General features: G+C 39.1%; 1 protein-coding gene across 5 annotated transcripts; it reads right to left on the bottom strand.

Moving 5' to 3' along the window:
- Nucleotides 1-468: 468 nt before the first annotated feature.
- TNPO1 (transportin 1) lies at nt 469-92,148 on the bottom strand. Of its 5 annotated transcripts, none has more exons than XM_044778041.2 (25): nt 91,998-92,148; nt 58,517-58,630; nt 55,794-55,869; nt 51,355-51,504; nt 47,165-47,271; nt 44,835-44,968; nt 40,222-40,303; nt 37,801-37,923; nt 35,752-35,870; nt 28,491-28,551; nt 27,780-27,948; nt 24,828-24,980; nt 23,663-23,888; nt 21,433-21,604; nt 19,640-19,726; nt 18,416-18,523; nt 18,126-18,284; nt 17,959-18,046; nt 15,534-15,632; nt 15,242-15,337; nt 12,341-12,416; nt 11,369-11,468; nt 9,156-9,230; nt 8,311-8,453; nt 469-6,112 (listed from the first exon to the last, which is right to left on the bottom strand). In XM_044778041.2, exons 1-24 carry the CDS (start codon nt 92,010-92,012, stop codon nt 8,346-8,348), a joined length of 2,697 nt encoding a protein of 898 aa, XP_044633976.1. In that variant the 5' UTR covers nt 92,013-92,148; the 3' UTR covers nt 469-6,112; nt 8,311-8,345. The 5 variants fall into 5 exon arrangements, 4 of the variants coding, with proteins under 4 accessions (XP_044633976.1, XP_044633978.1, XP_044633977.1 ...); XM_044778043.2 differs by lacking the exon at nt 91,998-92,148 and adding an exon at nt 91,502-91,680; XM_044778042.2 differs by lacking the exon at nt 91,998-92,148 and adding an exon at nt 58,718-58,882.
- Nucleotides 92,149-144,179: the final 52,031 nt, after the last annotated feature.

The raw sequence follows: 144,179 nt of genomic DNA on the forward strand, positions 1-144,179 counted from the left end.
AACTACCTTTATAAATATTAATTTCCAAACTGCAAGTCTTAATGTTTGGAGGATTCACAGGAAGGCTTACCCGGACGCGCATTCACACCGTCCATGCTTACAATGCTTCATTCACGACTTCACGTTGCATTTTAATTTCCTTTTTGAGGAGCAGTATCTTTCCCTGCTCCCCCACCGAAAGCTGAACCGAGAACCGTTTAGAAATATATCAATAACAGAAGTTAAATTAAAATGTGCAGAAAATAGGTCTTTTACCACACCATACAAATAAGAAAGTATTCAATTTAAAAAATAGATCATGTCAAACAAGAGAGCACTAATGTCTAAGCTCAGAAAAACACCCTCAAAGAAAAAACCCCAAAGAACAAAAACAACACAACGACAAGACCTATCTGGACCCAAAATGGGAAGAGGAAGAGAAAGGAAAGAAAGCTCATTTCCTTTCATTAAAAATCAGAGTGAAACATCTGTAGTTAAACACCTTTATTAACATCGTCAAGCAGGGATTAACATTCACATCTATTATGTCACATCATACAAATGTAAATACAAAATTACTACAGTACAATATATATTCTCTGCATGATCCAAAATATTTGGTGGCCCCAAAAAACTCTCTTTAAAATTCAGCAGCTTATCAAAAATTAAAACCGTATTCTATGTAAAATGAAGATCTGTTAGCACAGAGTTAGACTTCAAGAAGTATCAACTGAGCACAGTTTGAAGTTGCAGGAGGATATGTTTGAAGGACACATTCTAACATAGTGTGGCAGGTACAGGAAACTTCCGATTTAAAGCTTTAAGCATAACTCATACAACCTAAGTTGTCAGCAGAAAGATCCAGTTATTTATAACTAAAGCTAAAACTACTAAATTATTGCACCCAATGTTAACATGAATATTAAGTGTAAAACTGTTTTATAACATGAATTGATTAACCATGTTTAAACATCTCCTCTCACAGACGATCATCTATTAAGTAAAATTAATTACACAGTATTGTCTAATTATTATCTCCATAAAATATCATCCAATCTTCATTTGGTTACACATCCACAGAGGAAACAACAATGAAGCGATAGTGGAGAACACAGCGGAACCCCTCTGCCAGGCTGGTATGGGAAGGGACTAACACTGCCTTAGAGGCTAACCATGTCACAGGAGGCTTTCAGGAAGATAATCAGACTTGCAAAATAGCTAATTCTGCATAATACCAAGCCATAGTATAAGGGGATTCTATGGTAGGTGCACAAAAATTGTTTTAAAGGGAAAATACTATTTCCTTAATTAGTGATATAATGCTTGGCAAATAGATTTGGTTTGGTTTTAAAATGTACAACAGGTACAAAAGAAAAAAATCACCATTTGCCTTCCCTCAAAATCATGCATACATTTTTTTTAAACACAATACATTCTGGGATACAAATCACAATAAACAGTTGCTATAATTTAAATGTATACCTTAAAATTAATATGCACAATAATTAGGCATAAAGATAAAGATGACATATTAAGTAACACCAACGGGGGCAGATCTACATAAGACTGAGAAAATGAGTTCTACGTCACCTGAAAAGTATTGAAGTGAATGAAACCTTCGTGTAAAATTTTATTTTTTAAGAGGCATTAGAAATATCCCCATATTTAATACAGTCTGAAGTGTACTAAGTAGGTATAGAATGCTCTTGCATGGTATTATTACCAGACAAAATTGTCACACAGCTCTCTATCGATCTGACCTTGCATCGAGATTATCCCAGACCCCTCACAACCTGAAGACCAGTTTCTGAAAGATCTCCATGCCTACACTTCAATAACAGCACTAGTAGCGACAGTTAGTGTTTTCCCCCTTGGATTATTTGCAAAAGTAATTCAACAAGCAAAGCTGTGTGCATTTCAAATACTGCTGAAAGAAGGATTTAAACTGCAGTTATGCATGAGACACCCTTCCCCTAAGAAGGATGTTTTTGCACCGTTATCTGTTAATACATTCAATATGAATAATATAGATTAATTATATGAAGCAAAAAAACCACTTTTTTCTTTATGGCAAAGGATTTAAGTTAAATTTGGACTAAAGGGTTTTTAAGACATAATGAGTTTAATTCTGGCATTTCAGCTATGTAATATAACATAGGACAGAAAAATTTACACTTTCCTATCTTGAGGGTCTGGAGAAAAGGAGGACCAAATTGAGCTCACTCTCAAGGTAAACCTGCACACAAAGGGCTCACCAAGAGGGATTTATGCCACCCTAGTCCACTAGAACAGGGACTGGAAAATCAGACTAAATGGGAAGATTCTTCATGAATACACTAGAAAATAAGGAATATAAGTATGATGACCCTTTATAAGCATATGTCACCAAAGCAAGAAGGATACAAGAGTATTCACCTGAGATAAAACTTGTATCTGAATATTTTATAACTGAGTAGACAAAACATTTCAATAGAGGAAAGTCAGTTGAAATTATTTTAAAATATACATCTGATTCTATCTTACAATATATGCAATTTAAGCAATTAGATCAATGAAAAAGTCTTAACAAAAAAAAAATCACAGTGTTTATCAATATGTTAATTACAAAATGTATGCTACGTTATTTTGTTTTTAAGATGTAATGGCTTGGTTAAGTGTTTTAAAATCTATTCTGAAATATAACTTGCATCACAAAATCAAGTAGCAATAATGTAAAGCATCAGAACTGGCTCTTAAAGATTATTTACATGTTGATTATTTGGGAAATAACCAACCAAAAAATATAAAAAAGTGATTTTTTTATACAGTATGAAGTTATTAAAGAGATCAGACAATACAAAAAAGAAACTCCTTCCTGAATAAATGAACATCTGTGGCACTAAGTTCACTTACTAATGGACTATAACATGGAACTGCCAAACATGCATTTAAATTATATTAAATACACTTTCTGTTTCCAACTTAGGTTGATCAGCAGCTTTTGTTCTGTTAGAATCCTTCAAAGAGAGAAGCTCGAACAGGAAAAAGAAGGCATATAGAAAACAGTAAACACTGACCTCCTGAGGTTCCTACAACATAAAAATATTCAAGTAGAAAATCGACATCACTGAGCAGCGGCTATCTCTGTAGCTGAGCACACTAACAGCACTTCAGTGTGTAAGGAGCAGATGAAGTAAGCCGTGCTTGAAGCATGCCAAAGGCAGGAACACTGGAATGTAACAAAGACAGACTCACAAGTTCATAGACATTCAGTCAACAGTCAAAACTATTACAACTACACCATAAGAATTTAGTCGCTTTATATATATCCCATGATGTATTAAGTTTTCAGAAAAATAGATGCTAAATTGGAGCTTACCTCAAAAGATAACTTAAATGGCTTCTGCAAATTCCTATGCTATACTATGCATCTGAAATATACACTGGGAAGGAACAATAACTTAGAAGGAGAGAAACACAAAAGAACCAACCCAATCTCAGGTTGCCAGCCGTACATACTCAATTTTATTTTCTATTTTTAAATTAAATTTCCTTTTAATTTAAGAACAGGTTAAGTGACTTGAAAAATGGGCACATTCTTGTTACATATCTGCCTAACTGGAAACCAATTCTTAGTCAAAGAGGTGACAATACTGCTTTTCAGTGAATATAGAATTGTCAATTACAGGTCCAGATAACTTTACTGAAGGTTGTTTCTATGTTTTAAAGTGTTTAGAGAAGAATTTCATTTCTTTCAATTTAAAGTATTTATCATCTGTTCCAGAATATTAAAATATCTCCCATTTTAAATCCTAAAAGTATTCAAACAAATACAGAATATCACTAGAATTTAAGGATAAAACAGCTACCCTAACCAGGTTTTAAAGACTAACTAGGAAGCAAATTTTGAGCTCCCAGTGAAGCAATGGTACTGGAAAGCAAAATGCGACATACCCTTTGGATCCAACTTATAATTAAAAAAAACCCTGGACATTATAAAATATTATTTAACTTCAGGTTCTACAGACTGAAATTTGCAAAGCCAAAGTAGAAGAAAGAAAGTGAAAGGACATGTTAAAAAAAAATACACACACACACAGTAACAGAAACCTTTCTGCATGCTACCATGCATTTGAAATTTCTTGAAACGGTATTTATAAATCCACACGCATACAGCTCAAACTTCAGTGCAATGGCTGTATCATTCAACACCTTTAGAAGAATAGAACCATGCAAAGAGGAGCAACTGCTTATAAAAATGGTTATTCAGAATTTATTCTGCAATGCAAAGGTGACAAACTGAAATATAAAAGGTTGTTATGGCTTAACATTTCTGTTGCAGATTAAATATGCAGCATTGAAAAATGGAAAGGTGTGGCTTCATCTCTGACCAGCAGAGTTAAAAAGAAAAATCTCTCCATTTTCCTTCATCATCATGGGATACACTGCTCAGGCAATCCAAATTAATAAAGACTTGCACTTTCATATGGACACAAGATCAAGTGTACCAGTTAGGTTTTCACATTCACAGTATATAAGAAAATACACATGGAAGGAAAAGTAAAGGGTTAACTTAACAAGGATTTATTCACAGGAATACATGTAAGTAGAGAAAAATAACAGAAAAGCTAAACAAATGAAATGAAGAGGATCCAAACCAACTTTCACTCTGTAGCTTTTTACTTACACCCTGTGTGCATATATCTAGGGCACAGAGGGCCACCAACATGCGCCAATACAGTGTAGGAACCCTGCATTACATCCATTAACTTAAACATATCTTTAAGATCATGCTTTGAACAAAAAAAGAAAGCTTAGAAGGCAATATGTTGAGTGGGAATAAACATTGAAGTATAGCAATCATGTCTTCAACTTCTACAATTGTCTTTATGTGCCAACTAACATTTATGCAGCCTCTTACAGATCTTTTACCATGTAATTTAAGTTTGAGAAGTTTCGATAAAATCACTAGTAGTATATAACCATGCAGAAAGCACATCACACTGACAGCACAGAGGCAAGGATTTTGCACAGGTATATCAGCTTTCCACATTGTGCAGGTTACACACAATACAATATCAATCTTATTCCTAACAGATCCTAAAAAGATATTTCAAGGCCTAGCTGTAAACTACAGTACTTTATATCTATATTCTTAATAAAAATAAAATCCACAAATCTTAAAAAGGAATTTTAAATGCAGGGCTATATTGAATCGGTCAACGGCAACACATACTGGCGCCCCAGCTAACTGAATGCCAATCTCACCCCATGCTGCGAGCACGCCCCCCCACGGATCAAAGGGCCCCATCACTGAGCCAGAACGCGTGCCTGAACCTTCAACTGCACTTTAGAAGTAACGTCCTGGCCTAGAAATTAAATCTAACGAAGTACAACCATCAAATTATATCCACTACATTAATGTTTTAATGCAAAATCAAGATGTCAATCTTTAGTTCGATATGCCCAGCCCCACTTCTTCCTCCCTCCCTGCCCACCCACCAAGGTCAAAGGAGTGACTCAGTTGGCATCTCACAGGGTGCTTCATTGTTTAGATTTGTTTTGTTTTATTTCCAACTTTTTTGGGGGTACCTTAAATTGTAACTTCCAAGAACCTGCTTCTACTATGGGTAGGCAAGCTGATTTTAACTCTATTAGCTTCATTTATGTAGTTCTTCATCAGCATGCAAAAACAAGGCCCCATCATGGGGGAAAATTTATCAAAACCTTTAAATTAAAAAAAAAAAAAAGCTTCTTTACTGTCTGTATCCCCCATTCTTAGGTTTCCTTTATTGTGCGCTATAGAATTTTTTCTTTCTTATCCCTATGCGTCATTTATATGGTTCTTGTTTTGGTACAATTCCCCATAATATTCCAGAATGTACTGTTTTGTGAGTAGACTGAATAGGTTTGTTTTTTGCTTCTTCACATCCAGTGCGGAGTTGTAATTGGAGACAGATTTCCACCCACAAAGGCTCCAGATGTTAAAACTTTTCCCAACATCGACTTATACAGTGACGGCAACACCTCCCTCCCGCCCCTCCCAGTAGGGTTGGGTTGCACTGTGTTCCCTACTGGGTTGCCCTTCCCCCCGTAGAGGGTAACATTTTCCCTGGGTGCAGAGGCTCCCTCACAGTCTCCAAGACCGAAGGACCTGCAAGAAAACAAAACAATTTCAGACTTTAGCAACTGCTCCTCTTTTAAAGCTGGTGCCACACAGAATCAAGTAACCCTGCTCTTTCTACCTAAAGAAAATGGGAAATTGGACTGACTGCCTAAGATAATCTAGCCAATGATAACCCCTTGCTTCCTCTCTCCGACGGCTCTCAACTGTCACCTGCAACAGACACGAAAAGCGACAGTGAGCTGAGGACACGCAGAGAGTAGTGCAGCACTCTGAACAGAGCAAACAGGGGAAACGGGCCTTGCAGGATCCCATGAGCCTAACGCTTCATCCCCTTCCGCACACTGGGCCCAATGCAAACTGGTTACATTTTCATAAGCTACCTTACTTCAAAATTAAACAGCAGATTTTTTAGGACAATCACTTTGCCTAGTAAACATTAAAACACTATGCTTTTGCCAGTATTCCTAATATTAAGCAAACAAAAACCCAATCTAACAAAAAATAAAAGGAGCATTACTTATTTTTGGTTGTCTGATGTTTTAGCTTAGGAGGCACTAAAGGTGTTCACACTGCAGTAAGGTCACTACACTCAGCAAATATCAAAAAGCAAATTTTAACACCCGCCTTATCAATGTTTCCGATAATTCCTCCGGCTCTATTTTACTCCATCACTTCCTATACTCTCAGGCGTCTTGCTTTTCCTGGTAAGGACTTTTTCAATGCCAGCACAGGTTTGATGATGAGAAGGACATTAAGACATCAAGGCAGATTACTGGGAGATCATAACTAGTACCTGGTAGTGGTCCTTCTACAACAAAACTCTACTAAACACTCAGGCCAAACTCTGGACACTGATGAAAGTTTGGGTGAATTTACAGAGGGTGACTGGCCCACCTGTGGAGAAGTACAAGTAACCCCTTTTCTCTGCCTCTGAAAAAGGGGAAGAAGAGTACAAGAAAGACCGGAACAAAAGCTACCAATGCACTTTTACCTCTAATTAGAAAACTGAGAAGTATTTCATACCTTGTCTTAGAACATGCTCACCACAGTTAATTCCTAATTGGTGATATAATAGAGACCACAGAGGTCATAAATCTGAAAGTGCTCAAGACTCAGTCCACTCTTGAATCTTTTGGCCCTTGATGATAAAAATCACTCTCATGATTTAACATAAAGTGAATCAAGCACTTTTCCAAAATGCTCAAGCCACAGAACAGCTACAAGGACCCAAGACCACAGTGGGACCAGACGCAGAAGACTGAGATGTTCCAGAAGCCGCGAGTCCGTTTATATGGCCTTCTAGGTTACACAACTGGGATGCTGAAATCTTCCCAGTTTAAAATCTAGCTCACAGTAAAGAAGCAAGCAAGCTGAGAAGAAGTCCGACATAAGGGGTAATTCACTGGTGTGCATCCTCTGGACATAGACTGAGTACTCTCTGGCCCTCCAGCCGTCTCAGTTCATGTTCAAAACCGAAAGAAGTGTATCCTGGTTCACACTGTTAACACTTACTGAGCCAACTTGGTGCGTTAGGCAATACACTAAGTTCTGGCATCACATATAGTACAGTATTTAATCCCTGAAACAACTCAATGAGGGAAGTGGGGTCAAGAGACCAGAATTGTTCATTCAACTAAATAAAGAAAAACTCAGGGAACAAGAGTCCAAGTGGACTTGCCCCTCTACCACCCCAGATCAAACACAATCTTCCACTGCCCATTTCAAAACGCAGTGCTAGCCACAGGGTAGGTGCCCAAAAAGACAGACATTGAAGAATGAATGTTAAATATTCTTATCTACTGAGGGCAAACCCAGTTCCAGTTTTACCTGGGTTTTCCCTAAGGCTCACAACACAGAAAGTCCCTGATACATCAGCCTACAAATCCGTGCTTCAAAAGGAAACCGTTTTCACCCCACCGCAGTGACCGTCAGTGACCTTATGGGGTGAACAGGAAAAAAGCACGAGCCGCAGCAGCGCTGAGTCATCTGACCAGCACGCCAACTTGGATGTCCTCCTGAGGATTCAAAGCGGGACCTGCAGCGTCTCTTGCTGGTTCTCTGAATGCATTCTCTAGCCTCCACTTAAGTCACTGTAAAGTCCAGCATAGCTGGAGACTGTTTCACCCAGCCTCTGTAGAACAGACTCTACTCTATTTAGCAGTTTTAGACTGTGGTCCTAACTAAGTCTCTTCATCGTGAAAAATTCCAAACTTCTTACAACTTACCCCTAATCATGGGATTGCAGCTTAAGCGTACGAGATTAAACACCGTAAAAAGCTGCAAGACGCTCTTTTAAGGGAAGCGGAAACTGGTCAGAGAAACGCCTCCAATTTTCATCCCCAACTTGATTTTTAAATCCATGAAGGATCTGCAAAGAGTTAGAAAAACCATTCAATTATCAATAACAAGAGAGAAAACCTCAAATCTGCATAGCTTCTGACATCAAATATTATTGGTTTTATTATCCTAAAATTTTATCCTTTTAAGGTGGTAATTCTCACACATTGTTGGATTCTACGCCATTTCACGTCTTGCCTAAGAGCCCCTCAGAAAGCGTTCAACTTTGCCTTGAGGAGGTCGGAATTCAGCAAGTGTCCTCCTCACAGACGCAGTACTCTAAGCAACCTCTGAGTAACATGAATGAAAAAACCCCAGAAAAGGACAGAATTCACCCAAGGGATAAAATTTCTATGCCAGATTAAGTTTTTTCAAATTGGAAATAAATAAAGCTTTGGGTTTATGCTGCAACTGTAGTTCACTAATATTAGCGGCTTAAATGTGTCACAGCATTTTATTTCTCATTTTGTTATGGCTGAGTGCTGACTGGAGTCAATTAAAAGAGAGCACTACTAAAGCAAAGAACCAGATAGGTTTAACCCCGTGGAGAAAAATATCTTTAAAGTCCATGCTCTGTGGATACAGTCACTGCTGTATCTTAAGAAAAGATCAAGCCAACTCCTTTATTCAGTATTGATTTGAAGACTCTAAGCGTCCTATGAAATATATAGTAAACTTTCCAACTAGGATGGTAACAGTCCCAAGATGTACATTATAAAGACTTATTAGTTACCTTACAGAACATGTCTCTCAGGTCATCCTTTGGATTAATCCAGGATGCAACAGCATCACAAAAAAATATAAAATCCTGTAACAAGCAAAAATACATCTTAGGCTGATATATTTGTCAAACACAGCAAAAGAGCTATGCAAACTTCAGAATACATGTCACAATAGAATCCTAGCTTAAAAAAAGAAAACATTTTAAGAATCACCTATGATCATGAGGAATTCTAAGAGATTACTTAACGGATGCTGCTATTACTCCACCATCAAGGAACTACTGTGTATTCAGTTTATATTGGAAGTTAATGCCCTTTTCTATTTTACTTTACATCACAAAACCCGTCTAGTAAATGCTTACCATCAGCAAAGGACTGAAAGCATCAAATCAGCATCAATGTAAAAAAACCGTCACTTTTTTGGATTAAAGAATTATATAAATTCAATGATCTTACAGTTCTGACTAGCCTAGAAATAATTTTAAACTACTTAAGTGTATACCTAATAAGCTCAATTTGAAGTATTGTAGTAGACCTAAATTCAAGACGTATCTTCAGATAGAAACTATGTCCAAAAGTGACAAGAAAAACTAATTATGCAGTGACCAATAAGACCCAGCTCAACTCAAACAAAAAGAAGAAAAAGCCCAATGCTCAGACAATTACTCAAAAGATCACCAGGTTATTCTGACTACAAGAATAAGGCAACAACAGGTATATGCTTTAAATATTCCACTATTTTCCAATTTTGACTGTCATAATGAAACAGTCCAGTATACAACATTCAAGATATTGCTGATGTTCTGATATGTCAACTACTTTAAATTTTATTATTAAATTCCGAGAACTTCATTAATTTCAAAATTTACTAACAATAAAGTACGTGTATAAAACACACATTTAGGCAAATAAAATGCCATGCGCCTAAGGTTCATGGTTTATTCAAATTATGATTACCTATGCCTTCCAAATAACGTGATGTTAAAAGTTAAAATATATACAAATCTAGAATTTGTGATTAAAAATTTAAACATAAGAAATAAGACATTTCCTTTTAACCGTACCCAAATAAGTATGTAAAAAGCAGAGATTTCTACCAACTCTAAAGTTGTACATGATCTCATGACCACATACATGTGTTACTTCCACCATCTTAAATGTTAATTCAATAAATAAACAAACAACTAAAAAACCCAGTATGAAAAAGGATCCTTCTTAATACGGTTATGTCATCTCAGACACCTCTGAAACACATTTAACATGACACAAAAGTTCTTAAGTACTGCAAAAACAGAAAATGTCAGGAGGTTATTTTGCAACCAGGGCCATCTCTAAATAGTCCTGGCTTGTTTTCATAGTCAGACATTAAGGTTTTACAAAGGCGAAATTAGTCAAAAGATTGTTTCCAGTTCTCCTTTGTAAGTTTTCAAGGCCTACCACCTACATCAATTTGAATTTTATAAGCTGGTAATTCACAATGTTTCTAAACCCGAATTACCAAACACAGTCATTAACAGAAGACAGGAAACACCAAGGTCTCAATGACAGTGTTTGAAGCGCCCATCTCTTGGAAGGGCCAGGTCATTTTCCTGACCCTCCCATGCCATCCTCTCCTCAAAGTTGGATCCAGAGGTGGCTCAGACTCATGCCTGATACTGTTGCCAAATAATTTAAAAAAAATGCTAAAAATGTCTAAACATAGTATGAACTAAGACAGGAAACGATAAGGATGAATCAATCATAAGCTCTCAGAGTTACAGCAGTTTCAATGGCTGATTTCATTTTCCATTTTATTCACTGCTGAGTCTCTAAGTTTGATTCTAAGTAACAGAAACAGTACCCTATTTGGTCACTCTTTTAGGTGTAGATAACCTCAAACTCAGCAAACTGTTATTCATGGACAGGAGGCATGTACACAACAAATAAATGAGGTCCAAATGTGAATGGAAGCAGCTTTGGGTTAATGTAAGACAAGAATGTAACTGTTCTCCAAATCTGCCATTACTATGTTTTACGACAAAAAAAGATGTAGGAAATAAAAACGGGCATTATCATTTCAAGATATTAACAAATATACATTTTAATATATAATTTGTTTCAGTACCTCTAAAAAATGTTAATAAATATAATATTTTTAGGATTAAAGTGTTAAAATATTTCCTCCTTTAAAGTTTCATTATTCAGAACACTGGAAGTTAAAAGCAGAACCTTGCAAACACCTTACTTGGATCACGCCGCTGGGATTCACACTGATCATGGTGCAAATCCCACGGAAGGCTGAGTCCTTCTCCTCATTGTCCCTTATGTTTCTCAGAGAGGTGCACCTAGTAAGTTATAGAACTGAGTTTAGCATGTAAGTAAAGGCAGGTTCAATTACAACACTGATGGACAGTATTTAATGGAATAAGCACCACAGTATAATGTTTATATTCAAAGAATTTTCATAAAGCTTAAGTTTCTCCACTTCCTGTATGTTGGGCCCATCTAATCTCAACATAGTAGAACCTTGAAATTTACATTTTCTTATTAATAGACTGCATCTATGAAATGGACAGTTGATTTTAATCTCCCATTTAAACTATTAATGAGCTTGAGTCAGAAGTAAATTACCAATTTTTAAAACTGTATTATGACTTGTATTCCATTAAACACTACTAAAAATGACTTGAAAGATTATCAATTGAAAAGAAGCAGAACATAGGCTATACTGCCACAATATAAACTATTATTATACAACTTATGGTGTAGATGTTTAACTTTTACATTAACAAGCAAATAAGATTTTTATACAAAACAAATTTAAACATGTATTTCTTAATGCAATCCAAGTTTTCAAATTAACTCTTAAAAAGAAACATAATGCAAAACCCTAAATTTATAGAATTTGCATGCATCTTTATTTTACTGGTGGATATTTAAATGCTTTTTATGTATAATCAAGCTTTTTAACACAGCAAGCATGTGACAATCTTATCCCATGCATCAATTAGTCGTTAGCCACAACATAAAATAAATATACATGACGATGCTACTGAAAAACCTCACAAACCTGATAGGACAAGATTAGTCACATGGTTGGCAATGATTAAGGATTGTGATTTTTGTAACCAACTGAAAATATATCTAAAAGTGAGATAGAAAGAGAAAGAAAGAGTGAAGAAAAATGAATTAAAAAAAAAGATTGAATAATACACACCAGGGTCTTATAAACTGCTGTAGCATGGGGGCCACCTCTTGAGGACAAACGTAACCAAGACGACCAATTGTTATTGCTAAGGTAACGCAATCACGGTTATACACCACCAAACGCCAACCAAGACATGAGCAAATGAGGGGGAGGAGAAAAATAAAGAAAAACAACAAATAACTCAGAAACAGAAACCAACAGAATTTGTGTATGATAATAAACATAAGATTTCACCAGTGCTGTTTATTACCACCCCCTAAAATAAGGGGCAGCAACATATATGGCATACTCTTGGAAAAAGAAAAACAAAAGGAATTAAAAAAACTTTAAAGATTGAGAGAACACCAAAAACCGTGACAAACCGCTTTTCTCGCTCAATCAAGTGTCAAGAATTTATCATTCTCTGGTAGCAAAAATATGAGCAATCAAAATGGATGGATTTAGAGATTCTTCATTCAAAGCCACTGGAAATTTCAGAATTTAATAATGAAATCTGTTTTTGCCCCAAGAAATGCTGTACATATGATTACATTTCTGAATTGTCTACACTTCTCAGAAGTTAACATTTCTTTCTCACTTCTCTACATCTCTTTTTATAAAATTACCTACGAATTTAATCCAAATTTTGGTAGGTTTTGTTTTGTTTGTTAACATTTCCAAAACAAACCAGTGAATCATTTGTTGCCTGGTATCAGAATCAGCTGTCAAATTTAAGTGTTAGGGTATGCACTGAATGAATGGACTGGAAGATTGCTGTGCTATGTTAAATCTCATTCCAAAAACCCTCCAATGGTGACGGTAACAGTAATCGACATAAAAGCCCGCTAATTTCGAACCATATTTGACAAAGGAAATTTAGACAGTCCACTTCAATGACACGTGATAGGGGGACTAAAAGAACAAATAGTCTGTCTTCGCCTCAAAAGGCATAGCCCAAAATAGATGATAAAACATTAGACTGATTACATGCTAATATTTTATTTTAAAAAATTTTGAAGTGGGAATTCATCAAACATATTCACCATCAAATTCAGGAAGTTCTTAAACTTACACTGAGCTAAAACAAGTGCAACTCAGAACTGCATCCTGCAATTCCAAGGTACGTACATATAAATACATTTATACACACGGGAAAATACAAACAGAAAACAAACCATAAGAGCTTTAATGGTGTTCTCTCAAAAACTTACAGGTCAACCTTTCATAAAAAAAGGGTGGGGGTAAAGAAAAATGTTTAAGGATTACTTGAAGCAAACTACACAGATAATACTAAAATCCAGCAGATTCATATGAAGCAAGAGAAAGAAAACCTATGTTCAAAAGACACAAACTATGCAACATTCTCATTAAACAGGCAAGTATGAACAGTCCAATGAAACATGCGATAAAGCAGATGATGGTCCATTGAGAAAGTTCAGTGTAGGATATACTAATGGGGAAAAGCAAGTAACTGCACACACTAAGGAATTGGCTTTATGAAACACCAAGATAATGGTAATTAAGTTGCTAAAATCTATAGACATTCGGCATTGACAATGATTTTACATTAATAATTAAAACCCCACCACTCTTTCAGGTAAGGAACTAGGGAAACATTTTCCGCAGCCACTTGTGATAAGAGTAATCCAGTGAATCCCAAGTGTGTTTGTTTCTCAATTGGATCAATTTGATCCGTCAACTTGATGGCCATTGTCAACGACCTTTTGATTTACTCATGGTAGCATCATACTTAGAATATAATCTTGTAAATAAAGCCAATTTGTTAAAGGAACTCTAACAAATTCATGAGCTGATATCCCACAAGAAACTTTAATATACATTACACTCAACATTTATTTGCAGTTATCCATTCACATTTAAAAATAAATAGGAAGTTTCTTTCGGTTCAACAGTAATTTTATAATGGCAAGTGTTCCAAATCTGAATGTCATGCATAGGTACTGCATTCTAACAAGATAAAGCCTGACAAGATCTTGTAACCATCCTATACATAGATTTCTGTACTTTGCAGCATGAAAATCTAATTTACTTTATGATATAAATAAACAGTACCCATACAGCCAAACAGCCAATATAACTGTTTCATAATTAAAAGATTTCCTTCCATACCAATAAACATAGCAATATTAATCACATTAGAATAAACTTTCTCTAACTAAAAAATAAAAAACCATATTTTGAAAACGAATTTTCTTACTTAGAAAACCTTGTTTTAATCTTTGGTATTTTGCTAAGACCCCCACTGACTATGAATATATTATTGGAATTACCTTAGAATATAAAGAAAAGGATATGCCTGATTGAAAACAAAATTTACATCTTTTATCATTACTAGCAAAAATCAGGAAGATGGAAAGGAATCACCCTGAAATGTGTTCTGTAGTATGGAAGGGCCTCTTTATTATAAACATGCTTTCTATAAATGCAAAAGAGAAACAAGCCTCCTGAATAAAACCCGACAAGGTACTGCTTAAGTTCCCAGTGTGAAGGAAAGTATACAATGAAATACAAAATACATCTGCCATCGTCAACCAATTAGCCACTATGCTGCAATCTATTTTTGGCCACATTTTTACAGATTAAAAAAAATCATTACTTCCCAGCTCCCAGTTACTCTATGAATTAATGTGAAAGTAAAATGCATACTATTCAATAGCTATTTTAGCTGGGGTCCATTTTACGGAGTATTAAAACACCAGGATGGGAGAGAAAACTTTTTTAAAAGTTTCTGAAAACTAGTTATGGAATGCGGCTACAACAGTACACTTCATTACTGAGAATCCAAAATAGCTGTTAATAATAAGCCAGGTTTCTAAAGCTAGCTTTGCTTTGGTTTCTCTACGCATCTTAAGTGAAAATTAAAAGGCAAATAATTTTCTCTTCACCGTTAACAGTTCAGTCATATGGTACCTGTATTCTCTAACAACGTCTTTGGTGTGTTGGGTCTGTTAATGATTTCTACAAGCTGGTGCAACACCATAGGGATATAAGGCTGCATCTCTATACCTAGATCATCCCCAAAGAGAAAACAAAGAGAAAAATTTGAATGTTAAAATATCAATGGAAAATATTTTGCTCCCTTTATTAACTGTGACATAAGTTAAAGAAAAATATATAAAGCTCACTTACATTAAAAAAAGGGCAACTACAAAAATACTAAGGCATCTAAAAATGTATACTTTTAAAGGGGAAACAATCTTACCCATCTGGATGGAGATCTCTCCAATTGCCCATGTGGCATTATTGCAGACCGAAATGAACTCTGGGTTTAGGTTGGTTCCCAATATTGGCATGAAATCAGCTAGAAAAAAAATTTTTTAAGAACTATGTAGCAAACTTCTCAAGAGCAGTGTATTGTGCTTTACAGGAAATCTACTAGGTGGAAACTGAAATCTAGGCAAGAAACAGCAATGTTTTTAAAGGTGCTGGTAATACTTATCTTAAGAAACTGAAGGAGGCACTATGGCCACCGAACTTCATGTGAAGTAGCCCAGGACATGTAAGTTTTGGTTGATTTTAGGTGTCATTAAAGAGAGTTGGTCAGATAATCTCTCTTGCATTAGACTGAAAACATTCAAATTAAAAGTGAGGAAAATGTAATACAATAGAACTTCCTTTCAAAGCTAGTTTTTCACACACAGAAATTTTTTTTAAATCAATGATTTTGGCTTTTAAAATAACTTTTACCCTAGTGCACAGACTGTGATCTGTAAATATCATTTCCACTCAGAAGGAATGGAAGCTCTCAGAGAAATGTCTCCTACAGGCTAAGGGCAGGGAATGCACAAAACAGGCCTGGACAACGCTGTCATCCCAGAGAGGACTCAGGAGCTGACTGGGCAAGCTCCCACTGCCATCGGAGGGCAACGTAAGCATTCCGAGTTCATACTGACACTCAAAAACTGAAAACACACTACAGATACCTGTGGAGCATGCTGGAAACCAATTCATTATTTTGAAAACTGGTAAATAAAGAGAGAGAATCAAGTAATTATCCTGCCTCTCCTGTATGATTTGTATTTTAGGTATAAATCATAAAATTTATTGATATGGGAAATGTCTCTACATGTGTGTTCTCACTGTTAAACAAAGCATTAGAATACCATCATTTTTTTTTCAAACGCCCAATAAATTAGTGGATCCAAGCCTGGGTTTCTAATCTGGGTAATACTGGTAACGGGGACCAGCTCACTCTCGTGGGGGGTGGGGTGGTGGTGGGGGGAGTTTCTCCTGTACTGCAGGCAGTTTAGCAACATCCTCTACCCACTGGACACCAGCAACCCCCAGTGGTAAACAGAACGCTCTGCAGCAGGGGGCGTGAATGGCAGCAAAACTGACCTGGGTTGAGAACCATTATCTAGCAAACAACCATCATGGCTGATAACAGAGAAAAAAGAAACTACACACCGTGTGCCTCCTGAAGAAGGTACACGTGATCTATAGTTTTAAAATAAAAAAGAAATAAAACCCTTTCACACAAGTTTAAACTCCTAACTACTAAATTAAATGCTAAGTACCTATAGAAGGAGCTTTCCATGAAACAAGAATTCATTACTTTCATTTAGAGGAGTGAGCTTAAACTTAATGGTTTAACACATCCTAATTAATGTTACTACTCAAAGTTCAGAAACACAGTTGTTATTCAAAGCACAACGTGGAAGCATGTGAAGGGGGTCACGGGGACCAAGGTCTAGTTATAAGGTAAGTCAGTCCTGGGGATGTGATGTATGACCTGGCGGCTACAGCCAGGGATACTGTATACGTGAATGTGGAAGAGAGATCTTAAAACTTATCACAAGGGAAAAAAACCTTTCTAACTACGTGAGGTGATGGATATTAACTAAACTTACTGTGGTAATCATTTCACATTATATACACGTATCAAATCACTGTGCTGTACACCTTAAACTTATACAATGTCATGTGTCAATTATATCTCAATAAAACTGGAAAAAACCCTCAAACTCAAAAGCACAACTGTATCAAATGAAAAAAACCATTGAGGTCAATGTTTTAAAGGTTTATTAAATCATGGATCAGAAACAACCAAGGTTGGGTATAGAAATGAAGGAAAAATAACTGAAACCCCATTTAATCCATGGGTGCAACAGCAATTCAAGTTACAGTATTTAAGGAATCCTTTATTATGTTCACAAAAGGCTAAGACAAATGCTATGCTATTAAAACAGAAACAAACCATTATTTACTTTTAAAGTAAATTGTTTGAAAAGTTTCCTATGATACCTGAAAAAGTATGCTGGCTTATCATGAGAAAACTTGATTACTATTATTACTTCTGGGTACCTCTACCAAAAAGAGGCTATTCAAAAGGTATCCACGAGCCAGCACATGGTACCAAGGTCTCACAGGTGGCATGTCCTCCACGCTACAGGAATGCTTTTCCACCTTCTCTCCAGTCACACGGTGCCTACCAAAGGGCTGCACTGATGCGAGCACGGGGAGCAAGAGACACGGGCTCCCATCCTGCCTGCCTCAGTCAGTAGCTCTAACTAGTAGAATACACATTTATAAATGCCGGGATTCCATGAAATTTCAGTTTAATAATAAAAACATAGCTGATGTAAACACCATGTTAAAAATCACACAGCAGTAGAAAATATTCATACCTATACAAGGCTTAACATGCTGAAAGCAAGCTTTTGTCAGGTCACCCAAGAGGGCAAAGGAACTCTGTCGAACTTCTGGCATTTTATCCTACAAGAAATGAGGAGAGATTAATCCGCTGTGACACAGAGAAGCAGGTTTCAGTCGGCTTTAATGTGCCCAGTCTCACCTGCATGCACTGATACATTAGCGTCAGAATGTTACTTCGGGCTACCAGCTGTTCGATGTTGCCGCCAAGTCCTTCGGCCAGGCCGCTGAGTAAATCCAGAGCCACTATCATAAAATCTTTATCTGGAGCCTCGTACTGATCTGGTTGAGCATTGTTCAGCTGAAATTAGACACAATTTTTTGAAAACTTACTTTGAATTAATTACAGAAAAAGTTCGTATACATTATGCATATCCTTAGAAAAATGTTTATGATACCAAGAAGGGAGATAAGTACAAATTTTTTAAATACCATGGCTTGTGCAAGGGTCTTCTGTACCAGATTTACACAACGCTGATACACAGGTTCACAGTACGGAAGGAAGCCAGACTGCAGGGCTGTGGCAACTGAAGACAGGCACTAGAAAGAATAAAGTACATGAAAACTTCTGGGCATGCTTCAGATTATGATCAATGCCTCCACACTCACTCGCTAAGACCCTGGGCACTTAGGAGCCTGCCCTCCTTGCTGGCCACAGCAGGTCTATTTTCTCAAACCTCTCTTTTGGATGCCATTCCCTGCTGTTAAGTTTGCCAGCCTGTCAGGGGAGGTTCCTTGGGAAAAAACCAAGAAAGTTCCTATAATGAATGTTATCCTTCAACGACAGATTAAGTATTCCTATTTTTTTCCCTCAAATATAAGAGAGATATTTACTTATCCTCCTATCCTGATCGATGACATGGGTAGACTTTACTGGGCACATTCTGAACCCCTGCCTGAAAAGAAATTGATTTAATAATGATTCCTCTTGTTTTGTAGGGCCCAGAATTAGCCACTGCTGTTGGCTTCACTGGCTAGGGACAACCTATGGCAGAAGTGGTAACCCCTCAAATGACAGTGGGAACAAGAGTAACAATGACTGAACTGGTTCTACCAAGAGCAATTCATCCAGGTTTAAGTAACCACATCTGATTGTGTGTTATGTGCTATCATATAAAATTTCTTTTTGGTTAGAAAAAGTATTTAATATGCATGGAAAAAATTCAAACTAGACAGAGCAAAAAATAAAGTGAAGTCCCTTCTTATTAGCATCAAGTCCCAATGCTACTTTACATACATGTGTGAGTATATACGTGATAATATATAAAAGAATGATTATTAATTATGGCATAGCTAATATCTATATAAAGAAATATGGTAAAATAGACATATCATATGTAGATATGGAAAGATCTCCAAGATAATTTATTATCAATTAAGTAGAGAAACTTAGAAAACATATATAATCATCTCTACTTAAAGAAAAAAAAAAAAGCGTTAACAGTCCATTATGCCTTTTCCATTCAACAGTGTTTCTAAGTATAGATGCACCATAATTAATGAGAGGTTACCTATTTACTCGGCATTTTAACAGAAATGGTTCAGACTGCAAATTTATTAACACTTGACTTATCACATACACTCACTTTAGATTTGGACATGAGTGTCTGACAAAACACACTGTCAGATTCACTACATGTTAGCAGCTCGGCCTACCTCAAGCAAAGGGAAGAGGTCTTTATCTTCGTCCTTTAACATGTTCCACTTCTGGATCAGCGGAGGCATTAGCATCTGAATATATTCCTATTTACAATGATGAAAAACACATAAAGCTCCACTATCATATGTAAATAAGTCCATTTTGAGTCTATGAAAATTAAAACCCATTTAGAGTAATTGTGTAAAATCGTTACAGAATGCATATTAAGACTAATTCTTTGTTCTACTCAGCACCTTTAAAAATTTTACTGTTTTGGCCTTTTAATTTACATGACCTTGTTCTGTTTTAAAGTCATCTTATATCCTTTTAGCAACAAAACGTATACAAATATACCACTACATAAAGATTACATGAGCACAATCAGGGATGATTTGTCTAAGTTTTACACTCTAGCGACAATCTTTTCAGTCCTGGGGCCTGGGACATAATACTGGCTCTTGAGGCACCGTACGTTATAAACGACAGGTAAACTTACAGAGGCGTCTGTAGAAAAGGATTCATGTCCTTATTTAAACTGAAGAATCCATAAAACCAGGTAAATAAACACAGTGATCATGTCAACAAGGGGCACAGATTCTGAAGGGTCTGAGACATTTAGAAACCCCCTCCCAAAACAAAACCAACATCAAAGCAAACCCACAAACCAAGTGCCTGTACCAAGTTTTAAGTATAACCTAAAGACACGATTTTGAAGACTTTTCCTATAGCAGTCATGAAGATGAAATCCCTTCAGCGGGGAGTTTTGAGCTCTATTAAAATTCTACTCCTTAGACCCTACTTAAAAAAATCTAATCGCACCCTCCTCTTCCACCCTTAACACCACAAGAGACAGGGTCTCTCTGGCTCCTTAGCCACACTTCTTCGGTACCGTAGTGAGCATTTTTCACCTGCTACCCCAATTTCTAACTGTTTCATCTAGTGTACTCCCCACACCTGTGAGTCCGGTGAGAGAACAAAGCTGCCTAGACCCAGGACTCTCAAGCTGCAATGCTCCTCACACTTGTGAGTCCGGTGAGAGAACAAAGCTGCCTAGACCCAGGACTCTCAAGCTGTAGTGCTCCTCACACTTGTGAGTCCAGTGAGAGAACAAAGCTGCCTAGACCCAGGACTCTCAAGCTGCAGTGCTCCCCACACCTGTGAGTCCAGTGACAGAATGAAGCTGCCTGGACCCAGGACTCTCAAGCTGCAGTGCTCCCCACACCTGAGAGTCCGGTGAGAGAACGAAGCTGCCTGGACCCAGGGCTCTCAAGCTGCAGTGCTCCCAACACGTGAGAGTCCGGTGAGAGAACGAAGCTGCCTGGACCCAGGGCTCTCAAGCTGCAGTGCGCCCCACACCTGTGAGTCCAGTGACAGAATGAAGCTGCCTGGACCCAGGACTCTCAAGCTGCAGTGCTCCCCACACCTGAGAGTCCGGTGAGAGAACGAAGCTGCCTGGACCCAGGGCTCTCAAGGTGCTGTGCTATTAAGTGGTAGATGGAAAACACTCGGAATAAAGTAACGAGGGAAATCCAGAGTATGAAGTCTTCATCCCTTTTCCCTTAGTCACCATAAAAAATGTTGGTGCATTCATGTGAGATGCTGCTGTAATTTCCACATGAAGCACATATTTATTTTTTCATACTTTATAAAAGATAAATACACTTGCTGCCTTTTCAAGATCTAAATTCTTAAAGCACCAAACACTAAGTGTACATATCTCCCTAAACATTTTAATTTCCGAATATACGTTAACCTACTGATTGTGACTATGCTACATATTTTTTCATCCTAGCTAATCAGAGATACTTACTGGTTTGTTTAAATGATGTCCTACTGAGTCTGCTAACGTTCCTATGGCATCGTACAGAATGAGCAGGTTCTTATGCTGGTATTTACTAAACGCAAAGACCAACGTATCAAGTATGTAAGCCAGGTAAGGAACAAGTTCTGTACAAGCCTCCTCTTCCAGGGTAGCAAAGGCACTGTAATTGTTAAAAATAAAAAAAAAGGGAAATTACTGTTGCAGAAAAGGAACAGAATATAACAGAGATAGGAAACTAAGTTGAGAGAATATCTATTTACACTTTACACGCAGCACACTAGGTGCTTAGTTTTATTATTTCTTTCCCATTCCTTACCACTTCTTTCAAAAAGGCTGTCACCTATAGGCATCTGCTTAACTACACTGGTAAAATCTAAAACTAAAACGATGCTGACTCATATTTATTCGTTCAACACATTTATTTGGTGTTTACTATTTATTAGAGTGTTGGGGACAGAGCAACGAACAAACGATGTCCCTGTTCCCAGGGGGCTTACATTCCAGCGATCGTTTCAGATTGGTGAAATGAGAATGAAAATGCTACACTCTAACGTACACCTTGCCCTTCAGGTGCATGCCAACAGTCACAAAACTGTAGAAACATCATTGACACTTAGTGTGTTTGAGATGTGTAAGAACAGAGCAGTGTCACGACCGCTCACATGTTTCTAGTGGGAGGGGGACATGGGGTGATGTGGGTCAAAGGGCACACATTTTCAGTTATTAGAATACTTCTGAGGCTCTAAGGTGCAGCATGGAGACTGCAGTTAATAATTCGGTACTGAATACTCAAGAGTTGCTGAGAGGAGGTCGTAAGCACTCTCACCACACACACAAGAGTGAGTGACCTGCGTTAACCATGTGAGGTGATGGATGTGTTAACTATCCTGATCTTGGTAACTTTTCTACCATATATATGTATATCAAATGATCACGTGGTACACTTTAAATATACGCAATTATATTTGTCAATTATTCCTCAATAAAGTTAAAAAAAAGTTTCTCTAAGCCCTACACTATGCATTAGAGTGCACAGTGCATCTGTTACTATAAATCTGCATTATGTGAGGCTTGTCTGTTAGGACAACTGTGTAAGAAAGGAGAAGGTCCAGAGTCTCAGTGCAGTTACTTCAATTTAGACCTAAACTCGTCTGACTCTAAGGTATATCTGGCCCTTCATTTCTAAAATTAAGGTTTGTATTATTTTCTGTTCTACCCAGTTGAGAATTTCCTAAAATGATAGGCTTAAGCCAACTGTTAATGAAACTCCTGGTCATTAGCATTGCGAACCATTTCCTTCACAGCACTTGCCATTAACTGTAATTATATAGCTGTTCAGTATTCCCCACTAGCCTGTAAGTCTCAAGAGGGCAGGGGCTGTAAACCCAGCTTTGGTATATGCCTAGCAATTAGTAGGGATCTAAAAAAACTTGCTGAATGAATAAACTGCAAGAAACGAAACATAATCTGTATCCTCCTCCTACTTAAAAAAATTCAGTGCTATCAATCCCCAAAGCCCCCTTGTTCAACTTTCATCTCATTAAGAATCAGAACTCTCCCAGATACTTTGCTTCAGACTTGGTAAAGTCCAACTCCATTTAAACTGACTTTCCTCTTTTTCAACAGTGATTTCTTCCTATTAACAAAGTCAATGGTAAAAGCAATTCTATTTGAGAAATTAAGAGCTATAAATGAAAGTGGCCCTTTTTAGAACATAAAGGTTTATTCCAGAAAACCGGAATATCTGTAGTAATGAAACTGACTGCTGGTCTGACATCTAAACAGAGACAGCCTCGAACACAATGGCCAGAGCAGCTACTCTAGCAGATGCACTAAGTGACAGACGACAGTCCCTATGGGACCTTCTGTGGAGTAATGATAGTTAACTGTAGACCAGTGATGGGAATCTGCTCAAACTTCTTACTTCCTGCAAGAGTAGGACCCTTGTCATCACCACTCCAGATGTCTGCGTGAATTAGAGTGAAAGAGAATTCTACTATTATCATAGCCACTGAGTGGAAAAAAATGAAGAACCAGTGAAGACTGATGTATAGTTAGTCACACCTGGATTTACAAAATCCTCATGTGAAAACTATAGGTACTAAAACTCCACCAATGATTTAATACCACCATTCCACCACAAGGCTGAAATTAGTTTCTCATGGAAATACCCACTCTCTTCCCCCACAATGCCCATTTTGTTATGAATTCATCCCACCTGCAGGCAGCTTCTTGTACTCTCTTGTTGCTATCCAGGATACGCTTTAGCAATTCTGTCATTAATGGCTTCAGGTACGTGTCTGGGGGTTGGCTGACTACCCAGTGTGCATAGCGGCTAAGAGTCCAGCACGTTATGGAACGCACAAGAGCCTTTTTATCAGAGAGGCACTGAATAAGGTGAGGAATGAGCTCAGGCAGGTATGGAATCATGCCTTGCATGCAACCTAGAAAAAAATAAATCTTTCAGAAAGTGCTAAAATTTGGTTAAAACAAAATTATTTCAGTTAAATACTAAACCAACACATGCATCCATAAAAAAATATCCAGATCATCTCCACTGCAACAAATATACACTTATGTGCTGCCTAATGACGGTTTGATCAGTGATGGAGCACATATACGATGGTGGTCCCATAAGATTAGGACCTAGAGTCTAGGTGAGTAGTGGGCTGTACCCATCTAGGTTTGCGTAAGTATGCTCTCTGATGTTCACACAAAGATGCAGTTCTCACAACATGTCCCTCCTGTAAAGCGATGCATGACTGTGCTGTAATAATATGCCCCGAAATTCTTAAAAAAAAAACAACTGAAATAGAGCTAATTGCCCCTATGTATCTTCCAGTAGGGTTAGGAGCTCATATTTTACGTCTGCTACACAATTGATGGCTTTCAGAAATGCTTGTAAGATACTTCAGTTTTTTGTACACAGGGGTATACAGCCAGGACAGAATAACAACCCTTTGTAGAGGATGATGACACTCTTGACTCAGCATGTTTCTTACACTTACCTATGGAACAAAGTTATTTTTTTTTAGCAATGGGGATGCTTCTGACATCTGAGGCCTCTCATTCTGTTCCCTTTAACAGAAGCATTTGCAAAATATCTGACTGGGGTTAGAAGTAAACCTACGGCTCTTTAATTAATAATAGCTAACTGGTTCAAAGTAAAAACTTATCCTAAGATGGCTTTTAGATTCAAACAGTCTTTTAAAGGTAAACGTGGATCACAGTCTTGTCTACCCCACATCAGCAACAGAAGAGCAAAGGGGTGTGTGAATTCAAGAGTGAACAGTCTTTCCCTATAGAGTAACAATTCCTGACAGCAGCCTGGCCACAGCGGTGCCAACTGAGAACTCTACAGTTCAAAGGTAACTGCGACTTACCTTCAGCAATTGCTCCTAAAACCAAGATGCCAGATTCTTTAACAACCCATTCATGATGAAAAAGTAATTCTTTCAAAAGGGGCAGAATATGTGGCAAAAGCTCATCACGATAAACATTTGCAAGAACATCTAGGGCAGCAGCAGAACATTTTCCTAAGGAAATAGTTAATTCAAAAATATAACATTAACGTCTATTATCATTTTGTTATATATATACATAAAATGAGTATCTGTTGCACGTACACTTCATTCATACCTCTGCAGTTTCAAAGAACTCAATTAAAGAGGAGGCAGTCTGTCACATGAAAAAAATTCTATTAACAAGAATACTTTTTTATGACCAAGAATTACAATTAGCAAGCTTATTATAAAGATACTCTATTCTGTACATGCCTGTCATATGAGAATTCTTTTGTCTATATAGAAAATTAAAACCAATACTTTTCCACTCAATTTAATGCTTCTAGGACACAATGCCCACTGTTAAAATCCCACAGCACAATGTGTACGTTTATTATTTCTACTTAACATTCCTAGTGGTAGATCATTCAGAATCAAATATGTAATGACTTAGGTGGGGGTTAGGCAAATAAAATGGATCAAAAGCCACCAGCACATGAAGCATAAAATAAGCTCGAAAACATTCTTTACAGACAAAGGAGCTATTAACTATGGAATTATACATCAATTCAGATTTCATTTACTGTTAATTTAAAAAGAACAAAAAAATTGAAAAGAACGAAAATATAAGTATCCAAATTTTTCCCCCAATGTGAACTAGGCATAATAAACGGTTAGTCACAAACTAGTAGACAACAGTAAAATCCTTAGGGAAAAAAAAAGCTTTTACATTGGCCAGAAGTAACAGCTTACTCCTCAACAAGGGTCTCAGTTATACTGTATAATAGATCCTTACAAATGAATAGATTGCTATGAAACAGAATGAATCTATATGTGCAGACACAGAATTAGTTAAATGATACATGGAAAAGAGCCAGCAGAGTACATATAATCTGATTTCAATCTGCAAAGTCAGCCTCCCTTCCAAAAACGAAGATACACATGTGTTTGTCTGTATGTGCGCAGAAAAACTTACGGAAGGACATGTAAAGATGGGTGGGGCGTAAAGAGGAAGTAGTTTTCCCCCAATTCAATGTACATTATTTCTTTGGTAGTTACCTATATTGTAATCACAAACCCCTCCTGCCGCCCACATGAAAGTTGAGGTACACATAAGGTAATTTGTGTAGCAGTAAAGATTGTGGGTTCCCGTCCTGTGTGAGATTTGGGTTCCAACACTAGACGTGCCACCAGGACTGTGCTAACCATGGGCAAGTTTCTCTCTGTAGCTTCCTTACCTACGTGAGGCTGCTGGAAAGATTAAACGTGGCATGTGCACAAAGTCCCTGGCTCAGGGCAATGCATATCAGGCACTCTGAGCAATTGCTAGTTATAGGAAGCTAAACTGGCAACAGAGGAATGACCACTATTTAACCAAACCAACCACACAGTCCAGGCTGATGATTTATGTTCTTAACCGCATCATCAGGTCCTAGAAATCCCAACTCTGAATTACAGTGGTGGTTCTCAACAGGGGTGATTGTGTTTTCCAGGGGACATGTGGCAATGTATGGAGACACTGTGGGTGGTCACAACTGTGTGTGTGTGGGTGATGCTGACACCTACCAGGCAGAGGTCAGGGATGCTGCTCAACATCCTACAAAGTACAGGACAGCCACCACAACAAAGAATTACGTGGCCTAAAATGTCAATAATGCTGAGGTTGAGAAACCCTGAACTAGAGCAGCAGAGCTTTAAAAACCAGCAAGCAAGCAAGTGAAACAGATGTGTCTCGGTTCCTCCCCAGAGTTATTTAATCAGAGTGCAGCCTAGGATGCCGGCTCAACAGATGATGTGGATTTGCAGCAAAGGTTGGAAGCTAACAGATTTAAAAAAGCATATTTTGTAAGTTTAATATGACAAAGCAATTTATATTATTTTAGAATTATCCATGATAATCAGCTAATTGTCATGCAAATTATCACAAAAAATGAGTTTATGTTAGGAAAACAGGAAAAGCTTGTGGCCAATGTTTCTATTTTATAGTATCAAACAATAGATAGTCTTTTGAGAAACAGGAGTTTGAGGTAAGAAGTCTTCTTAAGGAATATAATGAAGATTAAACATAAGAAAAGCCCACCAGGAAAATGCAAACCAAGACCACAGTAAGATACCACTTCACACCCACTAGAAGAGCTGTAATAAAAAGACAGACAAGTGTTGGCAAGGATGCAGACAAACAGGGACCCTCAGACACTGCTGGTGGGAAAGTAAGTGGTACAGCCACTTCGGAAAACAGTCTGTCAGTTCCTCAAAAGGTTAAACAGTTACCATATGACCCAGTGAAAACATACATCTACACTTAAAACTTTAGACAAAAGTTCACAGCATCTTTGCTCACAATAGCCCAAAGGGAGAAACAACAAAATGTCCATCAACTGACGAATGGATAAATAAGATGTGCTCTACACATACAATGGATTATTCTTCCATAATAAAAAGGAGTGAAGTCTTGAAATATGCTACTACATGGATGAATCTTGAAAACATGCGAAGTGAAAGAAGACAGTCACAGAGGACCTCACACTATAGGATTCCATTTATAGGGCAAGTCTAGAACAGGCAAACCTAGAGAGAGAGAACACAGACTGGTAGTTGCTTGGGGCTGGGGGACTTGCAGAAAATGAGGAGTGACTGCAATGGGGATGAGGTTTCTTTTTGGGGTGACGGAAAAGTTCCAAAATTCATTGTGGTGATGGTTGCACCACTCTGTGAATATGCTAAAAACCACTGAATTGTACCCTTTAATGGGTGAATTGTATGATACGTGAATTATTTCTTGATAATACTGTTATCAAAGCAGACAACTCTGCTTTTCCCTCTCTGGCTTACTTAGATTCCAGTCAGAAATTGTATCGTCATCATCAATTTCATCGTCATCATCATCTTCCTCTTCAATTCCATCTTCATCATGCTGCTGAGCCACTGTCCTTGATCGATGAAAACGCGGCCTTATATCCTGTTCACTATCAGGAATCGTTTCATCTTCTTCAACATCACCCTGTTTTTTCAAAAGGGAAAATTTTGGTGTTATTCATTTTAAGCTAATAATAGGCACATGAGTAAAAGAATCAGAATATCCAGAGATGGGGTCATGCACAGGATTTTGAAGCCTACTCCTTCAATAAGAACCACTCCCTGTGCAGAGAACAGTTCCTGTGAAGGGAAGAAAAGACTATCATAACACCTGTCAGGTGACGGGTACTTCAATTGCATTAGATTGCCTACCACCAGCTGGTATGATCCAGAGCACCCGAATCAAATTCAGAGCATATTTACAAGATCTTTTAAAATAAACTCTAGGTAATCTGAATCAACAGAAAATTAAAGCTAAGTCTACTAGGGTCACCACTTAATTCCAATTAAGCTGGATCAATTTCCACCCAAATCCATTGTTTGCTTCTGTCTTTGAACTCTGTAGCACAGAATATACAACGGAAAGCTTATTGACATAGTCTATTCTAAATGGATGTTCTACTAGTCAAATTCAAAGATTTACTCAGTCAATAAAAATAATCTCTGTTCACAGAAAACCTTCCTTACCTTAAGCAGAATAATATCTATATCTGAGTACTTCATGCCATTCACTAACACAGGAATCAACCTAGAGGGAAAGGAATTCATGAAACAGAGATCTCAACACAGTTATTAAAAAGTCTTAACAACCATATGTATACTAGTAATATGAGGACACAACCTCAGCCAACACGGGTCTTGGCGCATATTCTGTGATGTCTGCCCTTCTCACATGATGAGTACTCCTGACATGCATCTCAGGCCTTTTATATATTCAGGCACAGACTTAATGGATGGAATCTTAGTGGGAATATGATAGCTTGTCAATAGTGCTTACGGGGGCTGGCCCCGTGGCTGAGTGGTTAGGTTTGCACGCTCCCCTTCGGTGGCCCAGGGTTTCGCCGGTTCAGATCCTGGGGGGCGGACATGGCACTACTCATCAAGCCATGCTGAGGCGGCATCCCACATCCCACAACCAGAAGGACCCACAACTAAAAATACACAACTATGTACTGGGGGGATTTGGGGAGAAAAAGGAAAAATAAAATCTTAAAAAAATATATATATATAGTGCTTAGAAATAAAAACAATAACAAAAACCCAGCAATTTCTCCCCTAAGAATTTATGCAAAATATACTAACAAACATCCCCAATTTTTTTTTTTTTAAAGACTTTATTTTTCCTTTTTCTCCCCAAAGCCCCCTGGTACATTTTTGTCTATTTTTAGTTGTGGGTCCTTCTGGTTGTGGCATGTGGGATGCCGCCTCAGCACGGCTTGATGAGCAGTGCCATGTCCGCCCCCCAGGATCCGAACCGGCGAAACCCTGGGCCACCAAAGCAGAGCGTGTGAACGTAACCACTCAGCCATGGGGCCGGCCCCAACATTCCCAATTTTAAAAGACCGTGAAAAAATAACAAAAATACTGGAAACAGTCTAAATGTTCATCATTTAGGGCTTGGCTAAGTTAAAAAAAAAAACCCAAACCAAAAACCAACAACCTAGGTGCAAAACACATATAGCACATTTCCATTTGAGTTAAAAAATACTGAGATTACACAGACTATCTAGGAAGGATATACAATAAACTGGTATCTTTGGAGAGGGCAGTGAGCAGGCTAATAAAAGACAAAACTTCTCTTTTATTTCCAAATGGTGTGACATTTTTACAATGAGCCCGCATTCAGTATTTGTATTCCTTTTAGTAAAAGAGATGCCAGCGTTTAAAATGTAACAACACAGTAAGTCTAAAGGAATTTATCAAAAAGAAAAAAAGAGCTCTATGGACAAGGTTATTATAACCTTTGAGAAAAAGTCAGGGAATTCAAATTTCAGTTTCTTAAGAAATTAAGAGCAACTTAAATTTCCAGTAAGAAAATAGTTAAATAAACCAGCATATCATAGCCAATCTAAAGCATTATGTAGTCATTAAAAAGCTGAGCCACAATGTCTGTAAACATGGAATTCCAGGTATACTGGAATACTTATGATGTCTAGTTAAAAAAAAATACTTATCAAAACACATAAATAGAGGTCAAAACACTAACTTCAGTTCCTCTTGTGGCTGTAATAATTTTAAGCTTTGGTAATTTTTTTCTCACTGGCCCATCAAACACACATGAAAGAGTCTACTGAGGACAAAAGGTACCAGAACACTTTGTAAACGTTTAACAAAGTCCACAGTCCTCTGCTTCCAAATTCTACCTTTAACTGTCCTGGGAAAAGAGTGGAAGTATGAAGAGGCAAAAGAAACTCAGGCTCAGAGTGCCAGCTGTGGGCTGATCAACAGGCTCCTTCCTTCTAATCTAGTGATCCCCATTTTACAGAGGAGTAAACTCAAACTCAGGGAGGTTACATTATCTCCACAAGGTCATAAGCTTTAAGTGAATGGGAGAGTCAGAATTCAATACCAGTTGGGCCTGACTCCAAAGATAATTCTTTCCCTACACCGGACACAAGAAACTCTCACTGCCTACACTGTCTTCAGCCTTTGTTGAGGCCCTACTTCAGTTGCATGCTCTAACGTCAACTTAATAAATAGGTGTGAAACCAATTCTTAGCACAACTCTTCTATCAACGAGATAATTTTGCAAGCCTTCGTTAATTAAAGGACTACTAACAGGGAAACAGAAGCAGTGGGATTTAAAATCCCCTGGATAGATGTAAAAATGTGAGCCAGCCAAACTTCCACACTCAAAGTCCTTCTAAATTCTAAAAGAGAAAGAGTAACAGTAATTTAACATTTAGATAGTATAACATAACTAAATAAAACGTATAATACATAGTGGGACCAGCCTGATGGCTGAGTGGTTAAAGTTCTGCACACTTTGCTTCAGGGCTGGGGTTCGTGGGTTCAGATCCCAGGTGCAGACCAGCCATGCTGTGGAGGCATCCCACATACAAATTAGAGAACTGGCATGGATGTTAGTTTGGGGCTAATCTTCCTCAAGCAAAAAAAAGGAAGAAGATTGGCAACAGACGTTAGCTCAGGATGAATCTTCCTCACAAAAAAAAAAGAACAAGAAAAAATTTATAACACATAGAACCATATTTTGTAAGCTACAGGCATTTTGTAGGACAACCAGGTCCATCTGCATCACCAATAGTTAAATCATTTATGATCTTTGTCGATAATTTCAGGGAAATGCTGAGGACAGATGGCAGACTGTAAAGTACTGAAGAGCTAAACAGGAGGTGAGGTAAGTGAAGACAGAGCCTCATCTGTTCTCTGAATCTTTTTAAGATGGAAGAAATGGCAGCAAGTTAAAAAGTTATGGAGAAGACGCAACAGAGGGGGAAAGTTGAGAGAATACATCTTACCTGATGGAGTGAGGTCCCTGGAATAAGGAAAAAATCATGCCATCCAAGACCATAAATAGATTGGTTAGGAAAAGGATAACTCACATGAAAAGATATCTGTTAATTTTGGGGCAAGATGGAGGGTGCCCTGTTTCCCCTATAAACAGAAGTGCTCACACACTGAATGAAGAGAACGTCAGAAGAGGGATAAGGGTCTGAAACAGCTGCTCTGGCGAATGGAAGACAAAAGCTGATCTGGAACAAAACAAACTGGCGGACGGTGTGAAGGTCCACTCGGCGCTGATGGCCATGGGTGCTACGGCCATCAATCCTCCCAGCAAGGCAGCTTTTCCCAGCAGGATTGCACAAGAAGCAAAGAGAGTTCAATTAATCCAGAGCAGGGGAGATGCAGGGCAGCTGGAGGCTGATGCTCAGTGCAGTTCATGTGTGGATCACAATGTCTGTGCCAGAGAGAGAATAAAAGTAGATGTGCAGGAAATAAGGACCCAAACAGCTGGGCAAGTAAGAAAATGAGGCTGGGAAGAGATGCGGGAGTTAACTGTGACCATGTGGCAAGATGGCGTGTGTCTGCTGAATTCCAATCATGCAAGGCAGACTATATCTTTGAAGAGGTCTAACTGTTAAGAATCATTCTCCTGAAGCCTAAGGTAGCCACTGAAAATAAGAACTTTCTATGCCACATCACGGAAGGGCAATAACGTTAATACCAACGATGAATGTTTACTCAATACTTACATATGTGCTGGGCATTGGGTTAATTGTTCTACATGAATTAAAGGCCCAGGAGCTATCAATGTACAAGAATAAAGGTGGAAAAAAGTAAAAATAATTTTGGAGGAAAAAGAGAAAGGAAATGAAGACCTGCTTTACCAGGTAGCAAAAAACATTTTAAATGTTCAATAATTAAGAGTATACTACTGCTTAAAAAAAAACAGAGCAGACTATACAGCCCAGAAACAGAAAAAAGAATTTAATGTCATCCCTTGTCACATGAGTACTTTCTTTGTGAGTCCATATAAAGAAGAGCGATGTCATTATATATACAATTTTGATGCCCAGGCAAACCTTTTTTGCTCATCCTAAACAAGAGTCTGGTTAACAGAGCTATTTGGAAAAACAAGCTCTTTTATCACATTTTTTTTTATGTCAGCATCAGATACATGCTGATATTTTCCCATCTTCACAATGCATTATTTCAACTGAAATAAAAGCAGCCTTGTTTTATATAAAAATGGTTCCCAAAGAGTGGTCTGGAAGATACATAAATCAAACCCAGCTATGCTGGCACTGAGCTGTTTACAATGTTTGCACTAATTAATCAGCACAGCAAAAAGGGAAGTGCTGATTTTCCAGCCTGCTACCAAGTTCCCACCTGCTCCAAGGACGTTTAGATTTTATTAGTCTAATGACAGAGTTGGAGCATCTAGCTGTAATTGTGTACTATCGGTAATTATCTCTTAATGTTATAGCTTGGGTTTTCATTAATAAAATCTCTTTAGTTTTTATAAGAATTAACATCTCTTTATAGGATTTTTAGAATGCTACGATCCTATAGTAAGAAACAAGCATATCATAAAAGCGACATCACAAGTTAGGGCGAAAACGAAGAAAAATCAATACATTGACTTCCTGAAGGAAAAAATCCATTTAGCACATCACCTTTCACTTTACTCCCAAATAAATTCCAGATTGGCTGGAATAAAACATAGATGGAATTGTTGCTTTCCTAGTGAGAAAAGAAAAAGAACTCGCCTATATGAAAACGAGAACATCCAAGTACCGTAAACATCTGAAAAAAATATGACTCCACTAACACGACAATATATTAAAACAAATGGTTTTGCATACTACAAAGCTACAGTAATCAAAACAGCATGGTACTGGTACAAAAACAGGTGCACAGATCAATGGAACAGAATTGAAAGCCCAGAAATAAAACCACACATCTATGGACAGCTTATCTTTGACAAAGGAGCTGAGGGCATACAATGGAGAAAAGAAAGTCTTTTCAACAAATGGTGCTGGGAAAACTGGAAAGCCACATGTAAAAGAATGAAAATTGACCATTCTTTTTCACCATTCACGAAAATAAACTCAAAATGGATTAAAGACCTAAAGGTGAGACCTGAAACCATAAGGCCTCTGGAAGAAAACGTAGGCAGTACACTCTTTGACATCAGTATTAAAAGGATCTTTTCGGACACCATGCCTTCTCAGAGAAGGGAAACAATAGAAAGAATAAACAAATGGGACTTCATCAGATTAAAGAGCTTCTTCAAGGCAAATGAAAACAGGATTGAAACAAAAAAACAACCCACTAACTGGGAAAAAATATTTGCAAGTCATATATCTGACAAAGGCTTAATATCCATAATATATAAAGAACTCTCGCAACTCAACCACAAAACATCAAACAACCCAATCAAAAAATGGGCTGGAGACATGAACAGACATTTCTCCAAAGAAGATATACTGATGGCCAATAGGCACATGAAAAGATGCTCATCATCGCTGATCATCAGGGAAATGCAAATCAAAACTACACTAAGATATCACCTTACACCCGTTAGAATGACAAAAATATCTAAAACTAATAGCAACAAATGTTGGAGAGGTTGCGGAGAAAAAGGAACCCTCATACACTGCTGGTGGGAATGCAAACTGGTGCAGCCACTATGGAAAACAGTATGGAGAGTCCTCAAAAAACTAAAAATAGAACTACCATACGATCCAGCCATCCCACTATTGGGTATTTATCCAAAGAGCCTGAAGTCAGCAATCCCAAAAGTCCTGTGCACCCCAATGTTTATTGCAGCATTGTTTACAACAGCCAAGACGTGGAAGCAACCTAAGTGTCCAGCAACAGACGAATGGATAAAGAAGATGTGGTACATATATACAATGGAATACTACTCAGCTGTAAAACAGAACAAAATCATTCCGTTTGCAATAACATGGATGGACCTTGAGAGAATTATGTTAAGTGAAATAAGCCAGCGAGAGAAAGATAATCTGTGTATGACTCCACTCATATTTCATATTTGAAATTATGGACTAAGAACAGTTTAGTGGATACCAGGGGAAAGGTGGGGTGGGGGGTGGGCACAAAGGGTGAAGTGGTGCACCTACAACATGACTGACAAACATTAATGTACAATTGAAATTTCACAAGATTGTAACCTATCAATAACTCAATAAAAAAAAAAAACTGAAAAAAAAAAAAAACAAATGGTTTTGTTTTTTGCTTATCCATTTTGGTAAGATTAGAGAAATTATAACTAATGGCTGGCAAAAGATGTGACAGGACACTGCTGGTGGGGTGTAAAGTGGCATAACTTCACTAGAGAACAATTTGGAATATTTACGAAGAAGCTTTAAAATGCTCAGACCCTAGGAGCTTGGTAAAAATCACTTCCAGGAATTCCACCTAAAAGAAACCACCACTTACGGACAAAGAAAGATGCTCACTCCAGGATTATTTATGATTCAGACAGCACACAAGCTACAATAACTGAAAAGAGTGTAACCAAACATTTCAGCACTAACTATAGGTAGACGCCATGTTAAATGCTCTACATACTACCAAGTTTAAAAACACCCTGAAAACACGGTATTTGGTATACGGTACCAACACAAGGGAAAACGAACATTAAAAGACAACACATCAAAAATACTAACAGTGAATACTCAGGGTGGTGAAAATCTAGGAGATTTTAAGTTCTCTGCATTGTAATTTTCTACCACAAGCCTGTATTACTTTATTTTCAAAAGAAAGTAAGCATTACTTTTCAAATACATATATCAAATTATTATGCTGTAGATACCAAACTAATACCATGTTTTAGGTCAATTATAGCTCTACAAAACTGGAAAAAACATTATTTAAAAAAATAACTGGGGCCAGCCCCAGCAGCCTATGGGGAAGGTCAGCACACGGCGCTTCGGCGGCCCAGGGTCCGTCCTGGGCACAGATCTACACCACTCGTCTGTCAGTGGCCATGCCGTGGCAGTGGCTCACATACAAAATCCAGGAAAATTGGCAACAGATGTTAGCTCAGAGTGAGTCTTCCTCAGCAAAACAAAAACCTGATTTAACAGCATTCACTGGGTTAAAAATAGGATTAACAATAGATTAACCAAAATTTCAGAGCATCACAACTAGCAGGAAATGATTTTTTTCAGAAAAAATCCCGACCAGAGTCCATGGTCAAACTATAAGGATTATTAAAAAAAGGAGCTGTGTCATGAATTACCCAAAATTAATTATGATTTAGAATAAACCATCCTCACATAATTAAATGTAATTGCTTCTTGAAAACTCTCTCTACTTCTGCCAACAGTAAAATTAAGTCTGACTTCTTCAGAACTTCAGTCCCTGGTGGCAGAAGAATGCAACCTAAAAATATAAAAATGAAAAATCACTGTTAAATTTAAGAACAAAGGTAGCATCCATAAGAAGAAACACTTACTTAGGAAGATGCCTCACGAGTACATCTTTGCATATTGGTTGCTCAGCCAAAGTGAGCCAAAATTCACAGGCTTCCAAAGCCACATTTTCATCTTGATCTTGGGTCCTCTGTAGCATGTACTGTAAACAAAAGTTTACAGTTAAAATTAATCAATTCAAATCATACAATCAAAACAAACCTAATCCCATTTCAGCAAGATAAGGGTCCTCTGCCATGGCCTTGCACTTCAGAGTGGTTCTCAACCCAGGCTCTGGACTTGAAACAAGTTTCCTAGTCAGCTCCAACACGCACGCACACTTAGAACTACCACTTTACAACTCTGCCTAACGAAAAGTATTCAACACGTGTTGTTTACCTGCTCCCGTACAGGTGTACTTCGTTTCATAAAACCACTGAGATGTTTAAAATGTATTAATAATCAAACATTAAGTCTTCTCAGAAACATTAAAGTAAAAAACTCCCTAATACCTTTCTTAAAATGAAGAATCTTTTTTACAACATAACCACTCAAACTGTCTCTTGTAATGGATATACTTTCACATATTTAGAGAGATACTGACATATACAATTACAAAAGTTAATTTTTTTTTAATTTGCAAAGTAGTGACATTTTGTAATGCAACTCTAATCTGTAGTTTCCAACAAAACAGGCCTATCATGTCCTCTAACATACCAAGCAAAATCCATTCTTTGTTGGAGGAACATCTGATTCCCCAATCTATCCAAAGACATAGTGTCTACCCTCCTTTAAAAAAGCCCTTACACACAAAAACAAAACTATATTTGTCAAAGGGACGTGTGTAATTTCCCAATGTACCTTAGACTGGAATTGGGGTCAACGGACGAATTCTTCGTACCCATCCTCTGCCTAACTGAAACATCTCACATGACAAAGTATGACGACACAACATTGTGACAGGCCAGCTGCTATCACATCCACACCATGTCCCACTACTAAGCTGAGCACTGCTGAAGAACTGCAGCATTATAAATCAGGCTTCCCAGCTGTGACACGGCCCCAGCAAATGATAAAATGGCTGTAACTCTCTGGGTAACTCTAATCTCTCCTGCTAAACTTTCAACCAGCTCCAGCTGACTCTTCAAAACACTTCACAGAGAGAAGAGGCTCATCAGAGAAAACGTCACTTATCCCCATCTCATGCTGCTACATCTCCTCATCTCTAGAATTATCCTTGCTAAGGTATTAGAATGAGAGCTGCTGCACATTATAGGTGCTAACTCTCTTCTCCCAGGTTTTAGATCCCATCCTTTAGGAAAAGACCTTCCCTCTCCACACCAGATGGCCTTCTGGAAGGGAAAGGGAGGACCTAGATAACGTCCTATTTAATACACTTGCAAAGCCATATATCACTCATGTACAACTACATCCAGTAACAGGCAAGCCAGGTGGCAGAGTCTGATGCAAGCAGTACTGAGCACTGCCCAAATTATTTTGTTTTAATAATAATTATACCTTGTTATCATGTATTCCTTCCTTTAAAAATGGCTAAACAGTGATCAACGTACTTAGAATTTCCTAGTAAAGTTATTTTAATTGCATGGAGATTGAAAGAGGGCCTTTTAAAATCTAAATGGTTTGCTGGAACTAACTATAATGGTTACGTATTTTCTACTCAGAAATCTCACTGGGACCATAAATCACAAGTTCATCAGATCAATTTTACCAGGAATGGTTAGAAAACAACTCTTTAAATTCTAAACTCCAGTGACACAAGAACATGCCACTTAATCTACCAGTTTTATGGATCATTTAGCCTAACCCATATCTAAAAAACACAATCTAAATATTTCCTAGTTATCCTGGTTAAAAGCTATCTACTCCTTTAAACAAGTTCTCCCCTCTTTAACATCTTAAATCTCATCAAAGAAAAATCACCATAAAGATAATTTCTAATCTTATGACAATCCTATTTTTTATAGTTCTGTGTTAAATAAATTGGAAAACAGCGGTTTCACATCGTAAACTTTGTGCCCAGGATTTTTCTTGGGGGAACAACAAGGAGCAGGCCTTTAAACTGCCTGTGTTACCTCGACTATATTATGCATGTGAGGAAGCAGGCGGTCCATTCGCACTTCAAGCAACATCACAAGTGCTCGGCACACGTTTTTTCGTACCTCTGGTTCTTCATCACCAGCCAATGCAAAGAGATTCTATTGCACAAGAAATATTTTTTTGTAGTTAAAATATTCCAATATATTAGAAAGGTTTATATATCATAACCAGTAATCTGCAAGGTGGTAACATTTAAAGAAACCTAAGAAGATACAATACAAAGACTGAATAAACTGGCCTACAATATTAGGTTATAAAGTAAGGCAATTAAATGTAGGATAATTTCCAAAAATTATGATTTTGGTAAGCAATCTAAAGCCATTCTTTGATAGAGTATGATCAGTTGTGTTTTGAGGTAATTTTTAGTTTGTGAGAATAAAACCATGTCATTAGGACACAGGGGCATTCGTTCAGCTCACCGAGAAGTAGAGATAATCATTAAAAGACCATTTGATTTACCCTTCAAAATTACTGTCTGTCAAGAAATTATTCCTAACAACCCAGATTCTTTTCTTTGTTGGTGAGGAAGATTGACCCTGAGCTAACATCTGTTGCGAATCTTCCTCCTTTTGTTTGAGGAACACTGGCCCTGAGCTAACTTTTGTGCCCATCTTCTTCTACTTTGTATGTCGGACACCACAACACGGCTTGATAAGCAGTGCATAGGTCTGCACCCAGGATCTGAATGGGCGAACCCCAGGCCGCTGAAATGGAGCACCCAAACTTAACCACTGCGCCACCAGGCCAGCTCCTCAACTCTGATTCCTAAGTTGATTCCTAAGGTACAAGTTTTATAAAAGCATCAATAATTAGGAAACATATACCGGGTTTCTGACAACGTAACCCTAAGCTGCTGCTGTCTACCAAGTCAACTGAAAAAATAAGCAGCAATCGATCTTATGCTATTCTTAACAAGTTTCCCTACAAGGTAAAAAAAAAAAAAAAAAAAAAAAAAAAAATCTCAGCATGAACAACTGACTATTTCGTTTAATCTTCACAACCCCAAGATTTATTATTCAATTTTACAGATAAAGAAACGGAAGTTCAGACAGTAAGTAACATGCTAGACAGCTGGGGATCGGAATCTGGTTTTCACAGACTCATAAATAACTCCACACTCATTTCGCTACTTTAACAAGCCACCACTACAAGAACAAGTTGTCTCTTTGTAGAGGATGCTAGTGGGATGTGAGAAGAAAAAGTAATAAGGTTCCCCATCTCACTCCTGAGGTTTTACTTTATTCACACACACAAACATACACCCATGCATTAAAAGCAGTGAAAAGATCATTAAAAAAATAAGTAAAATCCCAGGGCCGGCCTGGTGGCGTAGTGGTTAAGTCTGCACGCTGTGCTTTGGTGGCCCCGGTTTTCAAGTTTGGATCCCAGGTGCTCACTTAGCACTGCTCATCAAGCCACGCACTACCCTCTATACCAAACCAGACTGAAAACATTTTGAGGCATAAAATTTACTTATGTATCCCTAGCACCATGCACAGTGCCTGACTCACAGTAGGTACTCAGTAAAATCATTCAAGACACGTTTGGTTTCAACTTTTAAATGGTAGAGGATCCTAATGGCACTACTTGTAGTCCATTAGTAAAAGATGCTAGGAAAGAAGCTTGTCAATTTAAGTGATAAGAAGACAAACGACATTTTTTCCCCCTTTCTTATATTTCCTAACAGAAATACCAGCAGTTATGGCCTCTGAAGGACTTTTTTCAAGGACAGACGATAAGGAATGGACTACTTAATTCAATTTCACTTGTTGAAAATAAAGCAAAGTGCTTAAGGAACAATTCTTTCACAATTGCTGTTATCAAGCGGTAGAAGTTTTGAAAAGAAATTTATGGCCAGAAAATTATCCTTTTGTTGTCTTTCTGCTTTTATCAAGTTAAAAGTGCCTTTAGAAAATGCACGCTGAGATTTAGGAGTCAATTTTTTCCCTGACACCTTTTACAACGGAAACCAATGGAAAAATAGAAGGACCTTCCTTTTAGTCTGTGCCTTTAGGTTCTTTATCAGGTTAAATTGATCCAACCTTACCAATGTTTCATGTTTCAAATACTGCAAATGAGCTGGAAGGTTTCACTTCCATATGCAATTTGAATAGTATATTGGAGCAGAAATTTTTATAGTCAAGATATTAAAAACACACACACACTCCATAATCAATGTTTGTATCACCATACAAACAGAAAAACTCAGTAACAGAGGAAAAGTGCTTTTCAGTTAAAAATTACAAAGCCAATACTGTACCCAATTTTAATACTATCAGAAATAATTTAACTAAATATTGACAGTTCATAATTACAAATTATTATAGCTATAAAACTACATTTAATGAGTATTTCCTAACTTTCTCAAAAACAAAGCAGGGGACGACAAATCTTACCTCAATAAAAGAATCAATGTGCAACATCAGAGCTTGAGTCCTACTGATGATAAACTGATTGACACATGCCACTGCATGAGACCTAGAAACAAAATTTAAAATTTAACATACAGTCATTGTAGCTTTTTTCTATTTACGAAAGATTGGCAAGAACTTAAAACATTCCTCCATAAAAAATATTATGGTGTGTGTATAGCCACATACACTCACCCCACTAAAAAGATGAGTCAAATTTCTCTAGGTATTCACACAAAAAATGTGAGTGATATATTAAGTGAACAATGAGGGTTGCTGGGCAATATGACAGTGCTTCTGTGAAAGTGAGAAGTGTCTGAAAGGACATAGGCACATTTTTAACAGTGGATACCTCTGAAGAGTGGGGGCATGTGGGAATTTATTTTATATACTTACAGGTTTAAAAATAATGGGTATACATTCCTTGAGACTAAAAATGAGGAATAGTCTATAGTCTGTGTGTTCCAACATACCCAATTCAATCCCACAGCAATTCTTAATGGCACTCCCTGTAAAGAGAGCCATGATCCAATTCTTCTCACTACCTCCAGGTCCCCCCTCGTTCCACTGTGATCTCCCACCAGGATTATCCCAACTGGTTCTAACTCATTTCCTAACTTCCGGTGTGCCAAACCCCACTACAACCTGTTTGACACACATGAATACAATCACATCACATCCTTGTTCAGATTGCTCCAATAAAACATAACCTACTTTTTCTACAAGAGGTCAAATGGTAAATACTTCAAGCTTTGTGGGCCACATAAAACCTCTATGACAGCTTCATTCCCTCCCCTACTTAAACACAACCTTGTAAAATATAAAATCATTCTTAGCTCAAACGTTCACGGCTGGATCTTGCCCCATGGGTCACAGTTTGCTGACTACTGGCTTAGACATTCCTCTGTTACGTGGCCACTCCCAACCCTCCATCTTCATTTCCAACTATGCTACAAAGTGTGTTCTTCTGTCACTCTAAAAGGCTTGATCTTAACTCCAGGGCCTCTGTACCTGCTGTTCCTGTTGTAAATGTTCTTTCGCTTTGATCTTTCAAAGACTTGCTAGTTTACAGTAGTCTCCCCTTATCCAAGGGAGATATGTTCCAAGACCCCCAGTGGATGCCTGAAAGTGGGGACAGTACCGAATCCTTTCTATATTATGTTTTTTCCTACACATACATACCTATGATAAAGTTTAATTTATAAATTAGGCACAGTTAGAGATTAGCAACAGTAATAATAAAACAGAACAATTATAACAATATACTGCAATAAAAGTTACCGTAGATCCTAGCAGCCTCAGCATATGATTCTTTTTCTTATTAAGTCCAAAACTTTCACCTTTTCACTTAAAGAAAGCACTTGTCGGCTTCTCTTTGGCATATCTGAGTTGCCAGCACCATGACTCTTGTGCTTTGGGGCCATTATTCAGTAAAATAAGGGTGACTTCAACACGAGCACCGTGATACCTCGACAGTCGATCTGATAACTGAGACGGCTACTAAGTGACTAACAGGTGGGCGGATCGTGGCATATACAGTGTGGATATACTAGACAAAGGCATGAGTCATGTCCCGGGCAGGACGCTGCGAGATTTCATCATGCTGCTCAGAACGGAGGGAAATTTAAAACCTATGAATTGTTTATTTCTGGAATTTTCCATGAAATATTTTTGGACTGCAGATGACCATGAGTAACTGCAACTGGGAAAATGAAACTGCAAGGCAGAGAAGGTGGGACTGAGGCAGTACTTTGCTCACGGTCTCTGCACAAACGTTACCTTCACAGAGAACCTCCTATAAAAATACCTCTGATCACTGTCTAACCCCCCATTCTCATTATGTCTCCACAGAATTTAAGATCAAATTATGCTATTTATTTACTATTATCTGTCCTATCTACCTCCTCCTCTGATTATGCACTAGAAAAAAGTAGGAACAGAAAAAGGCACCGCAATGTACAGCCAATCAACAAAGGAGATGTTCCACATGATTAATGACTGAAGAGCAAACCATCAAGACCACAAAGGGATACCATCTTAGATCAATGCGACTGGCAAAAATTAAAATGTGTGACAATACCGAATGCCAAGTATGTGTACCCAGAGAACCTTTTGCTTTGTTAATAAAGAGTATACATTGATGTAACCAAATTGGAAAAGAGTTTGATGTTATTTCTTTGATTTATTCATTCATGTGTCTTGCATCCCAGAAATTCCTTCCCAAGATTTTATATGTCCTCCTAAGAGAGATTCTTACAAATAGACAAGAAAAGCCAAGCCTACAAATGTTTTCAGCAGCATTATCCACAACAGCAAAAACTGAAGACCAAGGTGGGGGAGAGGACACGACTAACGCATGTAACTGTTATGCAAAGGAATAGTATACAGCAGTCAACAGAAATGAGCTATGGTGACACAATATGGATGAATCTGAGCAACATGATATTAAATTTAAAAAGTCACCCAAGATAAATTCAGCATAATACTTTCTATAAAGTTAAAAACAAAGATATATATATGCACACATTTTACAAACATATGCAATGAAATTGTGTTTTAAAAAATGGCAAGGAAGTTATAAAGTTCAGATTCGAGGCGGGTTGTTGTCAAGGTCCTTAGCTTTTGTTCTTGGTAGTGGATTCCAGTGCTTATTACTAAAAAAACCCCCTAATAACTAAAGACCAAATGGAAATAGGTTATGATGAGAACGTGTCACGTGCTAAGAATCCTAACCCAATTTTGTGTACCTCTAGTATGATTAAGAAAATAAAATGTCTCTGATTTTTAAATTGCTTAGTCATGTGATGGATAAAACTATATTTCCAAAGTTCAACAGTTATTTTGAGAGAGAAAAACACTTTTAGGGGTACATAGTAAACACCAGTTAAACTGTATTAATAAGGTATTCAATAATAATGTAGAATAAACCATATACAGATGGAAGACATTCAGTGCACAGCAGATAGTCATTTACCCAAATATCCATTAAAATGAAGAGTAATTTTAACAGGATGTACAACACAGTCTCAAATGAGTAGTAACGAACACTCACTGAACAGATACATTTCTGTATCGCTGAACTCTACCTAGTTAAGTTTTAAACAAATGACCATCTACAAAAATGTATTAAAACTACAAAAGAAATTTTTATATCCAGCAATGGTGTAACCATTGTTTTTTGGATTTTTCTGCTGTTTTTCTTTCAATGGCTGAGAATTAGTTACAAGAAAGTGAATTTCTTAGAAGTAAAGAGAACTATGCCAATCACGCTTTCTTGCATCACTTTAGTTGAAACGTTAAAAGGGGGAAACTTCTTAGGGATCGCGAACTCCTCTATCTAGTCAACTATGCCAGGGAGAGCGACAGTTTATTTTGAAAATGTTATTTATTTGTATGACACTACCACAAATAAACATCTATTAAGTTTCCATTCTGAGTACAACACTGTAAGATGAAAGTACAACACTTAAGATGAAAAGTAATTAAAATTAAATGTAGGTAAAAGAGTAAGAACCAAATAGAGAATTTAAGCAAGAAAAAGATTCCCGATTTCCTCTGGTCTCATTGTTGGACACCATAATCTTGTGGAATACAGCTTGGGATCCTGAAGTATGCCCCAAAGGGCTCTGAACTGAGAGTCATGGCTGATGCACTCAAGTCCATGCAGTTGGGTATCCCTGAGTAACTGCCTCTAGGAATTGCATAATTTCTACTTTAAACAGTAATATGACGTTTGATCATTCCACATAAAAGCACGAGGCACTGAAAACTGGAAACAACAAAAAGCAAAGCAACTGAGAATCAGAAGAAAGAGCAATAACTTCCATAGAAACAACCGGCAAAGGTCAAGTTAGAAAAAAAATATATAATTGGAGAAGAAAAACAAAGAGTACCGAAGCCTGGGGAAGTTTTGGCGAAGTTAGAGTCTTGCCCTCTTCAACACTGATAAAGGCCACAGGACAATCACAGCTTGATAGGACAACTGATGACGATAAACTTAATCAAAGGCCAATTTAATACTCCAAATGGAATGGTATTTCAACTACATGCCAGGCACTGTTTAGGGAATATAGAGGAAAACAAAGCCTACCAGGTTAACTTGAGGAGCAGCCAACTAGGCCCACCATGCAACTCGAGAGTGTATTCAAAATCTTTCCACCTTCATGCTTAAAATCATGTAAAACTCAAGCTAAAATTACTTAATTTAGATGTCATATTGGAGGAATTGTTATTACACAGCTGCAAATGAAGGTATTGGTATTTGGCAAGATTCATAAGTTAAAACAAAAGAAAAAAACAACCCCTAAACATAATGAATTTTAGCCTTCCACAAAGCAGCTTAAAAACATGACTGTTACCCACGACAAATGTAATTAACCATAAAGAAGGTAGAGAACTAGCATATTCAACGAAAATTTCATCAGACAACATTTCATGGGTTTTGTGATTAAAGAAGTAAATTTCAACTATCAAAGTTCACCTTTGTGGAACATCTACAACTTGTGCTAACCACAGTACTACTAGGTAATGCAAAATAAGGGAGTGGTCAAGCTTAAATCAGACTCTATAAATTAATTTAATATTGGCTAAAGAGATACCTTATTTTCGGACTACTGTGCTTAAAGAACTGCAAAAATTTGGGAATCATGATGTTGAGAGGACGATCTAAAACGTCACTATCTAAAATCTCGGCAGAATCTTCACATATCTTCTGAAGGGCGCCAAACGCTCCCTGTAAAAGACGTTTAAATTATTAGAATTAATTAAAAATGAAGTCATTTTAAAAGCAAATTGAGGAATATCGACTAATTTGTATGGATTAATGTTCTCTGTCCACGTAAAGTTATGCCTCATAAAATCTGTATATTTAATCATCAATTTTAAGATAGAAATCATTATACTTTAAGTTACCTAAAATTCAGTTTAAAATATAATGGTACATTTTCATTTTAGCATTAAACGACAATATTTTGGTTGGCAGGGATTGTAATAAATACTATCTAATTCAAAAACTTAACTTCTCCTGAAATATTCTTGCCAATTTTAAGTCAACACTAATTCTTCTCTTATTGAACACCAGTGTGTTAAAACTGAATGTAAAACGCTACAATTACGTATTAAGCATGTTTAACCACTGCATCACTCCTCTTTTCAAACCACAAAAAGAGGTCTTAATACCATTAAAAAATTACTTATATCTAAATCATTCATTGGGTAATTGTGACAAAGTCTGTTCAAAGGGCAGGCAATTCAAATTGGCAGCTATTTCCCTATAACCATTTTTACACCAAAGGGGGGCTCACCTGGAGCTCTTGTACACAATGTGTAAGCCAAGGTTACCTCCACCACCTACTTCACAGTTTATAATTCCACCAGCAGCACCTCAGGGCTTATTCTCCACAGCAGTTAATTTAAGAACACTGTCTTTCTTTCCTTTTTTTTTTTTTTAAAGATTTTATTTTTCCTTTTTCTCCCCAAAGCCCCCTGGTACATAATTGTCTAATTTTAGTTGTGGGCCCTTGCAGCTGTGGCACATGGGATGCTAGCTCAGCATGGGCTGATGAGCGGCGCCATGTCGGCATCGAGGATCTGAACCAGTGAAACCCTGTGCCATCGAAGAGTGAGCGAATTTAACCACGCAGCCACGGGGCTGGCCCCAAGAACACTGTCTTTCTGAAACATGACTTATGCAGTGGCGCCACAATTTTGCGATTACTGCAGTTTTTTTACTCTTGGCCAAGTGCTTGCTTAAAATTTTGATCTCCTTTTATGTTATTACCATTATACCAAAGCACTATTTAAATTTTAATCAATTGTTACTTGACGGCTAAATAGTATTTCAGGTTTTCTGTACTCAGTGTATTTCCAGGGCAGTATTTGGAGAATGTATATATGATAAAACAAGATTTCTCTTCTCCTCGGGAGGAAGAAGAGTGACTTTAGAGACTTCTCTCCTCTCCCTAGCTCCCTTTCTTCCCCAAGTCAGATCTGGCAACAAGCTGCCATGTCAAAACACCACCTTTTTCTTAGGTTATGCCTGCCTGGCCTGGCGCCAAGCCATTTTTTTTTTTTTTTTTACTGAAGAAGATTCCCCCTGAGCTAACATCCGTGCCAATCTTCCTCTGTTTTTCAGTATGTGGGCCACCAGCACAGAATGGACACTAAAAGAATGCTATAGGTCCACACCGGGGAACTGAACCCATGCCGCCAAAGCAGAGTGTGCCAAACTTAACCACTAGGCCACCGGAGCTTGCCCCAAGCCTTGCTCTTTTTTGAGAGGGAGAGGAGTCAGTGCCTTGGAGAAGCAGAACAGCTGAAATGGCTTCCATTTAAAACAGATTTCTACCAAAACTAGAAGCTGACTAATGGAAGAGATACTTAAAGTACTCATTAACAGTGAGAAACTGGAGGAGAAGAAATCCACAGACTCCCTCTCACCTCCTCAAATGGAAAGGTTGCTACTGACTGGATCAGCAGTAAACATCAAGAGGTGATAATTAATCTACACTTAAAACCAGACTAGACATACCCCAGACATGTCGTACAAGAAGAGGCACAAAGACAACTCAGAGAAGCTGAAAAAGTACTCATGGTTTGCAAATCTGGGAAATTCAAGACTATGTTCGAAAAGTACCACATCAATTGATTAAGCTGTGTTTATTACATACATACACCCCCAGGAACTGTTTTAAAATACAAAAACAGAAGATATTGCCTTCTGGAAAATATAGTAAAGAGGTTTTATAATTTATCAGTCTTTATAGATAACACTAAGATAAATGATGGCTAACGTAAAACAGAAAGGTAATTTTAGGCTTCTAAGTTTTGACACGGTACGTTTCCGAGGAAATATTTTTCCCCAAGGTTGCTAATACACAACCTGACAAGAGACAGAGAGAAGGCTTATATAAGCAGCAGGAGTCCTCACCTCACAGGTGTTGTAGTCCTCAGAGTCCAAGAGGCTGCAGAGCTTCGGTAAGAGGTCGGGCCAATTCTGCAGTTCTCCCTTGGAAGCTATGGTTGTAATCAAAATACCTAGAAAGAAAACACATGCCTTTAGGAAAGCTGACCATATCACGTTATATACTGTTGTGTCAACCACCACACGGGGAATGCGAGTGCAGGCTAGTGGGCACACATGCACACACACACACACACGTTTAAATGTCCCAGATTAGCCTAAGACTTCCAAACTATGTAGAAAAGAACATTCACCAAGACCCTCAGATCACCACAGCATATATCAGACCTGTTTCTAATCTTACTGTCCAACACTTCACCTTCTTTTGTATTTTCAACAAGTATCTGTACAAAAGACTGTAACTTGCTCTTCTCCAACAAGACCAAGAATAGTTCTTCTCATTGAAACTACTCCCCTTTTGAACCCTCATGCACTGCTGGTGGGAATGCAAACTGGTGCAGCCACTATGGAAAACAGTATGGAGAGTCCTCAAAAAACTAAAAATAGAACTACCATACGATCCAGCCATCCCACTATTGGGTATTTATCCAAAGAGCCTGAAGTCAGCAATCCCAAAAGTCCTGTGCACCCCAATGTTTATTGCAGCACTGTTTACAATAGCCAAGACGTGGAAGCAACCTAAGTGCCCATCAACAGACGAATGGATAAAGAAGATGTGGTACATATATACAATGGAATACTACTCAGCTGTAAAACAGAACAAAATCATTCCGTTTGCAATAACATGGATGGACCTTGAGAGAATTATGTTAAGTGAAATAAGCCAGCGAGAGAAGGATAATCTGTGTATGACTCCACTCATATGAGGAATTTAAAATTATGGACTAAGAACAGTTTAGTGGATACCAGGGGAAAGGTGGGGTGGGGGGTGGGCACAAAGGGTGAAGTGGTGCACCTACAACATGAATGACAAACAATAATGTACAACTGAAATTTCACAAGATTGTAACCTATCAATAACTCAATAAAAAAAAAATTACTCCCCTTTTATAGAAATTACATGCAAGAGCAGAAAGAAACTATACCACAATGTTGGCAGCACTTATTACTTGGTGATGAGTATGAGTCTGCTAGGTTCAAACAGGGAAACATCAAGAAGCTGAGACCAGCTCCCTGACTTAACCTAGGACCACAGCCACGGACCACAGTAGGGAGAGAGCGAGCAGACGGGCCAGTCATCGAGAACAATCCTACAGGTTCACTCTGCAACACTCCCCTCGTGTGGACAGGCCATACAGTCTAAGACTTCCTGCTTACTGGATTAAGATGAATCACTGGCAAGGTGATCTTGGATTTGGAGGCTGAGTGGCACATGCTGACTGATCATATCATTTCGACAGGATTATTTCAATTGTGTTGTGCAGTTTAGTTGTGACAGTTAATGGATTACGCAAACACATAAATATGTAACACAAAACTTTTGTGTTAATACAAACAGTAATAACACACAAGTTTTGTGTTAATACTTTTCTCTGCCTTAGTAAATTTAATATAAGTTACATAATGTAATATGCTTGGCGATTACAGATCTTTCAGTATCACAATTAAGTGTATAAACTCTGACAGCAGGCAAATTAAATGTACTCTAAGCTTTAAAATATTAGTCTGTAAAAATGAAAACAAACAAACAAACAAATAAAACCAGTGCTCTCTTCAGGGTTATTTTGAAAAGTCAGTGAGATATGCACACAAAATGCCTGGCATATGGTAAACAGTCAATGATTATTACTGAACAGCAAATTCCACTGTTTGTGTATATAACTTCTCCTTGAATTTTCCACTGCTAGTTTTGAGAAGGTTGCTCCTAATGGTAAAGAGCTAAAAAATGTAAAGAGCAAACCTGCTGGTAGGCATATACTTTCCACTAAAAAAATTAAATTATATGGTAAGGGTCAATGTACCAATACAACCCTGTTAGAATAAAACAGCCTTCTGGGTAAGAGCAAAAAGCAGCAAGACTAATAGCAGGTCTGTTCCTTTTTGCCAAGTACTCTTTCCTGAAGTTAAAACATAAAAGAACTGAGGGAGAGAGGAAGTTCTGGATCTGCCTACAGGAAACCAAGCACGTTTTAAAGCAGTCAGTAACAAAAACTGAATACAAGCTAGAGCCTCACACTAGCAGACCCCTGACAGCCATGACTTCTGTTGGAAGAACATTAAAGAAGTTGACAGACTGACAAATTCAAATTTGCCTGGCCCAAGATAATCTCATCCACTCCTGAAAAATCTTCTAATGCCTAGCATAGTTGCAAAAAATGAAAAATTGGAATTCTCAGTGTACACAACAAAGATGGAAGTGAAAACTGGTGTGCTTGGCAATACCTACTAAAATTTTAAATGTTCAAACAACACATTTTGACCCAGTAATGCCACTTCTATGAATTACTTTCCCACAGGTATATAAACACACATAAAAGAACGCTCACTGAAATAATAAAATTACAAACCAACCATATTATTCTTTAACAGGAGAAACAATTTTATATTCATCTAATGGATTACCACATAGTCACTGAAATGTGGTCCTTCCAAATATACTTCTTTGGCAAGACCCCCCAATACATACTGTTAAGATTTAAAAATTTTAACAAGGCTGGCATAGGGGCCGGCCCCATGGTGAGTAGTTAAATTCGTGTGCTCTGCTGCAGTGGCCCAAGGTTTCGACGGTTCGGAACCTGGATGCAGACATGGCACCACTAGTCCGGCCACGCTGAGGCAGCATCCCACATGCCACAACTAGAAGGACCCACAACTAAAAATACACAACTATGTACCAGGGGGTTCTGGGGAGAAAAAGGAAAAATAAAATCTTAAAAAAAAAAAAAAAAAAAAAAAAAAAGGCTGGCATACACTCACCATTCTTTGTACCAGTGTCACAAGTTGGAAAAACATTAGGAGGGTACACGAGGATCCATCAGAATAACGTAGGGAGCCCCTCTTCTCAAATTACAAATGCCCTCTACCTTCCCCTCCAAAATCATGTTAATAACAGCAGCATTTGATACGTCAATATTTGGAGTAAAGTCAGAGCCTCTACTATTGAAGCAAGAGAAGAACTGGGTACTTTTCAAACCCACCATGAGATAAAACATACAAAAGTAAAGAACTTTTAATGAAAATAATTGACTCATGGAAGTTCTCAATTGACTTCCATTTAAGCAATCTGCCAGATTAACAGCAGCTTTCCAGGTCCTTGTAAAACCCAGCTGCTGAAGCCCCATGGCACACGGAGTGCTGCCTGTCAGCAGGCCCCTCCAGAGCATGCCTGCCCAGCTCCGCTCCACCAGTGGAGGTGTGCATCCCGACAGTTGGTGTGCTTGCTCTCAAACCTATTTATACCTGTGACCATAATGAAACATCTTTTTTTAAAAGTAATTTTACTGGGATTATAATGGTTTATAACATTGTGTAATTTCCGGTGTACATTACTGTTTATCAATTCCTGAATACACTTCATCGTGTTGCCCCCAGTAGTCTAATTTTTATCCATCACCATACACAGATGCCCCTTTGTCCCTTTTGCCCACCCTCCAACCCCCTTCCCCTCTGGTAAGCACTAATCTGTTCTCTTTATCCATGTATTTGTTATTAATGAAGCATCTTAATCCATTGCATAAACTGACACAAAGTCATTCTTCCACTGAAAACTTTAAGTTGAACACCCTGAAAAGATTCAAAAATTGCTGTAATTAAGTGTACACAAGGCAAATATTAAAAACAAGGGGGAAAACAGCAAAAATCTAAGGTCCCCTACTTAAGTTGTTTTACAGAGAAGTTTTTCTTTCCATGTTAAAAGAAAGTGAAACTAGAAATGATACCCTATGTATTACATAAGGAAGACAGAGAATAAGGAACTGAAAGAAAAGGCAGTGGTCCTAAATTAATATCATTCGTTAATGCCCCATTTTAACCACCCTTGATTAACAACTACCAGTGACCCTGGTTTCACTGGATAGGAAAGCTTTTACTGTAATCATTAACATTATTTCAAAAGCATTTATAAGTGGCTAAGAAAATTTCCCCCCTCACAATTCAACATCAAATGGATGATGAAAATTCCTATGGAAATGGTCTGTGATATCCAAGGACAACTCAGTTACAAACAGAATCAGCAAAATCTTAACACAGTAACTTACCTACAGTGGCTCTAATCAGAGGAGAGGAGTCACCAATATTGTTTAAACATTCACTCTTAATAAAGTCTGTCACACCATTCGGGAAGTTCTGAAAATGAGCCTTCACATTATTCTTTAAAATGAGACCACTCAGTGATCTTGTGGGTTCATCTGTAATAAAAAACAATAGTACTGAGCTTTAAAGTAATTTTCATTTCAAAATGTACCAGGAAAGTAACATAAAAATATTTATATTCAAAAATTGATTGCAACATTCCAATAATTTTGCTATAACAAGGAAAAAATATCATAAATAATTATTGAAAGATTAGCCCCATGATTTATAGCTCAGGGTTTCTCAACCTTGGCACTATTGACATTTTGGCCAGAAAATTCTTTGTTGGGGGCTGTCTTCTGCACTGTAAGATGTTCAGCAGGATCAGTGGCCATAGATGCCAGTATCACCTCTCCAGGTTTTGACAAACAAAAATGTTTCCAGATGATGTCAAATGTCGGGGTAGGGGGAGGTCGGTGGCAGAAAAATAGCACCTGGTTGAGAACCACTGATTTAGTTTAAGAGTTAATTTAGTTTATATATGGTCACTGTACTCAAGCTTTATTGGAACCTGATATAAACATCAAATTATAGATCTGAAAGTATTAGTCACTAAAAATATCCTAGTAAAAAAATGAAGTGGACAAAGAACATATGGGATCACCTTTACATACAAATAACTGCCGTTCATTTATATCATGTTTTTCACTTGCCTCTGCGCTAAAAAAAAAAAAAGGGTAAAACAATGTAAAAGCTTCCAGAAGTATTTTAAAAACAGAATTTACTTGAAAAAAGAAATTAATCCATAGACAGTGTTAACAAATTTTCAAGAAGCAATTTAATACTAGCAGAAAACGACGCTTTACCAACAATTGAGCAGTAGTTAACGTCTTCTGGATGCTCGTGAGGCACTAAATGCTGCAGAGTGCTTTCCAAGTAGTCTGCATTTAATCCTCACAACCTCATGAGGCAGGAATTACCACCCACACTGCACAAGTGAAGAAAGAGGACTCTGCCCAAGTCACATGAGGCTACTCAGTGGGGAAGCCAAAATATCACCCTCAGAGTCTTACTCCAGAGCCTACACACAGCATTGCCCTGCTCAGGGCTGGAAGACATGATGAACCGGAGTGCCCGAATGTGCTACGACGGCACTCGTGTTTCACATACCTTATTAAAAAATAAAATACCCCAAGCTCGTTCTAGTTGGTAGTGTGCTCCCAAAGTCTGACCAGCATTGAAATCTTCAAGGGGGAAGCACACGGAGAGCCAAAAAGATAGTTAAGTTTCTTTGCATGTAACCCCCTTCGAGCCATCAAAGCAACACAGCCTAAGAGCCTTTGTCACCATCCCACTTCTTTCCCCTTTCAGTTACAACCAATTCCAATGAGTGACTTAAAATGAAACAAAAACAATTCTAAACTCTCCTGAAAATTTCAAAGTGCCATAAAATACATTAATAGCCAGATAGTTAACTTCCTCAAACAATAAACTTTTGGTCTTAAGTTAACCCTTAATAATTCAGTCATGTGATTTGTTTTACATAGCGTGCGTATTTGTTCAAAGAAACGCACTGTATTGTTTTTACAGTAAAAGTTACAAAATGAAGAGTTTCAATAAATCACAACAGGAGGTAAAATGATTTAAAATTAAAAATACAAAATATTTTATATTAAAATTCTTATTTTAATTAAAATTAAAAATACCCTTTGTCCAAAATCCATTTTAAAAAGCCATCAATTAACCACTTCCTCTTTATAAAAAAGCAAGGTTTTCCTTCACGGGGTCTCAATTTGCTCATCTGTAAAGTGAGGGAATTAGCCGAGCTGACCTCTGAGGTTTCTTCCAGAGCTAAAATTTCACTCCACGATTCACTGTGAACAAATTCACGTGAGGAATGATAAAAAGATGACTAAACAAACATTTTCATTTTAAGATGTTCCTTATGTTTATTCTCTAATATGGATGCCACAACGCTAATAGTTTTCTGATAGAAAACTAGATGTACAGCAAACTTCTACCCAAACAAGTAAACACAAGAAGAAACATCAAGTCTTATACAAACGTAAAGCTCCTACTTTGACCGTGAGAAATCGTGATTAATGAACAAAAGAAATACATTTCAGTCAGGGTCAAGAACACCTGAACAAAATGCTTTCCAATATTTTGTGGTTTTGTAATTAAGGGGTCCTTCTGGAGGCATTTATACCCAACTCTCTTGCTGCTATTTGAATTATGCTTGTTTGCTTTTTAAAATATTTCTGACAAATCCTTATATCCCAAGAAAACTTTAAAAAAAAAGCCTAATATTGTCACAATCTTAATATTTGTAATTTAGGATTGAGGACATGACAGAGTAGACAGCTTGGTAAAAACAAGCTTAAAATGCTCAAGTAAAACAATTACAGTTTAGAAACATTCATTTACTAAAGATTTAAGTTCTTTGAAAACATAGCACTGATTTATTACAAACTACTACGTGGGAAAAAGAAAATTTCGGTACTAAAAAATAATGTATCATAAGCATATTTATCAAACTAGGAATATTTTGCTTGTTTGTTTTGGTGAGGAAGATTGGGCCTGAGCTGACATCTGTTGCCAGTCTTCCTTTCTGCTTGAGGAAGATGGTTGCTGCACTAACATCCGTGGCAGTCTGCCTCTATTTTATGTAGGACACTGCCACAGTGTGGCTTGACTAGCTGTGCAAGGTCCACATCCAGGATCCGAACCTACGAACCCCAGGCTACTGAAGCAGAACTTAATCACTATGCCACCAGGCCGGCCCCAAAACTAGGAATATTAATTGCTGAATTTAAAGACATGCTGAAGGAATTTCTAGTTTCTTAAAACCTAGACCTACAAAGTTTTAAATTACACCCCTCAAGAACAAATTAAAATCCCTAAAATTAACTAGAAAATTATTTGAAAATAATTCAAAATAAATCACTATACTGTGTATGGATTATCAGAATCTGAATAAATACAAGATTAGTGAGATTTTACTAGACACTAAGGCCGTTAATCAGCTAGAGCCTGCAGCTGAAACCTTACAGATGCTCTGGCGTCCTAACACAGGCGTTTTACAGCTGAAAGAGCAAGAGAGGTGGGCTGGCCCCATGGTTAAGTTCTAGCGCTCCATGGTTAAGTTCTAGCGCTCTGCTTTGGCGGTCCAGAGCCTCGATGGTTTGGATCCTGGGCGCGGACATGGCACTGCTCATCAGGCCATGTTGAGGCGGCATCCCACGTGCCACAACCAGAAGGACCTACAACCAGAATATATAACTACATACTGGGGGGCTTTCGGGAAAAGAACGAGGAAAAGAAAAAAAAGAAAAAACCCAAACCCAAGAAGATTGTAAATAGATGTTAGCTCAGGTGCCAATCTTAAAAAAAAAGAAAAAGAGCAAGAGAGGTGAAATGAGCGTCTCAGTCTCAGACTTATTTCCCAACTCCAAGTGCAATGTTGAAGGAACTGCACTAGGCTTCTGCTTTCTGCTAAGCAATGCTTTCATTCAGAGGCCAGGGAGCTGCTCAGTAAGTATCTGAGTGCTCTTTATGTGTCCAGCACTGTTCCAGGAAGGGAATACTCAACTCCACGAAGAACACCCCTAATGCAGGCTCCATGAGGGCAGAGATGCTCATGGACTTTGCCCACTTCTATTGCCCCTGACCTGCGAACTGCCTGGCAAAGAAGCAGTGCTCAATAAATATTCGTGAAATGAATAAATCTGGTGGGACACACTACATGTATTAGAAACAAACGACCACGTCATTTAAAAATCACACTAGTTTTCAGGTTGTAAGTTGTCCTAGAAGAAATTTAAATTTAAAATTGATGTAGAAAAACAGTTAATGAAAAAGTTTCATGTATACTGTTAGTTTTTAAAAAGTTGCAAGAGTCTATGAATAGAATGTTCCTACTTTTCATTAAATTGTGAAATAGTTTATAGCCATACAAAATGCGTAGAATTAATCAAAAGATTAACAGTAATTCTCTCTAGGCAATGGGATTATAAGTGATTTTTCACTTTGGTTATACTAACTTTCAATTGTTTTCTATGAACACACACATATTCACTTAGTAAATCCTGTATTCCAACTGTGTATTAAAAGAAATCAACCTTCAAGACATTCATGTACAAGGACTGAAGCAAAACGCTAAAGCAGACTTTGCAACACTTTTCATTTGAAAAGAATGAGGGAAATTATTATAAAAACACCAAATTAACAACTGAATGCTTATTAAATATCCAAATGCTTCAAGTGGCAGTAACTCATCTCTGCTCACTGCACATCTGTAAAGGAGTTACTGCAAAATGAAATCCTCTGAAAGGAATAACACCCAGCACATTTTAACAGGTCTTAAAGACACTTTTAAGTGGTTATCAACACAAATCCTACTTACCTTCAGATTTTAATTTTGTAAGAACAAAAATCAGGTAGTTGTTAAAATCTGGATACTGATTGAGTTGTTCCAGTTTCTAGAACAAACAGTAGTTAAGGAAACTCCTCAGTGTAATCTAAGGAAGAGATTAAGCATTTTTAATAGAAAGTCAAGAATCCTTTTTGTGCTATTTTTAGGCTTGCATTTTGTTTTTACTAAGAATAAAGTTATCTTACTAAAACCATCAATACACTATTTCAAGAACACACCAGTGGTTATATTAAAACCTCTTAGGAGCTTAATGGCTGAAATATTAAACTTAGTCTTATCAATATATTCAATACAACATAAGCCAAGTTCCACCTTCAGCATGCTCAACACAGCAAAAAACCTTTTAAAAATAGAATTCCTTTCATTTATTCAAACTTTAAAAACTCTAACTAAAAAGGTATTTAAGTACAAAATAATGACAAAAATTTAAAAGCATTCCAAAGACATGAAAACCAGTCTTTCAGAGTTAAAGATTCAGGGAAATTAACTTTATAAAATGGCTTTTTAACTTAAAAAATAAAAGTGTTTTTATTAGACTCGTTTGCTCTTCAGAGTTCAAGAAATTAAAATGCCATTTATGCACAAGTCTATGCATCAAATCTTACTAGACGAAGTCAGTATTATGAAATTACTGCACTGCAATAATTCTACAATTGTTTGCCCTCACTGAGATTGAACATCTCCAGTGACACAAATCTGCAGGTCCTTCATTCTGCTGGCAAGCAACAGGGACAGGATGCTCTCCTATATTTCTCCACACCCTCTTAACCTCTAATATGCTGTTTAACAACACCTCTAATTGTTTTTTATTAGACACAAATATTCAACTGTTTTTACTCAATGGATCTACGTCTTAAAAACTGAAGCCATGATACAAAATCTAGGTACACTGTATTAGCTATTCATTACATACTAGATTAGCCTCAGTGTTCAGTGGTCAGAATGTAAGTTAACTAGCAAAATACATTCTCCAGAAAAATTTCAAAGTCTAACTACCTTCTTCGACCAAGAAAAACCCAGTGATTTCTTTCTTCCTCTAGGGAATGGCCAAGATTAATGGCATGCTGATATGCCAATATATTTTTCATAAATATTTCCTGACAAGGTTTACTTTCTTTTTCTTACACCTTAAGCTATCTACCCATACTATTATAATGGTATTTCATAAAGGGCTCAAGCATATACAAAAACAATAATTAAATACCTTCTTTCCTAAGGAGACACAAAAGAACAAGGTCATCATTAGGCACTTTGAAAATATAAAGCAGTGCGTATTTTTAAATACTGTTGGCCTCTACCTACTGAAATTTAATTTGTTCCTTACGCAGAGGGCATGCTATGCCCCAGGCACAGAGAATCAACTGTAAATTTGATTGCTAGCCCAAGCACAGCGGCAGGCATGTGAAACGTATTCAGTCAATAGTACTGAAACAAGAAATTATGATATATAGCACTGCAGAAGGAATTACGACATGGTTTTGGGTTTGGCTAACTTAAAAATAACTGTGTCACACAGGACCCACAATTCCTCAAACATCAACTCCTAGAGCTATGACAGCACAAAGTAACACAGAGGCAGAGCAGGGTTTCAGATACTAGCTCCAATACAGCCCCAAACTACCGTCCTTTCCTCGGTTACAGCAGTGTTCAAACCAAAGGGCTTAAAAAAATCCAAGCAGACATACATTCTCCCCTCCATTTTTAAATGAGCAGTATTCTGTTAACCAAGAAGCTAAGTACTTAATCACCCACTGAATGTTTGGAGTTACAGCAGCGCAATACTCATTCCAAACTGTTTTACCAGACGTTCTCATGAAACTGTATAACCTCAACTTTATAGTGTTTTAGATTTAAATAAGCCCACGTTACACAACAAGAGCGAGTGGGCTTACCAAATTTCACGTTAAGTGATTTGGCTGCTTCTTAACAATAAAAATCAAGACGGTTTTCTGCAAAAACACACCAATTTTTTAAAGAATTAACTTTTTCGGTATTAAAACAGATAAAAAGTGGATTTGTTTCCTGAACTAGATCCAGTAAGAACTCTCCATTTGTGCCCACTTTAGGGCACGACAGAGCACGCAGAGCAGAGGGTGTGCAGCTTCTCTCAACTCTCCTGTCCCTAAAACCGGAGCGGGGTACCCTGCACCGGCCTCGGGCGACACTCGGGTAATAGAGCATGTCCCTAAAACCGGAGCGGGGTACCCTGCACCGGCTGCCTCGGGCGACACTCGGGTAATAGAGCAGACAGTCCCGAGCCCAAGCTCTAAGCAGGCCGTCTCACGTGGGGGCCAGGGAGCCCGCAACAGGTGCCGGCCCGGGCAGCCCGCGGAGGCCGGGACCCCCGCTCTGGGCCCGCAGCCCTCTCGGGCCGCGCCTGGCAGAGCCCCAGGCCGCCGGGCGCCGGTTCAAACCCCGCGCCGGCTCCGCCCGCGGCCCGGCCCGGCCCGGCCCAGGCTCCCTCGCACGCAGGCCGCCGGCCCCGCGCCGCCCCCAGCCCGGCTCGGCCGGCGGGACGGGGCGCGGGTCGCGATCGCGGCGGGACGCGGCGCGGCGCACATGTCGCGATCGCCGCGCGGGCGGCGGCCGGAACCCGGGCCCAGGCCGCGTGCGCGGGCGGGGGAGGGGAGCGGGGGAGGGGCGGCCGGGCCGGGCCGGGGCGGGCGGCCCGGGCGGCGGCGGCGGAAGGATACTTGTTGTACGGTCCTCTGGATGGTGGTGTCCGGAGACTGGGACTCCTTGAGCAGCTGCAGGATCTGCTGGAGCCCCTGCTCGTCGGGTTTCCACTCGTACTCCATCTTGGTTTGCTGCAGAGAAAGCAACAGGAAGACGCGCCGCGTTACTCGGCGCAGGCCGCCGCGCCGCCGCCCCGCCCTGCCCCGCCGCCGACCTGCCTGCGAGCCCGAGGCGCGGGTCGAGGCCGGACGGTCCGAGCGGCCGCCGTCTGCTGCTGCGCCCAGCCCGGACCGAGCGACTGAGTCACCGCGAATTTGCAATCTGGCCCGGGGCCGCGCCGGGAGCCCCCTGGGTCCTAGTGCCGCGCAGATCGCTCCACCCACCCCACCTCCGCGCCGGCGGAGCCGACCCGCTTAAGGAGGGCTCGTCAAAGCTCGGGCCTTACCACCCCCCGCGAAACACTGCGGAGACCTCATTGCGGCTATTCGTCGTTTTCAGTTAGCGTGGGGAATTACGAAGAATGACTGAAATAGGGAAAAGAGCCTGATAACTCTCCTGACAGCTCAACAATACTTAGAATAAAAATGTTTACATTTCAATTTGATATATAAAGCACTAAATACTAATATTTAGTCTAAAATATTAAGCATGCATTGCAATCACAATCCATACCTCGATAAACACTAAATGTTGCATTTACATTTGCAGAACTTGATTGAAAAAAATACATTCTTTCATAAACTTCAACTTTTGGACTCAAGTGAAATAAATTCTATCTGAAATAACCACATTTCACAACTAAAGGTTTGAGACTGAAGGAAAAGCAAGAAAAATAATGCAATTTTACAATTAAATAGTGTTTAACTCTATAGAAGTGCTTTCACATGCATTTTCTCCTTTGATTCTCACTCCAGCCTGGGAGGTAGTATTTGCCCCCTTGTGGCAATTATAGCAAAAAGATCTGAGCAAATCACCTCAGTTAATTAGTGAAGATTGGAAGAATATAGGTTTCTTAAGATACTACGAGTTGCATCTGCTACAATCAATTGAAACTAGTATATCAATGACAAGTTTCATTAAAAACTAAATACTTAAAGGAAAACAAAACCTAAGTATCAAGCTTGAATTATTTGTAAAAACTAAACTAGGCTTGCTAAAGAAGAGGATTCTTCTTTATGAATATGGTTGTACTACGCCAGGATGGTCTGACAGCTGAAATTAGTTCCTCACTAGTAGAGGCTAAAAAAAATTACTGCACCTCTCCAGTTAGCATTGGTTTTTTTTACCTTTTCCTCTCTCCTTCTTCACCCTTATTTTCTGATTAATATCCTGTAATCTGGATTTGCTCACCACCTTCTACAGACTTTCTAAACAACCCAACGAACCATTAATTAAAACAAATAAAAACCCAAATAACAAAAACCACAATCATCTGAACATAATGTCTATCAATAATATTGTAGTGTTTTTATTCCAGTCTTCATTCTGTGTTTATATGTACATTATATTGTATAATGAGATTGTCCTGTTTCTTGCCCAACTTCATATATCATTAAATATTAAAACTATTAAAAAAGTCTCCCATTGTATTGCTGTGCTATAATTTTAATAAACTTGTAACTGACATATACATAAACCTGTACAAATCATAAGCATACAATTAGATGGATTTTTACAAAATGAACATACACCTGCATAACCAACACCCATATCAATTATAGATCATTATGACTACCAAGGTTTCTCCTGTCCCATTCTGTCATCAACCCACCCCAAAGTAATCCTATCATTATAATTTCTATCAATATAGATCTCTCCGCCTTCCTCTTTTTCTTTTTACTTCAATTACTTTACTTCCAATGTTCTTTTTAAAAATTACCCAAACTATACTATTATAACAAATCAAACAACATGGTTGTACAAGGAAAGTTAATTCGATCCTACCTCCAAGCTTACCTCCCTAAGAGAATCAGTTTCAACAGTTTGATATGAATCCTTCGACACCTTTCTCGATTCTGAACCAGACACATAGTTCTGATTTGTTTGTTTTTTTAGATCACACTACATACTACACTCTAACTTTACAACTTTTTAACACACCACATAGTATGGTCATCACTCCAGGCCAGCACATAGAGATTTAACTCCCTCCCTAACAGATGCACGCTGGTCTTTACAATGGAAGAACATAATCCGCTCAGCCATTTCCTGACTGGCTTCCAGGTTGCTTCTACTTCTTTGCCACTGCGAACACCACGGCAGAAAAAATTCTTGTACTAATGTCTCTACACAGTAGTGGGAACCCAGTGAGATTATTAGGCCAAAAGAATGTGTATTTAAAAATTTCTAACAGTTATATTACTTTTCAAAAACAGTTATGTAACTCATACCAACAATATGAACGTTTCCCAGATCTCCAAGAGCACACTAATTTTTGTGAATCTAATGGACAAAAACGTAATTTCTCTTGATACTGGGCAGGTGTGTGTTTCCGGGGACCTTAGTTATGAGTTGGAGCGGCTACCATGCACATCCCATCTGTGGGAGTGACATCTGGACAGCCTACATAACTCTTTGGCTGCCCTTCTGAACCAGAAACTAAAGCCAGGGGCCAACAGCAGCTAAGGCATCTTCGTCATATCCATCCTAAAAATGGCTGCCCCATAATACTATTACCATGCTTCCTTCTTGATCGCTGCATTCAAATAAATACAATTACTTTTCTTTCAAACACTTAGTCTTAAGAACATTTAATTTGATGAGATATGGAGAACTGAGATAAATGGCTCCCTCACACCTTACTCAAGTTATCTGGAACAAAAAGCTCTCAAAAATATTGATTGGTAACTAGCTGGTAAGAGATCTTAGGCCACGTTGAACTTCCATACCACAATTTTGTTACTGTGGTAAAATACACACAACATAAAACTTAGCATTTTAACCGTTCTAAGTGTACAGTTCGGCGGCATTAAGTACATTCTCATTGTTGTGCAACCATCACCACCTCTATCTCCAGAACTCACCACATTTTAATAGCCGTTAAAATTAGGAAAAATATTATCCCAGGGTAGCCAGAGAGATTACATGGTTATTCAGATAATGTGTGAAGTACTTCAGGCGAACCAAGCACACCAGAATTTTATGAGGTAGAAACTGTTTACTTAAACAGTAAATTACATCTATATTAAATAGAAGATCAAGATTAATATTGGGTTTTCTTAAAACAATTACTATTCTTTTTGCATGCTGAAGACTCAGATCTAAATGTTTCAAAAAAGGCAAGTAGTACTCAAAGTTTTTCTCTTTTAGAATACACAAATCATGCTGATTGGTCCATGGCATTCACCACTTCAATACGCCAAGACAGTTGTTTGAACTATTGAGATAGAGATGGCACCAGAATAAAAAGTAGTATGCAAGAGGTAAGTTACTGTAAGATACCATTTTGGGCTTTCAGAAGACTAAAACTCACCAAGAGCGCCAAACTATGAAGAACTTAAATTTCCATCACCAATATGAATTCACTACGGTGGAGGATGATGTGAGGCAAAGAAGCCAGACTGGTTGGAAAAGAGTGAAAATATTTAGTTTCTTCCCTGCAGGAAGGGCTGTAAATTTAGCTTAAAAAGCAGACAGGAGATCTGCACTCAAGTAACCTAAGTTTATATCCTAGTTCTTCCACTTAGCAGCTGTGAAAACTCGGGCAAGTTAATCAATCTCTCTGAGCCTCGGCTTCCCAACTGTAAGATGAGAATATACGAACTCTGTAACAGAATTATAGGTTCCTGCCTGGTATACATATGATTTGAAATACAGTCGTTTTAATTGTTCCATCAGTGGTTTTCTACAGCCTACAAGACAAAATCTCACTTCCTTCCACGGACAAGGCTCTGGTCCATCACCTCCAGGGACAGCTTTCTTTCCTAAGATTCAACCCCCCACTTCATGCCCAGCAGTACCAAGTGCACCTCCGCTACCGCTGAGCCTCTGAGCAGGGATTTCCTGTCTAGAAGGCCCTCTGCAGACCTGACCATGTGGCAAACTCCTTCTCACTCTTCAGAGCTATGCTCATCTACTCAGTTCCAAATATTCACTGAGAGTCTTCCTTGGCACTACGAATGATATTGATGTTGGATACTATTTGTCTTCTGTGACATTATTCCAGGACCTCCCCACAAGACTTAGGTGTTTCTTTCATTCCAGATCTATAGTTGACAGCAATTTCCGTTCTAGAAACTGTCATACTGTATTGTAACTATTTCCAGGCCTGTCTTAACGATAGACCACATGTTCCTGGAGAGCAGGGTCTTTCTGCCCTCTTTGCCTGGCAGAGTCTGATTCAATAAATATTTGTTGAATAAATACTACTGTTGCTGCCATTAACTTAACTGAATGAATATTAAGTTGAGCAACTCCCACGTGCTCAGAGAGCAGGGAAGATTCAAAGGTAAGTAAAACTCCGCTCTTGCCCCTAGTAAGTCCTCACCTGGTGAGAGAGGCAGACGTGCTGTCTACGAACGCAGTACGAATGACGTGCAATGGGAACAGAGAAGAAAGCGAACGGGAAAGGGAGAAGAGTGTTCCCCTCAGCTGATTCAGAGCTTTTCTTTTCCTCTAATCTCAGTTAAATTCAAACAAATATTTACACGTATCCACCCATATGGTGAATGACTACGAATGTGATAATGTGATAAATGCTGCCATCAGTGACACGACTTCCCCAAATGGTGAACAACTCTTGGTAGAGTTCCAGACAAAACCAGGTACAATCTTCCTTCAATAATACAGTTTTATTCCTGGAAAACTCAACATTTAATTAAAGTCCTACAAAAAATTCCATGTGTATATGTAAAACTGAGTCAGGCTCTAGGCTTTGACAGCTATAAACTGATTTCTTTCACCTATGTGACCATCCGGTGGGACATTCAAAAGTCATTCAGGACTTCAGATAATTCTTAGTGGTGAACATCTAGCACTCCTCAGCCCCACTCACTAAATGGAAGAGCACTTGCCAATTATTACGACACCTCCAGGGAGCAGGACTGTCTCCACGGAGACAGACCGTGGTAGGAAAGCACAGAGGCTGTAGGGACACTATGCTGACCCACTTAGGAGGTCAGAAAACGCATTCCTTGAGTAGTGACTTTTAAACTGAGATCTAATAGGAATTTCCAAAAAATGGAAGTGAGAGGAAGGCAGGGGTTAGAGGACCTCTGAGACCATGGCAGGATGTCTGGAGTCTGACCTAAGGCTGATTGAACGCTTGTGAAGGAGGCTATACTTAAACTGATAAAAGATATGATCAAATAAAAATACGGAAAAGTTACTCCTCCTAGGAAGGAGAAATGGGGAAAGAGAAGTTCACCTTCTCCTGTTCAGTTTTTTATGTTAATTTTCACAATAAGCATAATATTTTTATAATAAAAATGTTTTAAAAGCCCCCAGGCCACACTGTGGGAAATCACCGGGGGGCGGGGCAGGAAGAGCCACAGCAGGCCTAAGTGTCCAGTGAGCGCTTACAGCGGCATTCCAGTTTGTTAGGGGGAGGCTGTCAGGGTTCACGGAAAGCCAAAACACTACCAAAATTTCTAGTACTTAAATATTAAAGACTTGCACACACCTATTATTCTATCAATAATATTGATAGCTAATATATTTTGAGTACTAGGCCATGTCCTAAGCACTTAGATGTGTTAACTGATTCATTCCTCATAACTCTGTCATGTGTTAACTACATTTTACAGATAAGTGAATTGAGGCACAGAGAAGTTAAGCTACTTGCCCAGTTACTCAGACAGTAAATGACAGAGCCATGTTTCAAACCCAGCTAATCTGGCTCCAGAGCACAGTCTCTAGGCCCCTGATATACTGACTTTCTAACATAAACATCAATTTCTGTTTACTGGGAAACTAATCATAAATAAAACCATTTGTAAACTAAAGAAATAACATGTATTTGATACCTTTATAATGAGGTAAGTAAAAATCATATTTCCTTACTGTAAAAATTGTAACAGATCTATAAAAGCAGTATGTAAACAGTGTAACAATATAATGAAAATAAGATATTTCAATAGCACTGAGGAAATAAGTTCAAAACATTCTAAGTCTAATCTTCATGACATTCCTTTCTTGTAAGTAGGTGGCAAGTATTATCTTCATTTGACAAGAAGATAAATCAAAATACAGCTTAAGTAATTTGCTGAATCATTTGCTGAATGTGAATCAGATCTGTAGACTTACAAACTAAATGTCTCTTATACTGGTTTTTTACAAAAAGATGCTATGATGAACAAGGAAGATAAAAAACTAGAGCTATCCAAAGGGCTAAAAAAGAGCACGTTATTTTTTAAAAAGATATTTAATAAAACTTTTATGAGAAATTGAACCAAAGTTCAGGTTTGAAGGGAAAGTCTAAAGGCAACTGATTATGATTAACTTCTAAAAAATGAGGTTTTTTTAAAGTCAAAGAATCAAAACATGGACAGACTTGTTAAATTATAGCTATCAGTGGAACTAGAAAGTCCTTTAAGGGATTCTATAAAGTAATCAGAGGTCAAGGATCAAGAAAGAAGACAGGAAAAAGCAAAACCACCTGTTGAGCCCAACCTACTTGAGGAGACAAGCTCAACTAGATGGGAGGGCAGAGACCACGGCACGTGGAGCCGTGATATTATACTGTGCTGGTACACAGCAGGCTTTAAATCACCCTGGACTCACTAACGAGAGTGGGCACTCTAGTTCACCACCTGGAAGAGTTATGCTAAGAGGTTAAAATTACAGTCCTCTGGCATTACAACTTATTGTCATCTAAGAGCTGAAAGATTAACAGGAAGAAAAAGAAAATGGAAAAGACAGTACTAAGGAAAATTTAGACAAATGTATTCTTAGAGTGCCCTTTCAAGAAGCCCTTTGAAGATGACCAGCTATGTGACTCAAATGCTAAAGTTTACAAACATCAAAAAAAAAAAAAAAAGGCTAGTATCAAAGTGAGTAGGTGATGAGAAGGGAGAAGGAAAACTCAACCCAATCTCCAACCAGGTATTTCCTGTATACTCCAGCTCATTTAATAGTCACAACAGCACTAGAAGGTAGACATTAACTCCACGTTCTGGTAACTGAGTCCAGCAGGTTGCCTGGCCACGTGTAGCAGATTAGGTTTTCAAAACCAAATCTGTGCGATTCCAGTCTGGACTGTGCCTTGTAGTAGTAACAGCAAGCCCGTCATCCTTATGGAGCACTTCTATGTGCCAGTTATCAAGCTAAGTGCTTTAATTCCATGAGTAGGTACTATTATTATCCCATTTCACAGAAGAGGAACAGGCTTAAGAGAAGTCCAGCAATGTGTCCAAGGTCAGAGAGAGAGTAACAAAGGCAGGACTCAAGCCCAGATGCACCTGACTCCAGACCCTGTGCAATGAACTATGCTGCCATCTTATTTTCATTCTGCCACCTCCATGAACACGTGACTAACCCTTAAGAGAGCTCTGGGTAGACTTCTTGTGTATACTTCTCTTTTCCTTCGTATTCCATGCATCACCAAGAATTCAACAGCTCTCTTGATGAGTGTCTACTTTGTTCAGTTCAGGTGCGATAACTGTGCTTTGCTTTTCAGAGTTTAAACTTTTCCCTTTTTTTGGTGAGGAAGATTGTTGCTGAGCTAACATCTGTGCCAATCTTCCTCTATCTTGTATGTGGGACACCACCACAGCATGGCTTGATGAGAGGTGTGTAGGTCCACACCCAGGATCCAAACCTGCAAACCCCGGGCCGCTGAAGCGGAGCACATGAACTTAACGACTACGCCACCGGGTTGGCACCATAAACTTTTCATTTTCAGTCAAAGTAAAAGATTGAGGGGGTAATACTTCCCATATATTTAACTTCTGGTTACATCATTTTCATCATCAAAACACCAATTTTCTGTTGATTTCTACAACAGATTTAACTATCACAACTGGTTTCACTCTCCATGTATGTTAAGCTACTTAAACCACTAGTTCTCAACTCTGCACATTATACTCACTGGGAACTTTAAAAAAATATGATGCCTGTTCCCTGTACCCCTACTGACTCCACACAGGGGTGGGTCTAGGCACCTGGGCATGGGCAGCTTCAAACAACTCCCAGGGGTTTCTAATATACTGCCAATCGAGAATCATTATATTAATCCAATAAATCTGCTCCCAGCAATTTTCATTCCCTTCTTACTCTAATGAGCAGTAGTGTTCTAATTTAACTAGAAATGAGAGAAAATAGGAGAAAGAGAAATAGAATATGGACCATACTGACTAATATGGAAACATTACTAACCACTAGAAAAATGTCTTTGATGAAAACTAAAACACAAGAACATACTGTTTAAAGTCACACATTTGCCTGTGTCCGGCTAGCTCAGTTGGTAGAGCATGAGACTCCTAAAGTCACATCATAATTTGCACTACTTGGTAAGGACTGCACGTGTTAGAAGCTATTAAGTGCAATGTTCATTTACTTTGTAGTTTACCAGTGACAGAGGATGGGTAAGGAGTTGCACTTAAGTTCCTAGAAATGGAAATTTGGGAAAAGTCAAGATGGGGGGAACAAACTAAGTTGTCATGTAAATTAAGTATGTTAACTAAACTATAAGTAAAATATACTAGACAATTATGCCCCTTGATTGGCCAAATATGATTTAAATTCATAAATCAACTTATCTTGCCAATGATAACCACATCCTTCTTCAAATGGCAATATTAAGTCATTCATAAAACTGAAAGTAAACCCTTCTAAATAATAAGCCCACACGTGAAAATACGAACATACACAATAAACACATCAGGCCTCCAACTCTCCTAGCCTTGTAAATTCAATAATGGGCTTTACTAGGGGTCTTCCCATCACTACATTCAATTGACCATTGCCAGTGAAAATGTCAACCTTACTCCAGCAGTCTTCGTTTCTCTGATATCAACTAGAAAAAAATGTTCTTTCCAAGTCTTCTCTAAGTATGATAACATAATTGTAAATTCGAGGTCAGAATGTTGACTGATCACTGCCAAGTGGTTTCAGGTAAATACAATGCTTAATAATTTTCAAAGTACTTCCATATGCTATCTCATTTAATTTTCAAAACTATACTGTGCGTTGAAGAAACAGCTTCAGTGATGTTCAGTAGTTTGCCAAAAGTCACTCAGCTAGTAAACATTAAAGAGTTAGTTTCGGCGGTCGAAAACTTCCCAAACTGGAGGGGAGGAATGAACAATCAGATTCATGAGGCCAAAGGACCCTAAGTAGGCTGAAATCAAAAAGAGCTATAAGACATTATAATTAAATTGTCAAAAGTCAAAGACAGAGAGAATTTTTAAAGCAGCAAGAGAAAAGCGACTTGTCACAAACAAGGGAGCCCCCATAAGACTGTGAGCAGATTTCTCTACAAAAACTTTGCAGGCCAGGAGAAAGCAGAATGATATATTCAAAATATTGAAAGAAAAAACTGACAACCAAGAATGCTATACCCAGCAAAGCTGTCCTTCAGAAATGAAGGAGAGAGAAAGACATTTCTGAACAAACAGAAGCTGAGGGATTTCATCATCACTAGACCTGCCTTACAAGAAATGATAAAGGGCATTCCTCAAGCTGAAATAAAAGAATGCTAATTAACATTGCAAAAACATATAAATGCGTAAAACTCACTGGCAACAGTAAATATATAGTAAGACACTGATTCTCCAATATTGTAATGCTGCTGTGTAACTCACTTATAACTCGAGTTTAAAAACGAATGTATTAAAAATAACCACAGCTACAATACTTTGTTATTGGATAAACAATATAAAAAGATGTAAATTATATATGGATAACCTAAAATGTGATGGAGGGAGAAGTATAAAGCTTCTGTATGTTATTGAAGTTATCAGCCTAAAATAGGATGTTATAAATATTTTATGTAAGCCTCATCATGGTAAGCACAAAGGAAAAATCCATAGTAAATACATAAAGGTTATGATAACGGAGTCAAAGCAAACCACTACAAAAAGTCACCAAATCACAAAAGAAGACAGCAAGACAGGAAGAAAGGAACAAAGAAGCTACAAAACAGTCAGAAAACAACTATCAAAACGGCAACAGTACATCCTTACCTATCAATAACTAGTTTAAATGTAAACGGATTAAATTCTCCCATCAAAAAACAGAGAATGGCTGAATGGATATAAAAATAAGATCCTACGATAAGCTGTCTATAAGAGACTCACTTTATCTTTAAGGAAACACACAGATTGAGAGTGCAGGGGTGGAAAAAAATATTTCAAGCAAATGGTAATCAAAAGGAAGCAGGGGTAGCTATCCTTATGTCAGACCAAATAGACTTTAAGCTAAAAATGGTCTAAAGAGACAACAAAGTTCACTATATAATGATAAAGGGGTCAATCCATCAAAAAGATGTAGCATTTTAAGTATTTATGCACCCAACACTGGAACACCTAAATATATAAAACAAATATTAACAGAACTAAAAGGAGAAATAAAACAATACAATAATACTTGGGGATTTTAATACCCCACTCTCAACAATGGATATAGATCATCCAGATAGAGAATCCATATGCAAACAGTGGACTTGAACAACACTATAGAGCAAATGGATCTAACACACAGGTACAGAACATTCCAACCGACAGCAGCAGAATAAACATTCTTCTCAAGTGCACATGGAACATTTTCTAGGATAGATCATATGCTGGCAACAAAATAAGTCTCAACAAATTCAAGATAAGAAACTATACCAAGTATCTTTTCTGATCACAATGGTATGAAACTGGAAACCAGTAACAAGACGAAAGCTGGAAAAGTCACAAATACATGGAAATTAACACACAGAAATAACAAAGATTAGAGCAGAAATAAATGAAATAGGGAATAGGAAAACAATAGAAAAGATCAATAAAACCAAGAGTTGGTTCTTTGAAAAGATAAACAAAATTGGCAAACCTTTAGCTAGACTAATCAAGAAAAAAAGAGAAAACCCAAATAAAATTATAAATAAAAGAGACATTGTAATTGATACCACAGAAACACAAAGCATCATAAGAGACTATTATGAGCAATTACACACCAACAGATTGGACAACCTAGAAGAAATGGAAATCCCTAAAAACAGAGAAGCTACCAAAATTGAATCATGAAGAAAAAGAAAATCTGAACAGATCAATAACAAGTAAGGAGAAAGAATCAGATTGAATGCCAACAAAGAAAAGCTCAGGACCACGTGGTTTCACTGGTGAATACTACCCAACATTTAAAGAAGGATTAACATCAGTTCTTCTCAAACTCTTTCAAGTAACTGAAGAGGAGGGAACACTCCCAAACTCATTTTACAAGGCCAGCATTTCCCTGATACCAAAGCCAAATAAAGACACTAGAAGAAAACTACAGGCCAATATCCCTGACGAATATAGATGCAAAAATTCTCAACAAATTACTAGCAAACTGAATTCAATAGCACATTAAAACAATCAGACACCATGATCAAACGCAATTAACCCCTGGGATGTAAGGATGATTCAGCACACACAAATCAATCAATGTGATATATCACATTAATAGAATGAAAGACAAAAATCATATGACCATCTCAATAGATGCAGAAAAAGGATTGACAAAATTCAATACCCATTCATGGCAAAAACTCTCAACAAATTTAGTATAGAAGGAATATACCTCAACATAATAAAGGCTATATATGACGAGCCCACCAGCAGAATCATACTCAATGATGAAAGGTTGAACGCTTTTCCTCTAAGATCAGGAAAAGAGAACAAGAGTGCCCATTCTCACCACTCCTATTCGACGCAGTACTGGAAGTCCTCACAGAGCAATCAGCTAAGAAAAAAGAAATAAAAGGCATCCAAAGCAGAAAGGAAGAAGTAAAACTGTCTCTGTTTGCAGATAATAGAATGTTATACATAGAAAATTCTTAAGAGTCCAAAAAACACAAGCAATGAATTAAGTTGCAGGATACCAAATCAACATACAAGAATCAGCTGCATTTTTATATACTAACAATGATTAATTTGAAAAAGAAATAAAGGAAACAATCCCATTTATAATAGCATCAAGAAGAATAAAATACTTAGGAATAAGTTGAACCAAGGAGATGAAAGATCTGTACACTGAAAACTGTAAGACATTGATGAAAGAAATTGAAGAAAACAAATGGAAAGATATCCCATGTTCCTGTGTTTGAAGAATATCATTAAAATGTCCATACTACCCAAAGCCATACTGAGATAACACAATCCGTATCAAGATTCCGATGGTATTTTTTACAGAAATAGAAAAACACAATCCAAAAATTCGTATGGAACCACAGAAGATCCAGAATAGCCAAAGCAATACTGCAAAAGAAAAACAAAGCTAGAAGTGTCACATTTCCTGATTTCAAACTATATTACAGAGCTATAGCAATCAAAACTGTATGGTACTGGCATAAAAACAAACACAGAGACCAATGGGACAATTGAGAGCCCAGAAATAAACCCATGCATGCTCAGTCAAGTAATATCTGACACGGAAGCTAAGTCTACTTAATGCAGAAAAGACAGTGGTGCTAAACACTGGATATTCACAGGTAAAAGAATGAAACTGGACCTGTATCTTATGCCATTCAAAAATTAGCTCAAAATGGATTAAAGACTTGAACGTAAGACCTGAAACGAAAAAACTCCTAAGAAGCTTGGAAAAAGTTCCTTGACATTGGCCTTGGCAATGATTTCATAGATAGGGCACCAAAAACACAAGAAATGAAAGCAAAAATAAACAAGCGGGACTACATCAAACTAAAAAGCTTTTGCAGAGCAAAGGAAACCAACAAAACGAAAAGACAACTTATGGAATGGGAAAAACGTATCTGGTAAGGGGTTAATATCCAAAATATATAAGAAACTCATATAACTCAACAGCAAAAACACAAATAGTCTGATTACAAAATGGGCAAAGGACCTAAAAAGACACTTTTCCAAAGAAGATATTCAAATGGCCATCAAGTACCTGAAAAGGTGGTCAACATCACTAATCATCAGGGAAATGCAAACTGAAACCACAATGAGATATCACCTCAAACCTGTCAGAATGACTATTACCAAAAAGGAGAGAGTTAAGAAGTCCTGGCGAGGATGTGGAGAAAGGGAACCCTTGTGCATCGTTGGTGGGAATGCAAACCTGTATAGCCACTATGGAAAACAGTATGGAGGTTCCTCAAAAAATTAAAAATAGAGCTACTATATGATCCAGCAATTCCACTTCTGGGTATATATTACAAGGCAATAAAATCACTATCTTGAAGAGATATCTGCACCCCCATCCACGTTCACTGCAGCATTATTACAGTAGCCAAGACATGGAAACAGTCCACGTGTCCACTGATGGATGCATGAGTGAAAAAAATGTACACACACACAGGAATACTGTTTAGCCATAAAAAGAAGGAAATCCTGACATTTGTGACAACATGGATGAACCTTGAGGGAATTATGCTAAGTGAAATAAATCAAGAAAGACAAACATTGTATGATGTCACTTATATGAGGAAGGAAAAAACCTCCAAACTCATAGAACCAAAACCAGACTGGCGGTGGTGGGGGGTAGAGATGGGTGAAGGTGCTCAAAGGGTACAGACATCCAGTTATAAGATGAATACATCCTGGGGATGTAATGTACACCATGGGGACTATAGTTAACAACACAGTACTGAAAGTTGCTAAGAGAATAAATCTTAAAAGTTCTCACCAAAAATTTTTTTTAAAAATTGTAACTATGTGAGGTGATGGATGTGTTAACTAACCTTACTGTGGTAATCATTTCACAATATATACATATATTGAATCATTATGTTGTATATCTTAACCTTATACAATGTTATATGTCAATTATATCCCTATGAAGCTGAAAAATTTTTTTAAATAAATTTAAAAAAAGAGTTGGGTTGGAACATATGTCCTTCTATTCCTGGTCTAAAGTTTCCTCTACTCCAAACTACTTCTTTACTTCACAGTTCATAAAATCGGTTAAGTATCATCCATTAAAAGAGTAGCTTGTCTTAAAGTAACATTGTTCTACACTGATTATTGACTTGCCGGTTTAGGTGTGAACATATATGTAAGATGGAGACAAATCTGTAATGTGCCCTAGCAAGGTTATGACAGCTCTTGGCAAAATACTGGTATTGAATGATTAAAAATACATCTGCACCAAGCAAGCTGCACTTACTATATTTAAGGTGCTGATAAAAAGGGATATGATGTAAATAGCCAAATATTTTCCTGTGTAACACGTCTGAAATTATAAAGTAAGTCAATAATAGGTATAAATCAATACTTTATAATCTACTTTACATGTTTACAAAGTGAGACATGCCTGTACAGTTGACAGGAAGCTAAGCTGATAGTTTTTTGACAAGTTACACAGCACATGGGGATACCATTGCAGATCATTTTGGTAACTACAAGTATACTGTTTCACTGCAGTTAGATTGCTCTTAAAGTTCTAACAGGGCCCTAGCAATCGCTCATTCATGTCCAAAACTATCCTTGACTGCTAAAGTGCAATGTGTTGATTCAATATTTCACATTTCCAGGTGCAAACTGAAAAAGGAATATAGCACTGTGTTCACTGGCAAGGGCTGAATTGGAAAAGGGTCAGAGAGTTTAGACAATAAAATAGAAAGGTGATAAATGGTAAGCAGTTACTAGCTTTTATCTAATCTTTCCTTTGTTTATTGAAATCGCATTCACATTGAAATTACAATAGAGGCAAATGTCATTCAGATTTCAGTTGTGGGAAGACAGACCCAGCATAAAAAAACTTAAAAAAAAAATCAGTTTTTACAATTTTAGCTCCTGAGCTGAATGCCGTTCTATGCTATTTACTGCTGGCAACCAGGATGACAGAGCAGAGGAAGCATGGCTTCGGAGTCACATATACACGGGTTCAATCCCAGTTCTTTCAATTGTCTTTTTTTAGGAAAGTCATCTAGCTTTCTGAGCTTCAGTTTCATCATCTGTGAAATGGGGTTGACGAGAAGACTAAACAAGAATGTCAAGTGCTGCAATATGAGGCACCTAATGTTCCTCCCCTTCCCACTTCAACCACTAAAATAACTATTCAATGATTATTCAAACCTAGACGCTAATGGCAGTTTGTAACATCAGACAGACTTAAGATGAAGATTACTTAAATTACTTTTGTAGGATCAAAGAATACGCAACAAAATGAGCTGTTTGACTTGTCTTTTAAATGAGGTGATATTCTAAAGAAATAGAAAAATCAAGAAAGAAATATTGGAGGAATAAGAGGAACAAAGAGCAAAATCAGAAACCAAGTGGTGAATATTAAATCAGATATGAATATAATCAGTGTGTAAAAATTTTACAAGGGTGAAAATTAAGTAGCTGATTGAGGGGAGTCCTCATAGCGTGCAAAGAGATAGAAAAAGAATATCACAAAGTAAACTCAACAGAAATAGCCCCCAACTGTAAAAAAAAATAGTAGGATATAATGTTGTATGACAGATGGTACCATACAACTAAACATTTAATACAAAAAACAACAGCACCACATATTCTATGAGTGTTGAAGTCTGTTTTTCTATTACTGTGACAAAGAAACACGAAACTCAACCAAGATTGAGACATAAAAAAATTAATATAAAAACCTAGAATGAAATGTGAGGTGGTAAGGAAATCTGACCTCATACTGGACACAAAAGATAATGCTAATCTACTAAAATACTAAGAAAGAGTAATAAGAATATACTGTTAAAACTCAATCTTGGGTTAAAAACCTGATTGTTGTCTTAGCGACATTAGGTTATCAGTCACTGACTATCATGTCCTTATAATCATCTATCCCCCTCATCCTATGAAACTGGAATTTATCAATTTAAATGTTCACTGTAATTAGAGAATAGCAATCATAACATCTTCAGAAAGAAAAGAGGATTAGACAGCATCTATCCAATCTCTTAGTTAAAAAAAAGGGGGGGAAGCAAGACTCAGAAATCAACATTATAAATTAATTAACGGGAAGAATTTGATTTCAATTTTTAAAGACATAGATCATCCAGTTGTATATTACGAGGTTCTTTCTCCTCTTCGGGTGGAGACGAGTGAAGAGTAAACCGAGTAGGAAGAACAGAGAAAACCAAGATGGAAAGCCAGCTGCCGGCTTTGCATCCTCTTACAGACAACAGGATTCCCTACCCATCCACTTCTACCCCGCCTCTCCCTTCCCCTGCCTTTCCAAATTGTAGTATTTTGGTTCTGAGCACTGGCAATCACTGCCCCTGCTGCCATGGAGGGAAAAAATGCCTCACAATATTCCTTTTGTTACCACTTTATACCAGTGGGAGATGTCGGAACAGTGGCGATTTGCCCTCACTATGATGCCAACTTCCAGGTAACACAGCTTCCTTCCCAAGACTCAGACAGCCTGTGTCGAAGGACCTGCAACATGGCTTACGAGGCACTTCCGGGAGGCACCACTATTTACAAATATGCTGGATGAACACATGCTTTATTTGAACAAATGTAAAAGGGAGCTCCTGGTATTTCACAGCAATACAAAGCCAGACAATCCAATAAGATAGTAAAACATTAATAACTTTACTTACTGGAAAACCAATTAAGAATCAATAGATAAGACGTGAAAGAAAATTCACAAGACGAAATACAACAGTAAATAAATAGGAGAAAACGCTGAACTTCACTAGTAATCAATAAACATAATACTGAAGTAAAGTTTGTAGACTAATTAGCAAAGATAATTTTATAAAAATAACACCCTATGCTGCTGAAGATAGACGAATCAACCTAACAAATTACTGATGGTGGTGTAAACTAACACAACCTACTGGAAATCACCTCAACAATCTCTATTAAGAGCTATATGCATTTTCATACACTTTGTCCTCAGGATTACACTTCTGAGACTGCATCCTAAGAATCTCAAATACAAGAAATAAAGCATTACTCTCAATGATTTTATCCCAGGATTATTTCTGACACAACAATAAAAATATGGGTAAATAACACAACATCCAACTGCTGGGCTACTATGCAGCCATTAAAAAAGATGGTTAAGGGGCCAGCTGGTGGCCTAGTGGGTTAAGTTCACATGGTCCACTTCAGCAGCCTGGAGTTTGCCGGTTCGCATCCTGGGCGCGGAGCTGCACACTGCTTATCAAGCCATGCTGTGGCAGGCATCCCAAATATAAAGTAGAAGAAGACAGGCACAGATTTTAGCTCAGGGCCAATCTTCCTCAGCAAAAAGAGGAGGGGGGATGGCAGAGGTGAGCTCAGGGCTAATCTTCCTCAAAAAAAAAGAAGATGGTTAACTTCTGTAATGACATGGAAAATGTTTATGATTAGAAAATGATAAAAGTGATAAAATGTATCTAGAGAACAATTACAGATAGACAAAAAATATGTACAAGATTAAACATGGAATTATTAAATGAAAAAGACTGGAAAGAAACCAGGAAAAGCTAGCAGGGTGTTAGGGTGTTAGGATTGTGGATCCTTTTTCTTTTCTCTTTAAAAAATTTTCAATATTCTGGTTATGTTACCTTTATAATGAACATAAATAATAAAAATCTCCAACAGTATAACTGTTTGAAGTCATACCTAGGGCAAGGCAAAAGAGCCCAGAGAACCCTACTATATTAGGGTACAGCACTTGCTATTCATAACAATGACAAAATCATCGAGTTTAAATTACATCTGTTTTTTTTACTTTTTTTTAAATTAAGATTATGGTAGTTTACAACCTTGTGAAATTTCAGTTGTACATTATTGTTAGTCATGTTGTGGGTACACCACTTCACTCTTTGTGCCCTCCCCCGACCCCCACCTTTCCCCTGGTAACCAGTGATCAGATCTCCTTGTCTATATGTTAACTTCCACCTATGAGTGGAGTCATACAGAGTTCGTCTTTCTCTGTCTGGCTTATTTCACTTAACATAATACCCTCAAGGTCCATCCATGTTGTTGTGAATGGGACGATTTTGTCCTTTTTTATGGCTGAGTAGTATTCCATTGTGTGTGTGTGTGTGTGTGTATCTTCTTTATCCAATCATCAGTTGACGGGCACTTAGGTTGGTTCCACATCTTGGCTATTGTGAATAATGCTGCGATGAACATAGGGATGCATGGGACTTTTGGAATTGCTGATTTCAGGTTCTTAGGATAGACACCCAGTAGTGGGATGGCTGGGTCATAAGGCATTTCTATTTTTAACTTTTTGAGAAATCTCCATACTGTTTTCCATAGTGGCTGCACCAGTTTGCACTCCCACCAACAGTGTATGAGGGTTCCTTTTTCTCCAGAACCTCTCCAACATTTGTCACTCTTGGTTTGGGATATTTTTGCTGTTTTTTTTACTTTTTAAGAAGGCAAGACGGTGTGAAATAGAGTTTAGAAAGTTTTTTGTGAAATGCTTAAAGGTAAGGGTACTTAAAGGGTTAAGTTTTAGCTATATAAAATTGAGGTACTTGAACAACTTGTTCTCAGATTTTGCCATCAAATGAGTAGACACAATGATATGAATATTGAAAAATAAAAAATCTTTATGGTAATGGAAAAAAACTGTTTCAACTTTTGCAAAGTGAAAGTTATACCAAAAGAGTTGTTTTATAATCCCAGAGACCTAGGCTCAGGGACACGCCCTGAAAATCAGAGAATAGAAGTTTCACCTTTACCTAGCTAATGGAGATTACTATAGATTCTACATATGTGATTTGTTTTTTTAATAACAGTTTTAATACCATATACGTATGGAAATAATTTTTAATATAACAACAAATTTATGTTAGATTTATTTAAATGTTTAAATGAATTACTAAGCAAAGAAAGACAGAAACAGTAAGACTACTATAAAATTTAAAATACCAAAATTTTAATATTAAAAAAATTTCAAGCATCTCTCATTAACTTCCTAATTTTTCAAAACATCAATGCATAATTTCAGAAATATCATTTAAGAAAAAAATCAATAAATAGCTCAATTAAACTGTAAGTTGAATTAGAAGGAAAAAAATCCCACAAAAATGTAAAAGCCAAAAGCAAGTTAAAATGGATTTTAGCTTAGAAAAGAGGGCCTACAATTCTTCTACAATGGTTCTTGAGACTTCTGTAGTAGTATGTTCTATAGATTCTCCCAATAATCATGACTATAAATATTTTAAGCAAAAATTACTCATGTATAAGGAAATTTCAACTGCAGAAATAACAAGCACATATCACAAATAATTTAAATTTGTCATTTAGCACATACTGAATTCAAAAGGTTAGTTCTAGTAATTTTCATTTTTGCTAATCCATCACTTGTGTCATGTACTATTTTACAAAATTCATAAATCATTTAAGTTTAAAATTAAGACCTTAAGAAAATAATGAATGAAAACTTTTTTAAGATAAAAAAATTATATCAGCATCATCAATGGATTCTTAATATATTTTTCTGCCTAAGGAAGCTAATGAAATAACTAAGAAGGATGTAAAGAAAATGTATGCTTACAAATTAACTGGAAACTAAAGGGATAGTTCTGTGTGCCTACTGAGCCTAGGAGGCAGGTACCATCCACGACCACACACTTATAATTGATAGACATGGGGGTCTACTGAACTGCCTCAAAAGCACACACTATTTCCTTCACGCTAAACTGATTCTTAGAAAAATAAATCCATATATTACAAAATAAACTTTTCCTGGAGTAGTGTTGGGGACACAAAAAGCAAATCTTTGTCTTAAGTCACATGAAATGATATTTTAATTAAAAAAGTTTTCATGCAGCAATCCATATTAATTACAGTTAATAAAATATATAGTCTCCAGTCAACTCTTCATTATACATTCTTTTTTTCTTGAGGAAGATTAGCCCTGAGCTAACTACTGCCAATCCTCCTCTTTTTGCTGAGGAAGACTGGCCCTGAGCTAACATCCATGCCCATCTTCCTCTACTTTATATGTGGGACGCCTGCCACAGCGTGGCTTGATAAGCGTTGCCATGTCCGCACCTGGGATCTGAACCAGCGAACCCTGGGCTGCCGAAGCCGAACCTGCGCACTTAACCGCCGCATCACCGGGTCAGCCCCTCATTATACATTCTTACAGGAGTAGTATGCATATTCTAGAAGGAAGAAACTCCAGAAATTAATAGGCAAACATTTATTAGGCACCTGTATAAGTGAGGTTTTGTAGTTAGAAACTACAAATACAATGTAGGAGAAGTCTGGAATGAGAGGGATGAGCTAGGAAACTTCTAAGATTTCTTTACATTATTAAATTCAACAATTCAATATGTGTCTAGGCATTTGATGAACCTGACTCAAAAGCATCTGAGACGGACGGACAGGAGTTTGTATTTCCCAGAATCAGAAAATGATCATTTTAGCTGAAATCACCAGTTTGTCCTGGCTGCTGAGCAATTCAAACTCTACTAGAATCTCATTGGGGTGTGAATGTGTAGATTCTGTTTTACAAAGAAAAACTGCCTCCTGTGCACCTGGTCAGCAAGTACCAACACCGAAACAACAGCCTCCAGCCCACTGGGACGTCAGGTTAAAACAGAGCTGGGATTTTTATTAGAGCATTTCTTTTTTTGTGCCTCAACCTTTTTTTCTCTACTGGCTCTTAAGCTTCCCCATCAAATTTCTACATTCAATCTTAAACTACTATAGCAGTCCCCTCTTATCCCTGGTTTCATTTTCCAAGGTTTCAGTTACCCATGGTCAACCACACAAAACATTACATGGAACATTCCAGAAATAAACAATTCACACGTTTTAAACTGCATGCCATTCTGAGTAGCGTGATAAAATTCTGCTCTGTCCCACAGAGGACTTGTTTAGCATACCCACACTCTATGTGCTACCTGCTTGTTAGCCCTTTAGTGAGGAAAAAACACAGCATATATAGGGTTCCACACTATCCGCGGTTTCGGGCAGCCACTGGGGGTATGGAACGTATCCCCCTAGGATAAGGGGGGACTACTGTACACCACACTCTTGATACTGAGCTTACTATGTGTGCTACAATAAGACTCCAGAAAAACCTCCTACCTTCAGTTTCTCCACTATTTCATCCTTGACTTACGGGGGAAGGGGTCAGGCCAGGGGAAGGATGATATTTGAGGAGGCGACACACACACTTTGACTCAGAGCCACGGCCTTGCTGAAGCTAACAAACTCGCCTAACTTCACGGGGCTTTCGGACAAACTGCCTCCGACTGCGAGTCTTCAAGTCTTCTGTGCCCGGAAGAGCTGAAATAACATCAGGAAAAAAGGAGTGCCAGAGAACTGGGGCTCTTGTCTCCGTTCTTCTTGGCACACAGAAGAGCTGGCTGGGCATCCTGTACAAATCACTGATACTCACGTGGGTCATTTCCTCATCTACAAAGCAATGAAAGACCATGGTGCTCTCAACTTCTAGAAGTAAAACATTCAGTCGACTGTAAATAATAAATCTGGTCATAATCCACAGGAAAAAGCTAGCCTCACTACTTCTCTTCATTCTTGCTCCTGAAACTCTCCAAGCCTTCAGGGAGACTTGTATTGCACTCAATTGTTCAAGCACAGTTCTGGGACTGCTGAGTTACCTGAGTGAGAGCTACGTGTGCCTCGATTCTTTCAGCAAATGCCTGGGCTCCTGTGAAAGGGGACAGTACCGCACCAAGCTGGGTCACTTCTCACAGAAGTCACATTCGACAGTAAGAACAATCTTTAGTTGAAAATGTTAAAGAAAAACTTTCATCATAACTCAGGTCTCTATCCAACAAAAGTCTTTACCCATTATCCCCTCAAACTGTGTAACAGACAACTATGTAAAACATTATTGAACTAGAAATCCAATGGAGCACTCCAACACCTGTTCTGGAGCACCTGTGGCTTCAATGATTCACTGTTTTCATTTGTTCGTTTGCTGAGGAAGATTCGCCCTGAGCTAACATCTGTTGGCAATCTTCCTCTTTTTTTCTTTTTTATGTGAGCCACTGCCACAGCATGGCTGCTAACAGACGAGTGGTGTAGGTCTGTGCCTGGGATCCGAACCTGGGCCGCCAAAGCAGAGCACGTTGAACTCAACCACTAGGCCCCCAGGGCTGGCCCAATGATTCACTGTTTAATGCTCTATTCCTAAATTAGGTCCCATAATATTTTCTCATAAAGATTTGACAAGCAGCATTTTACGAGCTGAAACAAGCTCTTTTTGAAACATAGATCAGGACTCTTTAGACCATGTCCATATACTGCCAACTAAACTCACCACAGAATTAATCCAAGTATTTTATTTTACCTTTCTAAACAACTCCGAAAACATATCATTCACGCCAAAGTCTGATACATTTTACACATAAAGTTTAAATATCTTCCCTTCCCTTGCTCTTCCTCTGCCCTAATGCTCCTCAGAGTGACAGGTTAAACTCTGATCTACCATCACAGAGAGTTAGAATCCAGGTCTGGAAATTTAAAATCAGCCTTTCGATATAAGGGATCATTGCCTGTGAGCTCTATATTTGACTTATTTGTCCACTTCAAAGAACGAATTTCAGATTTTTCCATGCACTACATGGGAGTCACTGGAGCACAGAGCTGAAGAGCACAAACCCTGGAGTTCCTCTGCTTGACCTTGAGTTCTTGCTCTGCCATATATTAGTCATGGGAAGAAAAATTAACTTATGATCTATAAAATGAGTAATTAATAGTACTCCTATCTCATGGGGTTGTTATGGTGAGAAAATGGCAAAGTTCCATGAAAAAAACAAAACTTCTGGCTAAAAAGACAACAACTTAGGGTAATATAAAATCCTAGACTGGATCCTATACTGGAGGAAAAAAATGTTATAAATATGTTACTGGGACAAGTGACAAAACTGTAATACAGACTGTAAAAAACTAAATTTCCTGAATTTGATGACTATACATCGTTTCAGAAGAGAATATCCTGGCTCTTAAGATACATACATTAAAGTCTTAAAGGGTAAAGGGGCAATATGCATGCAACCTGTTCGTAAATGACCAAAAAAATAATTGTGTGTGTTGGAGGTGGGGGGATGTGGCAAAATGTTAAAAATCGATGAATCCAAGCAAAGTGTATATGGCAGTTCTCTGAATTATTCTCACAACTTCTAAGTTTGAAATTATTTTAAACTAAAATCTTAAAAGACCATCTTTGACGGCATTCACCATGACTCCTCAATCTCTCCACTCCCTTGCACTCAGAGACATCCTGAAGCCTGCGTAAAGTTACCGGCTCCGCTGCTTCACTCCACCCCATTGAGATTGAGAATCCCCTGGTGCCAAATCCAGTGATTTCTTCTTGGCTTCATCAGAACTTCCCCACAGTGCTGAACACAGGCAAGCGCTCTTACCTCTCGGCCGGCAGCATCCCACCACCCTGGTTTTCCCTTTACTTCACTGGTTGCTCCGTCAGTCTCCTTTGCTGGCTCCCCTACCCCTAAATATCCCACCCCTTTTCTTTTCTCTATCCGCATAATCTCATCCAGTCTGCGCCATCCAAGAGTACTCTGAATTCCAAACTCAAGCATCCAATGTCTAACAAGACACATCCACTTGTCTGTTAAGTGGGCATCTCACACTTTGCTGGCTAATAAAAAAGAACTCTTGATTCCTCTCCCCATCCAGTTCAAAGCTGCTCCTCCTCCAGTTGCCTAATATCACTAAATGTCACTAGTGTTCATCCCGTTGTTCAGGCCAAAATACTAATGGGTCATCTTTGTCTTCCCTCATATCCCACATCCAAACCATCAGCCAGTGCTGTCAAAATATATCCTCAAAATACACCTTCAAAACACACTCTACTTCTCACTTCCCCCACTGTCTGCCCCAGCCCAAACCCCATGTTCCACACAAACAGGGTCTACTGTAGGTTTCCCAGCCTTCTCTTTTGTTCCCTTACAGCCTGTTCTCTGAGACAAAGCAGCAAAAATGATCTTGTTAAATCCGCAATTAAATCATGTCTTCTCTCCATCAAAACCTTCCAACGGTTTTGTCACCACACTTAGAATAAAACCTCACATCCTTACCAAAGCCTACAAAGCCATCCCTAATCTGGGCTCCTGCCTGCCTCCATGCTACGTCCTAGCAGTCTCTGCCCCCTTTTCACTACGCCTCAGTGCCACTGGTCTTCCTGCAGCTCCCTGATGATGTCAGGCTTCTTCTCACCTAAGGGTCTTTACTTTTGCAGGCCCCTTCTCCACCTATTCATATTGCTCACTCCTCCTCACTTGGACTGTCGGCCAAATGTGACATTTAAGAAAGGCAATGATCTCTTTCCTCTCTCTCCACCCATCACTCTCTATTTCCTCTCACTGCTTTAGTTAGTACCTATATTTTCCCCTTTCTCTTCATTAAAAAAAAATCTTTAAATGAAAAACTAGTATGTGACTGCTTTCATTGTATTGAAAAAAAAAAAGGGACACAATACGGATAAAATTCCAGCTGTCTTCAAGTTTCTCTCCTGATCTTGTCTCCCCCCCAGAGGTACTCTAATACTCAGTTGATGCATATCCTTGTAGAGCTGTTTTTGGCGCATTTAAATACACATGTTTCTGTACAAATAAAGAGTTTTATTTCTAGTCTATAACAACTCATTTAAAATGTCTTAGCTTTCCTACTCATTATATATAGCTCTGTTTCATTACTAACCACAGCACAATTTATTGATGAACACAACCTATTTACCATTTTGCACCATTACAAGCAATTAATTCACTGAACAAATACTTCCTGAGTGCCTACTATATTCTAGGCCCTGCTCTAGTTGCTGCAGATACAGCAATAAATAAAACAAAGATCTTGGCCCTCCTGGAGCCTACATTCTCGTGGGAGGAAAAAGAAAATAAACAGAATATACAGTGCAAACTTTTTCTGCAGAGAGTCAGAGAGTTAATATTCTAGGCTTTGCAGACCACATATGTCTACTGTATATTCTTTTTGTTTTATAACCCTTTAAAAATGTAAAAACCATTCTTAATTCACAGGCTGTACAAAAACAAGGCACAGGGCATTGGAGTCTAGCTTGCTGACCTCTGATAGAGTGTGTTAAAAGATTGTATGTGCTATGCAAAAAATAAGAATCCAGAATAAGGGGGATGGGGGAGGGAAGGATGCAGAACTAAATAGGGTGTTTACAGAAGGTGAAACCTGAGCAAAGACCTGGAGGTAAGGCCAGCAAGCCAAGATGATCTTTGGGAGAAATACATTCAGACAGCTGAACCAGCTAAAGCAAAGGCCCTGACGTGGGAACAGGACTGCTATGTTTATGATATAGCCAGGAGGCCAGCGAGCAAGGAGGGAAGGGTGGTAGGAAACAAAGTCAGGAGAAAGGGGAGTGGGCTGGGCAGATTATGTAGAGCCTTGGAGGCCATTCTAAGGACTAGATTTTCTCTGACTGAAAGCGGGAGTCACTGCAGGGCTTTGAATAGAGAAGTGGCAGGGACTGTCTTAATTTGTAAAAGGCTCATTCTGGCTATTATATTGAGAAAATACTGTTGGGAGGGGCTAGGGTGAAGTAGGAAGACCAGGTAGTAATCTACTTAAGTAATTCAAGGAGATATGACGGTAATGACTTGGACCAGGGTGGTGGTCTGGAGAGGTGAGGCACGGTAAGATGTAAGATTCTGGATATATTCTGATGATATAGAAAGAACAGTCTGTCCTGAAAGAATGGATTAGAAAAGTCAAAGAGGAGGAAAAGTTAAGAATAACTCCAAGATTTTAGCCTGAGCTACTGAGAGGATGGAGTTGCCACTGACAAACAGAAATGAGGAAGTCTATGGGGAGAGTAGGCACTGGGGAGGAAGTTTAGGAGTTCAGTTTTGGACATGCTGAGTTTGATGTCTATTATTAGACATTTAGGTACAGATGTTGAATAGGCAGTTGAACATATGAGACTAGAGTCAGGGAGAGAGGCCAAAGATCTAAATTTGGGCATTGCTGGCATTTAGATGGTATTTAAAGATTTGAGACTGAATGAGATTACCAATAGAATATAGAAAAGAAAAACAAAAAACAAACACAACCAAGGACTGAGACTTGGGGCTCTCCAATATTAAGATGTCTATGAGAAGAAAGGCAACAGAGAATTACAAGGAACCAGTACGGAGGTAGGAGATAACTAGGGGTGTGTGGTATCCCAGAAAGAAAGAGTTCCAAGGATAAGTGAAAAAATAGCTGTGTCAAATGTTGCTGATAGGGCAAGTAAGATGATCAGAATCAATGGCATGTGGTATCTGGCAACATGGGAGTTACTGGAGAACCTGAGGAGCTGTCTCAGTGGGAAGGGTGCAAACAAAGGCCTCACTGGCGTGGGTTTAATGGAGTATGAGAGGAGAGAACTTGGGAATAGCAAGTACAGACAACTCTTTCGAGGAATAACGCTGCAAAAGGAAAATGAGAAAGGTGAAGAGTGGATCAAGTTTTTTTTAAAATATTGGAGAAGTAATAGCATGTCTATTTGCTGACATGTGGAAGGAGAGAAGCCGAAGCAATGTCCTTGAGCAAACGAGAGAGGATGGGATCTGGAACAAAAGCAGACAGAAGATGATGAACAGTTAATCTAAGGTAACGAGCGGGAAGACAGTGTGTGCTGACAGATGCTGGCAGGTACATGGGCTGGTGGGGGGTCTGTGGAAGTTTTCTGACTGCTTCAATTTTCTTAGCAAAGTAGGAAGCAAGGTCATGAGCTGAAAGTGACGATGACAAAAGAGATATTGGAGGTTTGAAGAAAAGATATGAAATAGTCATTTAGAAGAGTGGGAGAGTGAAGAGACTAGGAAAATACAGTACAATCAACAGGCAGCATTAAGGACCCACTTGAGGTACGTGGTCATGTGTGGATGTGTGTTTTCTTCCAGCCACACTAAGCTACATAGGGGCAGGTGCAAGAAAAGCAGTTGGTTTTAACTAGGGATGTGGTTCTACCAAACAAGCAAAGAGCAAGGCAGCAAATGCAAAAAGAGTGATTAAAATGATTAACCATGGTATTTAAGATGGGTAAGAAAGCAAGGGAAAACATCAAGAGGGTGAGTGGCAGGGAAGCAGGGGTAGGATGAATGGATTGGAGATTCCATGGGGGTCAAAGACGGTTCCGGCTGAGACACTAAGTAGGAGTTAACTTCCCCAACAGGAAGTGCGTCACAGAATGGAGCACATGAAACAGAAACTGCGGATGGACTGCAGTTATGGATGAGGCAAGAGGGGATGACGACTGGAGTGAGCAACTGAGAAGGGCTGGATGGGAGGAGCGCTGGAGAAAGCTAAGAAACGAGAGCCCAGGGGACTGGAAAGGTCAGTGATGTATAACCTCTTCAATTTCAAAATAAAGACTGAGGTGGTACTGGAAAGAGGGGCAATGAGCCCAGGGCTAAAATAATTGAGAAACGAGGGGCAATGACCTGGAGGGTAGTAACTGATAGCAATTAGGAGGGGTAGTGGATTGCATAACCTGAAGACACAACCCCAAACTGAGGATTTTTAGGGAGAAGGGAGGAAGAATAGCTTGAAAGCAGCAAACACATGCATGGCAGATACCTTCCCCATCTCTAGCACAGGGATAAGGAGAGCTATGGGGAAAAAATAACAGCCCCAAATGCACAGTGCACAGGTTCCACAAGAGCAACAAAGTGAAGGGAATACCAAGAATAGGTTGAGACTGGATTTTGAGGATGATGGGCTGTAAATTCCAGCAAGGCACATCAGGAGAGCATGAAGAGTTGGGAAGGGGTTAAAAAAAAGGTTGACAAACACAGACCCTTTTATGAACCGGAGGGAAGGAGATGAAAGGTGACCTGGAAGTCTGGAGGTTCTGTGGCTACTGACAAAGACAATCTTGAACACACATGACTCCTGATACACCCATTTCTCTGGGTGTGTCAGAGAAAGAAAGGGAAACTGCTGGGTCAAAAATGTTTTTACTTTCAAATTAAAATGGTTGTACTGATTTATTCAATGCATGAGTCTTCCTACAACCTTGTCAATACACATTAGCAAAACTTTTTCACTTCTGTCAATATGATGGGTAAAAAAAGGCAGTTTTACTTTGCATTTCCCTATTGGTGAGGTAGAGCATTATTTCATGTTTATTGCATAGCTGTATTTCCTCTTCTGTGAATTTGTCCATTTAAAAAATTGTTTTCTCTTTTCTTATTGGTTTACATTGCTTAAAAAAAAAAACCTATCTTTCTATTTTATTCTGCTCTTCACCCCAATCAATGTTGTGAAGTCCTCATTTCAAATCTCTCAATGGCTCGTGCAGGTCCTCCCTTCTTCAAACCCCCCACCATATCCTAGTGGGCCCACCAGTCCAATCCAGCCACACCCACTAGTCTCCACTGTCTAGGACTGCTTTTGCACTACCATGGCCCACAAAGCAGAATATATTTACTGTCTGGTCCTTTGCAGAAAGCTGTGGACTCCTGCTCTACACCTTTTAGGGCCCCTCAACTGCTGAGAGTTACAATAACATAGTAGGTCCTTATCTTTGCTGACACGCCCTCTGAAGTGCTGCCCCTTTTCCCCAGAAAAGCCTGAGCCATTTCTCCCACCCTCCCCACGGACTCTATTGCTAGCCCTCCTGGGCGCCTCCAGATTCGTATCATAAAAGCTGTGCCTATTCCACTGCACTTTTCTGTTTACGTATCTCTCCTCCACTAGCATGTAAATCTCTTGAAAACAAGGGACAATCCTAGCACTAATAAATGTTTAGTGAATGAATAAACGGCACATGAAGTCCTTCCTAATTTGCCATCTTTCTCTTCATTTCCCTGTTTTCCTATGCTCCAACCAAAGTAAACTATATTTTTACTTCATTAAGTATTTTTTAAAACCATTATTTCTAATGGCAGCATAAGGATCAATGTTTTATATTTGTTTCTTTACAATTCTGGTGGATACCACCTAATCATTTACTCACACCTGTTTAATACGCTCACGATTTGCTGATTGCTGAAATATTTCTCTTCTCTAATTTCTTCCTTAGTAAAGACAAAAGCAATGCTTTTCTGGGATCATCTACGGCAGTAACTTCTTCATCTGAGGATTAAAGGGCTCCAGAGATGATTATTTTACTAGTGGCTTCAGAGTGCTTCAAAATCAACTGTAAAATGCAACTCAAATGGGTTTTTTTTGCTTTTATTTTCAGTATAAAATTAATCTCCCACCCCCTACCTTATTCTCCTTATCTAGAACACCTCTTAATTTTTGGGGGGTATCTCTCTATTAAGACTTTAGTTTACTTTGCCAGGGGGTTTACTAAGCGTATTTTTCAATTTAGTTATTTAATGGGCCTTTGTCAGTTCTCTTAACCTCAATTTCGATGGATTTCTCTTTTTTTCCCTCCCCACCTGTGCTGAGGTCATTATTAAGAATGTTTTACCCACAAATGCTTGCTGCATTCATTTTACAAACCAGCTTTATATATTCACTACCAATTACATCTCATCCAAGTAAGGGTTTTTTTTTCCCTTTTCTAAAATGTATGTAGATAGCTAAGCCCTATCTGGTGTGACTTTGTAATTTATCCATTCATTACTTCCAGCTCAGTTTCACTGTCTTAAAAATGTGATCTATGATCAACAGTTAGTAGATTCACTATGCTATGGTGAATTATAAGATTCGTTATACGGGGCTGGCCCCGTGGCCAAGTGGTTAAGTTTGCGCATTCTGCTTCGACAGCCCAGGGTTTCACCAGTTCAGATCCTGGGCACGGACATGGCACAACTCATCAGGCTATGCTGAGGCAGCATCCCACATACCACAACTAGAAGGACCCACAACTAAAATATATACAGCTATGTACTGGGGGGCTTTGGGGAGAAAAAGGAAAAATAAAATCTTTAAAAAAAAAAAGATTCATTATAAGATTTTGTATTCATTCATTATATATATGTATTCATTTTAAAATTCTGAATACTTATATTACATAAAATTTTACAAATAAAAGAACATGTGCTTTGCAACCAGGCAGATCCAGATTCAGATCCAGCCTTGAACTCTGAGTCTTCAGGCACTTACCTATCTACACTTCACTTCTCCCATCGGTAAAATGGAAGTAACTCCCACATGTAACACAAGTCTATGATAATGAGCATCACATATGTAAAAGTAACCATGCATGCTAACTGCCTACAAATAATGTCTAGTATACTACACGGAAAAAATGTTAATTCTCTCTCTCTCCTCCCATCTCAAGCAATAAGGGCAATAAACATGTGCTCCTCAGTTTAAGGCCTTTATTTCCCTTAAGTAAAAGCAATTTGGCAACATGGACCTTGAGCTCTGAATGTTCATATACTCTGACCCAATATTTTCACTTTGGGGAATCTACCTTAACGAAATAATCTAAAACACAGAAATTGTATTATGTACAAGGATGTTCATTGTAGTGTTCTTATAACTGCATAAAAAAGTTAGAAACTTGCTAATTGTGCAACAGGAAAACGTTTAATTAAGAGAAATTCACACAAACATGTGGTCATTTAAAAAGATGCTGACAAGAGTCAGCCCTGATGGTCTAGTGGTTGAAGTTTGGCGCTCTCACTGCTTCAGTGGCCCGGGTTTGTCTCCGGGTGGCAGAACCACACCACCCATCTGTCAGTAGCCAGGCTGTGGTGGTGGCTCACATAGGAGAACTAGAAGGACTTACAACTAGGATATACAATCATGCCCTGGGCTTTGCGAGGGGAAAAAAAGAGGAAGCCTGGCAACAGATGTTAGCTCAGGGTGAATCTTTCCCTGCAAAATAAATAGATAAACAAATAAAAAATAAAAAGACGCTGACAAAATCATAGCAGGAGAAAATGCTTATGGTACTAGCTGAAAAAAGCAGAGTGGAAAATTATTCAGCTAGTAAAGCCTCAACTATGTAAAAATCAAACTAAAAATACTGAAAGGAAATGCATCAAGGGTTTACAATAGGTACCTCATAGTCCTGATACTAGTGATTACTATTTTATGGTTGTTTTCTAAAATATCAATAATCATGACGACGATCATACTAACAGCAGTTATTAATTACGGAGTGTTTACTACACACCAAGCCCAGTTCTAAGAGCTTATTTATTGTACAAACTCATTTAATCCTCATTACATTATGAGATGAGAAAACTGAGGCACAGTGAGATTAAGTAACTTGCCCAAAGCCACGCAGATAATTATGAAAGGTGCCAAGATTTGAATCCAAGAAGTCTGGCTCGAGAGCTCCTGTTCCTAACTGTTACGCTACACTAAAAAGATCTGCTTTGTTTTTAAATTTTAACCAGTAAAAAGACCTATTTCAATTCAAATCCTGCGGTCTTTCCTTGAGTTATCAGCTTTCTTTCAGTTCTGAGTTCAGATATTTGCTCTAACATCAGGTACCATCTTGGAGTAAGATGTAGCCACCATTGCTGTATGTATTCTACCCACTCCAGAAAGTTCCAAGACAAATCTGCACCCCTGTTTCCTGTTCCAATATCTCATTTCAGCATTAAGACTCTAGAACTCTAACATTCTTACTTATTACACCTACTGACAAGCACTTCAAAGAATTCTAGCAAGGAGGTCGTGGAGCAACAGAATGTGGCGTCTAGGAACTCTCTCCTACACTCACACCCATGCACATAACTACAAATTCACAGTCCCACCCTTGGAAACGTCTGTCTTCCACTGCAGGGTTCGCCCCCTCTGCAGCGCAGGAGACCCCTCTGACGAGCCAATACTCACCAGGTATCTACCAGGGCGCTAACTGAATGGGACCAGCTAAGAAAGATCCCCAACATCTTGGGAATTTCAAGGGCTCTGATCCTTCCTTTTTGAAGGTGGCATTATTCTCCACCGTTTTTGAAAACTTCATCAGTTAACCAGTCACTTTAATTCTCTCAGCTTTCTCACCTGTTTGCTGGTAAACCGAACAGTTTTATCGGGAACAAGATCTTTTTGGCACCAATATGTATTCAAATATCAATGCCAGGAAGAAATATTCATAATCAATGCCCTGGGCAATAAAAATAACTCCCACGTACTGCTGTGCTCCTCCCTGCCGTTTATATTTGATAAACTTATTTCAGTACATATGTCCCTGGGTTTGCCTTCCTTTATAACCAAATTTCTTAAAAACAGTATTTGCAGAACTCAACATGGTTAAATGCAAGCAATTCTCCTCAGCTTAGTACAGTGACATTTCAAAGCAGTTCATTTACCATATGTAGAAAAACTGAGTTCACGCGACAGCTTCAAAATTACATAAAGAAAAAAAAAACCAGTCATAAAAACAATGAATACCATAACAAGTCTGGATGATGGGACTATTTACAACCAGAATCATACATACTCTTACCAAAACCTTATCCTGCTCCCAATATATAATGGTAATAAGCCTGATCACTTTAAAAGATTTCGTACTTATTGCAGTGGGAGGAAGTCAGTAATTCCCTGCACGCCCAGGACGAAGATGTCCGTCCATCAGGGCTGACGCGGGGAGGGCCCCATTTCGGAAAAAGACAACGAAGCAGCACAGTTCACCAGGCCCAGAGGAAACCAGGGGAAGGACAAGCCGCACTGCCAAGCTGGAGGCATTTACGCTCTGCGCGTGCACAGGAAGCAGACAGAAAGCGGCTCCTCGGACGCACAGCCCCTTTTGCAGCTGCTGGTTTTCAACTCGGCGGAGCCGTTCTCTAAGAATGGGGTGCAGGGCCGGGTCAAAGCGGAATCGTTTCCCAAAAACCTGACTCCCCCGCCCCGCTTCGCTGAGCACAACTTCCCTACCACCCCCATCTGAAGGCCGGGATGCCACAGCGAAAAGTTAAAATCCCAAGGAACTCCTGTCATCCCCGCAACGAGCACGTCGGGACCCCATCTTACACCCCTGGATTTCCACCACACAACTTGTATTTCAGAAACGCCCTTCCTTTAGGGTGAAAGGAAGTCCCAGCGCTGCGCCGTCCCCGTGAAGGCAGGGCTGCCGGGAAGCACCTGAGGACAACTGTCCGCACCGACCGCGGGCCGCCGCCGGCTGCCAGCCTCCACGTTTCTCTCCGCGGACCGCCCGCCCGCCCTCCGGGCGAGTGCAGCCGCGCTGACGGCCCGCGGCGGCCCGGGCGCGGCCGCGATACAAAGGGCGCGAGGCGGGCGGCCGCGCACAGCCCTCGCCGCGCGGGCCGAGGCGGCGGCGGCCGGGCCCCAAAGCCGCCGCGGCGCCGGGCCGGCGGGCGGGCAGCCCCCGCCGCGGCGTGACGGGCGGGAGGGGTTCCCGGGCGTCCCGCCGCCGCCGCCGCCGCCGCCACCGCCGCCGCGCAGGCCCCGCCGCGGACCCAGAGCCGGGCGCTCGGCGGCAGCTGTTGGGCTTCGAACCGCGCCGCCCGCGGCTCCAAACCGCCGGCCGCCCCGGCGCCTCCCCGCGGCCCCGGCGGCCTCCCCGCCGCTCCGCCCCCGCCCGCCCTCCGGCCGGCCGCGCCCCCGCGCCACCTACCCGGTCCCACACCATCCCAGAGGCTCCGGCGCTCGGGCCCTCAGCCGAAGCGGCGCCGCCTCCGCTCCCGGCCCGAAATGGCTGCGGAACAAAGAGAACTCGGGCGCCGGCGAGCGCCGTCCGATTGGCCGAGGGGCGGGGCCGCGCGAACGTTCCGCGGCGGTCGCCTAGGCAACGGCAGCGGGCCCGGCGGCTCGGCCGGGTCTGTGGGGCCGGCGGCCCTGCGCGCGGCCGCGGCGTGCGCGCGCGCTGCAGCCTGGGCCCTGGGCCTCTGGCCGCGCGGGCCGAGCCTCGGGCCGGCGGAGGAGCCGCGCCGGGAGGCCGCCGCCCGACGGACGCTGCATGCGGCGCCGCGGGGCCTCGGGGCGTTCTCCGGCCCGGCCTGGCTCCCGGGCCTCGGGGCCGCCCGCCCCGGGAGCCGCTTCCCCCCACACTCCCGCGGCCCGGCGTCCCGCTGCGGGCGGAGGCGGCCCCGGAGGCTCAGGGCGGCGGCGGCGGGGCGCACGGTCGGGGCCGCGCGGGGCGGCCACGTGGCCAGCTGTGCCCGAGGGGACGGCGGCCTCCTGCTCTGGGAAATGACCGGCCCTCCTCGGCGTCGGCGGCCACCGGAAGGGAAGGTGCCCTCTCTTTCTGAACGCCGAGTAATTCAAAATGGGCGAGGCAGGCGTTTTCCTGCTTGGTTGCAGTAATGGTACTGAGGAGGGGCGTATCAGTTCCCCTCGCGTTAATCTTATGTATAAATTTTCCATGTATGAGTATTTCCCATTTGCAAAGCTACACGATCCTTGTTTCCTAAGGTGATGATGCCACTGATAATGTTCTTCCTCACAAGATGGATGTGTGTAAAAATGCCCGCACTTTGGCATTTTGGTTACCAATACCCTGTTTGCAAGTGCCGTGTATATTGTTTTGAAACTGTGTAGCGGTTGTTGCCTTCCAGGCGTAATCTAGATAAAATTTTAATACCAATGCTAGGAAGTGTTTTTTTATTTGTACTGACACAGCTTATTTATTAATAAACTTTTAATAATTTCCATTTGCAACAACATTTTACAAAACAGTTTAACTTAAATTTTGAGTACGAAAAGACCATTTTTATCATTAGGAAATTGAACATAGCAAGAAAAAATATTTTAAATAACTAAAACATTCATAATTATGATTTCAATATTTTCTGTTCATTTGATAGCAGTTGGATACAGTAGTGTAAAGAAAAAAGAAGCCCCCCAAATAAGAACAGTTTACTAAGGAAAAAAACCTAATGCAAACCTTCCTAAATGATAGTTTAGTGTATCCACAAGGAAATTTATCCAGAATACATGTATTTATCCAAATAACAAAGAGGGCTTGATTCTGTATTTGAAAAGTTCTGTCGGGGAATAGGGAGCTGTGATCTGTACAAATCAGGGGATGTGTGGTATCTGCCTTCTACTTTGCTAAAGAAGACTAACAGGAATCTTTCTAAATGTAAAGGGTTAGCAAAGAATGACAGATAGAAAGAACTACTGACTAAGCAATTAGTAAGGAATTCACCTGATTAATAGTTTGGAAATATTTGCAATGAAGTGAAAAAAGCAAAGTATTATTCAGTGTATGTAAGGGGAGTTATTGGCCAAAATCTTTCGAAAGAAAAAAGTATTCATTATCAAATGTTGTGGAATTGAGATTAGGCAAATTAAATATCCATTCTTTCATAAAATTTAAATGAAAGTGAATTAAAATTTTAGTATAAAATAGTTTGCATTGAATAGAGAGATGCTTAGACGTAGCCTTATTGTCTCTATCTTCTAGGTTAAATTAAAAATGCATTTTTTAAACAGTAAATCTTACTATTAACATGGATTTATTAACACAGCTTATTTTATTTTACTTTTCCTATTATTTTGTCTTTACAAAGTTTGCGCATGAAATAGCAACTACCCAGTAGTGTTTTCTCTTTATAACCAAATACAATACTGCAGTGCTTATGTGGTTAAACTTTGAAGAATTGGCGTTGTTTTTTATGACAGATACTGAAATTAAAAACAGTAAATAGGGTGCCAGCCCCATGGCTGGCTGGTTAAGTTCGTGCACTCCCTTTTGGCAGCCCAGGGTTTTGCCAGTCCGGATCCTGACCACGGACCTAGCACTGCTCATCAAGCTGTGCTGAGGCGGGATCCCACATAGCAGAACCAGAGGGACCTACAACTAGAATATACATCTATGTACTGGGGGGCTTTGGGGAGAAGAAGAAGAAGAAGAAAGATTGGCAACAGATGTTAGCTCAGGGCCAATCTTTTAAAAAAGTAAATAAATTTTGATTTTTAACCTCAAAACCCTTTACAGATATCTTGTATTTTAAATTTCTGTATTAAAATTTTTTTCTTAGATGAAAAATTGGCCAAGATAAAAATCAAAGAATGGAAGAAATGACAAAATAGCCTTAAGGGAGAAAACATACCTATAAGCTTTCACCTTGGAAAGAAAAGGTGCTCACTCTGTCAGACGTAGCAACGTCAAAACAAGCATGAAGCTGGGGGGCAGAGGCCTGTGTGTAGATTCTGGCTTTACTACTTACCAACGCTTTCAGTTCAGTCTTTCTGAGCTTCTCTTTCCTTGTCTTAAACAGGATTAAATAAGACAAAATATAATAAGAATTCTTTAGCAGAGTGCCTGGCAGATAATTAGAGGGCAGTAAAAGATAGTATTACTAGATATTAATATGTATAAAAGGACAGATATTTGAAAAGGAGGAATGGTTATTGAAAAAAAGTAATATGTCTGGAAATCCAAACATTGTTAAATAAATATTTTTAGTAGGCAATTGTTGGTGAGTATATGGAAACTCAGTAAGAGAAGTGAAATAATCTTTTAGATACAGGCAAGCTTCTGAAATAGAATACTTCTGAGAAATGTTTCCATGTTATACTTCTGGAAAGACGTGGGAATTCTCATTATATTCTTTAACACTAGACACTTTAAGGAATTGCCTTCCATCAAAACATCTTCAGCTTGGCATTAAAGAAAAAGCATTTTAAAAAGTAATTATTTAGAAGAATTTAATTCAGATTTTGAAAGAGGACAGTTATAGTCAGTATTCGGAAATGTGTAAATAATCTGTAGGCGTTTCTCATTTAAAGCAAACCCAATATATAGTTTGAATGTCCAAATAAGATAAATTAGGGGCCGGCCTGGTGGCACAGCAGTTAAGTGTACATGTTCTGCTTCCTCAGCCCGGGGTTCGCTGGTTCGGATCCCGGGTGCGGACATGGCACCGCTTGGCAAGCCATGCTGTGGTAGGCATCCCACATATAAAGTAGAGGAAGATGGGCATGGATGTTAGCTCAGGGCCAGTCTTCCTCAGCAAAAAGAGGAGGATTGGCAGCAGTTAGCTCAGGGCTAATCTTCCTCAGAAAACAAACAACAAAAAAATTAGATACTGATTATTAACTGGGAAAGGATTAACTTCAAAGTTCCTTTAACATTAGTATCTCTAGTGATTAAAATATGATTCTATTTATAAAAAGGTCTACTTAGACTTCTACTTATGGGAAGATGCTATAGATCTACTTTTCCCTGTTCCTCCCGCTAAGTACAACTAAAAACTCTGAACACGACATGTGAAACAAACATAAGAAAACTCTGAAAGGTGGAGGGATGACAGATTAGCTGGGGCCCTTGAGACCCAAGGAACAACATGATGGTTAGCTCCCTGGCTTTTCTTTTTTCTTTTCAGACTTGAAACTGAAGAACCTGGCGATCTGGAAATGCCAATGGTGCAGACGAAAAAGCGCCAACAGAATACTGCTCTCTCTAGCTGAAGGGCCAGGAAAGGCAGTATAGCAGGCAGAAAACATTTAGACTAACTGCTCTACTCCAGCCACAAACTACGGGAAAAAATCGTGTCCCCCCGCCCCCCACCCCCCGCCACATTCCACTCATGCCTGCAAAGGCCTGGTGGAGCCCTCACCAGGCTGACACAAGGTGCCCCAACTCCTCCTGCCCTCTGGTGTCAGAGAGGGTTAAGTTGGGAGCTAGGACTTCCATCCCCACTGGCCAGTAATGAGGAGGCTCCCATCTAGGGCGTCAGTGGGGGCCAACTGGGGAACGTGGACCTCTCCTCCACCCTGGCAGTAAGGAGGTGATTCCTGCTCCCCACGCCCGTGTCCACTCCCAGTGCTGTGTCAGGAAAAGCCAGCTAAAGCAAGATTTAAATGAGACCCAAAGTCTCATTATGTGATACCCCAAATGTCTAGATTTTAATAGAAAATAGCTAATCATATCAAGAAACAGGAATATCTCAAACTGTATTAAAAAAAAAAGACAATTAATAGATGACAAAACCGAGATGACAGAGATGTTAGAATTATCTGACACAGATTTTAAAGCAGATATAAAAATGGTTCAATAAGCAACTCCAAAAAGACTTGAAACGAAGCAAAAAAAATAGTCTCAGCAAGGAAACAGAAGATATAAAGAAGAACCAAATGGAAATTTTAGAACTAAAAAATACAGTAATCAAAAGAAAAAACTAAGTGGATGGGTTCCATGCCACAATGGAGGAGACAGAGGAAAGAATCAGTGAACTTGTAGGTAGGACAATCGAAATTACCCCATCAATAATAGAGAGAAAACAGATTGAAAGAAAAATGAAGAGCATCTCATGGAGCTGAGGGACTATAACAAAAGAGCTAACATTCACGTCATCAGAGCCCTGGAAGGAGGAAAGAAAACCACTGGGGCTAACAAATACTCAGAGAAATAATGGCTGAAAACTTCTGAAATTTGACGAAAGACGTAAACACACAGATTTAAGAAGCTGAGCAGATTTCCAACAAAGGTGCCAAAACAATTAAAGGGGAAAGACAGTTTCCAACAAGTAGTGCTGGGCCATCTGAGTGTCCACATGCGAAGGATAAAGTTGGATGCCTACCTCATATGATATACAAAAATTAACTCCAGCTGGATCACAGAACTAAATGTAAGGGCTAAAACGATCAAATTCTTAAAAGATGGAAGTGAATCTTTGTGACCTTGAACTAGGAAAAGACTGCTTAGATGTGACATCAAAAGCACAAGCAACTACAGAAAAAACTAGACAAATTGGACTTCATCAAAATTTAAAACTTTTGTGCTTCAAAGGACACCATGAAGAAAGACGGTGAAAAGACTACCCACAGAATGGGAGAAAATATTTGCACATCACATGTCTGATAAGAGGCTTGTGTCTAGAATAAAGAACTTTTACATCTCAATAATAAAAAGACAAATAACCTATATCTGACAAAGGCTTAATATCCATAATATATAAGGAACTCTCACAACTCAACAACAAAAAATCAAACAACCCGATCAAAAAATGGGCTGGAGACATGAACAGACATTTCTCCAAAGAAGATATACGGATGGCTAATAGGCACATGAAAAGATGCTCATCATCGCTGATCATCAGGGAAATGCAAATCAAAACTACACTGAGATATCACCTTACACCCGTTAGAATGACAAAAATATCTGAATCTAATAGTAACAAATGTTGGAGAGGTTGTGGAGAGAATGGAACAATCATACACTGCTGGTGGGAAAAAAGACCAATAACCTAATTAAAAATGGGCAAAAGATCTGTATAGACATTTTTCCACAAATGGCCAATAAGCTTATGAAAAGATGTTCAAAATCCTTAGCTATTAGGGAAATGCAGATCAAAACAATGAGATACCACTTCACACCCACTAGGATAGCTATAATAAGAAAGACAGATAATAACGAGTGTTGGCAAGGATGTGGCAAAGTTGGAACACCCATTGCTGGTGGGGATGTAAAATGCTGCGGCTGCTTGGGAAACAGTCTGGCATTTCTTCAAACGATTAGACCTAGAGTTACCGTGTCATCCAGCAATTCTCCTCCTAATGGAAATGAAAACATATGTCCATACAAAACTTGAGCACAAATGTCCATAGCAGCATTCTTGAACTGAATTGAAAATAATGCTAATTCTACTAACGTTATTAACAGTAATGATAGAGGAATGCAAACTTTTTCTTTCTTTAAAAATGTGTCAGTTTGTGTTATACTCTACCAAAGATAAAGATGAGTTGGGCAGATTGTCTACTCCCAAGAAGGCAGAAATAGTGGCAAATAGTGGCAAAAAAATAGTGGAACTATTGTGTTGACAGCTTTTCTGTTGTCTTGATTGGGAGGAATAGCCATGGCTCCTGGTGTTCTGGGCCCTGGAAGGGGTTATAGGGATGGAGGTGGGAGGTCTCATTGTTCATTATGCCTAACTCTGATTAGTCCTTTATTTTCATTTTAGTGCCTTATCCGTGCTCTCTGCTGTGCCTGGACTCCTCAAGTCTGGCCCTCTCTGGTTCAATTGCTCCAGAGAATAAACCTCCTGAGGTGAGACAACAGTAGCTACCTGGCTTCATAGGGTGGGTTGCAGTGTTCTTTCCAACCAGTTCTCCTGTGTGGCCAGTCCCACCCTGCATCTCTGCTTTTCTCAGGACCTCCCAATCCAGAGCCCGTCCTGGGCTCTCTGAGAGAATCAGCTTGCTTCAGTTTCATGTTAGGCACTTAGATATCAGGTTTCTCTGCTCTGCTAAGCCAGTTTCCACTTCTTCATCTGCTTTCCATCTTCACAAGTTTGTTAACGTTCCTTGTCTGCTGTAGTGTCTTTCCAGCTCCCTTTGTGCTTGTGGATTTATACCTTTAATAATTTTTCCTTTGCCATCATTTTCAGGGGATTTTAGAAAAGAGAAGAGAGAAAAATATGTTTACTAGGTTAAACCAGAATTTTTGATCCTACTTTTAAAAAGCAGCTGTTAGATGACATACCGGGCATGATTTCATTTCTAATTCTGAGTAAGAAAGAAAGTATTTCAATGTATGTAATTTTGAGTCAGTAGGTTAGCAGTTGGGAATTAAATGTTAAAAAAAATAAATTTGGGCTTCTTTCCACTGATACCTTAGGAGTCAGTGTTATGATTTTATTATAGCCCATGGGGAATTACATGAAACTGATCCAAATAAACTGCCATATAATATTTCATGTTTTGTATGTCATGAAAATTCTTCCCAAAATTAATTTACAAATGAATCAGCAGCTTTCCTAGAACAAAGACATTCAGTCCAGAAAGATTTATATTTTTAAGCACATTTATATTTTAAAATATAAATATGAAATTTGTAATACATATTGTTATAGCAAAACTTACAGATTAAATATATATACATATCTTTTAAAATAAATCATCCCTGGAGACAGAAAATAGGAAAGGCTTTTTCTAACTTTTAATTTCTGCACCAGAAATTCTGGGGTCATAATACCCAGGCCTCCAAAGCATTCCACCAAACCACAGGGACTCTCTGCTTGGAGAGGTTTATGCATCAATTTTAAAGCAATTTCCTTATGAAGTTTTCCCTTGGGGCTCTGAAGTTGCATGTATGCTGGGCTGTCTCCTTTTCCCCCTGTTTTCTCTGCATTTTTAGTTCACTTTTCAAGCGCATCTCTCGGCTATTACTTTTGTTTTGTCCTCAGTGTTCACTCTTCTTCCTTTAAGAGTCACTGGATTGGCAGTTTGTCAAAAGACCAATTTATGATTCCGTGTTTTGTGCTTTTCCTAGCACTCCTGTCAGGGAAGATTTAAAGAATTCCGAAACAAGGGCTGTCTCTTCTCTAGTTGGCCCGAAGTGGAAGTGGTAATTTGGATCTGCTTTGCCTATACTGGTAATGATTGTACAGTCAGAGAAATGAATTTTAAGGCTTGAAAGCTCTGCCTCCATTTCATGAGACTTGTGTTGCCTGTGGGGGAAGCCACATCTCGTGGTCTCTAAGGACCAAACAGAAACAAAGCTTTCTAGTCTTGGAATCGGATTTTTCTGATGGGATGCACATTCACATAAATGAGAAAAAAAAACATTAGGGAATTTTATTCTGAAGAACATATAATCCCATAAGACATCTGAAAAATCAAAACAAAGGAAAATTTCAATAGTAGTTGTGGATAAGCTATTAATTTATATCCCTTAACACCATTCTCATTTCCTCATTGACCCTTTTGTCTATGCTGGCTAGTAATATTTTTCCTCAAATAATTTGTGTTTCCTCCTCAGAAATATGTTCCAGTATAGGGAGTACATAATTACATTGTTTTGTTTTGTTTTTTTTAAAGATTTTATTTTTTTTCCTTTTTCTCCCCAAAGCTCCCTGGTACATAGTTGTAAATTCTTCGTTGTGGGTCCTAGTTGTGGCATGTGGGACGCTGCCTCAGCGTGGTTTGAAGACCAGTCCCATGTCCACGCCCAGGATTCGAACCAACGAAACACTGGGCCGCCTGCAGCGGAGCACGCGAACTTAACCACTCAGCCACGGGGCCAGCCCCTCTTCATAATTACATTGTTACAAATGGATGTAACACTGGAGTTTGGACTGCTGAGGAGGCAGGATGCCATCACTTTGCTATTTTGATGATTTACTGTGATTCTAGTATAGCTTAAGTTGTTTTGGTTCAAAGGATTATTTATTATAAAGTATCACACATCCTTTATTTTTGTCTCTGACTTCAAGATCTGAGTAGATGAAATTAAGGCCCATAAGTGCAACAGAAATATATATATGTATATGTATATACATATATAGTTTACTGACCTGTGTCTATAGAATTTTCTTTTACTGCAAACTATAGTACTTTGTGTAACAGAATCTGAAGGAGAAGGGCTGGGAAGTGAAGGAAACAAGGTGAAAATCTCTCTGAGTCATACAGGTCAGTTTTAACTGGAAAAAGCACATCTTTTTCTCGTTAAGTTAATGGAAATCTTTCAATTTAAAGAAAGGAGTAATGTGAGCAGAAAACTCAAGGCAGCATTATAGAAGTCACAGAGATGGACAGGGCTGTGAGAGACGTAATACTCCCTGGCAGGGAGATTATCTGAAGAGGAAAGATTTCAATTTATTTTGATAGAAGTTGTGTTACTTTAGATTGTTTTAGAGGGGGAGGGAAGGCAAGAAAATCAGATTCTGGCCAGCTAAGGCAAAAGAAGAACTTATTGGATTTAGACGGGGCTATGTCTCAAAGAAGAGTTGAACAGCCTGCTCTAGGGATGGGAATACAGCTCGTCTGTGGACCAGCAATGTCGGGTCCTCTGTGTCTTGTTCCTACAGACCATCTTTTCCAGGGGGAACGCGGCTGCTTGGTATACCCAGGGTTTACATTTTATGACTTCAAGCATTAGGGACCAGCTCTCCATCTTCCTTCCTATCTAAGACCCAAATTCCAGGATGGGACTCATTCGCCCCAACTGAGTGAGGTGCCCAGCTTGGACCACAGGTAATTAACTGTGGCCAGAAGGAAGGGCCACATTGCAATAAGACTGTGGCTGCATTGTAGTGGGAGTGGGAAGGAGAGAGAGAGGAGCAGTTTCTAGAATAAGCAGAGGGCCTAGGGAGATTACCTTAGAGTTTTCCACTGTTAAAGCTCATCTCCAAATCACTTGATTCATGGGATTTAATTGAAGAGATGATCTGATGTTCGGATGCAAAAATCGCACTAAGCTGCCATCATATTCTGATAAGAGAGCAGGACCTGAAGGTTTACCAAGGTGTTGACACAATTTACCAATAACCATTCTGAAGATAGGAGAGAGAATGTGAGTTTTACTTGAGCCAGACTGAGGATTATAACCCAGGAAGGCAGGTTCCACAAAGGAAGAAAGCATTCTGGAGAAGCATGGTTTTCAGTACAGTTTTATACCTTTTTAGAACAAAGAACATACATTAAACATAGCCAAGATACATATTCATCAAAATTTCAAAGGGCTGTTCAGTTGCAGATTAGCAGGTCAGCATGACCCCCGTGTCAGGAGTACTGCTACGGTGTTACCCAATACTGGTGGGCGTATGAGGGGAATTATGCATTCTTATGTTAAAAGAGTGCGTCCTTTTACTTTGAGTTAATGTTTAGCACCTCCTTTACTTTTGTGGTTAAAGCAGATGTACAGTGTGTGTTTGATGGGCCGTAAGTCAGACTTCTTTGGTTCAAGCCGAATCGGTTTTGACCCAGGATAGCTACTCCATACCTCAATATGTGAAAATCTCTTGTCAAAGCTTATTTTAACAAATTAGATATAAAAAGAGTAGTTTATTAATATTAATTTTATAAATTTTCTCTAATAAATTATCCATTTTGAGTTGCAGCTGGAAGGCATTTATAAATCTCAGTTCCCTCATTTTACAGAAGAGGAATCTAAGAGGATGAATAACTTGACCAAGGTCACATGGTAAATAAGTGAAAATACCTGGGCTGTAATCCAAGTGTTACTTCTAATCTAGTGCTGATATCTTGATATTATTAGATCTTATTATTTGCTTAGAAAATGGTTTATATTTTGCTAAAAAAATTTAAGGATGGTGGGTTCTTATTTGCACAATCTCTGAATAAAAGTGTGTATAAATCCCTGGTGTCACTGTGTCCAGGGGCAGCAAGACTTAACAGCAGGTCAGAACTTTAGCTCAGAAATTGAGAAATGTCAGTTCCACGCAGTGCTCTCTCCTGAGCGAAAGGCCACTTCTGCACAGAGATGTCTTGCAAATAGATCTTCAGGAAGAGCCAGGATTTAGGAAGCAGCTTTGGGTTCAGCTGGATATCAGCTTCGAGATAGTCCTGTAACGCCAGATCAGGGTCTATCACAATTTAATAAGGCAATGATGATCTGACCATTAAGGATGTCAAAGCAGCAATACCAGTAAGGGCCCTGTGCATAGGGGACAGGCAATAAACATGTAAACAAACAAGACTATTTCAGATATGACTGCCCTGAAGAGAATAAGATGGGCGTGTGATAAAGAGCAATGGGAGGCTACTCAAGATTGGAGAATCAGGGAAATTCTCTCTGAATTAATGAATAATTCAATCAAAGGGAAACTATCAAAATAAAAACCACATATCCATAACTTCAATAATAGAACCATATAGTCATATCAATAAAAGCCCCAAAGGATGTTTGATAAAATTCAACATCCAGTCTTAAACCCCTTGAAAGTGAGATACGGGGTTTTTCTTTCTTAACATTAAAAAGGAAAAACTAAGAATTTAAAATTAAGAGTTGATTTTATAAATGGTAGAGCAAATCTAGCAACATTTCCCTTTAAAAAATGAACAAAGCAAAGGCGTTCTTTGTTACCATTATTTTCCAATGTAATGCTGAAAATTATCTTTATCACATAAGGATCTCCAAAAGAAATGAAAACTAAATCTTGGGGAAGCGGGAAGGAAATAAAAATGTTATTTGAAGAAATAGAAGACCCAAATGAAGCCAATTTCACCTTCCACAAAACTATTCGAGATGTTAAAAGCATTCAATGAAATGGGCAAATGTAAGATAAATCTATATACACACATATCTTTCCTAAATATCAGTAAAACCCAACTAGAAAAGATAATTAAAAAGAGATCTTATTCACAATGTCAGTAAATTATAAAATATATGGAAATTAATGTGGAATGTTCACAGCACAGAAGTGAGCTATAAAAAACCTTGAATGAAAATTCAAAACACCAAATGAGTGCCGAGATATAGCGTGGCTGTGAACAGTAGAAATTATATTTCCCAAATTAATCTATAGATTTAACATATTCCCATGAAAACCCAAAGAATACTTTATAGAGCTCAGTAAAATGATTCTAAGACTGTTTTGGCAAAACAAATGGGCAGAATTATCAAATGGTACTCTACAGGGAAAAAAGAACAATGAAGAGGATCTGTCTTTGCTGGGTACTAGAATTTTGAAGGATATGAAATGATACGGCATGAGTTCAGAAATGAAGTAAAGGGAAATTGAACAGAAAACCTGGTTTACATTTAATCTATGAACTCAGTCTACCCAAATAATGGAGAAAAGAGTCATGACTTAAGAACTAGTAAGAAAACCAGGTATTAATATGACGAAAGCTTAACTTAGACCTTCAGCTCACACTCCATTTTTATCCCTTCTGCAAGAGGCTGCCCATCGGGACTTCACTGTTTTTGAAAGTTGGCATTAAATCACTTAAAAGTTGCCAGCTGTTTTCTTCTTATAGAGGTGGAGTCATCAATTCATTTTTGAAGAAGACTTTCTTTGTTTTGGAAAAATCTCCAGAATGGACCTTTTTGATTACAAAAACGTAGAGCAAGTACTCCTTGCTTCTTTTGGAGGAAATTAGAGTCTCCAGTAAGCTGACAAGTTTGGTTTAGAAACATAAATTGGATTTATTGGCTGGTGTATGTCCTTTCCGAATCAGAGGGGAAAAATATATTCCTGTGTCTTAGTCTATCCCGGCTGCTGTAACAAAATATCAGACTGGGTAGCTTATAAACAACAGATATTTATTTCTCACAGTTCTGGAGGCTGGAAGTCCAAGCTCAGGGTGCCAGCATGGTCCAGTGACGGCCCTCTTCTGGGTGGCAGACTTCTCATGGTGGAAAGGGCTGGGGATGTCTCTGGAGCCTCTCCCATAAGGCACTACTCCCATTCGTGAGGGCTCCACCTTCACAATTTAAGCATCTTCCCAAAGGCCCCTCCTCCATCACACTGGGCATTAGGATTTCAACATAAGAATTTTGAGGGGACACAAACATTCAAACTACGGCACCCCAGAATATGTATTTAGGCTGACCTGTCCTTGCAAAATACTGTTTGTTCATTTTGGATGAGATAGATAGACAGAATGTGTGTCTGAGTTTTGTCCAATTACAGGTAACTGCTTACAGGAGATTGTCATGCTGGACCATGCTGAGAGGGTTGTCTAAGCTTGATCTCTTTATGCTGGAGGTGAAAAGTGTGAAAGGGAATCAGTAGGACTGGACTTGGTACAATAATACTTGGATTGGACCGTCGGTGCCTTTCACTTAGTGTTTCTTTCAGACAGTAATGCAGAGCTGAGAGATGCACAGCTGACCCTTATCATCGCCTTGTCTGAGCCGTGGGAGCCCGGTTACAGCCTGCGTGGGTGGGTGTTCCCTCTGTCAACTGTTTCATTTGTTTAACTCAATCTTCACAACAGCCATATGAGGCAGGGCAGGGATTTGGGGAGGAAAGCTGTCTCTCTCAAGGTCTCTGTCTCTCTCTCTCTCCCATGTGTGCGTGCACGCACGCACGCACATGCACATATGCATGGACAGGTACACATTCACAGGGGTTCTTAGGGCCAGTACTCCAGAGTGTGGACATGCCCGGAGAGTCTCTGTTGGTGGAGTGAGCTGGCCACTGACGCACCTTGGGTGTTCTGAAAGTAACTCCTTCTAGCAGTAGTTGTAATCTACACTGTGCTGTTGTTATTTCATCCTCATATCTGCAGTACGTTTTTGTTAATTGTTTTATTCTTGTTACCTGTGCCTTGGAGAATTAAGGGGGAAATCAGTGTCCACGCTGGGAGAGAAACTGGTTGGGCAGATTGGTATGCAGATGGCGGGAGTGACCCCCTGGACTCCAACAGTGGTGATAAGTAATCACGAAGACGGATTTAGGGGAAGGGGTAAAAGGCCTGTGGGAGGGAAGTTCCGAGGAAGAATGACTTTCGTGCAGCCTGTGGAATGCAGATTCATGGTTTTTGTACTTTGGCTATTAAAGGAAATGCGACCTTGTTGTGTAACCCTAGCTTTGTGTGGTCTGTGGCCTACTGAGGCCAATTTGCTTGTTCCTTCACTTACTCATCCATTTTACGAATGTTTATTGGTTGCCCCCTCCATGCTGGGACTGCACTAGGCATGTAGATACAACAATGACTAACAGAGTCTCTGCCCTTTAGGAGAAAACTCCTGGAAGTTAAATATTAACAAATCAAATTGTAAGAAAATAAGAAGAAAAATAGGAGAGAAAACAGAGAAATGCACAAAATAGAAGCTGGATATTTATGACTATATAAACATTTTAAATCTCTGTAAAATGAAAATAAAGGAAGCTAAAGAAGAAAACAGGCTGAGAGAATTACTTGTACTAAATGTGACAGATGAGCTAATGAAGTTTTAAACGTCTCAGTCTTTAGTCAAAGCTAAGACTAACACAAAACCCTTAAAGAACAAAAGAACATTAATATTCAAGTAAGAGGAGACTTAAAAAAATGCCTTAAAAGCAATTAAATAAATTCACATGAAAAACAACAAAAAGGTAATATCTCACACTGAATGAATTTAAAAGTATTAAAAAACTCGTAAAACTATGAACGAGGCTGTGGAAAAATAAGCACCCAGGCATTGCTATTGTTGGTATGAATTGGTGGAATACAGTAATTCCTGAAAAATGACAGCATTAAATATTGAGAATATAAAAATATAAACGCCTTTAAACTGAAGAGTCATCCTAAGACAAAATTTCACCCTTTAGCAATTACCTCCTAGAGCGCTTAGTGCGTGCCAGGCCCTTCTCTACATGCTTTACATCTGTTAACCCATTAAATCTTCACAGCAGCCATAAGACGTATAGGTACTTTTATTATCCCCATTTTACAGATGAGGAAACTGAGAGATGCCAAGGTTAAGTGAATTGCTTAAGATCACATGGTTGGCCAATGGCAGAGCTGAGATTGAAAGCTTCTGGGTCTGGACTCATAATCACTGCATCACGCTGCTTCAGTGGAAGAAAAAGTTCTGTATACAAAGCTGCTTGTAGCATCATCGTTTATAATGTAAGAAACAATTGGGGCAAACTACGTGTTCCACAAGGGGAGTGGTTAAATATGTTACAGTCCATCGATTCAATAGATAATTATTCAACTAGAATTGTTCAGACCTTTGTTTTCTTGGGGTGTCATGGTATGGGACACCAACTTCACAAAAGTATTACCTGTCCTTTTGCAAGTCGTCTCTGTGTCCCTATACCTTTGAGCTGTTCATGAGGATCAGGAGGCCCTGTCCCAATTGGGCAATCCATTATTTTCCACTGCAGCAGCCTTTGGCTCCACATATCATGTCACTAGATGGACTGAATGTGGCTGGAATGAAAGTTCTTTAGGATTATAAATTACCATCTTCCCTGGGTACTTCGGCCACATTTAATGAACTCAAACATTTCTTTGACCTCATATTCCTACCCTTCTTTCCTTCCCCTACATAAAGATGTTTCTTATCGTGAATATGTTAATGTAGTTATCAACATATTTCTTACCTTCAAGGGCTATGAAGGCCTAAGTAGCGTTTTGTGTTGTAAATGTTAGGAAAGACTTTCAAAATATTAAAGTAATTTTTATTTACACAGAAACAAAATTGAAACAAGAGAAGAAAAACACGTAAATTATATATTTTAGCATGTCTCGTCATATTTTTTCCCTATTAATTACAAAAATAATGCATCCTATTTGTTAGATGGCTACTATGTGTCAGGAACTATGCTAAGCTCTCTACATAATTTATTGTTTTTAATCCTCCCAACAGCCATATAAAGTAGGTATTATTTACTCTCACCATTTCATAGTGGAGAACACAGAAGCTTGGAGAAGTTGCGTAACGGGCCCCAGGTCACACAATTAAAATGGAAGGGCCAAGACGTATACCCAGATCTGTCTGAATCCAGAGATCAAGCTGTTCATCATACTGATGGTATCTTTTCTTCCATTTCTTTTCCAAAAACAAATTTAGAGTGACTCTCTCTAATGTTTACTTCTATAATGAAGTCTAACTCTGTGGTTACAAATAACATTATAACCAGCTGCCTTGGAAATGAAGAGGGTGTCATAAATTAAAACTGGAAGTAACTTATACTATTGAATATGAAAAAAAGGTGAAGTTAGGATGTTCTTTGAAGAGAACTTTGCTGTAATGATGAAGTAAAGAAGAAAAACAAGCAAAGGAATGGAAAAGCACAATATGGAACACAATCTCAACACATTTGCATGTATGTTTTACAAGTGTATTTCCTAAAAAGGAATACTGCGTACAATAAGTGTTAATGCCAGGAGGGAATGAAATTGTGAAATTATCTAAATATGTACTGTTTTCAACTACAACTCTGCTTTCAGAAGTATCTGTTTTTTCCTTCTTCTCCTGGCTCAACCATAGAAAGTAAGCCATACACACAGAAATCTCACTCATACTGAAGACTTTGTTGTCTAACTCAAAGGCTGACACCTGTCCCCAAAATTGTACCATTTTTGATACCATGAGTAGCTCCCAATATTTCTCTTACTTTTTCTTCCTTCCTTTATCTTATTTTTGAGCTTGAGAATAAAAAAAAGTTCTCACAAATGTAGGAAAAGACTGGGTATTCTGAAGCCATGTAATGAGTAGCCACAAGAACTGGTTTGAAACCTATCAAACAAGTCTCTTTGATAAAACACAGTTTTACAAGCTAGGCGCTCTGTCAATCTCTGGCTTCTGAAAGTCAGCCAATCGGGGACAGACTCACTCCAATAGCATGCCTCTGAGTGGTACCCAACCAACAATAGTCACACCTGAGTACTGTGCTTCTACAGATGATGCCAACTCGCTTGTACCTCTGAGAGTCCACTAATTCCTGAACTTCATGCTTCCCCCAAACTCTATGTGAGACTGGCAATTTGTTCTGCTTGAAAAGACTGTGTCTGGCCAGCATCTCTTACTATAACAAGCAATAAGTTGGCTTTGTCTTTTTATTCCGGATACTGAGTGATGGTCTCATTGGACAGTTTTGGAAGTTCCGCCAAGGTTCTTTTGAAAATCCTCATTTGGTGGCATTCCAGGGGACCCTGAGGCCAACAGATGTGCTCACTCGGCATCTTGTGCCAAAATTTTAATTTACTCTTCAGATATATTGTTAAGTGAGTCAGTCTCAATAATCTGATCTGTGACTAGTTTCGCTGAGTTCGCATTACTGAATTAATCCTGTTATTCTAGGATTGGTAACAACATGGGCCTTTGTTTAGGTCTAGACTTTCCTGTAGAGCAATTAGATCTTTTGGTTTAAAGGTGCACCATTTGGTAAATATTAGATCTATGTCTTTGTGCAAGATCTTTAGACCCTTTGTTTTGGAGGTAAGCCCTTTGAGAAATGTTTTGGCCATTAACTTGCTTATTCTCCTACTGCTTGCGTGTTTTTGCTGCTGTTTATCTATACGTACTGTCTTGTTTCGTGTGTTTTTGTTTCATCCTGGGTTGTTTTGTTTCTTTTGAATGTATAAGGAAGTGTTCTATAGAGAACAGATGGAAGCATAAGCATTCAACTCAATGCAAGCCAGCCTTGAGGGCTAGTGGTTGGAGGTCTGTTAGACCACAATCAATTTGTGAAAAAAGGTTTGTCAAACTTTGTCTAGGGTCCCTATAAAACCTTCATGAGAATACCATCTTTCTTGTTAATTTTGAAAGAGGCTCACTTTGTTTTGTCCATACTCAAGGGTCAAGTTGACTGTATGGCCCCTTCTGAGTCTCTGCTTGGTTGGGGAACCCTTCAAAAGCCTGCACTATAGACTGGCGAGTGGCCTGTCTTTCTTGTGTGTTATGGGTTTGTCTATGCCAAAGTCTCATCCTTCTCCTGGAAAAGCTTCTGTTTCCTTTAAGAAGCACTGTAATTCTAACTTTGGCAGTTTTCTTGGGAAATGGCAAAAAAAATTTGACTTAAAATAATAATGTCATATTTGACGTGTCCAAATCTTTAAATTAATCTCATTTAGAGGAACTCTAAAAATATTAGGAGACAAAATAGCAAATAATCAGTAGTCAGCTCTTTTTTTGTGTGTGTGGGGAAGATTGGCCCTGAGCTAACATCTTTTGCCAATCTTCCTCTATTTTATGTGGGATGCTGCCACAGCATGACGAGTGATCCTGGGTCCGTTGCCCCAATAGTCAGCTCTTTGATTGATATGCTAAGGCCTCAAAAATATTCTGACTCAAGACAGTCTCTCTCAAAGACTTTGTATCTTTTGAAACCTATTCACTTTGTGTTTCCCTCTTGTTTTCCACTCAGCTTTCCTTCACCTTCTAAATGAGCTATTCTTTTTTCAGGGTTTTCTCAGGGAAAGAACAGTTATATTGTAGAATTTCTATACCAGAAGGTTGAATTAACATTCTTGTCTAGAGCCAAGTTAAGGGACACAACTGAGGATTTTCCTAAACTTTCAGAGTACAGGGAGAAGTTTTTTACAGAATTTAATATTTTGATACATTCCTAATTTCCTCTACTACAGATCTGTACCAACTAGTTCAGCTAATGCTTAGCCTCTCATGGAAAATGCTTAATAAACAGAGAGATAGGAAAGAAAAGATTCAAGTTACCAGATTATATAAACTTTTAAACGTTGTCTTAAAAGAGCAATAAAAATAAAAAATAGACTACAGTGAGGCAATTTAAGAAACAATTATTTTAAGGGAAAAACTGTAAAAAGGTTCAAACTGTAAACAAACAAAGATGAAGACTAGACTTCAGGAAATATTCTAGAAGCTGGAGTAAACACAACCAACGTGGAGAGATGTGTCTTCTCTTGTTGAAAATGGGATCAAACCTGAAATAGGGAATTTAATAATAAAGAAGAAATTGAAATGTGAAATTGCAATCTAGAAGATAGTCAATGTGTGGCTAGATATTTCCAGAGCCTTAGGAAGTAAATAAGCTGAAACAATAGAGTATTTGGATCTCTAGTTAAAAAAATAACAAAATAGTCTCTGTTCTCCAAAAATTTTGGAGCCTATGATTAAGGATACGTGTAGATATTGCAAATACAATGATAATTGAAAGAATCAGTGTTCCCTACTGGCTAAGAAACAGAAAGACAGTGATCTAAAATGTGTCCATTGATGTTGCTCCAAGGGTGACATTAAGCCTCTTCTCTTTCCTGCTTCTAAACTCTCAAAGGACTAACACGGTTTTCTTGTTGCTGTGGGAGCCACTATACCTACCATTAATCTCTCTACTATAGAACTTCACATCCCTCGGAGTTAAATCTTAAACTTGTTTGAAAACCAAGAAAGACTTTCAATAAGAAAAAAAGGAAAAAAAAAAGAGAGAGAAATCTTATCTTAAAGTAAAAATGACTGGTTATGCCAGATGGTGAAAGAAGATAATAAAAGACAAATTTGAGGGTATACGGTAAATTGTGGAAGGTGCGAGGAAAAACAAACTTTATTTGCCTAGGTTTACTGGAAGCACTAAAATTATGAAAATTTCTACAAAGCCTAAGCCCTTTCCCAAGTTCCAACCTGTAGCTGCCACTTTGGAATCATGATCAGAAGGACATTCCCTTCTTCTCTGTGACACAACTGCAGATTTAATAGGAAGGGATTTACTTTACCAATGCAACTGCCAGATAAACTGTACTGCAAAAGGATTATTTTTTTAAATCCCAGAAGTGTTCTCACACTCAACAAAATTATAGCTGATGTGGCTAATAATATACCTACACTATGTGTGATTCAAGAAATCACTGAGGAAATATCTGTGGTCCCAGAATCTCAATGGGCAAAAGATTCCACGGACACAGGCAGATTAATTAGAACAGAGCTCTTAAAAATTTTCCTGGATTATATAAATTCTTCTTTTTTTGTACAAACATGAGAAAGGTAGGCCATGCTCTAAAGGTTTTAACTCACCAACATGACACACACTTAAGACCTATTGCCTCTTAAAGCAGATCCCTTAAGTCAGTAGACAAAGCTTAGTTCAGTTGCCTCAGAACAATTACAGGCCTCAACTAAATAAGTTAAAACATCTTCACATCTTATACTGTGATCACCTTTAAATCTGATGTTATCATATATAGTAACTCCTTATTGCTAATGAGAAACACTCAGCATTTTTATAGTAGTCAATTAATCATAAAATACTGACACTCTCTTCATCTCATATTATCATCCACTGGTGAAAAACTCTTATTCCGACAACTCTATTACCCTTATCCAAGAAAGGAGAAGTTTCTGATTGTGTTTCTGTAATTCCATGGCTAGAGCAGAATTTTTGGATATTCCAGTACCAACTGCTGACTTAATATTCTTTATTGGTATGATATTAAATGGCTGACAGTATTGTTTGTTGATGGGTCTTATATCTAAAAAAGGAGACCAACAAACAGACCAATGGACTAGAATAAAGATCCCCAAAACAAACCCCCATATATATGGTCAAATGATCTTAAACAAGGGTGCCAAGACCACTCAGTGGGGAAAGGACAGTGTCTTCAACAAATGGTGTGGGGAAAACTGGATATCCACATACAAAAGAATGAAGTTGGACCTTAACTTTACACCATATACAAACATTAACACAAAATGGATTAGTGACTTTAATGTAAGACTAAAACCATAAAACTCCTAGAAGAAAACGTAGGGGAAAAGCTTCATGCCATTGGACTTGGCAGTGGTTTCTTGGATACAACACAAGAAGAAGCACAGGCAACAAAAGGAAAAATAGACAGATGGGATGACATCACACTTAAGAACTTTTGTGAACCAAAGAACACAATCAACAGAGTGAAAAGGGAGAAAATATTTGCAAATCATATATCTGATATGGAGTTAATATTCAGAATATATAAAGAACTCTTACAACTCAACAACAAAAAAATCAAATAACCCAATTTAAAAAAATGGGCAAAGGACTTGCATAGACATTTCTCCAAAGATGATAAACAAATGACCAATGAGCATATGAAAAGATACTCAACATCACTAATTATGATTATCACAGAGAAATGCAAATCAAAACCACAGTGAGATATCACCTCACATCCGTTATGATGGCTAATATAAAAAAAACCCCAGAAAATAACAAATGTTGGTAAGACTGTGGAGACATTGAAACTCTTGTGCATTGTTGGTGGGATTGTAAAATGGTACAACTGCTGAGGAAAACAGTATGGAGATTCCTCAAAAAATTAAAAATATAGCTACCAGATGATCCAGCAATCCCACTTCTGGGTATATATCCAAAAGAATTGTACATAGGATCTCAAAGAGATATTTGCACACCTATATCATAGCAGCGTTATTCACAATAGCCAAAATGTGGAAGCAACCTGAGTGTCCACTGATGGATGGATGAATGTATAAACAAAATGTGGCATATACATACAATGGAATATTATTCAACCTTAAAAAGGAAGGAAATCCTATCACATGCTACAACATGAATGAACCTTGAGAATATTATACTATATGAAATAAGCCAGTCACAAAAGACAAATCCTGTATGATTCCACTTATGAGAGATCTAAAGTAGTCAAAGTCATAGAAGCAGAAATTAGAATGGTGGTTGCTAGGAGCTGGGGGCAGAGGGAAAAGGAGAATTGTTGTTGGGTGGGTATAGAGCTTCAGATTTGTCAGATGAAAAGTTCTGGGGGTCTGCTTCACAACAACGTGAATATACTTAACTCCACTGAACTGTACACTTAAAAATGGTTAAGGTGGTAAATTGCATGTTGTGTGTTTTTACCACACAGAAAAAGACCAGGCTTGTTTTACAACAGGTAGACCATTCTCTCTTAGAAAATCTAACTCCTTACCAAATTGTTCAGATGACTGAACTGTGGTCTTCTCTAGGGCATTTCAAATTACTAAAATAAAATAATATATGAATTAGTAGCCGGTATTCTTTTCAAATAGTTCACTTTTTAAAACTGCTATAGAAAAAAAGATTTTAAAATCTTACTCAAGTACTCTTTAAAAATAAACAACAAAGAACATATACATTAATTACTAGATGCCTTAATGATATCTAAAATAATTGCTGTAATAAAAGCAAAGACACATTAAAATAGGTACTATAGAATAGAATTCACCAACCTGTATAAACTATAGAAATGCTTCAGAATACTACTGAAATATTAGCAGAATAGCACGCTGAATAGACTGACTAAAGTCATTATACAAGGACTTCGTCTAAACAACAACAAAATAATAATAAATTCATGGAGAAGTTCAAGAATTCCATGAAAGATACATAAATTCTGTACTCCCAAATTCCTAAAAGAAACACTGGGAATGATTTGGTGTGAGATCCATGGGGATAAGATCTGGCAAAAATAGTTCTTATAGCACCAGAGGAAACTTCAAATTGACATTTGCCAAAGTTCTCCATGAAACAACCCATCACAGTAGGGACAAATTTGCCATATTGGAATAATTTTCTGTATAACTGGTTTAGGATATTCCACATCTGGCTTAACCTATCTTATTCCCCTTACCAGTAATAATGACTCGCCTAAGCCTAGAGCAAGCTTGTTAAAGTACGGCTTGCAGACCAAATCTGGCCTGCCACCTATGTTTGTAAGTAAAGAGTTATTGGAAAACAGCTACACCCAGTTTTTAGCATATTGTCTGTGGCTGCCTTTCTGCTAAAACAGCAGAGTTGATTAGTTGTGACAAAGAATGTATGGCTCACAAGGCCAAAAATATTTAATATCTAGCTTTTTACAGAGAAAGTTTACTGACCCTAGGTCTAGAAAATTATCATCATAACTCTATAATTCAGCTCTTCCAAGCTATTTTCAGTTCAGCCATTTTAATAAATGATGTAAGGGTATATTGCTCTAACTTAACCGGTAATGATACACTTTGCATGCAACACATAAATGAAGGGAAATGTCCTTGCACAGGGAAATTACAAAATGCAAGCAATAACTGTGTCAGATAATACTCAGAGGCAATACATTCGCAGCTCCACCAAAGTGAAGTTATCTCATGTACAACTTTTTGCTCTTTTTCCTATAAAAGAATCAGGCTCTTTAGTGCCAATCCAGGACCAAGGTTAATTATTCTGTTGAATTATTAGCCAGGCCATTCAAAGGTATGATTCCTGCAGTAGCCAGTCTCCAAGATGGCCCCTGATGACTCCCGCCCTTGGTATTCATGCCCTTGCACATTGCACCCTCCCACGTTGTATCAGGGTTGGTCTGTGTGACCAATAGAATATGGTAAGAGTGAGGATGCATTGCTTCCAAGGGGAAGTTATAAAAGATGTTGTGATTTCTGCCTTGCTCTCTCTCATATCATCCGCCCTAGGGAAGTCATCTGCTGTGTTGTGAGCAACCCTATGGAGAGGCCCATGCGGCAAGGTGCTGAGACATCCTTGTAACCGCCAGTGAGAAACCGAGGCCTCTTGTCAACAGCCATGTGAGTGAGCCTCCTTGGGAGCAGATTGAGCCCCATTCACGCCTTCAGAGAACTGCAGCCTAGGAGACATCTTGACTGCAACCTCAACTTCAAATACTGACCAGAATCACCTGCATAAGCTGCTCCCAGATTCCTGACCCTCAAAACAATGTGAAATACTAAATATTCTTGTTTTCAAGCTGCCAAGTTTGAGATACTTTGTTACAGGACAATAGATAACTGAGACAAACCTCAACATCCTAAATGGACTGGATCTCCTTTCAAAGAGTACAAAGTATAAAATCTTTTATAGGGCGAGGATCTGAGAATAATGATCCTATTGGTAGGAGTTAAACTACTAGAGGAACTCATCAAAAATTTGTTCTATTCCTCTGATGACATAGTAAATAATACAGACCAAACTATAGGTTACAACAAACCAGTTTCAATTCCTTAAATCAAGTAGTCAGAGATAATAAAATGGCCTTGGATTTCTTCTTGCCAACCAGAGAAGATTCTGGACCACTGCTCACACTATATACTGTACCTAAACACCACAAATGAATTGGAGTAATCTACACCTAAGCTAGAATAAAAGACAACATAGGATCTAAAATAGACTCGGAGAATCTTGGAGACTTGTTTTCATGACTCGATCTGGGAATTTGGGATCATGGTTCTGAAATGTCTTCCAGTCCTGTCCGTTTACACTCGTCTCACTGTTGCTAAAGGTGTATTTTCCAGAGTCTTAAATGCTTTTGTGCAGCCACTGTCCTGACAGAGGATTCAACAAATGATTCAAAGACAATAAAAAATGGAATAAAATCATGCCAGCAGACGTGTACACTGAAAATAAAATCTCCATTGATGAAACCTCACCTTCAAGGAAAATCAACAGCAGTAGTAAGGATCTTCACAATCCTCGAAGGTCTCTCCTGCAGCTTAGATTGAATGAGGATCAAAAGGAGGGACTGAAAATAACGAAGTTCCCATAGACTTAGGAAAAGACTGATTTTTGCTGTAGCAAAGGTAACAAGTAGCCACAAGACCCAGTTTTAAACCCGTTCGGTCGATCAGGAATAAGTTTCGTCAGTAAGCCCCTCACGAAAGTCAGCCTCTCAGGGCAGACTCAGTCCAAGAAGCACACCTCTGCGAGCCAGCTGATGAACACAGTCTCACCTGAGCAGCCGTGGACCACAGATGATGTCAACCCACTGACACCCCTGGCAGTCTGGCATTTCCCGGCACTCCATGCTCCCTCCAAATGAAGACTCTCTGTAAGGGCTACAGTTTGCTCTACTTGGAGAGACTGTGCCTGACCAGCACGGCCCCCTTTGCTGTAGTAAACAATACATTGAGCTTTGCCTTTTTATGTCACGTGTTGAGTGGTGGTTTCATCATCCTTTGGCAAAATCTCCTGATTCTTTTAACATTTTTTTAACCTCTTCCGTTTAATAGCACTAACAGTGATAGTGATGATGATGATGATTTTAACCCCCTCTTACTATCCCCCGTGCACTGTGTTAAGGGCTTTACATGCATTATCTCAATAATTGAGGACTGCCGGTAGTATCTGGCTACCAGCACTTTTTAGATTTTCAGGTTGCACTCAGACCTGAAGAAGTTGTTAGCCCTGAGCCAGTCATTTGCTTGTTTGCTTTCAAATCCGCTTCTCACCCTTTCCCTGCTCTGCTCAGCATCGCAGGGGGCTGACTCCTGCAGGCTCTTCTGTCAGCTGGCTTCCAGCTCAGTTCTGCTAACAGGAACCTGCAGTGAAGGATGGAAGGCAGGAAGGAGGGAGGGAGGAGCCAGGCTCTCTCTCCCCTTTCTACTCCCACAATAGCTGCGTTGTCTCTGCTGCCCCAGCCCCTTTGAACACACCTGGCTTCCTTCTTCTTGGTGTTCATCACTTATATCACTCTGCTTGAAACAGCCAGAGCGCTTTCTGATTTCCTGGACCCTTAGAGATAGAATCAGAAGGAACCGGTGGTAGAAATTGTACCAGGCAGACTGGTACAACTGGAGAGACTTGAGACTTGTCGCAAATCTGTCTCTAAATCACTTGTGACCTTGAAACGATCACAGTTTGGTGCCTCGGTTTTGCTATCTATATAATGGAATTGTTGATCTTTAAGGTCCCTCTACCTGCCCAACTGGAACCTTCTATAATGTTGGGCTTGCAAGAATTGATTGAACGTTACTATAAGAGTTGTAACTTCTCCCTCTCCCATGTAACAGTGTTTAGAAACTACTTGAAAGGCCTTGATTACATCTAGAAATATAGCTGTTCTCCTAATCAGATGAAACATATAAAAACACTTTTTTATGAACATAATTTGAGAGGCTCAGTGCAAAATGAAAATGCAAGGCCCTTGTTGAAAAAGCAGGCAAGAAGTGCCATTAAAAGTATTACAAATAAAGCTTTCGCTTTAAAAATATTTCGTTACTTATAATATACAACAGGGATAATAGTGATATAAACTAACAACATACCTCACAAGGTGCCAAAAATATTTTTGGTGTCATGATTGTATATAAATAAATAATACTTTATTAATCTGATGTCTTGATTAATTGTGATTTTTGTGGCTTGTTTTTCTGCAAATTCATTTAATAGGTTATTAAAATACATATTTTTGCAATTTTATTTTCAATTGGTACTTGAAAGAGATGCTAGTGGCTGTTGGAAAATGAAAGATTGCAAATAATCTCTGATAATTTTAAATTTTGACAAGGATCTTTCTGCTGATGCAAGCGTTGTTGGAACTGTTAAGTATTTCATAGGCTGTGACAACATTTGGGATACATTTCTGAAAAATTATTTTGAAATAAAAATTTTAGTATATGTAGAGCTGATGATTCTCATGGAACAGTTTTTCTAAGAGTATTTCATTCTTCATACAAATCAGTTTCGTGTAAGTCAAAATTTAATTTTAAGTGTAAATTTATACAATGGCATTTTAATGTTTCCCCTGACATTTCCTGTAAATTTCGGAGCTTCTACAAGAAACCATATGTGGCTTCGTAGTTTGTGAAAAATTCACAATGCTGGTTTATGCATTATATCAATGCATCTTCAAATACAAGGAAAAAATTTTTAATTATCTTCCTCATTGATAATTGGATCATCTGAAGCTTCATATGAAAATAATGTAGTACTGGTCTGTCAAATGCCACAGTCTCTAAATTTATTGCCTATTCTAAGTGTGTGGATGTGTGCTTTGCAATGTTGAAGTAGTTTTCAAAATCTGAGATTCTAAACTCTTTAAAGGATTAGAATGACTCCATGACCTGCTTTCTTGCAGTGCCCATGTGTACACTTATTTTGTGATAATTTACTGACAACATTTACTGCCTGTGCTCTGGCAGTCCTGTCTCAGCCTCCAGCCAGTTATTTGTGCCGATGCCACAGTCATGCTCCAGGCACGGATGGGCAAGGCCGCCTCCACCGTGGTCCCTGCGGTGCCTGCGTGCAGAACCCCTCCTTCCTCCTGTGGTTGCGACCACTGCTGCCCTTGTTGCTGCTTTTGCGCTGTTGTCACCATCGCTGCTGCCAGTTTGAGCCTAGGTCCTGGCTAGGCTGGCAGCCTTGGTCAGGTAAATATCAGACTCTTGTGTGCCTAAGGCCTTGAAAAGATGGGCAAAATACTGGGGAAGAGGAGCCAGGGTGTTTGTCTTCTTTATAAAGTTATGTAGGAAATGTTTACAGCCTCACATGCCAGGAACCTGGTAGCTGAGACTTGCAGCACCAAGTCTGAAATCCAGGGGACCAGATACAGGGCAACAGATGCCAATAAAAACCTTGGCAGTGCCAGGGGACCCATGGGAATGAGCATGACTGTTTCCAAGATGTTCCAACGACATAATTTGTATTATAGGTGACTGAGAATCTTCCAGAAGTGATGATGCACGAAGATTGGTGTGTTTGGAGCCAAATCTGTCCAAAGGTGCATTTTTGGATGAACAGTAGAGATGAATGAGTTTGTATTGACCTAAATGTGTACTTTCTCTAGGCTATTGTGTCCTTCGTCTCGAAATATCTGATCACCTTGAAGAAGGGGAGTTTACTTATATGCACGCATACCATCTCTAGCACTTCTTGAAGATTCTACAGGATTTATTCATCTTAGGTGTGAAATATTTAGTGGTACTTTCCACAGTAGTACATTTAAAAAAACGTTTTGTTGTGGAAAACTTCAAACATACACAAAAGGAGAGAGAATAGTATAATGACCCCCTCCTTGTGCATCCCTTCACCAGCTTCAGTACTTTCATGACTGAGTCCTGTCTGTACCTCCACCCACTTTCCTCGGTCCTGGATTATTTTGAAACAAATCCCAGGCATCATATCATTTCATCTTCAAATATTTCACTAAGTATCTTTAAAAGGTTAGGTATCATTTCACTTAAGAATTTAACGACAATTCTTAATGTTATAAAATAGTTAATTAAATTTCTCTGTCTCAATTTTTTTTTCTCCGTTTGAATCACTGTCCAAACAAGGCCCACACACTGCTGTTGCTTAGTGTGCTTCTCGAGTCTCTTTTAATATACAATTAATTGTCCCACCTCCCCTTTTTCCTTTGCAGTTTATTTGTTGAAGAAACTGGGTCTTTTTGTCCTGTAGAATTATCCAGATTGGATTTTTCCACTTGCATCCCTAAGTTGTTGTTTAACGTGTCTGCTGTTCCTCATGTCTCTGTAGCCTGGCATTTAAATGTGGAAGCTTAAGAGATTTATGTTTGATTACTTGGCATATGGCTACTTCAAAGGTGGTCTTGGGTACTTCCAAAAGGACACAATAATGTCCCTTTTTTTGTGATGTTAGCAGCCATTAATAATCTTTTCTCAGATCCATTATTTCATGAGGGTTTACAAAATGGTTATATGTAAATTATATTATTCTTTACTTATTAGCTAGACTATTTCTATAAAAAGAAACTTCTCTGTATAAAGGATGATTGTGGCAGTCTAAGGTATGATATGCACAAAAAAGACAGGACTTATACTTGATTCTTTCCCTGTATTACCAGTTTCAAAATAATGGATTGTTTCTCTAGCATTCTCCAAATGTGACCAATGAGGGGTTCTTTTAGTATCATTATGAATTCATGGATTTAAACTTATTTATGTGTTTCCATCCTTATGGATGCTCAAATTGTCCCATCTTTGGCTAGTGGCAGCATCTTCAATTTGGCTCCCGAGTCCTTTTGACAGAACCCTGTTACTCTTTCATAACTGCCTTGCTTGTGGTATGATGTGCTATTCCAGCTTCATCTGGTCCATTTTCTGCCCTAGTCCTGGAATCAGCTGTTTCTCCAAGGAGCACTGTGTTTTTTAGTGAAAATATATTCTGGAACTGCAAACAGGTTTCTAGCCTTTTTCAATTGACAAAGCTAGGAAAAAATATTTTTTTAAGGTAAAATACATGATGAATTCATACTGATACTTCCAATTCAAAATCAGGATTAGAGAGTTTTTATTTAACATCACCTGTATCTCCTTTCTCCCACGCCAAAATTGGTTGATTTCTAAAGACACCAACACAATGACTCATGTGCTTTGTCCCGCAAAACACAGCCAACAAAATAACAGTATCAATCTTATACCAACAACATGTTTGCTGAAAACAATTTTATGATTATTTGTATAGGTCTTTTTTGTCTTTAGGGTTTATCCTACTAGGATTGTATGATCAAATTATTGGTTGTAAAAGTCACTTGAAATACTTTTTGATTCACTTTTAAATTTTGTTTTTGTTTTTAGGAACTAATTTTTAAATTTAATTTTGTTTTATAATTACATAAAATATTTACATAGCCTCAAATTCCAATATACAAAATAAAATATAGTTGGAGTAGTATAACTTTTGCTCCCACTCTATTCTCTCCCTCTCTTATAGATAATTTTTAAAAATTTTGTTTTTCGGTTTATTATTTGGTTTTGGTTTATTATTTGGTTTTTAAAGATGTGTATAATTGGCCAGTCATTAGCAAACTATTTAAGTGGCTGTGACAACCTGAAGCCGCAGAGTCTGGGGATGAAGACGGCAAAGGACGACTGGAGATGGGTGTTGGGCTCCTGATTGGCAATGGATTCAAAAAAGTATGTTGTTCCTTGTTTGGATAGACAAAGGAAAATGCTACATGTACTTGGGAGAGTATTGGGAAAAATAGGATGAGAAGCAAGTGAGAAGCAAGGCAGAGTGAAGATTTCTTCACTCAGTGTTTGTGGAGGACCTGCTGTTTTCTGGGAATGGTGATGGGGGCAAGACCAACCAAGTTTCAGGAAGGTCCAGTTTCTCAGTCAGCATACGTATTTGTGATTATTTGGGTTCTCTGATGTCATTCACATAGTAGCAATACTGACAGAGGTCCATTATATTTGGGGAAAGCACTTGTACATAAGGTATTTCAATTCAATACATTTCGGCTAAAATAGCACGACTAATATATTTAAGATACTTTATAAGATGCTGTGGGGATATGGATGTGCAAAAGATATGGTCCTGCCTTTTAGGACTTCAAAGCAAATAGGAGAAGTGAAAAGAGACAGAGAGCTCTCCTAAAAGCATAATTGTGGCAAATAAGTACCAGAATGGAAACAAGGCCGAAGGGTCCTGGAAACCCAGTAGACAAAGGTTGGTTTTGAGTTGGGGATATCAAGGACTGTTTCAGCCCAGTTCTAAAGTTCTGTGGTTTCTTGGTTCATTGGATGGCTCTTTGGTAAGAATTCATCAGAGGGAGAGGCAAGGGGAAAGGGCATTTGGAAAGAAAGGGACAGGTGACCAGTGAGAGTGCAGGTGTGTTTGTGGGACTCCTTTACCCATGGCTGTCCTCATATGAATTAGTTTTAAAACCAGGACTTGGACCAAAACCATTCAACCTGTCTAGGAACGTTTGATGATTTGGCAGAACCAACCCGTATGGTCTGAGTGGAACAGTTTAAGGAGAACATTTTTCCTCCTATAGAGTTGCATTCTCTAGTTAGCAATTAAGTATTTTTAAAAAAACAAGGCCTGTCTGTGAAAAAGAGCCCTCTATAAAGATCCTGTTATTTCACAGAAATCTCACTTGTTCTTTTCACAGCCCTAAAAGTGGAGTTGTTGGTGAAATGTTCTCAATTTGGGCAAAATTGTTCTCAGTTGTTCTAAATGGTTGTAAGGCACCATCCACTACATTGCTGCTTTTACTTTTGTTGTGAGGCTCGTCAGGTTTGGGAGAGAATAAAATACGCTCTTAGACATTGTGGTAAGGGAAAGACGTTACTGCATTTCGTTGAACTTAAGATGCCATTTACTGTAAGATGAACCGTTATTTTATGCACCATTAAGAAAGGGAAAAAAAAGGTTGATTAAACTGTGATACAGTATAAGATTCACTCCAATTTCAGAGATGTTAAAATGCGAAAATGAATGTGCATTTTAGAATCGATGATATATGGCATTTATTAAGCACCTGCAATATACCAGATTTTGTCCCTGATCCTTGACAAACATTCTCTCTTAAAAAACCCTAGTGACATGGGAGGGATCAATGGAGAAATGTGTGTAGAGGAGGGTTTTAGATCTCCTAGATTTGTCAATGCAAAAAAGACCTACCACAAGGCACATAATAGTAAAGTTGGCAAATAGGAATGATAAGGAGAGAATACTCAGGGAAGTAAGGAAAAAAAAGAGAATAACCTATAAAGGAACCCCTATCAGACTGTCAGTGGATTTCTCTACAGAAACCCTACAAGCTAGGAGAGAATGGAGTGATATATTCAAAGTTTTAAAGGATAAAAACCTTCAGCCAAGAATACTCTATCCAGCAAGAATTTCCTTCAGATATGAGGGAGAAATTAAGTCTTTTCCAGACAAACAAAAGTTAAGGGAATTTGTAACTAAAAGCCCTCCATTACAAGAAATCCTCAAGAAGGCTCTCATACTTGAAAAAAGAAAAAAAGGAGAAAGGGGACACAATCCACAGACTAGGGAGACCGATGGATAGAACCAGAACAGGATAGCAAATATTCAACTATAGCATTAGGGTAAAAGTAAGGAAACTACCAAAACAAGGACGATCTTAGCACTCTAACTACAAATTACTAAGACGAGTTGGAATAAAAAATGAAAATAATTATTTAGGAGGGGAAGAGCAAAGGGTCTAAATCAGTATTGGTCAAGTAGGTAAGAGACCACCAGAGAATAGACTATATTATACACGAGATTCTAAATACAAACTTCAAGGTAGACACTAAAATAAAGTACAGAACAGAGTCACAAATCATAGATAAGGAAAAATCTAAGAAACCCAGCATAAGAAATTGCAGTATTAAATGGGTAGGATAAAGCACACAGGAAAAGAAACACAGGAAAACAAGATAATGAGCGACAGATTGACAGCATTAAGTCCACATGCATCAATAATCACTCTCAATGTGAACGGATTGAACTCTCCAATAAAAAGACACAGAGTGGCAAAATGGATTAAAGAACACGATCCAACAATTTGTTGCCTCCAGGAAACACACCTCAGCCCCAAGGACAAACACAGACTCAGGGTGAAGGGGTAGAGGACAATACTTCAAGCTAATAGCAAGGAAAAAAAGGCAGGTGTTGCAATTCTCATATCAGACAAAGTGGATTTCAAAATAAGACAGGTAAAGAGAGACACACAGGGACAATATATAATGATCAAAGGGACACTTCATCAAGAAGAAATAACGCTTATAAATATCTATGCACCCAACACAGGAGCACCAAGATTCATAAAGCAACTATTAACAGACCTAAAGGAAGATGTTAAAAACAACACAATAACAGTAGGGGACCTCAACACCCCACTCACATCAATGGACAGATCATCTAGACAGAAAATCAACAAGGAAATAGTGGAGCTGAATGAAAAATTAAAACAATTGGACTTAATAGACATATATAGATCACTCCACCCTGAAAGAGCTGAATACACATTCTTCTCAAGTGCACATGGAACATTCTCTAGGATAGACCACATGTTGGGAAACAAGGCAAGCCTCTACAAATTTAAAAAAATTGAAATAATAACAAGCATCTTCTCAGATCATAGTGCTATAAGGCTAGAAATTAATTACAAGAAAAAAGCTGAGAAAGGCACAAAGATGTGGAGACTAAACAACACACTACTGAACAAGCAATGGATCATTGAAGAAATTAAAGAAGAAATAAAAAAATACTTGGAAACAAATGAAAATTATAGCATGCCATACCAACTCATATGGGATACAGCAAAAGCTGTATTAAGAGGAAAACTCATCGCAATACAGGCACATCTTAACAAACAAGAAAAATCCCAAATAAGCAACCTTAAAGCACACCTAACTGAACTAGAGAAAAAAGAACAAATGAAGCCCAAAGTCAGCAGAAGGAGAGAAATAATAAAAATCAGAGCAGAAATAAATACTATTGAAACGAAAAAGGCAGTAGAAAGGATCAACGAGACAAAGAGCTGGTTTTTTGAGAAGATAAATAAAATTGACAAACCACTAGCCAGACTTAGAAAAAAAGGGAGAAAGCTCAAATAAACAAAATCAGAAATGAGCGAGGAGAAATAACAACAGACTCTGCAGAAATACAACAGATTATAAGAGAATACTACAAAAAACTATATGCCAACAGAATGGATAACCTAGAGGAAATGGATAAATTCTTGGACTCCTACAATCTCCCAAAGCTCACTCAAGAAGAGGCAGACAATTTGAACAGACCAATCACAAGGAAAGAGATTGAAACAGCAATCAAAAACATCCCAAAGAATAAAACCCCAGGAGCAGATGGCTTTCCTGGGGAATTCTACCAAACTTTCAGAGAGGATTTAATACCTATCCTTTTCAAGCTATTCCAAAAAATTAGGGAAGATGGAACACTTCCTAACACATTCTATGAGGCCAACATCACGCTGATACCAAAACCTGACAAGGACACCACGAAAAAAGAGAACTACAGGCCAATATCACTGATGAACATAGATGCAAAAATTCTAAACAAAATTTTGGCAACCAGAATTCAGCAATTCATCAAAAGAATCATCCATCAGGATCAGGTGGGATTCATACCAGGGACACAGGGATGGTTCAACATCCGCAAATCAATCAACGTGATACACCACATCAACAAACTGAGGAATAAAAACCACATGATCATCTCAATAGATGCAGAGACGGCATTTGACAAGATCCAACAGCCATTTATGATAAAAACTCTGAACAAAATGGGCATAGGAGGAAACTACCTCAACATAATAAAGGCCATATACGACAAACCCATAGCCAACATCATACTCAACGGGCAAAAACTGAACCCCATCCCCCTGAAAACAGGAACGAGACAAGGATGCCCTCTATCACCACTCTTATTTAACATAGTACTGGAGGTCCTGGCCAGAGCAATCAGGCAAGAAAAAGGAATAAAAGGAATCCAAATAGGGAGGGAAGAAGTGAAACTCTCGCTGTTTGCAGACGACATGATCTTATATATAGAAAACCCCAAAGAATCCATTGGAAAACTGTTAGAAGTAATCAACAACTACAGCAAAGTTGCGGGGTATAAAATCAATTTGCATAAATCAGTAGCATTTCTATACTCCAGTAATGAACCAACAGAAAAAGAACTCAAGAATACAATACCATTCACAATCGCAACAAAAAGAAGAAAATACCTTGGGGTAAATTTAACTAAGGAAGTGAAGGACCTATATAATGAAAATTACAAGGCCTTTCTGAGAGAATCGGATGACGACATAAGGAGATGGAAAGACATTCCATGTACATGGATTGGAAGAATAAACATAGTTAAAATGTCCATTCTACCTAAAGCAATCTACAGATTCAATGCCATCCCAATCAGAATCCCAATGACATTCTTTACAGAATTAGAACAAAGAATCCTAAAATTCATATGGGGCAACAAAAGACCCCGAATTTCTAAAGCAATCCTGAGAAAAAAGAACAAAACGGGAGGCATGACAATCCCTGACTTCAAAACATACTACAAAGCTACAGTAATCAAAACAGCATGGTACTGGTACAAAAACAGGTGCACAGATCAATGGAACAGAATTGAAAGCCCAGAAATAAAACCACACATCTATGGACAGCTTATCTTTGACAAAGGAGCTGAGGGCATACAATGGAGAAAAGAAAGTCTTTTCAACAAATGGTGCTGGGAAAACTGGAAAGCCACATGTAAAAGAATGAAAATTGACCATTCTTTTTGACCATTCACCAAAATAAACTCAAAATGGATTAAAGACCTAAAGGTGAGACCTGAAACCATAAGGCTTCTGGAAGAAAACCTAGGCAGTACACTCTTTGGCATCAGTATTAAAAGGATCTTTTCAGACACCATGCCTTCTCAGAGAAGGGAAACAATAGAAAGAATAAACAAATGGGACTTCATCAGATTAAAGAGCTTCTTCAAGGCAAATGAAAACAGGATTGAAACAAAAAAACAACCCACTAACTGGGAAAAAAATATTTGCAAGTCATATATCTGACAAAGGCTTAATATCCATAATATATAAAGAACTCTCGCAATTCAACCACAAAACATCAAACAACCCAATCAAAAAATGGGCTGGAGACATGAACAGACATTTCTCCAGAGAAGATATACTGATGGCCAATAGGCACATGAAAAGATGCTCATCATCGCTGATCATCAGGGAAATGCAAATCAAAACTACACTAAGATATCACCTTACACCCGTTAGAATGACAAAAATATCTAAAACTAATAGCAACAAATGTTGGAGAGGTTGCGGAGAAAAAGGAACCCTCATACACTGCTGGTGGGAATGCAAACTGGTGCAGCCACTATGGAAAACAGTATGGAGAGTCCTCAAAAAACTAAAAATAGAACTACCATACGATCCAGCCATCCCACTATTGGGTATCTATCCAAAGAGCCTGAAGTCAGCAATCCCAAAAGTCCTGTGCACCCCAATGTTTATTGCAGCATTGTTTACAATAGCCAAGACGTGGAAGCAACCTAAGTGTCCAGCAACAGACGAATGGATAAAGAAGATGTGGTACATATATACAATGGAATACTACTCAGCTGCAAAACAGAACAAAATCATTCCGTTTGCAATAACATGGATGGACCTTGAGAGAATTATGTTAAGTGAAATAAGCCAGCGAGAGAAGGATAATCTGTGTATGACTCCACTCATATGAGGAATTTAAAATTATGGACTAAGAACAGTTTAGTGGATACCAGGGGAAAGGTGGGGTGGGGGGTGGGCACAAAGGGTGAAATGGTGCACCTACAACACGACTGACAAACATTAATGTACAATTGAAATTTCACAAGATTGTAACATATCAATTACTCAATATAAAAAAAACACACACACAAAAAAAACCCCTAGTGACATGGGTGTCCCCGCCCCCATTTTACAGATGGGGAAAGTGACGCACAGTGAAGCTACAGGTGTTGGCTGGCCATCACAGAGCTGGTTAAGTGGAACGAGCTCTTCATGGCTTCCTCTTCTCAAACTTTTGTTCTTAGTCTGTGACTCTTCAGCCAAGCCACGTGTCGACAGACTGTGACGCTCCTGGGTATCCACAGCAGGCGGCCTCTTTTCAGCTTGGGCACTTTTCGCTTTGGCAAACACTTATAAGGCCTTCATGATGAGGCAGAGCCTCATCCTGCCCTAACTCAGATGGGCTTGGCCATGAGGTGCATTGAGACTTCATGAGCCAGGGGAGGGGAAAGGCAGGGCAGGTTGGCCTGGACCCAAAGGAGTTGGCTGTTGGCCAACATGCAACTTCCGAGAGGTCAAAGCAAATAATTCAGAACAGACATAGTCAGAAATCCTGGCCCAAAGGGCTCCTCTGATGGATGGGGCAGCATAGCAGAAGTTTCAAGTCAGTGGCAATATTCAAAATCTTATAAAGGGCCATGTATGGGTTCAAGGTGGCCCATCTGGTGCCTTGGAATCCAGGGGACTGATTCAGCCACCTGCAGGGGGTGAGTGCGCTGAAACTCAGGACAGGCCTCTCACCCCAGCAGGGAAATGAGTAGTTAGGAAAGCCCAGCAGAATCCCAGTTTTACAAGCTGAGCAGTGTGGTGGAAGCAGGAGGGAGCTATAGCTCAGTGGGTCTGTGGCTGCTCAGGGCTTGAAAGCAGGTCCACCAGACACTGGACCTACAATGGCACACCAACTCCATGAGCCTGTCCTCCCTCTCACTGTTTGCTGGCCAGGGTCCACCCTTCTTGGTGGCTTCGGGGACTGAGGCTGAGCCAGAAGGGCTGGAGAAGGAAGCCCTCACATTCCCCACTTAGGACGGGACCAGGTGAGGCTGGACCAGGCAACAGTGAGATTCAGGTTGGACAATACCGTTCTAGCTGCTTTCCCGCGTAAGCTCTCTGAGCCATCTCTCTTGATTTTAAGTCTCACTCAGGCTCTTATTAGTAGTGTGGCCACAGGACAAGTCACTTAACCTCTGCTATCCTCAGTTTCCTCTACAGTAAAACAGAAACGTCTAATTCATAGATTTGCTGTGAGGATTAAGAAAGACAAAGTAATTACAAATTTGGTCTCAACCCAAGTCAATTTCTCTTCCTTCTGGCTTTCCCAGGCTGTGTAGTAAATGCTGTTTGTACAATTAACTTTATCCACCCTCCTTCCGCCTTATCAAGGCAATAAGGATTATAATTTACACATGGTCTACGGTTTCCTAAAATTTGTTCTATTCATTACCCCATTAACCTTAGCTGATTTTTTCAATAATCCATTGAAATAGCTGGCTAAATATTATTTTTTAAATTTCAGTTAAATAGTAACATTTAACAGTAACAAAAAATATCTTTTAAAATTTCCTATTGCAGAGAGGAAAGAAAAAACTGGACATATTAGTGGGAAAGTCTAAACTTGTCCAAACTTGGCTGTCTAAAGCAGAGGGGAATGTTGGGAGTATGACTGAAGGCCGTTTGAATTGTTCCCTGGGTGCTAGGATACTAGGAATGCAAGGATCCCTGAACTTCTAAGTTATTGCTAGAATAATGTTAATACAAGTCTCTTTGGGTACACATTTGAGTGCCAAACAGTTCTTGACCATCCAAAAACAGAGTCTCCTTGGTTTCTACATCGGGGCTGTGGTTCATATGTCTAACATCTCTGAAAGAGTTTCTGGTCAAGGGGTATTCAATGCTAGTAGAATGCTAAAATGCCTTTTAATGAGACAGTTCTTTACTGCTTTTACACTGCTCTGGGCTGTTTCCATTTTAAAGACTGAGGCAAGCACTTAGGGAAAAGCAAAGTGTGCTGACGGCATCTGGTGGCGAGCAGAACTCTGAGGAAACGAGACACTTGACGGGTCAACATTTGTCCTCAGGGTGAGACTTCCTTTGTTTGAGGATGGACCACATGAGTGAATCTTTTTAATAACATATTTGTAAAGCAAACACCTATCCATTTTTCTCAGGCTAGCCCAGAAAGGAGGGTAATAACCCCCAATGCAAAAGCTGCAGAGTAAGATATTAAATATTCTGTTTAATAATGTAAATGTAGTATATTGGCAAGTTAATTTAAAAAATTCCCCTGTATCTGAATTTAGGCTGTCCTTTGCTTGAAAATGATTGTGTCAGTGGAGTTCAGTGTCTTTTTATCCAAGCAGTGTCCATATAAGACTGGGAACCATGGCAGGAAGATCATGCAAGCCTGGGCTTCCGTTCGCCTCAAGGCCTAGGGAAGTCTGTGATGTGGATACAGACCAGCTTGAAGCAGCACTAGGTGGATGGATCCATTGGTGTCCTACGCAGGAGTTAAGATGGGCTAACTTGGATTGGGGGCAATGTTTGAGGATTCATGTGATTGTCCCGGGTGTGTCTTTGAGGCCAGGCCAGCATCACCATGAAAGTAATGGGTGCTCATGCACCTGCCATCCTGAGCGGGGAAAGAGAAGGGCCTTAGCCTGGGGAGAGAAGGCTTCCCTCCTTCTCTAGGGTCAAAGAGGAAATTGAGCTTGGACTCTGGAATGTGAGAGTGTCTGAAGATTCCCGTGGATGGGGTGCAGCTGGCTCCCACCCCCATTGGGAAAAGACCTGTGGGAGCTAGGGGGAGAAAGTGAACTTGTGTTTGGGCTGTGATTCTAAGAGCAACCACCTTAGTCATAGTCGGGGCTACTTGTTGTATTTCTGTTCTCCCTAATCTCTCACTCAAACCTTATTTAAAGGGACAGCTCCTTCTTAGATGTGCCTTGGGGCATCAATGGAGGGGTCTATGTTCAGGCTTGAGGCCAAAGTGAAACTGAGAAAGCAGAAACAGCCTGGGGCGGCTGGTTGGGTGTGAGCAGAGATGCTGTGCACAAAGTAAAACGATTACCCAGAGACAGCATCTGGCTGGGGGAGCCTGAGGGTTTGTGGAACATGTCATCATTCCTCAAGTTTTCACGGCTGTCCTTGAGGGGTAACCCAATGAAAGAGGAGACTTTCTATTTTTACAGGAATGTGGGTCAGGGCGTTTGGACGTGAAAGAAAAGTTTGACCCCTGGAAGCCGGAGAATTTAGGAGAATATCTGAGTTGTACAATCTTCAGTACTCAACTCGGGTATCTTCTTAAAGCCTTCTCAGCCTCGTGTCTGGGTTCAGCATCTTTCTTAGTCTTCCCCTAGCACCTGGGTTCTATCACTTACACAAATAAATAGCAATGACTCGCATCTGTTGCGTGCTTACGTTGTGCTGAGCAGCGAGTGAAGTGCTTTACATGACCTACCGCGTTCGGCGCTTTGGTACCCCCATTCTTCAGATGAGGAAGCTGAAACTGGGAGAAGTTACGTGATGTGCGTCAAGTCCCACAGCTGCTCGTTCACGGAGCCAGGATTCGGACCCTGATGGTCTGTCCCAGAACCCACGCACGCAGGAACTGGAACGTACTCATTTTATTTCTCCATTTGTTCACTTTTAAAAACAACTGTGAGTCTCCTTAGGATAGTATCTGGTTTTTATCTCTGTATCCCTGTCTTTCAGCATAATTCTAGGTTCATCATAAACACTTGACAAATGGTGATGGAAAGGATGAATGAATGACACAGCCTAAGAGCAAAATGTTAAGAAAACACACTGAAGCTCTTCTTATGGTTTATGAATAAATAAGACAACGTGCTCAGCTCTGCCCCGGGCACATAATAATCACTCAATAAATGTTAGCTACTATTATCATTACTGGAAATAAAAATACATTTAGAAGAACGGCTGTTTTTGCATAGGAATGCATCATATGCCTTAAAATTTTCAAAACGTTCTTTGCTTTAATTGTGTATTTCTATACAATTTTAGGAAAAGGTGAGGATTTAGTTTCTATGCAGTGTTTTGAATATATAGAGGTTAAATATCATTTTTGATAGTTTTCCCTTGAAATTTGAGCTGTGTTTGCTTGAAATATGAACACAGTTAAGAAGAAAAGATTGCTCCTGCTAGCTGAGTTTAAGCAATCTGCAGTGTGACAGTGTGAGAATACAGATGACGGGAAATGTAAGAGGGTTTCTCATCAAGTGCTTCCGCCACCACAGCCTGAGGACAAAAGCCAGCTGCCCGGTTAGATGAATATTGTGATGTTAGTATAACACGAAACTCAAGTTTTCTCCCTTTTGGCTTCATAGTCAATCCATTTTCATTATTCCTGCTACAAAAGCATCTAAATCGATTTTACTTTAAAAATTTTATAAATAGAAAATTGTACTGTGGTGCCAATTTAGTTATGGCATTGATATAGCCCCTGATGTGGATGTCTTTGACGAGGTAGGTAGATTGAATGGATTATTATTATTATTATTTATCCTTTACCCATTTTTGGCAGAACCTGCTAGTTGCACACCGCACCATCCATTATTCTCCTCCTCAGTAACCTAACCATTTATATGCTGACAGTGTACCCTGCTAAAGGACTTAGTCCCTCTTGCAACCAGGTGTGAGGATAATTACGTGATGAAATTCTGCTCAATGATTCATAAGTAGAAATGTTATGAGTATTTCTGGGAAATCTTGTTAAAAGGGAGAGAGTAGACCCTTCTTTTCCTCTTCCTTCTTCCTGTTGCCTGAGAAGTGAATATAACGACTAGAGCCCCAGCAGCTAGCTTGGGCCATGCGGTGACTTTGCGAGTGGAGGCCATGAACGGCAAAGCAACAACGCGGAAAGATCTCAGGTCTCTAACACCGTGAAGACTCCAGACTAGCCTTGACTGCCAGTTTCTGGCCATCGTGTGAAAGAGACACAAACTTTCATCTTATTTCCATTGTCATTTTGGATCTTTCTGTTATATGTAGCCAAACCCAATCCTAATAAATATTCTAAGGAAGGAACAGAAACTTTTCAAGAAAGTTTTATCTCTATTTCTATCAGCATATTAAGGTCCTTCCATTGTGTGATGTTTGTTTCTGCTCGTCTCCAGTTTCTTAGTCCTATCTTCCCTCCTTCAGTAATCTTTTCAGCTTCCCATTCAGACGTCAGTTGTTTTGAGGACCCTTATTGCTATTCTCCTCCTTTCAATATCTCTGTGAGGGTCTTATAATTTCCTCAGTTCTCATCTCTCTCTTCTCTAAAATCCTGGTGAGGCCCCAGGATAAAATTACAGTTATATCAGTGAACACAGAGGTTTCTCATTAATTCAGAGGGTAGGAACTTGTGGAAACAATTGTTCTAAGTGACTTTTTATTTAATAAGATTTGTGGAAACTAATTTTTAGATAGTGCATCTATGATGACAGATTAGCAAACACTGAGTTGAACACAGGCAATCTTGATTTCACCTTAGCGTTAGATAGTCTCCAGTGAGAAGCAGTGAGTAGAAGGAACTCCAACCAAGCTTAGACTCCCGGCTCTGACATTTATTAGGTATAAGAACTTGGAAAAGACAACTCCTTGAGCCTCAATTTCCTTATGTATAAAATAAGCTGTGATAAAGATTTAAAAAGATAATACACATGTAAAAATAAACACGTTTTTGTTAACTCTAACGTACTTTGCAAATATAAGACTGTTTGGATCAGTGGAAAAAAATCTGGGTCCAGAACTGAGTATACACTTGCCAGCCGTGTAATTTTGACAAAATTAGTTAATGTCTCTGAGCCTGAGTTTTCTTTTCTGCAAAATGAGAAAAATAATGGTATTGCCTTACAAGGCTGTTGTGAGAGTTAAATGAAATAATGTATGTGAAGACTCTACAACAGTACCTGGTACTCAAAAAAATGATAAATACTACTATTCTTGTGGTTGTTACTGTCTTTATTACTTTCTTGGGGATAAATGGCGAACTATGGCTTGTTGACACTTCAAGTAGCTAAGTGGATGGGTGGTTGAACCATACTGTCAAAAGAATGCCCATTAGTGGCTTTATGCCAACCTAAAGGAACATGTTAGGTAGAAATCTGCAGGCTCAGGCAATGATTTTACTGGTGCCATGCATGAGGGTAAAGTTTGCTTATTACATTCGATGATAAGGCAAAGTTGGGAGGGATGGAACCATGAATGTGGTATGATGGGAAGGACACGGACATAGACGACTGAAGACTTGGCTCTGAGTCCCAAAATTCAATCATTCGATGACTCAGTTTCCTCACCTGCAAAATGATAACAACACTAGCAAGAACACCAGGCAGATGCATTTTATGAGTAGATGTTCTTAAAGATCTCACATAATTCGTTACTCATTCTGAAAAATGGTAATGGACTTGCTTGTTTCCTATCCAAAGTAGTCCCAATAAATGACAATAATATAAGCGTAGTTAACCAGCTTCAACATTATACAATAATTGACAATTTCTTAAAAACGTAGTGAATTTGAACTAGTTCCTATTGTATGTACAAAGTGTGCCTTTACTTATATTTCAAATTTATGTATTTAAAGTTAGCATAAAATGGAAACAAATTAATTAACCTGGGCTGCTACCCGGGAGAGGGCTGCATTTTGGGCATTCTGAGGCCAGCTTGAATCATTGGGAAGACTTGAGAAGAGCAACTTGACCAAGTCCTGATGATTGTTCCTAAAAAAATCAGAAAGAGCACTGACAATAAAAATCCTTCATCTCTGAGACAATGGTGCTTTCCTGGTATTGGGCGAAAAGGCTGGAACTGCCTAGGTAAGCTAGATTTATGTATAAAGTTGAATAAACCTGGACTTTGTAGCTATGCTGGACACCTGTTATTCTCCTAATTGTCATTCAGACTCCAAGGCTCTATCCACAGATGTCAGCCAACACTGGCTGCACTGAATGCATTCTCTCAGCCTCACCTGACCCTTAAGGCCTTGGGTTTTATGGCTTTGTGATAGCCACTGTGGTGAAGGACTCCGTGTGGGTTCTGAGACTAATACCCAGAATCTCTGGCCTCGTTTCCAGATTTATGGGAAGACCTATGCCATAGGGTATAGGATGCAGTTTCCCTAGTGGTTGCTGAGGGGGCCACAGCTTGGGTGTTTAAGGGAATAAACTCCTCATAGACCAAACTTTGATCAGTGGGAAATGAGAGTCAGGATTGAGCTAGCAGATAAATTCGCTCTCCATTTTCCCCTACAATAGACTGTTCTGAGTCATGGTTTTTCTATGTAATCAGTCCAGACATGTCCTGCATGGCCAAGTGGGAACCCCAGTCAAGCACTTGCTTGTTATGGAATAGCGGCCAGAGTGGGTAGTGCATTACCTTGTATTTTCTTCCTATCCTCCTCTGACTCAGTTGTCTTTTCCTTTACTCTTGCTGCCCTGGGATTGTACCTGCCAAATAAAGTCTTGCTCCAGACTAGTTTTTTTCTAGGGAACTCAGACTAACTCACCGACTGTGGGCAGTGGATTGAGCTTGGTACTGAGTCCCTGCCTTCCAGAAGCTTACAATTTAGGCCAAGAGACAGATCCATGGGGCATGAACCACAGTACCGAGCTAGGCACCGTGACGACTCACAGTGCTCTTTGAGATCCTCCAAGACGTGAGCAGTTGCTCTGGTTCTGGTTGTTGTGCGTGTGCTGACTGAGACATCTGAATTTGCTTACGCCTTTGCAGTCAGTCCCCTGAGATTTATTCCGGCTCCTCACTTTCTGTAGAGGCCAGCATCTTCCCTGAGATGTCAGTAAGATATTTTGAATGTGCTCATGTTGCTGTTGGCATTTTGCTTTGGAAAATACACCATTCTGCTTTTCTTTAATAATGGTATTTTATCATAGTTCTCTTTTCCTAAAATCAAATTACTGTCAGATTTTCTGGTTTTTGCCTTCTCTTTCCAGTCAGATAATTGAATGCAATGGTGTTGTTTACCCATAGATATTGTCTAGACTAATTTTTGCCTGCTTTTCTAAATTAATTTAGCAGACTTTTCAGCCTAGCTAGCTACCTATATGGTCCTATAATGGGTATTTTGGACTTAGACCTTAACATTTTGGATCATTGTTGTCTCTAAGTGGGAACAAAAACGTGACTGAATTTGAAAAGTGCCAGAATTTGCTTTAGTTGACTAACGGTGGGAGATAAAGCCTGTTGTGGGGGCAATCTCTTTGTTTTGGGAGGATTACTTTCGTGAGTTGTCTTGTTCATGTGGATTTAAATTATCCCCAAACTTACAACAGTAATACTAATTTATTATTTCCTCACATTTCTGAGGCTCTGGAATTCAGGAGCCACTGAGCTGGGTGGTCCTGGCTCGGAGTCTCTCGTGAGTTTCCCGGGGCTGCCGTCGTCGGGAGGCTAGACTGGAGCGGGCAGATCCACCGCCAGGGTGGCTCCCTCGTATGGCTGGCAAGTTAATGCTGGTTGTTGGCAGGACACCTGTGTGCCTCGCCATCTGGATCTTTCCATAGGGCTGCTTTGATGTCCTCATGACAGGGTGGCTGGTTTCCCCAGAGTGAGTAATCCAAGAGAAAACAGGGAGGAAGTGGCAGTGATTTTTATGACAAAGCCCTGAAAGTCACACACTGTACTTCCGCTGTGTTCTACTGGTCACACAGACCAACCCTGATACATCGTGGGAGGGGAGTGCACAAAGAAAGGAATACCTGGAAAAGAGAGTCATTAGGGAGCCATCTTGGAGACTAAATACCACATTAAGTAGTATTGTTTCTTTTTCTTGAAAGCCTTTTAATTGCGGAGTAATCCAAATGCAAATATATTAGACTGGGATAAAGCACATTTTGTTTAATAGTAAAATTCTACAGGCTGAGTTGATTGAGGATCAGCATGCAACACTGCGGAGATTAATTTGATGTCAAGTGATTTTTCTGCCTCCTCTGCTGGAGAAACCACGAGAGGACCAAAAAAAGAGATGCCCATTGGAAGGACTTACAAAGGTGGGGTAAAACCTTGAGTTCTTTCCAGTTAAAACCTTAGTAACTCAAAGTTCCTGTGACTCACCCTCTGGCAAAGTTCCACACAGAAATTTCTCTGATTCTCCCAGGGCGGCCTGGCTTCACATGTGCCCATGAACCAGTCCGTCTGGAACAATCGTCTCGGGACACTGCTTTGTTTTCCCTCTTCCCCTCCAGCTTTTCGGGGTGCCTATCTGCAGCCTCCATATTGGGATTCTGGTCCCAGGGCAGAGAAAAATGGCCCTTTCTCCATCTCTTGCGTCCTACTTCATCGCCTGGGCCCTGAAGCCGCACAGCCTGTGCCCAGACCATCGCAAATTCCTCCCTGAAAACAGGTCTTCTTTGCCTCTGAGTGACTCTCCGCCAAGAACACAAAAGGACAAGCAACAGGTTTATTTTTCAGGATTCTTTTCGTCTTGAATGTAGCTGAATAACCTTCCACCCTGACTTACATTTACAGGCGGCTACTTTCTCCTCACATATTTACATAGTCTGCTGGTTTCTCCCCAGACTGTCAAATGTCTTCCAAAACAATCAGCTGTCAGAGCTAAGAAAAATCTGTCAACACGTTATGTGGGCACAGCTCAAGGTTGTGATAGAAACTGATCACAAGTATTGAAAAATTCAAGCTGTCCTCTTCCATCTAAGCTTTAAACAAGTGCTGATCATCGGCCCCAAGATCATTTGACTTTTGCCAGGTGCTCTGCACTTTGAGCACTCTTGTGATACCCTACACGTGGCTGTTTACAAAAGCCTCTTGCCTACTGCAGATATCTTAGTGGAAGTGCTGAACAAGCTGAGCCTCATGTCTTGGCTCTCTCCGTTGTGTCTCCTGGGCCAGAGCCCTGGGAATCCCCAGTTGGCTGTTTCTTTGCTACTGCACACATTGCACGGATCTCCTGGGGATTCTGCCTCCTCGGTGGCTTCCACATCTGTCTCTTCCTTATTTCCACTGCCACTGACTTGGTTCAGGCGCTCCTTTAGTCCTTCCTGGATCACTCCGATAATATGCAAACTTTTTAATTCATCCTCATTGCTGCCGCTGCAATAACGTTTCTAAACACAAATGAAATGGCATCTTTCTCCTGCTTGAAGTCCCTCCTTGGGTCTCCCCATAGGTACTGGGGTGGAGTTCCAGTCATAGGTCAGCCCACAGATTTTTGCCTACCTCTCTGACATCTCCCCCATCCCTCTTCCTGTGCTTGTTGGCAGCCATCCAGCTTTCAATTATCTTCAATTTATGCTGTGTTTAATGCCCTATGCTTTTGCAAATATTGTTTCTGCTACCTTATTGCATTTTCTACTCATCCTTCAAGCCCTAGGTCAGGTGTCATTTCCTGTAAGACACTTTTCCGTTCTGGCTTAGATGCCCCTCTATGTTCCGTAGCATCTTCTGCATCTCTCTCCACATGAGATGCAGCATGCGTTGTACTTTGAGTTTTGGATTCTGGAGCGAGAGTATGTGGGTTTAATCACATGTCTTTTATTACTAGCTGTGTGACCTCTGGCAAGTGTCTTAGCCTTTTTTATGCCTCAGTTTCCCTGACTGCAGAGTGATAATAGTATCTCTCTCATGTGGTGCTCTGGGCTTTATATTGAGTTGACATATATGGCGTATTTAGAGAAATGCCTAGCTCAGAGCCCAGACTCAGTGTATGTCAGCTGTTCCCAATAGTTTATTTTACTTTCAGTTTGTTGTTCCATAAGATTCTAAGCTTTTAAAGGGATGTAGCTTGTCTTTGTTTTCTCAGCATCTGTCAGAAAGATGGCATTTCTGTGCATGCATAAATGAACTATTAGTACCACACGTAAGGTATTGTACTTAATAGCACTTTCCCATTCCCCGGTACTTTCTGACACATTTAGTTCACACAGGAACAAGCTAGAAGTGTGCATAGCAAGTCTTTAAATAATTATAGTGACAGCATATATTTATATGAGATTACATTATTCATTTCCAAAACAAGGTTTCTAAACCCAGAGAAAGTTAATCTAGTTTGCTAGGATTTTATTGTTTGGGTGATTCGTATTACAAAATCAGCACTGTTCTTTCTCATTGGTGCAAGACATCTTTTATGATACCATATACCTCTAGATTCAAATTACTACAGAACCCATGACCCATGGTCATGTCGTTGGCTCAGTTAGAAGTGCTCTTTACTATCTTCTTGGAATCTCTCATGTATTTTTGTATTTTAAGTAATGTTTCAAAATCACATTATGTGTCCAGTTAGACTAATAACAGACGAGCTCTTGCCATCTGCGTTACGCATCTCTGAGAAAGCGTAGCTAAATAGCATGAGATTTCATTTTACAGCAACGTCTTCTGGTAAACACACAAGACATTCATCATCCTTCATTTCTAGAGTAATATGTTTTTATTTAATAAGTGTACAATCATTTTGAGACCAACTGCATTGTTTAGCAGTCAATAATCTTCTGGATGTCCATACTAGAATTAGATTTGACTATGAATGATAGAAACCCAAAATAACAGTGGCTTAAACAAGTTAGAAATTTATTTCTCTCTCATGTAAACATAGGCAGTCCTGGGCTGGATGGCAGTTCAGTCATCAGAGACCAAAGCTGTTTCATTTTTCTGCTCTATCATCCTTAATATACAGGTTTCAACTCCTAGTTTAAGATGGCTGCTCCAGCCCCAGCCTTTACATCCTCAGTCCAGCCAGCAGGAAAGAGGAAAAGGGAAAAGAGCACTCTGCTGACATTTAAGGCCACTTCCTGGAAGTTGCATATACCTTCTCATTCATCAGAACTTGGTCACATGGACACATGTAGTCAAAGGAAGGGTTGGAAATATAGTGGCCATGAGCTCAGCTAAAAATTGGGGGTCCTGTTTCTGAGAAGAATGGGTAAATGCATATTAGAGGACTATTACCAATGTGTGTTACTTATTGTCTTACTGTCATTTAACTGTCTCAGATTACTAAGGTCCAAAACTGAAAAAATATTGGGTAAAATGACCCTATTGATCTCAAAATTATGCACTGAGATAATTTTGACCCTTTCTTAATGTGTTAGCTAGATAGAGACTATTTTTAAATTTTAAAAGCTATGTTGTCTTCATGAATTGACTCCAAAATTTAAAAATATATGTGGTTAATGTTGCAAATAACTTTCTCATAAAGGAGCAATAAAAAAATATAAAATGATATATGACACCAAAGGCACAGACAACAAAAGAAAAAACAGACAAGTTTGACTTCATCAAAATTAACTTTTGTGTATCAAAGGACACTATCAACAGAGTGAAGAGGCAACCCATGGAATGGGAGAAAAATATCTGCAAATCATATATCTGAGAAGGAACTAATATTCAGAATATATAAAGAACTCCTACAACTCAACAACAAATAAACAAACAAATCGACTGAAAAATGGGCAAAGGAACTGAACTGACATTTCTCTAAAGAAATATACAAATAGCCAATAAGTATATGAAAAGATGCTCAACATCACTAATCACTAGGGAAATGCAAATCAAAACCACTTTACATCCATTAGGATGTAAACAAAACAAAACAAAACAGAAAATAGTAAGTGTTGGCAAGGCTGTGGAGAACCCTTGTACATTGCTGGTGGGAATGTAAAATGGAATAGCCACTGTGGAAAACAGTATGGTCGTTCCTCAAAAAATTAAAAATAGAACCACCATATGATCCAACAATCCCACTTCCACGCATATACCCAAAAGAATTGAAAGCAGGGTCTTGAAGATTTATTTGTACACCCATGATCATAGTGGCATTATTTTCAATAGCCAAAAGGTGGAAGCCACCCGTGTGACCACTGGTGAGTGGATAAACAAAACATGATGCATACATACAATGAAATATTGTTTAGCCTTAAAAAGAAAGGAAATTCTGACATATGTTACAACATGGGTGAACCTTGAGGACATTATGCTAAGTGAAATAAGCCAGTCACAAAAGGACAAATACTGCTGGATTCCACTTATATGAAGTACCTGGAGCAGTCAGATTCATGGAGATAGAAAGCAGAATGGTGGTTGCCAGGGGCTGGGGAGAGAGGGGGAAATGTGGAGTTATTATTATTATTATTATTATTGGTGAGGAAGATTGGCCCTGTGCTAACATCTGTGCCTATCTTCCTCTATTTTGTATGTGGGATGCTGCCACAGCATGGCTTGATAAGCGGTATGTAGGTCCATGCCCAGTCTCTGAACCCATGAATCCTGGGCTGCCCAAGCAGAGCACGCGAATTTAACCACTATGTCAGTGGGCTGGCCCTGGGGTTATTATTTAATGTTTACGGAATTTCAGTTTGGGAAGATGAAAAAGTTCTAGAGATAGATGGTGGTGATGGTTGTGTAACAGTGTGATATACTTAATGTGACAGAGCTGTACACTTAAGAATGATTGAAATGGTAAGGTTTATGTTATATATATTTTACCACACTAAAAAATGTTTAAATTAAAAAAATTGTGGCTATTTTTACACACACGCATTTATATAATCAGACTGCAAATTCTAGAAAGTTTTTGTCAAGTATCCTGGTCTTATTTTGAAATTCTATGAAAATATTTCAAAACATACACAAAAGTAGAGAGAATGACGTGTACAGAACTCCCCAGTCCCCGTCTCCCAGCTTTCCCACCTCAGTTTGTAGTAAACCCTCTTTGTGAGTGGTTAGTCCGTCACCCCAGTTGTGGAGTTCCATGTGAATGTATTATCCTTACGCCAGTGATCTGAAAAGCCAACTGTACATAAACTTCTCATTTTTGTGAATTTTTTACAGGTGTCCCTTAGGAAACCTGGCTTATTACACACCCTGCAAAAGGAGCAGCGTTGTGTAGACCAGAAGTTGGAACCTTTTCTCTGCAGAGCCAGATAGTAAATATTTTAGGCTTTGTGGTCACATTTTGCTGTTAGTGCCCTCGAGTGGATTCCCACTGCCGCGACCCTGTGGACAGCAGAGTGGAACCTGGCTCGGTCACTCTGCACCATCCTCTCCCCTTCCAGTGCTATGTCAGACAATGCTCCACTGCTATTTGTAGGGTTTTCGTGGCCAGGCCTTTCTTCCTTGTCTGTCTTAGTCTGGAAGCTCTGCTGAAAACTGTCCACCGTGGGTGACCCTGTTGGTACGTGAAATCCTGTCGGTGTAGCTTTTAGAATCCAAACAACACACAGCTGCCACAGCATGACAACCGACAGATGGGTAGTGTGGCTCCCTGACTGGGACATGAACCCGGGCTGTGGTGGTGAGAGTGCTGGATCTTAACCACTAGACCACCAGGGTCAATCAGCCTTGTTGAACATTCTTGTTTTTTTCGTTCTTTTTAAATATCCCTATAAAGATGTAAAACCCTTTCTGAGCTTGTGGGGCTGTATGAAAAAGGTCTACTTCCAGATTTGGCACAAGGGCCGTAACTGGCTGACCCCTGGTAGACCTTTGGGGCCCTTCTGATGCCGACCCAGAGCAGAGCGGCAGATGTGGGCATCTAATCCATGTTGACGAAAATAATCCATAACCAATCTGTAAATGAAAATTTGGGTGAGTTTATTCTGAGCTGAAATCTGAGGACCATGGCCCAGGGCCTTTCTTCCCAAAGGAAGAAAGGGCACTGAAGAAGTGGGGTGCACATAGTGGTTATATACCCCCAAACAGGGTGTTTCACATAGGATTGAAATGTCCCTCCCACAATAGTCACAAGATTGCCCTGTCGGCACAGCGCTTGATGGACACAGCAGGTAGTAGGTCTGCTATCTCGGTGGGTGTAGCAGGAGGCAAGTCTATTGTCTTGAGCCGGGTGGTCACAGGTGAGCGCAGCAATCAGTTTCTAGCCTAAGGAAAGATGCTTAATCCTTAAGGAGACGCCAATGTTGGGAGGGGCAGGGAAGTTGCACCTTTACCTCAAGGGCCTTTGTTCTTGCCATAGGGAATCTCTAAAGCAGATATACAATGCATGCTCAACGGCCTTGGTCAGGCCCTTTTGGAAAGACAAGGTCAGGCCGAATTAGGTTTATATCAAATGGCTTCCTCATATTCTCCAATATATCCTATTGCTTGCCATTTTTATTTGTCATCCAGATCAGTCGATCTTTATGGTAGCCAGCAACCTCTGCCTAGGCCTGACTCAAACAGGATGGTTTCACATCTGATTGTATAAATGCGTGCATATAAAAACACCTACTTAAATTTTTTTTAACCATTTTTTCATTGTGGTACAATTTTACGTTGGTTCCTCTAAGTAGGATCCAACAGGCCTGTCAGGTCTGTTTCCTGGAACTCTGAGAAGCAAGGATTTAGAGGTGAGCAACCCCAGGAGAAACAGAGACTGGGTCCTAAGTGACAGACTCCTGGAACAGTCTCAGTTCCAATTCCAATATATTCATACAAGAAATCCCCTTTCTTGAGGAAACTTAAGTGATGCATTCCTTGTAACCAGAAGAATCTAAATTCCTCTCATCTATTGCAGATGTAAATTTGTACAAACACGGTGGAAGATAGTCTGGTCATAACCAGTAAAGTTGCATATGGGCGTGTCACTGCCCCTGCAATTCCACTGAGGGTATTTTGCCTGGAGAAATTCTTGTGCATTTGCGTAGGAGCATCTACGTACAAGAAGATTCGCAGCAAGTAGCACGTGACCACAGTGGACTCTGTTAGCCCCGTCAGACCCCAACTCTGCCACTTACACAGGTGCGTAACCTCAGACAAGGTGCTTATTTCTCTGTGCCCATTTTCCTCATTTGTAGGAGGGGATAATTATTCAATCCTCACGAAGTTGTGGTAAGGATTAAATAAGTTAATTTATGTAAAATGCTGGGCACACAGGAAATGCTATGTAAGTCTGAACTGTTGTTTCAAGTCACATATAGCAGCATTGTCTATAATAGCAAAAAATTGAAAACGACCCAAACCTCCATCAACAGATTGATAAATAAACTGCGGTATGCTCACGCTATGGAATGCTGTAGAGCAGAGGATTGATAAATAAACTGCGGTATGCTCACACTATGGAATGCTGTAGAGCAGACGATTGATAAATAAACTGCGGTATGCTCACACTATGGAATGCTGTAGAGCAGAGGATTGATAAATAAACTGCGGTATGCTTACACTATGGAATGCTATAGAGCAGAGGAGTGGAAAGAACGGACGAGGGCTCTATGTGTCAACAGGGTTGAATCTTAGAACAACACTCAAGAAAAGGCAGGCACAGAAGAACACGTGTCATACAACCCCAGCGTGACCAAATAAACACAATTAAACCTATCACATAGAGACACATACACAGGGAGAAAAGGACCAAGAAAATTGAGAAAGAGACAAAAGTCAGGGCAGTGATAAGGAGATGGGTCACGACAGCCTAGTGACATCTGTGACGTTCTTCAAGTTTAGAAATCGAGTGGTAGGTTCTGTGTGTTGTAACGTTATAAATGTAGGACCGTGGATCCCAGGGAACCAAATCTAAATGTAAAGATAAATTAAATGTAAAGATAAAATTTACCTGGAAAAGAACTGAGCTTGTTGAAATGCGGGAAACGAGAATTAAAACAAAAAGGAAACGGTTAACATGCTCTCTAGAGACGTCACTGAGGAACTAAACTGTTGAATGTAGCTTGCTCTAGAAAATACTTTTTTAATGACAACTTATCAGCACTGGCGTATTTCTGATTAAAACATTTGTCTTCATAAATTCAAAGTCAGTATGACCTGGGGGTCAAAATAGCTGGATTAGATCATCCTGTACATAGTTAACAATGTTTTAACAATACAATAAGCATTGAATTTATATAATGAGATGTACACATTCATAGGAAAAAAAAAGAGCTCTGGGTGGGAGTTGGGTGGGAGCAAGGAGTCAGGAAACCCTAAATAGTCGAACTGT

The sequence above is a fragment of the Equus asinus genome, chromosome 9, assembly GCF_041296235.1.
Source record: "Equus asinus isolate D_3611 breed Donkey chromosome 9, EquAss-T2T_v2, whole genome shotgun sequence".
NCBI classification, from domain to species: domain Eukaryota; kingdom Metazoa; phylum Chordata; class Mammalia; order Perissodactyla; family Equidae; genus Equus; species Equus asinus.

Excerpts from the sequence above, each read along its gene's own strand:
- TNPO1 (XM_044778041.2), bottom strand. Across the intron at positions 55,870-58,516 it reads TCCAGAGGACCGTACAACAA|AAACTGGAACAACTCAATCA; the intron begins GTATCCTTCCGC and ends TGTTTGTTCTAG. Across the intron at positions 35,871-37,800 it reads ACATGCATAATATAGTCGAG|TACATGCTACAGAGGACCCA; the intron begins GTAACACAGGCA and ends TTTTGTTTACAG.